We start from the raw sequence: 144179 nt of genomic DNA, 5'->3' as shown, positions 1-144179 counted from the left end.
TGATAGGAAATCTGTAAAACTTTCTGCTCCAGACCTACCTCTGTTAATGCTTAAGGTTAGAGGTTTTGGTCAGTAGTCACTTGCATAAATATTTCTTGCCGGAATTTTAATATATTTTAAAAAGCAATGCTAGACTGTGATTTATAGTTTGGTCCCCAGAGAAGTAAATAATGTTCTTTCAATATCTCTAGGGCTTCTAAAGACTTATGCATTCAAGAGAGATTTGATTGCTTGGCAAAGAAGGGACTTAAAAAACTTGCAGAAACATGAAGATCAAGGTATAAAAGAGGAAACTTGGTGCAAAACATATCTGCTACATTTTCTTCCTAGTTACAGCACCTTCAAAAGTATGAAGTTTCTATGTATGATGTGAAGAGCAATGAACAAAAAAAAATCAATAGCTTGTTAAGGAACTTGTTGGGATGACAGCTCACAAAAGGATATTTCTTTGTGAAGGATTTTGTGAATGACAGCTGTTCCTCTCACCAGTAACATGAAATGGAGGTGACTGCTCACAGACTAGTAATAGCAATATGAGGGGCAAAGGAAGAAATGTGACAAAATGTCCAAGTAATATAATACTTGGCAATCAGAAGAAGAAAAGGGTGCTAAATATACTTATTGCTCAGATTTTATATTCTTATGTGACTTTATCAACAAAATGAAGCAAGGTATCAGATTAAATACCAAGTAGAATTCCATTGACTCATTAAAAACTTGAGATAAAAATAAATTTAAAATTATGAAAGGTCATGAGGCTTTTAGAATCAACATTCAATTCACTACTGAACAGAGGCCTGTCTGTATCAAGTTCATTGTAATTCATAGAAGCACAGATGACGTTTGGTTCAAACCAAACTCTGAAGCTCACTGAGCCAAGCTTTCTACTGAAAGCAGGGTTAAATTCAAACTGAGATCCAATTGCTTATAGTCTTGACCACCTGAATAACTATCAGTAGTGATAGCTGAGGGACTGAGAGATTCCAAACCTATAAACATGAATTCAACAGCTTGAGCTAAAAAGTCAATCTTTTGGCAAGTCTTATGTACTTATATATATTAATATTTTTTTCTGAATTGAGGAAGGTTGAGTGCTCAGCCCATATTCACCAGTCTGCTATGCTGTAAATCATCTTTAATAGAGATTAGGTTAGCTCCAGCCTGTACTGTGAAATAAAAAGTCTTGTGCTGTACAACTTGGGCTTGTAATGCTCAGAGTTATGCTGACGAGGGCAACTTTAAGTGTGTCTGTACCTGACACAATATACAAAAGAAATAAAAGCCCAGCAGCATACCAGATGATTGGAGGAAATGCTCTGACTCAGAAGGAAGTTTCAGAAATAAATTAAAGGAATCAAAGGAGAGCAGAAAGTAGTTTACATTTTAAAAGTGAGGAAGACTTGATGAGGCAGCAAATATCCACTAGAGAAAATTCATTGCTCAAATATCTCAAAAAAAGCAAGACATAGAGGATAAGGTATTGCTAAGCAATGTTCCATATTCTGATTCCAACACAGGAATAACTTTAACATTAGCAGCAGCTGGGGAAGATATTGTGTATAGAAAGGAAATTATTATTATTATTAGTAGTAGTAGTAGTAGTAGTAGTATTAGAAGTAGTAATAGCATTAAAACTAAAAGGCTCAATAGGTCTATTCTCTTCATCCTCCATGTGTTTTGCCCCATTGTTCCCTAGGGCAGTTCTTAACATTTCTTAGGTGAAAATCACTCTTCCCTGTTCTGCAGACTAAAATACCTTTCTTACTTCTCCCATGCCTAATGCTTTTTTCTGCTTGGGAGAAATCAAGTCCAAATGCCCTAAAACCAATAAGCAAAAGTTAAATTCAGGGTGCATTTTGATGTAGGTCTTTCCACTTTTGGTAGTTCCCAAGGGTTGTCATTATCCCAGATCATTTTACTCATCTGGTATATACCAGTGGCCTACAAGCATTTACTGTAACAGCTGAGGCCCCCAAAACTTGTGTGAGGGACCACTCAGAAGAAAAAGCCAGGGATATAAGGAGCCAGGGGAAGGTGTATGACTGCTGGCAGTCACTACCAGCCTGGTCTTAGTTTGAATTCAGATGCAAAGAAGTGGTGGTGGATTCAAAAGTTTAGTTTGCACGAATTCACTATTTCTTCTAGATAAGAGTATTACTTGTCACAACAGCGTTGTTTAAGGTTCTTCCACTAAGTGTTTTTTGTTCTGGGTTCTCTTTATATGTTTTAATTTAAGAATGAATGTTTTGATTTTCAGTTGCTAAAATCCTATCTGGGAAACGGAAGAAATGAACAATGGTTTCTGAAAGCAAGGAGGACAGATTTCTTTTTTCTTGTTGTTTTTTGCTTGTATTCTTGAGATAAAATCATGTTTGCTATCAAAACTTCATGGCACATACCTTCTCAGAAAGCTTCTGTTTCTCCATGTGTGACTCTTCTGGAAGTGAGGATGGCCAGGCTGAGATGATGATCAGAAGCAGCGCTGTCCTTGTTCTGTCTGGATTTGTCCCCAGAGCCCTGCCTTGGGCTCCAACAAGACAGAGGTGCCCAGTGCCAGGGGCTGGGGCTGCCCCAGTGCCCTCCTGGCTGCCTTTTCCTGGCTGGGGTGCTGGGGTGAGCCCTGCTGCCAGGCTCTGCTGTTTGATGACCCCAGCTGCCACAGAGCCCCAACACTGTCCTGCCAAATAATCAGGAATGAAACTGCAGGTCATTTTCCACATGTGTTCAGCCTGTGTATGAACTTAATATAGAAGTGTTATAGAAATTAAATAGACACCGAATAGGAAAGAGAAAATGAGAGGTCCTTAATTATTTTCAATTTGTTTTCATTGCTGACATTTTAAGCAGCAATTTAGATACCTGAGTTCTTCCCTTCCCTGTCTCTGGATGACATTGTGACTTCTGCTAGTTTTTATTGCTTTGGGTTCTCTCAGAGTTGTTTTAAAAAGGAAGAGTTTTAACAGGTGAAAAGTTTATAATCCCTTTAGGTCAAGTGACTTCATGGAGACAGGACAGCACTTGAAATCTTAGCAGTCTATTTCAGGGAGGGAAAAGGGATAAAAGGAGGCAGCATGTCAGCAGTAGACTGAAATCCACCTCACCAGTTTTGTGTATTTGTGTTATATATAGCCACTGCTGCCACACACACATCATGCACTATACAAAAACAACCTTTGGAACCATTTGGGCTGATAAAAAGAGAGAGGTTTTTCTGACATAAAAATGGGGTTGGTTGTTTTTTCTTCACTTTGGCTGGTGCTGCTGTTGTTAAAATAGGACAAACATTTTAAGGTAAATCTTATTAAACAAGATGGAAGAAGACCAGCCGCCCAAAGTGACAATAAAAGGCATGTGGAGTTTTAGATACCATAATCCATTTATAAATATAGTCATTTTTCAGATGAATATTTCTTAAGATGCTGCTTGCAAACACTTGCAAAACTCCCTGCAGTTGTCAGCTAGATTTGTCCCTCGTACTTTCCTCTCCTTCACTGTGTAAATGCTGACACCTTGCTCTTCTCTTAAATCCACAAGCCATTAATTACTGACAACTTGCCTTCTGCTTCTGAGGTACCTTAGTGACTGTAAGATCTATTCCAAGTTCAAAGTTAACCATCTTATGCTATGTCAGGGGTTTGCTGCTGCTGCAGTTGTTCGCAGATAAATAATTGAAGTGTTCCACCTATCTCATATGAATCAATGTCTCTGTCTTATTCTACCTGTGCAGCTCCACACCACTGACAGACTTCTTGGTGCCAGTGTTTCCAGATTATAGCCTGCATAGTCATTTCTTATGCACATTAGCCATTGGGATCAAAAACTTTGATAAACTGCTTGTTTCCTGTCAAGACATACTGCCAAAAAAAATCGTTCTGTAGCCCTCATGGTCAAAAATCACTAAATGATCAGTGATGTGTTCAGTGACAATGGGAATGAGTCAGATTGATTTTCCTGAAAGGCAGAATTTTTATGCATTACGAATAAATAATTAAAAATTCCTCTGCCTTAATCCTGCATTTTAACAATTAAAATATTCTTCCACCAAATGTCCATATTTATAGAAAATGGTTACATATTGTACATAGATAAAGGTGCAGCTGTATCTTTATGAGGTCCCAGTTTTCTATAAATATAAAAATTTAGTAATTATCACTGTTGTGCAGCAGTAATAGGCTCAGCTGGGGAATGCTGCTGCAGTTGTTTCTTTGCCTACAAATTTCAGGCTTACAGATTCTCTTTAGTTTTCATCTGCTTTTTTATTCTACATGGCAAAAAACAGCTTCAGCATATCAGACTTAAACCTGTGCCTGGTCTGTAGATCTGGTTGTCAGTGGCATCTTCCAAGGCAGTGAAAATGGAGTTATTATGACTGATCAAGAGACAGACATCATTCAGAACTGAATCACTGATATGTCTAAGCAAAAGATGAAACTAAAAACAACAGCACTTGACTCCCTTTCCACCCTCTACCCTCCTCCGTTGTGAATTTCCTAGTTGTTAAAAAACTCTGGAATTATCTCTTAACCCTTTCATGCTTTCTTCCTACCTTTGTCTCTTTCCCTTTCTTCTTCCCTGTTTTTTGTTGAGTAATCGAAGACTGGCCGTGTTTAAACTAATGGCCAGTGTGGAAGAATGCTAACTGTGCAGTGATAACTAAACTGAACTAATATTCAGGAGGCTCTAACTACCTTGAAATTATCTAGACACACAGGCACCTGGTTGCTAACATTCTAAAGTGTCACTTGCTGATTAACTGTGAGACTTTCACATACAGACTTCATTTATAGCCTGTAGATCTTGAACTACCTGACTTGGTAGAAATTGCAGTTGTTTCTTGGCATTTTTAAGAAAATAGGCATTTAATTGAAGTATTTCTTTTCACTTACTCTCTCTTTGTATTCCTGGAACCAATATGCAGCTGTTTTTGTCTACTTCCAATGTAAGAGTGCCAAACAGCCTCTTATTGGAGCGCATCCTCCATGACCGGATACAATTATTCTTACCATAGAATTTACATTATCTGCACATCTACGTTTGGAAACAAGGTGCCCCCAAAAGCTGCTTTGAACAGTGTTCTTTGCTGCCCCTTTGCACTGGCCTTCCAAGCTGGCTGGCAATGCAGATGACAACTGCATTTCAAACTGTGAAAGCCATTGTAGATGCATTTAATTCCTCATGCTTTTCTGGTTTTAAAACCAAGAAGTAAATACTACTTTATGAATCTGTGCCTTTGATACAGTTTTAATTTTTTGCAAATTACATTGATAGAGAAATCATGTAACTGCCAAGCCAACATAACCACTGGACCTTTACTGAATTCCACAGAATTTTTAGGCATTCAAGATCTGTGAAGCACAAAAAGCCAGAGCAAATTGTATACTCTTGACAGAAGGTATTTGTTCAATTTCTGTTAAAGGAATAATTTTTGCAACTTGTTCATTGTCTGGCTGTACTTCAGCTTCTGGCAATCTTTGTTCTAAACCTCTGTGTCTGTAAAGTATTATCTATGAAAGAAATTTTAGGGTCCACATACTGATTAGTTATTTGGGTTTCTTGGTGAGGGGTGTTTATTTTGTCTGGTTTTGTTTTTAGCTCATGCCAGAAGAAAATATGTGATGAAATAGAAAATAAAAATGAAACAAAAACAGAGAAGGTAGGATGTGATGTCATAACTTAGTAGAAAAATTGTAGCAAAACTTAGTGCAGGCCCTGTAGAAAAGAAAGATGATTTTATTAAAAATGAAACAAAGTGGAAATAAATAAATAAATAGACCCAACTACATTGGCTCACATTGACACCCATGCTCATATACTTACAGGCACCAAGACTTTTGTAGTTTAGCATTCTCTTCAGTGTGCAGTGACCAAGGTTCATGTACAATAGTAGTTGGCCTCAGGACGATGCGGGTTCCAATGAACATCAGCTCATCACCTCCTCAGTTTTTCTTAGGTGAGTGACTTAATTGTCCATATTTCATGTGTCTGTTGGACTCTTCAGAGATTAATCTCTCCATCTTGTTCAACCTCTACAGTCCTTCAGAATTTATTCAGTTTTTTGTCTACTGAATCGGATGTTTTGAAAATCAATGCTACATGCTGTCAGCACATGCTGTTCTTGAAGGCTTAGTGTTCTGCTTTTTCTTCCATTGCTTCTATAGCAGAAAATTCCTGTTAATTCTCCATTCACACCAATCTTAATGATTTTACTGCAGTTCCATAGAAATGAAAGTTGCAGAACCAATTTCCTCTCAACTAATAGCATCAATTATTAGATCAAAATCATGTCTCAAAATGAAATAGCCTGTTTTTTGCACAGTTTGTAAGCAAACTGTGCCGACAAGTAAGCAATATTGCCTGGTCAGATGTGGCAGCTGAGGAATATGCATGAGCTCATAATGGTCCTTGGTTCTCTGACAAGTAAACTTATAATTACCAAAAACTATCAAGTCCCTGAAGTGAAGTATGTTTATACAGCAATGGGTAGTTTGTTTTGAGGAAAGCAAAGTACGAGTGGGATAAAAGGCAGGAAGAACACATATGCCTAGAGATGTGAAAGCACTTTCCATCCTCGTCTTTCAGCTGGGTACTACAGACTAGGACATACCATCTGCCTTGTGTCCTGGAAATACAATTCCCAACTCAAGCCTAGGAGACCTTTTTGAGAACCTTTCAGCATATCCTCTACTTGCTAAATTTCTTCCAAACCAATTTTTCACTTTTGATTACAGGGCCTTTAGTCTAAACTATAGCCATTCTTAACATATTTGTGAAACATTATCTTATCTATGTCTTAACAGACCTCTTCAGATTTTCAAGGTTTCCTTGAATGACATCATCTTCTTATCTAAAATACTGATGCAGTATTAGAAACTAATCACATAAATATATTTTTGTCATTTATCAAAATTACAGCAGAACCTGGATATTTTGTACTTGCTGCAGTTTCATCCAAACTGCAGTTATTACCTCATATGTATAAGACTGTGTGAGGGAGAAGGAGAACATAAATGATGGATGATTGCTCTCCATTACACTGCTGAAAAGCCACCAGTTACATCCTTCTTTGCTTTAGACCTCTACTTTCAATCTTTGAATAAAAAAATCTAAGGATGAATGAGAAACACACAGTTTATCACATCTTGTAAAACATTTTTTGGGGGATCATATGCAATAACAAGCATACAAACGCTTTTGAAATTGAAAACTTGCAGTCCTTCACCATAAACATTCCTTTGAGCATGTGACAAATTGAGTGCATCTTGCTGCACCCTAATCAAAGACCATAGAAGATTAACAGATCTTTTAATTAGATGTTGTATAATCATTCCTGGCATTGCTAGATATTTTAGTCCCCTAAACAAAGTACTGAGAGGTACGCTGTAGCACCCCAAAATCATACAGGAAGAGTTTTGTTTTCTAAATATGTGTATAGGTTTTAAGTAGGACTTCTGCAGAGATGAGCAAGTAGCATTTTATACAGGTATGCTACAAAAATGTAATTTTAAATGGATTTGAATGCATTGATAATCCATTGGTAAATTTTATGTATTTGAATATTTTAACACCTGTCTGAATTCATAATTAAAAAATGCTTAATGCTATTGAAAGCAGTTGGGGGAAAAAAGTGAGTGCTCATGAAAATGCATGTGTTACTTATTCTGTATTTTCTCACTTAAATATTGATCATAAGGAAGGAGTCCTCTTCCCTGCCTTTCTTGGTCTGATTCCACACTGCCTTAGGTAATCACTATCTTGTGTGCAAAGAAGTGTGTGTATGATCAGAATAGTGGCATTGTACATGCAAACTGAAAAGCTAGAAGAAATTACAGAGGCTTCAGGCAGTAAAAAACTTTGATTCCCTGCCTGTGTTGGATTGTGCACTGCTGGCTAGTATCCAGTTTTGCAAAGGTAAAAGATGTACAGAAGATCTATAGACAGCTGTTCTGTCAGGCAGTGAAATTTTAAAACTGTACTTCCTCTTGCTCGTCTTGGTTTCTTACCAACTTATTTTTGTTCTTGTTTTTGCTAACATACAGAACCACAGATCACCCTACAGAAAGCCTACACAGAGTTTGTCAGAAGATTGAACTTATTTTCCTGGCAAACTTATGCTAGCAATAATTAAAAAAGCCTATGTCAAGGAAAAAAAATCACCTGAAATAGCTAACTGCTGCTGTTAGACAAGCTATGGTTCTGAATGTCTCTTTGCTCTACTCATCCCTTGAAAGTTACACCTGCTTTGGGGAATTTCTGTTCAGAAAGGCACATTGTGTTACCTCGGAAACAGCTGTGACTGCATGTGTATATTTAGGTAGAAGGTATTTCACTTCCTTCACATTTCTGTCTGATATGCCATTTACTTTGTATTTAAGCTGTTAATGCAGTCAGTCCTTTGCTATCACATCTGCTTTCTTTCAGTCTTAAATCTACCATGCTGTAAAAGATGGTCTTGTAAGTATATGCCTCTGCTGACACTTCTGCATTTCTGTTATTTCCAAAATTTCTACAGAAGAAAGAGTAAAAGAATGTTATTAACATATTTAGGACCAGAAAGATAAATTCTATGCACCATCTTTACAGGATTCAATATTTCATGAAGACAGGTCATCTAATAAAATCACACAAGGTGACTTCATTTCCTTTCATTTCACTTCACAATTGAGAACAAGGGTACTTGTCTGTAAGACAGATGCTTGGCAGGAATGAAGTATAGCTAGGTACAGAGGAGACTGGAATTATGCAATCTTATTTTTGTTACTGGAATTGAATGGTTGTGTGGCCTTGGGTAAGTCATTTAAATTGTCTGTGCCTTGATTCTTAGCTTCCCGTGTCAACAGGGTTTTAATACCTGGCTAAATGCTATTGAGGTTCAAAAATACTTTGAATTCTTCACACATAGCGCATAATATATATCTGAAATATTTTGACTTTAATTATTATTTTTATTCTACAATGACCTTTCCCTAATTAGGGGAAACAGATGCATTACTGATTTAAATGCGGCGTGATTTGGCTATGAGTGAATCTAATATTTCTAATTCATTCGGCTTTCTGTATATGAATTATATTTACTTCAAAAATATTTATTTCATAAAGCTGATTTGTAAAAATTAATGCTTTAAAACAGATAACAAAAGAATTGAGAAAAATAGATCCAGCAATTTCCTGCTACTGTCTTGTCATGATAGAAAAGAAAAAGTAGTGGAGAATAAAAATATTAATAAAAATTAATATTATCATACAAGACTGTTTCCAGACTAGACTGTATTTATTTTGCATATAAATATAGTAAAACTGTTGATCGAAATTGTGTTTATCCTTTCAGTATTAAAACACATGATTTTCTCCTTCCTTAATCTCAATTTACCTTTTTATTTTTATCTAACAAAACCTCTTTTTCCTAGTTAGATTCCTGTAAAGAAAAATACTGCACGTCTTCTGGATTTCTTGCTCTTTTCTGTTCAGTATATATAAATAGAGCAGCATCAGTCATGAAAACTTAGTGATGAATATTCCTGCATGCAAATATCATGAGGCTATTGCTGCCAGCCTGAGCTGTTTGTTCCCAATTAACTCCTGGGAAAGCGATCTCGAGTGACATACAGCAGAGGAATGATAACAGGTAGCTTTAGATATTCAGCCAGAAATGAGAGAAACTGGAAAAGGTGAGATAAATTTCAGTTAAGAGAAAAAAAAAAAAAAAAAAAAATTTAGATCAGCTTAACTAAAAGTAGTGATTTTAGAGATATGTACATTTGCAGTGTTTAAGGCATTCTAACTTCTAGAATTTTGCTCCTTCCAATGTCAAAATTGTAAATTACAGAATGTTTCTTTAAGACCCCAACAAACAACGGTTACAAAATGGGGTATTACTTCTGTAATCATATAGGGAAAAAAAGTCAAAACATAGCTTAAATGCATAAATAAATGCAAATAAGTAAGGAAAGAGATATTGAAAGGGGGAAAAAAGTTCTATAGCAATAGAGGTCAGTGCTCGCCAGTTGTAGATTGAATGGCATCTTCTTGGACAGGCACTGGGAGACCTAAACTTAAAAGTCATAATAGTGTTTTCTTTCAACCAACTGAAGATTTCAGTATTTCAACATCAGATCAAAAGCTACAAAAATGCACAGAAATACAGCTGAGAATATCAAGGACATTGACACTGTATTAGATTACAGGAAGAATATGAGCATTTGTCAGATGAAATTATCTAGGTAAGGAGACTGAAAACAAATTGAAACAAATTTCCAGTGTTTTCTGACAGTCAGTCTTTGATTATTTCCTGATTATTCCTCTAATGATATATGATGATTACTTCAGTATCAAAGTATGAAATACCACGTAGACATTTGAAAAATTATCAGTATTGCTAGAGCTACTTTTGAACCTGTACTGTAGTCAGTGATCAGTCTCCAAATGCTTTTTGGGAAGAAGAATGGAAGATGGAACACCAAAACAAAAGCAAATTTATTTTTCTGGGATGCAGTCATGGTGACATATAAATTGGGTGTACTAAAAAGCAGGGTTGGCATTTTTGATCAATGAAGCCCTTGTGTTTATTTCAACAACCTTTGGAAATTTGAATGAGTTGAATACATATAATCTTTCATCATGAGAATTAGGATTTCTTTGTAATCCCTTTTTCTCTAATCTTTTCAATTTCAGTGTTAGAGGCAAAATCATTAGAAATACTATCCCAAGACCCTACTTAGAAATGCTTTTCTGATTGTCATGACATTATTCATGACCACCTCATATCCCTCTGGTCATGCACAGGCATTGTCTTCTAAAGCAGATAATTTTTGTCTTCTTACATCTTCACACTTATAAAGAAGGTAATTTTTACTCTACATGTGGTTTGCTATCTCTTCTACCATGAATTTGTAGAGATTTTTCCATTTTCACAGTCATCCTTACCATCTTTTTCTGTATCAAATTCAGGTAAATTTTATGCTTATCAGCTGAGTCATATTGTTTACAATATTTTGAGTAAGATCATGACAATATGTTCCAAAATGCGGGTACTATTTTCCTGTCTGTAATGAGAATTCCTTGTTTGATGCACTCCGGGATATTATTATTATTTTCTCAACCATGCCACAGCCATCCTGTTACTCACCAATGTATTCAAGTTTTTCTTTCCTTTCTTGCATACAATTACATTTATTTATCTTTAGAATTTGTATTATTTAATTTAATATAATTTCCATTGCTTTAACTCCCAAATTCATCCAACTCTTCCACTTACTGATTAAGTCTGGATGACACTTTCTGCTTTCTAACACTTCCACATTTCAGGGTGTCCACTTAGTTCCTGCATGCAAGTCTCCAATGAAAATATTAAACATATCTACAGCAGGAAGAATGGCTGAGGGAAATAATTATTTAATTTCTTCCCAGTCTGGTCTGTTCAACGCAACTTTTGCCTCATTCCTGTTGCCTGGCTATTCATAATTTCTAATGAATATAAGTCCACTCCTCTATAGGGAACTGCATGAAGAACTTTATAGCTCTAGACAGATTGGGATGACTTGACTGTGATGATCTAATAGATCAGCTGACAGAAAATATACGTCTACGTGTATTTCCAAAGAATATATATGGAGTGTATCTACTGTGCTAGGTAATTTTATAATTTACTCAAGGATCCACAGAGTTACATGGATTTGGCAATTTTTTTTCTCAAAAATAAGTTCTTGGCCGTTATGCAGCACCAAGGCCTGCTATGTGCATATTTCTGATATGTTTATAGTGCTGTGTTTCCTTCTCATCATTCAGAAAACATTTCCATTATTCATTTACAGTACTGGACTCTCAATTTCAAATGATGATTCTTTAAAGGACTATATTCTTCAAGACAGAAACTAAGGGACTACTCTAATTTTTTTATATTTTGAAATCTAAGTTTTTATTCCCTTTCTGATATTTTTACTTTTGCCACACAATTCTTTTTTGTTGTCATTTCTTTGGTGTGGTTACTATTTTTTTCCTGTATAGAAGTTACATTGAAAAAAAGAAAGTCTGAGGCAAAATTATTCCTTTGGCAATTGGAATAGATTAACATTGATCTTTTCTCCTTTCTGAGAGTGCATTAGTATCACTTTTCTTCTGTTTCCTTTTCCTGCTGACCCTTTTCTATTTTTATCTTTGTCACTGACAGATGTAATTTTCTTTAAAAGACTCAGCTTAACTGTATTTTGGCTATTTTCTTTTTTTTTTTCTGTACTTCCTTACAATTTTGTCATGGACAATCTATTGGAGAGTCTTTTTCCATAGTTTGTCATTGTTTTCCTAATAATTGTTTGGACAAATGATATGTTGTTTTGGTTGGGTTTTCTTTTTATTCAGTAAGGCTTGTACTTCTTCCATATCAGTGCCCTCCTGCTTTGAATGAAAGATGATACTCAAATTTGCCCTTTTTACAGAAAATAATTCTTTGCTCATTCCATTCCAATACTTGTGTTCATCATTCAAGCCAATCAACATCATCAATTAGAAATAAAAAAGTCAGAGGCTAATTTTTTCTTACATTACAATATATCAGATTACTTTCTGTGGCTAACTCTGTTATAAATATGCTTTCTGATCTAAAAGAATTTATTCCTCTACTTCATTTCAGCACTTGGTAGCGATATTTGCCCTCTCCATGTGGAAGAATATTTTGTCCCTAAAGTTATTGTGACATCTATTTTTAAATATGTGCCTAGAAAATTAAAATGTTTCAGACATGTTTTACTTGTTACTTCCAGAATTTTACTGAGCTCATTGCATAGTGAGCTTGTGCAATTTCTTATAGGTGAAAGGGGAAAAAAAGGAAGCGAGGAAAAAGGGAGACTCTGGAACTTTATCAAAACCTGGATTTAAAGTCTATCTAAACACATATCTCATTTAGTAATCACTTTTGACATGATTTGAACATAATTGATAGATGTTTTGAAAGTTGAACATGATAGCATACTAAATATCAGAAAGGTTTTATGACTGACCTTAATTTGAATTTTCTTTGCTTAGTCAACAATCTTCTTTTGCTTCCAGTGCTATAAGAAAAATGCTGAATTAACTGTTCATTAGCATCTAAAGCTTTCTTATTCTTGCTTTTTGATGGCTAATACAGCTGGTGTGACTTTAAAAATGGCCTGAAGGAAACTTTTGGTAATCAGATGGACAGAGAGAAGGTGTTTTACTCAGTGTGTTGTTTTAGTTCTTTTTGTCTTGATTGAGATTGCTCAAAAAGTTGTTAATTGTCAGCAGTTATGTGAGGACTTAGACTCTATGACCTAGTTTCAAATACCAAAAGTTATTTGATATAGGCTCCCTGATCATCACCTGAGTGCAATGTAATGTCTTTCAAATATTGTTGACTAGTAACTCCTTCCTACTCAACACAAGTAGTTGAGTTCCTACAGGTATGAGGTTCTCCTTCCTAACTCACTATTTACTTCCTGTGGCACAGAGTCCACTGTCTCACTCTATCCTTATGCTATATGGTGTCACAGCTTCTAGAAAAGCTTTTCTTTTAGAATTCATAGAATATGAAAATATTATATTCCTAGAATGCACATGCAGAGGAAGAAAACATAGGGCAGTGTATTGGTTTTATGTCTTTTGCCTGCCTTTTATAAAAGGAGGAAAATTCTGACCACACGTAAATAGTGGTAGAGAAATTTGTTGAGGGTGGATCTAGAAGGCAGCACTACCAGAAGTACTATTTACAAAACCTGTCCCTGAAATCTGATTTTGCAACTCAAATAGAGAGAATGCTGCATAAATCTTATCCTTTTAGAGACTGAGAAGTTGTATAACAAAAAAGATTTATTAAAGGAGAAAAGAAGTTAAGGGGAATTGGGAGATGAGAAATAACAGAAAAAAAGTGAAGGAGCATGGTTTTAACAGAAGTCTGCAAAATCGTGTGAAAAGTCATTTATTTTCAAGTTTCCTACACAGTTAACCTCCATAAAACTGGTGTACTATCACTGCTAATTAACCTTTAAGTTGTATGCGAATACTGTATTTTATGTATATTTTAGAAATAGGAGAAGGTTAAATTTATTTTCTTGGAGACTATAATTTATATATTTATTCTTCCATATTCAATTGCATTTTCTGAAGTGTTTTAAGTTTAATAATTCATATTTAACAGCTCTCTGATGAATCCACTCAGTTGTAAACAAGATGTGCTGTTTCTAAGCTGGTTAAAGTTGCATCCTTTTAACCTAACATCATGTCATCTTGTACCCACTCAGTCTTCTGCCTGTTAGCTGTAAATAACACATCTCTATGTCCTTGGACATTATGTATAAAACCCGTAACATTTGCTGTTTGTCTTGTAATGCAAAAGTCAGTAGGATCTCACTTAGAGAAAAAGCATTTAAAAAATAAAAATAACAAGGTGTTTCAGGAGCTTTTACAGTTTTATCCTAAGCCTAGGTAGTTTGCTCATCTTCTAAACACAAGATACTCTGATTCTTACTTCTTTTCATGTTGTCAAAAATTAGATTTTATAGAAGACTAAATATTAAAAAAAAAGAAAAGAGACCTTATTGATGTATGATTCTTCATCCAGCACATGGAGTGGATTGGTTTAATGCTGTCTGGATGCTGAGTGCCCACCAAAGCTGCTCTACCACGCACCTCCAAAATTGGACAGAGGAAATATAGGAAAACGTTCATGAGTTAAGGACTGGATTCACTCACTGGTTACAGTCATGGACAAAGAATCAGCTTGGGGATATTAATGGAATTTATTGCCTACAAAATCAGAGCAGGATAATGACAAGTAAAACACATCCTAAAAACACCTTTGCCCACCTGACCCTCCTTCCTAGCTCTACTTCCTGTGACTCAGTGGTGCAAGGAAACAGGTAATGGAGGTTATGGTCAGTTCATCACACATTGTTTCTGCCACTGCTTGGGGAGAGGAATCTTTCTTCATAAGCTTCTTCAGTGTAAATCCTTCTCACAGGCTACAGCTCGTCATGAACTGATCAAGAGTGGGTCCTTTCCACAGGGTGCAGTCCTTCAGGCACACCCTGCTCCAGCATGTATTCCTGACAGGTCACAAGTCCTTCCAGGAAATCTCCTTTCCATGGACTGCAGGGAGGCACCTGCTTCACTATGTTCTTCACCACAGGCTGCAGGGCAATCTCAGCTTCAGCACCTGGAACAGCTCCTTTTCTCCAACGATCTTAGGTGTCTACACCGTTGTTCCTCTAACATTTCTTCACCCCCGTCCTCTCTGGCAACAACTCTATCTGCGCAATAACTTTTTTATTCCCTCTAAGTACGTTATTGCAGAGGAGACCATTTCTGATTGGCCTGACCTTAGCCAATGGCACATCCATCTTGGAGCCAGCTGACTTTGCCTTTGATGGACTTAGAGGAGGATTCTGTCAGCTTCTTACGAAAGCAACCTCTGTATGTCTCCTGCTACTAAAACCTGGCCAAACAAACCCAATACATAGGGAAAGAAGGTATAGATAATTAGAAAATGTAAAATACTTCCCTTTTAAATACTGAAGATTGCCAAGAATAATTAAGAAGACTTTTAAAAGAATTTAGCTTAAATATTTTTAGTGTGGATTGTGCTGATAAAGGTTAATACAGTGCTTTGGTTATTTGTAGATAAACCACTGGTAAGATCACTTTCAATACAATAAGAAAACTTCCTAAAATGAAGCTTATATAGGACCATTTTTCTCCTATAACTAGATTTCCTACTTTGTCGCATCCTGCTATCTAAAGAATATTGTCCTCAGATGTCTGGTGTCTGGGGAATTTGGAAGATGAGGGTTCAGTTCTGATCATGGTCCTTAAGAGGTCTTAAGCTGCCCCACTGTTATTGGTCATGTGACTAAATACCTCTAAAATTCTGAGGCTGAATACGCTGAAAACCATATTGTTCTCTAGGTCAGTTCACTGCTGCTCCAGTAGCAAATATAGCGCCAAATAATTGCCACTATATTGGACAAAATCTGAGCTACCAGAAGGCAAATAAAACAACTACAGTAGTTACAAAAAATCCTCTTTGAGAACTTTGAACTCATGTCTTATGCTTCTCTGGGTATTGTTTTGTTTGTTTTTTTTTTTTTCTCTTAAGCATGTTGAAGGCAAACAGTAGAACACATGTTCTGTGAGATCCCATTTAGCTGAGAAAATAATTTTGCTGTCAGAATATTGGCATCCTTTTCACTCAGAAAAAAAACATAAGCAGTCCAGATTTGTTGGCCTGAATCTTGATGAATTATTTCACACATTATTTTTGGACAGCATGGTCACCTTTAAATTTAATAATGTGTTAATTTCTTCTGTATCAGTTGGTTTATATAATTTCCATTCACCAAAAAATTACAGAAATAAAGTGATAGACCAAAACCCATTTTTCTACTGAAGTTGATAAGAGCTTACCTGAACTTCTTCAACTTGGGTTTTCTAACAGAGTGTGATTTTGCTTTTCTAACCTGGTGATTCCTTAGGCACATGGCAGGTTGATCTTAGAGATGTCATTTGGTGAGGTAGTCTGTTCAAGGCCGTTAGCTTTTCTCACATATTGCTTTGCCAATAAAACTTGCTATTGAGGAAGCCTTTAACTTGTTTAATTTCTGATTTCCAAAGAGAGGACTGATTTTCAAATTTACAAAGCCATTAGGTTTCCTTATGATTAAACAGCAAGCAAGATTAATTAATCATTCCTCCTCAGATGGAGCTTCCATTTCAATAAAGTTTTTAGTTTTTAGTCTCATATTAGCTAAACCATAAGGTTTTAAATAGAGATGTTTTACTTTAGGATTGGGTATTAACAAGCTTCAGCTGTTGAAATAAGTTAGCTGAGGAGAAAATACAGAGAAAAAACCCTTTCTGGTTACTTGTAAATCTGTCTTCTTTCATATTAAAACATCAATCAAGTATTTGCCTTTACTTCCTTGGATACTCAACAGAAGGCTATGTAGCTTCCTTTTACTTCACCACAAAGTATACTACCCCTCCAAAATATTTGTATGCCACTGTTTCATTGTGGATTTGAGAGTATGCTTTCTTCAATGACAGAATGAATAAGCACCTTAAATTAATGTTTCTTTATTTTAAACTCTATGAATCTTAAAATGTATGAAATTTAAGTATTGGAAGACATTTTGTTTGGAGATTTTTTGCCTTTTGTTTTTGTTTTTTTTTTTTTCCCTACAGCATTCCATCCCATTGGTATGACTATCACATTGCATTTGTATGGCATCTTAATGCCAAATAACTTTCAGGACCTCTTGTTTTTTTTCTCAAGCTTCCTTGCCATCCTATATACAGCATTGAAATTACATTGCTGCCGACATTGGCTAGGGAACAGTTTACTCCAGACTTATGCCAGGAATGAAATAAACTAACAAAAACCAAACAGTTACATGAATGTTGCCATATTATATTCATTCTGCAAAATATTGCAAGTGCTTTTTTCCTCTTCAGGTCCTTTTGTCAACAGGTGACAAAGATGGAGCAACCAGTGACACAGATAACTGGCAAAGTTGGGCAGATAACTAATATCTGATAATAATGTGATATTCCAATTCCAAGACTAACAGTGTCTCTTTTTGACAGTATCACTGTTATTGGTAGTAAGAGTAACATCAGTATTGTTCTGTTTTTATGGCTTAACCAACATCTGGGATCAGTGTTATGAACCACCAGGGAATTCACAAAGTTACAACTCTCCTCTAGGAAATACCAGCTAGAGAAAGAGATGAGCTGTGGAAGGATGAAGAGTGAGGCAGCATTGTCATTCACTGTAGGGAAAAGACTGAGGCAAAAATTAAAGAAAACTGGGAAGTTTTAAGAGTACGGAAAGAATGGGGGGGGGGGGGGGGGAGGAATGCAGTTGTTCCTTGGATGGAATGTGGTTGACATGCCTGACTTCCCACACACAATATATGAGAAGGGAGGGATGAAGCTGACAGTGGAGCAGAGTGGAGAAATGATGACCAAGCTCAGCTGAAATCCTTGCAGAAGAGGGAACTCAGTGATATTTTTTAGATGATAAGCCACATATTAGCTGCTTCCCAAGGGAGATAAAAAGAGATGTACTGTTGAACCAGAAACCAGGATGAAATCACTCTTTTCATATACAATACTGACACCTATCTCCATCCCAAGGTTACCTCAGATGTAATACTGATCCTCACCTCCATCCCACCTACCTGTCTTTGGGATATGAGCACCTCTCTCTGAGCATGACACATGCCTAGTCACTAAAGCTTCACTTAGACACCAAGAAATATTGTAAAAGTAAGTTCATAACTGGGAGAAGTTAAGGCAAACTCCATAACTGCCAGGATCAACTGATAAGCTGAGCATGTCTCCTCCCCCATCAGGATGTCTATTGGGTAAGAATCATACTCCATACAGACTGAATAATTACCTCTAGCTAACATTTTTAGGGATTAGAGCTTATCCATATGTTGCTTTGAATAAGTTTTTGCAGTCAAATACTAACACCAGCAACCTATGGACCTTAACCTGTCAGAATTTTCTGTTATACTAATCATATTGTTCTGTAAATTGTCCATGTGAGTCCTTCAAGGGTGCTCACAGTCACTGGCTGTGGGTAACACTGTGGACTGCAGGGACCTGGGAGGGGGTCTCTCTTATGCTCTTGGTGTGTGTCCTTGAACAAGTTAGTTGAACTCCTGGCCATTCCAGTGAGCTGCCCAGTGGAGCCCCCATAATGGGATCCTGACAAACTGTTGGGCACAAGGATCTTGGCTCTCCTGAGGTCTGGTCCTGACACATAAATCAAGCACAAGGGATTTGAGGAAATCTTCCCTTTCGTTCAGAATGGCCTCCCCATACCATCAGTCTTATCTGTCTTGTAGGTGAGGCTGAACTTGCAGACTGCCAGTCAGCCACAGCTTTGTTCTGTATTTGCTTTGCCTCTTCATGAATGCAAAATAGAACAGAAGACAACATAAATCTTTTCAGTTTCTGATGTTTTTTGTAGTACACAAAACTACAACTACAACTAAAGTAAGACAACTCTTAATACAGATGACCCTAACTGGCTAAATTAGACTAATTAGAATGATTGTCCTTGACAGACATCTCCTGGGTTTCTACCTTGCTTTTAATTGTAGTCAACTAGATTTTGATCCATATTCACAATAGTTGTTAAATTTGAAGAGTTTGCCCTTTCTGACTTCTCTGTATATATCTACCTGTTCCCAGAAAGACAAGGAATATGGATTGTTGGTTACCTCAGTTTATTTCCAAGGAACACTGGCTTCTGAATAATTTAATAACTCCACATTTTGTAGTAGCTATTTGAATTAAAATTCCTTTGTGGGGCTGCTTTGCACATGAGGCAAGTTGGTCGACATTAATCTCTGAGTCCCAATAAAGTATATTGGGACTGTGCTAAGCTACAGAAAAAAAAGTCATACATAATATATTAACCTATTTTTCATTATCAGCTGCTACTAAATATAATTTTTTCGTGTTGTTTTACTTGGTTATCATATACTAACTTCCACTGAAAGATAAATCAAGTCAAAAATTAATAGAAATGGAATGGGAAGAAACATGAACAAATATCCAGACAGAATCAATAGCTGCATCAACAGGTTGTTTGTCCTGTGAGAGCTTTATTCATATGTTCCTCACACATAGAACAGGAAAACTTAATGTCTCGACCAATTGCAAAATTTTTATTAAGCTTGTCACTTATGTATTTAATTTCTTCCCTTAATAACTCTTTTTAAAAAATATTTGAATAAGAAGATGAGGCCAGGCCAAGCACGGCAGACTGTTGGAAAACAGTGTTCCACAGGATGAAAATATTATTACCTGAAAGAAAGTTGTATTCCAGTAGGAACTGGTAAAACATTATTTTTCACATCATTAGATCATCTATGAAACATTACAAACACCAAAAAAAAGCTTGATACTTTTAACCTCTCTGGCACTTTTTTTTTTTTTTCTTTTTTTTTTTTTTTTTTTTTGCTACAGCCCTTTTCTTTGATTTAACAAAATCTGAAGTATCAGCAAAATAAAATATGTCCAAGCAAGACTATGGTTAATTTGGATTGTACCTGCAGTCACTGAAGTCAGTAAGGCTACAGATGGTCCCACAGTCTGAGAAAAATATGATAACTTAATTTAGATAGCCTGAAAATTCTGTGTGTTATTTACTTTAATGAAAAACTGTTGCTTGTGTTTGCTTTGGCTTGTTTTTTTTCTCTAGGCAATATTTTAATATTGGTACCTCATCAAAGGTAAACCTTTCCTAACACTGTCTGTATTTAGCATGTGCAGAGAAATTCTCTTTATGAGCAAGGGTACTATTCAGTACAGTAAGGTTATGTGTACTATGCTGATAGTAAGTAAGTAACTTATGCCATTAAAAACATCCTATTTAGCTACTTGCATTACCATTCTGAGATTGTGCCTTCCAAAATGGGAAGGTTAGTAAAAGAGTTTGTGTAAAATAAAAGGTATCCAACTCAAAGCAACAATCTTTTATCCTGATGATCTAAGTGATCATTTATCTGCTTCCCCTAACAATGGACAAATCTTGACACCACTTAAAAGCCATAGGGAGATCTGCCAAGCACTTCAACATGATCCAGATTTTGCGTAGCATTTCGTAGGTGAATCAGTAAACACTTCTTTCTCCATAAAATTTCAACAGCCTGATGACAATAATAAAGGATGTTCTGATCATTAAGGAAATAGAAGAACATTAAAATTCAGACTGAATATTCTTGTCAAAGTCAAATGGTCTAATGTGGCTTGAATATCTGGCTCAATATCACACTATCTTAATTCAGTAGTAGTTAGTCTCAAAGAGAGAAAAAGCTGTCAGTGTATGAGGAATACTAAGGCACAGCAGTAATTAAAACACTGCATTGAATGTCAGTGCACATAGGGGTATTTAGTACTTGGGCTGTTTTACTTTGCAGTTTTTCCTTCTTTTTCTGTGCATCAAGATCATGATATAAGTAACTATGATGAAACTGATTTACAGGTAACAAACCTTGACAAATCTAAAATATTATTTCATTCAATGTGTAAAAATTGCTGATAGTAATGCCAGAATATTTTAAGGTTTTAAGATTAGATCTATCTCATTATTTGAATAGTGTTAATGGCAGTTTAACTAGGGAAATTTGTGAGTTTGTGTTTCAAGAAAATGACAGGTTAGTTTCACTGCAGTCTGTTGATCCTCTGTTTATCTTTTTCTTCATAGCTTCTTCACATCAAAGAGAGGGAACACCTCAGGACTTTTTTTTTTTGCTATTAACAGTACAGAAGAAGGTGAGTTTGGAGACAAAATAGAAGAAAAGTCAGGATATACATGGCCAGTATGGTTTTGACTAAAGAAAAACAAACCCAAAAAACTTGATGAAAAAGCTCAGCTCATTGAAACATAAACATTTCAGCAAGAATACAAATTTTAACATTAACAAAACATAAGCAAACAAACGTCAACCCCCAAAACCCCCCAACCACAACTACTTCACAGGTCTCAGGTAGAATGACCTAGGCAGTCAAGACATAATCAGAAAAGAATATGTGAATAGAATAAGGTAAATGTCTTTTAGCCTTTGTGAGGAACAGACAACATGTAACTGCCTGCTGTGTTCAACTTAGATTTGACATGATTTTGCTTTGGTGGAAACTGAAATTCTGACTTTGATGGAGATCCTGGTGAAGAGAAGAAGAAAGTAAAATCCTTGATTTTTCCCCTAGTAATGGTTCAGCATCCATCACAACTTGTTTATGACCTTAGTTAATCATCCACATATTAAACTCCAGTTAAACCTCACATTATTTCTAGGAATAGGAATTTCAGTCTGATACAATCTTTTTGAAAAATGCACAGAAATCACAGTCCTTGCAACACTTCTAGCATCTTTTAAACTATTTTGGGTCAAAACATGACACCAATTTGCTTTCATTGTGGGGGAAATATTAAAAATTTTGTCTGAATCTAAATTATATTTTTCTTTCTCAGTCATTGACGGGGATAAACAAAGTTTTTGAGAGTAGGATTACTTTTTTCCAGATACTCTCTGATAAAAAAAAGTATTTTAAAATAAATGTTTTGGGAGTGGAATGTTTAAACATACACATAATTTTAGAAAATATGTGTTCACATATGAGGAGTGTTTGCAACACACCACTGTGGCTTCAAATGAGATCTTCTTCTGATTTCCAGAAAATTCTTATGCTGATTTCTTCTTTCATTGTGTTTGATCAGATATATAAGGGTTCACATAAAGATTCCATTACAATCTTGTGTCATATAATGATGAGAAAAATCAAGTTTTTTCAATTGTTATATTTTTGTAGGCAATTGTATGGTCTAAGGTTTCAGGGATTTTATGTACCATTGGAAAATGTTATTTCTTTCTTTTCTGAAAAAAGGTAAATTATAGTAACAAAGTAGAGCCTATGTTATGTAGATTTTTTTTCATTCCCTTCACGTAGAAAATAGATTATATTGTGTACTGAGATTCCCCTAGTTCAAAGAACAAAAATTAAGGAAGAAATCTGTTTTCAAAAATCAGTGACCAATAAAATGCATTTTTAGCTGCATTAAAAATGAACTGTAGAATAAATTTTGGTGTGGAAGGAATCATTCCTGGGTGAAAATAGATCTTAGGATTCATCTGTAAAATTTAGATGTAGATCTGTCAGGCTTAAGGATGGCATAGTTAAAAAAGCAATTTTTAGAGGTCTTGTAGACTTTCCTGTTTCTGTCAAATAAAATGACATTTCTATCTTTAGCAATTCCATTTTAGAGTCACAGACCAGTAAAAATATACTTGACCTCTTCTACCACTAATGAAGTGAAGACAACGATGCCCCAAAGCAGTATTACTCTATATAGATTGTAAAGTAGACAAAAAAATCTGTATTAAAAAAATTAAAATCAGTCACATGATGGACTGCAACCAAGAATTTAATACTAGATTTGATATAGGTAATTGTGTTCACTTTTCAACTCTTTAAGGATCTTAAAAGCCAATAAAATTGTATGCTTTATTTATATTTATTTCCTTTCAGAATGACAAACTATGACTTTTCTTTATATCATACAAGAGTATTTGTCCATAAAAATAAGATGCTGCAATTTTATATTCATAAAATGCTTTCATCCAAAACTTCCAAAATAAAAAAAAAAAAGGATTTTTTTAATTAATTATTGCTAATACCTGAAGTGTAAAGAGGAAAAAAAAATTTAGAAAAGACTTTAACTGAAAAAGGACATTTTGATGAATCCTCCTTCTCCCTTTCAAAACAACAAATAAAAGAGTAAAAAGGAACCAGTTTTGTTTTTTGAGAGTTTTTTTCTCCCTTTATTCTTTGAGAGTAGGAGAAATTTCAGTTTGTAACATCAAAGTTCATGAGTCCTGCAGTGATTATATTAAGCAGCCATCAGAACTAGGAGGCTTGGGAAGGCCCTTGCTATGTCTTAGTGGGAATATAACCTAGAGTAAGTATGCTAAGTTTATTCTTTTGAATAGGGAATATTATTCAGAATGTCCATTGTTTGACTCTGTTGAATTCAGTAGATTTCATACTGGTCAAAACAGAGTAAGAAGTCTTCCCCTTAAGTCTTCTTCAAACAGCTTAATTTTATGCAGGAGTATTTTAGTAGCACTCTTAAAACTGTGCACTTTTCAAGATTCTTGGAAGTCTCAATCTAAAATAAGCTTATTCCATTGGCATATGGCAGAAGGAAAGACGTTATTCCGCTGAAAGATGGGAGAGACTGCAATGTTTGACCTATTTTTTATCTATGATTTGTGGCTTCTAGTTAGATACTGAAGCTCTTCAGAAAGTTAAATAAATAAATATGATTTGAAGTATTTTAAAGGCCTGTTCTAATTAATTTGCCCAAATAATTTCCTCACCTTTCTAGGACAGAAAAAATGTTTTTTACATTTTATAGTATTTAGTCAGTAGAATATACTTTATGCCATCCAGCTATGCACCATAAGACTCAACAAAAGAATTGGAATCAGATTACAAACTGTAAAAACCTGTAGTCGTGGTAAGTTTTGGTGAGCATTATATAGCATTCATATTACACACACCCTTGTGTGTATGCTATACTAATATCTGTTACCAAATATAGGGGATTTTCACCTTCCCTTCTAACTGCAACAATACAATCAGCAGGGAAGCATGTAGAATGCAACAGCAAACTTAAATTAGAACTGTGCAACAGAAAACATGCAGAACTTTCATGGTATCAGAATAAAGCATTTTTTTTTCCTGTAGAAAGCACATCAAAGAAACCCCACCCTAACATCGTTTCCTAATAGTGGAGGTTTCTGTACAGATACAGAAGGTAGAAAACCAAGGAAATTGGGCTGTTTACTCTAAACCACATTTAAATCTCCTGTGAATGTTATGTGGTAAAATCAACATTTTTGACATCTTAATTCAGATGCATGAATTATCTTCTCACAAAGAACAAGGAGATTAATAAAAACTGTTCTTTCAGAACCTCTCTGATTTAATACCTGCTTATATTCTGCAGCATATCTTGCTCTCATTAAACTGTATACACATGGTTCTTTTTTTTCCTATTTTTTAATACTTTTATTGAAAATCTTACATGTATGACTAAAAGTCATGGACGATATCTTTCAGTTCCATTACAAAATCTGTCATATATATATATATATATATATATATATATGCCTATATATATATATATTTCATACAACTAGAAGCAAATCTACTGAATTATGAAACAATGATTGTCTATTAACATGTAACTCAAACTAAATATGTTGTAGATGATTAAAATTATTTTTCTTTTCTGTTGGAGCTGAAGGCCACTTTCACATAATTAATTGATAATGCTGGGCTGCAAAAATTAAAGAGCCTTAATGATAATTTCTCATCCCCCAGCCTCACATCACTCATACATTAAAATTTCAGTACAAGGATCCTTCTCTCAGAAAGAAGTACTTTTAGAGTGAGCATCATCCTCTGTGGAGCACCTTCTGTTCACAAACACAGTTCTCTAAACAATTCAGTGTACCTCAGTAATTGCAGGCAGGTCAAGTCATTTCCAGTTAGGTACAAGCAAAAAATTTGCAGGAACAGATTCTAATTTAGGAACTCATCTACATTATATCTAAAACAAAAAAAAAAAATCTGAAATAATACCTAAACCCACTATTATACTTGAATATATGTCTTATTATCTAGTAATAAATCATGAAAGATGAAGTATAAATATTGTCGGAATAATAAAAAAGTTGTCTTATTCTAAGAAATCCTACTTCAAAATCATACAGTATATTAACCAATAATAGTTGTCCTTCTGTTTTGGCACTCCTGAACCAGCATAGAAATTATGTGTAGTGAGTTAACACCTTGGGGAAATAATACTTATGTGCAGCAGGATCTAAAGATGACCTCTGAAGTTAATAGTTTTACATTGTTTAACATAAGAAAGAAATAGAAAAATCTTTTACTGTGATTCATCAGCAGCAAAAGAGAAGGGAAGAAGAAGAGTGAGGTGTTTACAGTCTTTGAAGCATATAGCATGTTTAACCTTGAAAATTAAATCTTGCATTAAGACACTCCCAGCTACCTCTGCAGTCTTCTTTCAAAAAATTCAATGTACAAATATCTTCTTTAAATGTCTCAGACTTTGTAATGGCTCAGAAGAACAACTGCACATCCTTGGAGCTGCTCTCCTTTCTGTGGCATGAATGGTGGGTGGCCTTGTTTACTGTAATTTTTCCACTTCCATGCTTCATTTCCTACATTTATCTGAGACTGGAGAAAAATCAGCATGTTCTGACAAGTCTAAAACCATGAGGCAGTAAAATGGACCTGAATTTAGTGAAGATTTGAGTTCCAAAATAAATATAACACTTTATGTCAAACAATAATAAAAAAGGATAAATTCTCCTGTACAAATCAGAAGAGAGAATAAAAAATAGCAAATAGATAGCAACACCTTTTCTATACCTATATGGGCATCACAAAACTTCCCATCCATAGGACTACACCTCCATATTTATAGTTTTATGTGAATTTTAAACTACTTTGTAAGTTGACAATACATTGTGGAATTTCTTAGTACAAACAATAATTTCTTGAAAACAACCCAGAAAATTACAGAAATTTCTGATTAAATTGCTCAGAAGAAACACAAAAAATATTTCCTGGGCTTTTGTTTGTTTTCATCAGTCCTTCTGCTTTTGTTCTAGTAAGCTGTATGCACAGAGTAAAGAAAATTTGCTAAAAAAACCTTGCCTGTGTAAATACAATGTACTGTAATATTGTGTTGAGTTATATATTTGAAAATTTGTTTCTTCTTAAAACAGGGACTCTGTATTCTCAATATAGCAATACTAAGGCATTTACAGATACCAGCTCACTGAGGTGACTGTGTAACATACTCTTGAAAGTGAGTTGCCTCTGCAGGTATTTCAGGGTTGCTATCTATTTGAACGTGGCTGAGCATTTCATTTTATCAAAAATGCCACCAAATGCTCATATTCTGTGTGGTCAGTGCAGTCCCTAGGACAAGTCTAATGAAGATATGTTCCACCAAGGCAAAAAGAAAAAAAAAAAAACAAAACCAACCTAAAATTTAAAAAATGGGAAAATATTTACAACTTTCCTCAGTCTTTTAGGTTGAGTTTTCTGTTTTAAGATTCTTCAGTGCATTTTCAGAGAAAGGTTCCAAGGCTAGGAGTATAAGCATTCTGGTCCGGTCCCATACATATCTGCAAGCCTTTTAAAACGAGGGCCCCAGTCACTGAGGTAATCGTAGTTCTGGTCAGAGTTTGAGCTGATGGAATCTAAAGAACTGAGTGACTCTGCCACCGAGCCGTTCCCCTCAAATGCGTATGTCTGCAGGGAGTCGTAGGGCGGCGCGCAGGGGTCCACGTCAGCTTCTTTTAGTCTTTCCCAGATAAATTCCCTAAAAATGACATTATCTGGGATACTTTTAAAAGTCGGTCTGCTCAAGAACTGAATCTCAGGTGTCACGTCCCTTCTGGTCTTGGTGTCTCGCATGATGTTGAGGTTCCTCAAGGCAGCCATGTCAAAAGCCTCTGTGTCTTCCTCTCCACCACCCTCATCATCGTACCGCACAATGTTTTCTCTGATATCTCTCTCTTCATCAAAAATGAGGGGCTCTTTTTTCCGTCGCCTCATGGTGACAATCAGCAAGACAAGAACTGGAACAAAGAAAAGCTAGAGTTTTAGCAGTGCCAAAGTTTTCTCATATTTTTTCTAATGTAGGAAGTACCCATTAATTTATACGACAAAGACCCAAGGAATTTATACAGTTAGATGCAAGAAATTTGTGCAGTTAGATGTGAAACCTAGCAGATTATGAAATAGCTTTTAAACTATAAGCTTTTTAGACCCTAAGAATCTATTTTCCAAATCATTCAGGATTAGCGTCTTCATTTCTAATTCTAATATCCTATATTGTCTGCTAAGCATAAATTTTAGTTCAGTCTGACTATGAAAATCTCACAGCCAAGAAATTATAATAATTTGTAAACAAAACAAAAAGCTTTTCCTGAACTCTTAAATGCCCAAGTGATAAAAGCACATTTATAAATTGACAGAATAATATTTAAAAAACACAGTTTGGAAAGTGATGGCATTAAAGTGTATCATCAATATGTGCTAAATAAAAATAAAGTTTAAAAATTTTATATTGGAGAACATCGAATTTTTAAGCAATGTATAAAATAGGACTGTCTTAGTTCATGGAATAAAACCACTTCTATATAAGATCTCACTTTCCTGAAACGTGCAAAGTGCTGCACTTGAGATTTATGCCTTACATCTAATGACAACTGCTATGACTACAGTTTTCTAGATGAACCAGTAAATTGGTTCAGTAAATTGGCTATTCAATTTTAACCCTTAAATTTTCTTTCAGCTTGAAAGCTAATACTAAACTGCAGTGGCAGCCAAAAGCACTGAAAGAAACTAGCTCAAGTCTCCTCTTGTTCTAATGCAGTTTTGGTAGAGAAACATCACTGGTGACACACAAAATATGGAACAAATACTGTGAATATTGCATCCATCTCTGGAACATGATGGAGTGTGAATCATCCTCCTAGAAAATAATTAATACTATACTTTAGCATCTGGATAACATTTGCTGAGTTAATGACACTCCTAGGAAATCACAGGCATCACTATGACTGAAAAAATAACATTACGTTGAAAAGTGTCATTCCACATTTAATAAATCTCTTCTGATTTTATGATTGTTTTTAATGTTAAGATTATGTGGTTATATGCATACATAACATTTTCAATCTTTACTTACAATGCCAATTAGATGCTGTAGAAACATATGGAAAAGCAAAAGCTAAAAGGTGATAGAGATAAAATTAAGCTTGAGGTTCCCTAGGCAGTCTCAAATGTGGCCTCCACAAACTGCATGATGTGAGACTACCATTCTTGAAAGCCTTTTCATGGAGTGATCTTAAAATGAGTATCAATTAAGTCATTGTGAGAAATTACTTAATATTAGGACCACTTGGCTGGAATAAACCAGTAAATTGTACATGCAAGAAAGCTGTGTATGTCTACAGATGTTATGGTACTAATTGGAACTGGTTAAAGCCAGAGATGCCTTTCTGCACTATTTTTATTTCCCTTTGGAGCCACACATGTCTAAAAATAAAGCTGCAACTATATATTTTTTCCCCTAAAATTTTTGACAAATATATTAGGCTACAATTCTTTCCTCTTTTCTCAGCAGCTACCAAATGCATATCCAATAATCCATCTACTAATAGCTATCTCATGACTATATTACTATATAATCAACATCACCCTTTCACATTTTTTGCCCCTGGCATCTACCTGATTCATCCTCTACGTATTGAATTCAGAAGCCACCAGTTTGGGGCATTTTCCTTTGAACAATATTTACATAAGCAGTTTAATAATATGAAATGTTGACCTTTAAAGTGACATTTGTGAAATTTCAAAACATTCTGATATTTGTATAATAAGCTGTAAATTATACGGCAGAGAACATAAAATTGTCATTAGACACAATTGCACTCCACTTTTAATGTTTTCCCTTATTGTAAAAGATATTCTAAAGTGAAATTACCTTGCTGACAGTACAAATAGATATTTCAAACAAGATTTCTATTGACATAACTCCTTAATTACTGTTTTTAACATTTATTGCCACATTTTTATTGTCGTGTAAGTAAGCAGCTAATAATTTACTTTACTCAATGAATGTATTTTTACTCTACTGTCCCTCTTAACATACTTCATGTTGAAAGTTAAAGACATGCTAATCAGTGTAAAAGAGGAAACTTAGTAGGAAGGTCTGCCTAAAGGTACAATAAAAATCAAGATACAGTGAATGTTTTATATAGTGTTCCTTCTATCTCTCACACTTGCTTGAAGCCAAGAAAAATATGGAGTCTTTCTAAAGGTTAAATATTTTAGCATTTAGATAACTTTATAAGATTATTAATTTCTAACCTTTCCAGCAGCCATGAACAATAAAGTTTAACCTCTAAATGAACAAAGCTTTAGCTGCATTGCAGGAGCTGCAGAAATGAATACAAGCCCTAAACAATTTTCACTGCTATTTAAATCAAATGCAAATTGTTTCGAAGTTTTTTTCATTTCTCATTAAGTAATGGTGGGCTTTTAAGTCCTACATTTATGACAAAAGCAGACATTAAGTCAGTAATTAGGGACCGTCTGAACTTCTAAAAACCTAATTTCATGATTGTTAGAAAAGAAATAATACAGTGGAAAACCTTCAGGCACAAATGAGGGCACTAGATTGGCTCCATACAGATACATCCAACTCATACTAAGGAGATGAAATGACAATACAGATTTTGTATGTGATGTAACAAATAAAAAAGTCAATTGATATTTTAATCTGCTAATTATAAAGTCTTAATAACCAGAATTAACAAAGAATGATTTAAACTAACCTTTTAATTCTTCTGATTTACCTAAATTTTTAGAAATATTGATTTCCTTTAATAGGTACAGTAGCCAAGCAAAAAAGAAAAAATTGTTTGTCTTTATAATAGCTGTGGTAATGCACAGTTTTATCCTTGTATCTAGCATACATTAAATGTTTGTAGTTTCAGTACACCCAAATCAGTCTTTAAAAAAAACACCTTCGAATGCAAGAGTGGATTTTTGCTTTGCCACTTTTCAGTGTGCTTTCTGGAATTACCATGAAATTTCCATTTCGGTATGACCTGGTAATAAGTCAGGTTTAGTTCACCCGAACATATTTCTCTGGTTTAGTATTAATTTTTCCTTTTGTACTCAAGGCAACTGCAGCATAATTGTAAGGAAGCCATAAAAATCGTGAGAGGCCCTGAGGGGGAAGACTGCATGCAGCGCTATACAGAAAGGCACAGAGCTAAATCACAAGCATTACCGTGATTTGTATACACTACACCCCTAAGCCAGGAATTTACTATAGCAATAAGCCACATCAGCTGCGAGCAGATCTGCACACTGGTTTATGCCTTAGGTGTGTCATGATTCATAAAGCTGATGATTGGAGATCCCCAGCCATCTAAGCAGCACACTAATAACCTATTTAGTTATACCTTGCAGTTGCCAGTACAGTCAGATACGGTTTGGGGATTACAGAGGCCAAGATTCAGGGAACTTGAATTTAATTCCCACTTAACAAACTTCATCTATACCTGTTGTTTAATCAGTTTGGACTGATATTTGCAAAGTGACTGTGACCTTTAAATGCCCATACTGAGTGACCCTAATCAACTCTCAAACTTTCAGAAAACAGCTGCTGCATTTCATATTCAATCACTTTCTGGAAGTGTTGCTTTGGGTACCCCTAGTTAAATGTTTTCCCCCAGTTACACATTTATCACTTTTAAAACTGCAAGGCCAAACCCTACACATATTACATAGTCACATTCTGTACATGTTGTACTTATTAAGAGAATAGGATTCTTATCACTAGAACTGCTTCTTCTTGTTTACAAACCACAGTTTTTTGTTCTGATTTAATTTGGGTATTTTGATAATGATAACAAATTTGATGTCTTTCAACTGTAAAAAAATGATTCAAAGCTGTATTTTCAAATTATATTAATGTATTACCCTTGTAAACTCTAGTGCCACACCAATAGGAAACTTTCTTCAGTCTTCCTAAGAAAATAGGGGACACTAATAGATTACATTCAGAAGTATAAAAGGCAATAATTATGAAAAAGTATTGTGATAATATAGCTTTCCATACAAAGAAAACACTTAACTTCTCAAATGTGATTAGGTTATCTACAGGTGAATATTCTGTTTGTGTGATTTTATGTAAACATTTTATGCTAAACAGTTGTTACAAAAGCAGTTATTGTTTCTAGAAGATGCTAACTGAAAAACAAATAGTCTTGAATTAAATTACTGTATAATTTTCAGAAAAAGTTAAAAAAAATTCTACTTGCTTGCCTCAAAATTATGTGTAGTCCAAAATGAATCAAACTACCTTTTTTGTATGCTTTTTATGATTTTTTTTTCTTTCTGCAAAACTTAGCCTTACTGCATAATTGGAAAGCTGTTTTGAGTAATTAAAAATGCTGGAATTTTCTTGTGAAATAAAATTTAAAATTTGAACTCCATCAGTCAGTATGAAGATAGAGATTTTGGTTTTAAATGTTTTTAGCTTTTAAAAAATATTTTAGTTTGAAAACTTAGCCTATATCGTGTTATATGCAATTATTGTATAAAGAATGTAATTTAATAACGTTCTTTCTTCCTTCTTAGAGTCAGTGAAAACACTGGGCTTATCTAAAATTGATTACTTGCTTAAGTAAAAGTAGTAACACTAAGAAATCCCACTGAGACATTCCAGGTCTTGGTAAAGACAAATGGTTATGTATCAGCCATAGGGAGATATGGTGCAAGATCAAAAAGTTTATCATACTACAAGAAAGTAAGACCTGGTTGAGAAGTTAGGACCCTGGTGCCAGAAAGCATGTATTCATTCCATCTATGCAAATTTCATGCTTTCTCTGCTTTACAACTGGCACCCACATTAGGATGACATCGATTAATGTGACTGGATTTGTACTGCGTGTTAATCTTGGGTTAGGCAAAGATATTGATCCAGTAGACTGTATTCTCTTTTCACTGATAAAGTCTTACACAAAATGTGCATCCCTTGTTCCAGTCTTGGAACCATTTGCCAGCAGCTGAAGCCTGTTTTTTATGCTATTCTAGTAGATCTTCAGCATTTTTCTCAGGGAATTCAAAGAGCAAAAGTAAATTCCTAGCAATACCACCATGCAGCTGATCCCAGAAAAAATATTCTAGGAGCAAATGAGGGAAGAAGAAAATCTCTGGGACCAGACAAGCTGCTGGGTTTCATTAGGCATCAGGGATGCTTAGGTACCTCTTCTTTATGGACACTGGCATGCTGCTAAAACGGGATGCAGTGCCCAAATGCAGTACTCAAAGCCAGGGTTATCATAAAAACACAGCCTAACCTGTTCCTGCAGCTTTGAACTGTACTCAAAAGGAACAGTTTAGACTGGAAGGGATGGTGGCACATGCAAATGTCTTTTTAGATAAACAATGTTGATGCCTTCAGACAGATGACTTTGGAAAACGAAAGTCTTTGACAAATAAAATCAGTGATGTGGTGGTAATAAGCAAACTTTTTTTACCAAACGCTTGTTCAGAATAACTGGAAAAAAAGCTCATTTGTTGGTTTATTTGTTGTATTTCACCCCTGGTGTACCGAGTAGAATAAGCAAGTTATTTGGTGCCAACATGCTTTGTCTCTACTCAATGGTCTTCTTGAAATCCTACTGCTTCTATTTAAGAAAAGTGTATGACCAGACCAAGCTGCATGGTATCTAAAGCAGTTTCTTATGTAATCTTCAGAAACCAGCTTTTCATGTATAACACAAATGGTGAGATTTACTTTTTGGATCAAATGAATTGCTATGGTTACAGGACTTTTATTCCTAAGTATATTGGACTTGAAGTTTAAAGCGGGTGTTTTTTCACCGATAGTAATGCCAGTTGATATAAGAGAATATTTTTATATCTTTTTGAAGTCTAACATTTAGCTTCATGTCCAAATAAAGTTCATTTGTGTACATAAATTGGCTAGAAATGCTACTAGAAAAATGGTATTTAAAAATGTTCATTAAAACTTCTGGCATTCTGGCAATAATTCCCTTCCATTTCTTAAACTTAGGCCTAACCATGTGTTGAGTGAGAATAAAGTCTTATGGTGTTAGATTTTTTTATGTCACGTAGATGGAAAACTTTAGAAATGCCACCTCCTATATATATATATATATATATATATATAGAGCTACTGAGTAAGTTGGTTGCAGAGGTAGTGATTTTTATTACTCTGTAAAAAAAGTATGCAACAGGTTTTTCATTTTGGACTGCTTTAGAAACGTTTTAGCAGAAGGAACTTTTCTTTCTAATAGTTTCCAGTGACATGAATCAGAGTGTGAAAGGAGACATATCTGTACATGGTAGAAATACTGCCATGGACAGAAGTTTGGACACAAGTCTCTTGTTTTGACCTATGCAAATTACTTTGATAACAATGGCAGATAAAACACCACTGCGATTATACCAACATAAGAAGATTGTGGTCTTCTCCCTTTCCTTAGACTGGTATGTACAGACAGGGAATAGAAAAATCTCTTAATTGATAGGAAAACGGATGAAAATTCTTTTGTGCTGAACTGGGTACCCTGTTAACATAGGAATTTTCCGACAGAACCCAAAACTTCACTTTTGCTCAACTTATTCTTCATCTTTAATTCTTGATTTGAACCTTTATTTTCCCATGTACTGCTTAATGACTAGGTATTACATGAGAAATGCTAGGCAAACTAGGATGTTAACACTCTTCCCCGCTTTTCTACTTCTCAACAAAAAATCCAGCTGTGCTACCATTTGCAGAAGTGACAAAAGATCACTCTGCAAATGATGCCAATAAATTATGGTTCTCATGAGTAAATTGCATCTGTTTTATTTTCTGAATATCTTTTGTTCTCTGCAAATCAGTAAATGTTTAAAAACAGTTATGCCTGTGGAAAAGGGACACACTGATAGTGGTTAATGGTGAGTATGCCAAACCAGATGCTTCCGTAAACTGTACTGTCTATTTCTTAAATATTGCATTTGATGCATGTCAAACTTTTTTTTTCTTTTACTGTAATTTCTTATATCTGTCTGGAGGCAATTAGATATAGAAACAAATAATCTAAATTGATAATCCCAATCTAAAGGGTTTTTTGGGCTAATGATACAAAATACTGTTCTTTCTTGAATACTTTCTTTGCCTGTCCACAGAAATCAGGGTGGAGGGGAATGTTGAAGTTTATATGCATGTATCTTTCGCCGTGATGCATTGAAGGGAAAATAAGGGTAAGAGAAAGCAGACATACCTAGCAGTGTCAAGACACAAGCCAATATTGCTATCAGGGCTCCAGTGCTAAGTCCTGCAGGCAAGATGTATGCTTCTGCATTGCATGTCTGAGCAATACCATCTGCATCACAATCACAGACCCTGATGGTGAGAGTATTAGTGCTACTAAGTGAAGGTGATCCACTGTCCACTATGAATATTGGCAAGTAGAAAACAGACTGTTCCTGTCTTCGAAACCCATTCCTTTTGGTTAAAACTGTCGCAGTATTATCTAGATAAAGGAATAAAAAGACAAATTATAAAATATGTGACTTTTCTGAAACACAAGCTTATAAATACTATAGCCTTCTACTTGAAGACTTTATAAAAACATTAAAATTATTTCAACAAGTTTACCTTTCCCAGTCATATACTTTTGAAGCTGCAGAGGTAAGATCAACTGAGAAATCACATACAACTAAACAAGAAGACTTTTAATTTCAACAAAAGAATATTTCAAAAATGCAGAGGTCCATTTGTTTTTAGGTAAGCTCACATTTTCACAACCTGGACAGTTAGGTGAAGATGAGATAAATGTAAAAAGAAAAAAATTACCCTTCAGTGATCAGATTAGGTATCTAAATACATGTTTCCAGTTAATTTACAAGCATCTATTTCAACTATTTACAGCTATAGATATCATAATTATGGAAGCAATGACCATAGTAATAGGAGAATAGGTTCTGAAGATCAATGAAATATTTTTCAAATGCAAAAAAATTTCCATCCATGCACAAACAAGGTAATTGTGCATGCAACAAAGAAATGCTGTTGTTCTCAGACTCTTCTGAGATTCAAGATGGCTATTATAATCAATCTATAAAATGTATAGATTGACAGTGGTCTGAGTTGTGTGATTAAAAAGCCCATGTGTTCAAGAAGATATGTGCAAAACTCACTGTGTACTCACTGAGTTACATCTCCCAGCATGTATAGAAATGTCAATTCAGTTTATCTATCTATCTATCTATCTATCTATCTATCTACTTACCTATCTATCCATAGACAGACATGTTGGTAGTCAGCAAAGTTGTCTTATTGTGTCATCTATTATGATCTATCTGGCAAAATATGCAAACACCTCTTGATATAACATCACATGAGAGATGCATAAAATATAACCAATGTTGAATGAGGCAGCTGCTGCTGGGTCTTGTACCTCCACCGATTTTACAGGCATTACAAAAGTCTAGTATTACTTTTATTAAGTTATAAGTTCTTAGGAAAGAGGGTCTCTTCATTAACTACGTTACAGTTTTCATTATGTCAGATTTCTGAACAGTCCTATTCTAATGCACTTTTATTATTTTGACTGTGTTACTGTTAGAATCTTCAGTTTTAAACTGCAAGCTGTTCATATGAAGAAAATTAAGCATTTAATTAACCACATGTAAGGTAAGGCAAGGAAGATCTGCATGAAAAAATTTTATTAGGTCACACATTACCCTTACTGAATATTATTCAAAGTCTGCCTGTACAAACAGTGTCCTTCAGTGTCCATATGTTTGTTTTTCTTGTTTTACTAATAGGATGACTTTGTAGCTCTGGCTAAGTACTGATCCATAAAAGAGCAGTGCAAGAGCAATGCCCTGTCTATTTAGTTCTGTTTGCTACAGCTAATAGCTAAACAGCCTGATACATGCCCAGCTGCTGTACTGTGCAGTAAAACTAATGAGGGCAGTAATTAGAGTGTTCTCAGATATTTTAACTAACAGAAATGGGATGTCAGTGTGAGTCTTTGAGGAAACAGTCATAAGAAGTGTGTGTAAATATTATAGGCAGCTTTCATTATCAAAAGCATTCTTCAAAAGGGGAGATACTTAGTTACTGAAAAGATGTGTTTTTTCTAAACCAAATAAAAACTCCACAAATCCCAAAACATCTCCATCTATTGTGCACTCATTTTTTACGCCCTGAGTTATATTAATAAGACATGAATTCCTGGACATTTTTCAGTCACTGCCCCAAGGTAAAATATAATTTAGATAAAAACCCATAAATACATGCAAAAAATGTGAAGAGTGACTGATAAAAAAAAAAAAAAGTAAAGATTTAGATTTGATGTTGCTCTGCTTGGCTCAAGGCTTTAAATGATCCAAGCAACAGCTTAATTCCTTTGACAAATAGTCTACAGATAAAATTATTTGGCAGGCCGATTGTAGTTTATTTCTTTACCACAACAGAAGTTTATGAGGTCATAGAAAACATGCTACATTGAAAATGGAAGGTGCTATTGATGAATATTTACCAAATCAAAGTTTTCTTACCTTTGTTGTCCTGCAATGTAAAATTGTGGTTATTTGCTGCCTCTGCTGTTAAACTGAAGTAGAACTGATGGCCATTTGGTGGGTCATCCTTATCAATTGCACTAATCTTTTGGATCACCTGTTTTGAGATACATCAGGGTTTCATTGAAGCATATGTACATGTACATTACATAACCCCTCTGTTACCTACCAAAATATCAACCCTCCCTCAAGTTCTAATCATCTTGAATTTTGGTTTTCTAATCTCCCAAGCATGTAGAGACTGTTAATATGTGACTCAGCTCTTTACCTGTACCAAATTTATTGGCCAAAGCAATGACCTGCAGGCTCTGGGAGAAAGTTAGGTCCTGTCATTTGCCAGAGCTTGGAGTAATAAACTACATAGCAGTGGAAGAAGTGTGTCTTCTGGATGGCTCTTAGTGTAGTTCTCAGTGGTTATAATCAATGTTGTAAACCTTCACAAGGGAACCGTGATGTTTCTGAGCATTCAAATTCATGGGTTTTTTTTTTAATATAATGGAAAACAGAAAGTTACATTGTATTATTATTGTTTTCTCAATTTTTTTTACTAATAGTTTTTTAATTAATTTTCTAAAATTCTGTCAAAATCTACCTCTAAAGAAATTGTCACCACTACTTAAAATCCACAAAATTTGGAAACTCCAGCTTTCTGGTCTAGTTCTGATCAGAGCACAGGGAAAACAGAAAGGTACAACAATAAGAGCATGCATAGTCTGTGTTTCTCATGAACACAATCGTAGTGGGTTTTTGTCAGAATTTAAATTATGAGGTGATTTTGAAATGTGCAATAAACATCTACCACAGGAAGGACAATACACTGGGAGAGGAACAAAAGCACAAAGTCTTCCTGGAAATGTGAAGGATCTTTGCAGGTGCAACATCTACAAGTTTTCTGGAAGTGGGAGGAGAGACTGAGAAAGTACAGGTATTTTGTGAGGTCTTCCAAAGTAGAGGGGGAAAGGGCAAAAATGAGGGACACAAAGGACAAAAAACAAGCAATAGATTTAGTTAAGTCTAGGACTACTTGGAAGTTATTTGTGTAGTTGAAAATATAGGAATAAAAAATAGGAATATATTCCCATTGTGAAACTGTGTCCATACTTCCTAGGTGGATTAAAATGTGTACTCATTTTCAGAATGGTGGACATTTAGTCTCAGAATGACCTTTGTGTTACTGCTTCCCACTTCTCACAAAAATTAGGAGAAAGTATGTGTTCTCAGTATTATTCAAAATTAGGTGAATTAAGTAAAATTTATCAGTTATACAAAAGAAAGCCAGAGATCTTAACACAACTTTCAACCAATATTTTTTATACCTGGATCTTTCCCACTGTTTGCTTGTACTGTTCATCAGAGCCTCATTCTTACTGTTATAAGAGGATTTTTCTTAAATCTGGAAGGCTTTCATAAGGAATGGCTGATTATCTGGTAAAAATAAACATAAAACCTATCAAGACATACCTGACCCGGCTGAGCATTTTCACAGACAGTTGTCTCATACTCCATGGCAAACTCAGGGGCATTGTCATTGATGTCAAGGATTGTGATGGCTACATAGCCTCTCCCAATCTGTGCTGGATTCTCTACAGGAAAAAGTCCAATAAAACAATTAAGAGGAGATCCTTGCAAGTTATTCTGAAGGTCATTATCTTTTTTATTTGCATTCTTCTTTTGGATATGCGTGTCAAATCAATTATAATCCCTCCCTCAAACACAAAGAAAGCTCTTGTCTTGATCTTCTGGACCAACATTTATGTACTCCAGCTGCTTCAATTAATCTAAGATTTTACTCTCAGGATAAACTGGGAATCTTACTCACTAATCACAGCACTGAATCAAATCACATGGAAAGATAAAACCAAGATGATGTAAAATCATCAACAAGCTAGCCAGAACATCACTATTCATACAGAGAATAGCATGATTATTGGAGGTTAAACTTTTTTTTTTCCTGAACTTCAGATGGATCAGTCTATTGACAAGTCAAAACCAGAATTTTATCATTTATGTATAAGAGAAAAGAAGAGAAGGCTGCATTCTAAAGCAAACCTCAAAGTATTTAAAGCGTACACACACTGAGTATTTCAATACTGTCATTAGCATTTTGAACACGTTAAATATGAATCACATCCTAAACTGGTACACATCTCTAGCTAAACTATGAGTATGTTCATTGCCCAATGTCATACTTTAACCTTAAACAATAATTATATTTTGGACTAAGCATAGGGACATCAGTGGGTGCAATACTTATTTTGTTTCTCTTTCAGAGCAGGGAAAAGAGTTGTTATAATCCTTTTTCACCAAAAATTATTATATTAATGTTACAGCAGGACAAAATAAAAAACTACACAAAATTTCAAACATGTATTTTTTTTTTTATAATGTATTGCAGCCTCCTTTTAATAAATATTTTAAGCATCCAAATGTCAATCACAAGGTGGGAGTTTTTTGGCTGTTTTTTATATCACATGTGAAATGCCAGAGAAGCAAGCCTTTTTGACACCAAATTTCTCCTCTGCAGACATAAATATGAATTAAAGCAGTACAAGTTTTTACTTGTGCTCCTAGACCTTCATTCGTTTCAGGTATGCCCCTTGTCTACCTCATCAGTTTTGCTACCACCCAGGAAAAGTTTTGTGTTCTGTTTTGTGGTTTTAGACCAAAATACTACTTGTGATAATAGAAGATAGATTCTTAGAGACACTAAACGATAAATCTTAACTTTCAGGTTGAATGCTAAATTGAGCACATTGAAATAAAGAAGTGATGATTTTTGCAATAGCAAGCCACAGAACTGATAAGTTTTTATTATCACAGCCCAACAGAGTAGTAATAAAGATGAAATTTGAAGATATAAGTTCTTCAAATATAAAAGTACTTTATAAAATGTATTCAAAGGAGAACAAGTTTATGTTTGAACCTGCATTAGAGGAATTCTTGTATTGATTTGAAACACTACATTTTTTTAACACTTTTTATCTTACACCAGAAAAAGATACCAAATACAAAATAACTTCTACGGTGGTATCTTAGAGTCAGGAAAATGAAACCACATTAGATTCACATCCCCTTTTCTTTACAGCTTTTAAGAATGCTGTGGCTGACCAATAGCAATCAACTGTGAGCACCCTCACTGAGATGGGGTAACCACTCTCCCCTATCTTCCATATCACCTTTCCTGTAATGACACTTACTGTGAGACTGCTGACTGAACATATTTCATCTTCCTTTGTATTTGTCTTTCAGAAGACAAAAGAATACACAAGGTGTGAAGCAAATGAAAGAGGAAACACCTAAACTGTTGAATTTTTATACTTTGATCATATAGATTTCTTTTGGATTAAGCAATATGTTATTTTTATCTGCCACAGTTTGCAGCTGCCAGAATTTCTCTTAGTGAAGCTCATCAAAACCAAGCCTGAAGCTTTACACACAAACTGTCGATAAAATCTTCCTATGGATACTTACGACTTTCCATGGCCAAAACTGTGATATTATGAACAGCATTAGTTTCCCTGTCCAAAGATTTGGCAGTTGTAATGACTCCACTGTTGGCATCAATATTGAAATACCTCTCCAGATCCGTGTTTCGATCTATCGAATACCTAGGTAAAGGATGAAAGAAGCTTTTCATTTTTGCTCATTTACTGCTTGTAAAAATATTTCACTGATTTCTTATTAGGAGGAAAACACTTCCACTGTTTCCTTAGTTTGAGCATTGCTCAGTCCAGTTTCCCTGGGGCATTGAGAGAAGCAAGGGCGCTTGCAAAGGTGAGAGAATTACACAGTGACTTGTGCTAAAGTGGCAGGCTACACTCCCAGAGTGTCATCTCAAGTGAGGTTACAGGTATGCCTCTGTCTTTTCTTTCTTCCTCTATGCTGTAAAACAAACTCAGGAATTAATCAAAAAGCATCCTCCTGAGAGCCAGCTAAGGAGAAGATGAGACGGAATTGGCTACAAGGCTGTACCAGCTGGGCACTGATCCCATGGGGCTGGCAGTCTGAGCACAGAGCTTTCTATCACCAGCACAAGAACCCCTGAGTCACCCAGAGCTGCAGGGGAAGAGTGAAAAAGGGAAGATGATGCAGTCTTGGGTCAAGGGATTGCATGTCATCACTGTCAGCTTACAGTGCTTTACTGTCATTAAACACACACAGGCTCATGCCCTGAACTCTTTGGTTTAACACATCTTTACCTCCCAATTTGTTTTAGGAAGGGGAGCTCCTTAGGAGCTCCTTAGCAAACTGAAAATAGCATAAGAGAAAAGGTCAAAACAGCTGTGGGTGATATTCTTATATCCCTTTTGAGAGTAAGGGACAGCTCATTAGGCAGATTTAGATTTACAACTGGAGTATTTTTGACATTAGATTTATAAATGTGTCAGATTCTTGCACTCTCATTTAGGTCGAGTATGTACTCCAGAGCACTTCCCTACACTCAGGATGAATTAAAATGTCTGAACCAGATCAAGTGTGATCATTGCAATTACTGACATGCTGATGATATATTAGATTATTGATATAATATAAAACAAATTCTTTGAACAACATGGAAAGAAAGAATTGTGCAAGACAATTAAAAAATGTGACTTCCTAGTCACATTGATCTTATGAAACTAATTTTTTTTGTTCTATGTTCTAATATACATCTTCTTTACTGCTTTACTGTGTTTTTATCTTTGCCTCCTAACTGTATAATCTAAGTGAAGAGCCTTGTTACATAATTAGAATTGTTTACCTGTATTATGTCACAGTGAGAGAGAGAATAATGAGTTGTAGCAACAACAGTAATAGCAGTTTTTGTGGATTACTGCTTTCCCTCTTTCACTTTCTCTTTTCTTTTTTCATTTTGTCTTAACTGTAGGCCATTTTTCACTTTATTTCTTGCCCGCACTGTTGTCTATTTGGTCAGCAGTGTTCTACAGCTGCTTTGAGGCTGGCAAGTTTCCCCATGAGACCATACCTGTCACCTCTGCTATGTAGTCAATCTTGGCAGGCCTCACAGCTGAGATTCAATCTCCTGCCAGATTTCCCTTAGAAATCCTTAGATTTCCCAGTTATTAAGGCTGTAATTATGTAACTTGAAGAGTCAAAGGAGAAGGAGGAGAAAGAGAAGGAAAAGGAGGAGATGGAGAGGTGAGAAATACAAAAAGGAAGAAAGCAGTAAACGAGGGAGACAAGGAGGGAGACAGGGAAGGAGGGCAGAAAAGCAAACAAGTTATATAAATTGGATGATCTCCTTATGAAACAAGGAGAAAAATAATTCTATGCATAGGAAGCAGTTTCCCTTATTTATAAGCTTTGTATCCATACTAAAATTCTAAAAAAAATATTTTAAATATATTTAATCCTTTAATTCCTCACAGCCATAGTACTTGAAAATCTTTGAGCTGCAGGGGTTTTAAATCCTTTATTTAAGCTAGTTCAAACATCAATAGTTCTCTGGTTCTTATGAGATAGCCTCTTATTTTCAAAACATTTATTATTTCCCCTAGTCCTTGGTATTGTCAAGGTTCTGTGTCTGATCTTGTAATTTCAACATTTTCTGAGTTGTAACAAATCTAGATTTTAATCAGTATAAATATAATCCAATGTTTGGAAGTTGGAATACTTATTTATAGATTAATAGTTTAAACTCCTTAAACAGATCACGAAAAGTTTTATACATTAATCCTCCTTAGCACATTCCAATTTTAGGTGAATCTGTCTCTGATGTATCAGAGCATATATGGAACATCTTTAAATTATATTATCTTTCAGTACCTTTGACCATGTACATAGCAGGTTCACAAGCACACAGATAAATCCTCACTACTTTTCTTTTTTCCTCTTCCTCAAATTCCAAGAAATTTTGAAGCAGAAAGAATCTTCAAGGAATTAGAGGGTGATATTATTATTTTTTATGCTGGAATTGTAAAAATTAACCTGATCAAGGCCAATAAAGTCATCTTTATGTTTACAAAGGAGTCTAAGCATTCTGAGCATGGCCTACATTAATGGAACTGTGTTTAAGCCTATTCTAACTGTTTCTGGTAGCCAGATATTATACACCAGATACTAACATTAGTGCCAGAAAATACTGACACAGCAAAGATAAATTTCACAAGTAAATCCATGCCAAACATTCATCTAGAACTTGTTTATACATGATAGGAATCATCTACTTTGAATAAGTTGCAAATATATAACGCAAGAGATAGAACACTTGCATCACCTCTAGGAGTGAAACATATGCTTTACTTTTGCAAAAGATCTCTGCTTTAGAAATTTCACTTGATTCTCAAGTTCATTTTCAATGCATGAAAGGAAAGACTTAACATTATGAAAACAAATACCCACAATGATCTTTCCTAGGTATGCCCTAAGTGAGCAATAAAAACAAATGAAACAGTACTAACTTTTAATTGTGTAGGAGTTCCTCCCCCTGCAGGTGTTTAAATTCACAGAGTTTCTAAGTTTTAACCATTACTCTCTAGATCCTTTGCATGCCCCTTTGAGAATGAATATTACTATTGTGCATAAGAAAAATAACAAGTAGCTCATTACTGGCGTAGCTAAGGTGGTGAGTCTTGAGCTCTGACCTTAGATACTGGCAAGCATAAGATTGAGAATTTGTGTTCTCCTATGGTTTCTCAATGATGTTGGACATTATATTGTGGAAGACTTGCAGGTTTTTCAGATATTGATGACAAAGGAAGATGGCCTTGACAGTATATGAATTTCTACTGATCATACCTCTTCCCATTCAAATGGAAGATATTTGGCTGCAGCAAAATTTACAAAACCAAAAGCCTCTAACCACCCTGAGTAGAACAGGATGCATCTCATCCTGTCCACTTTTCTAATGTAAAAAGTTTTTATGAATGTTTCCAATTTATGTCCTATTACATTCTCATTCCTAGTGCACACAGACTATGAATCATTATTCAAGCATGCGTGTATAATATAGATATGATTTTTTATCCTGGTCGATTTAAGAGAACATAACTTGCTATAGATAATAATAGACTCTTCCTAAGCTTAGAGAGTAATAAATATGAGCGATTTTTCAGGTGATTTCTTCCCTTTGGGATTCTGAAATGATATCTTCTCTTTGTTTCAAAGAGATTTCAACTTTTTTTTTTCAGAGATTCTGCAGTTCAGGTTATAAAAGTTATGCAAACTCATAAAACATCTGAATCTCCCTCTGCAAAGGAATAAAGCTTATTAATGACTTGCAGTGTAACCAAATCCCCTCCCACCACCAGATGAACAATTTCAATGCAAAGGTTGAATAAATAATTAGGAACTCTTGCAATTACCTGACAGGACTGTTTGAGGCATCGGGATCATGGGCTGCTACAGTTCCAATGATTGTGCCAACCTTTGCTGCTTCGGACACCACCATGGAGTACAAACGGGAGGTAAACACAGGTGGCTCATCAACGTCCTCTACAATTATCTTCACTGTTGTCATATCACTGAAGGGCCCCAGACTCAGGAAACGAGGGTCAACATGCATATTGGCTGCTTCTATCCTCAAGGTATAGCTTGTCTTAGCTTCAAAATCCAGCTCCTACACAGGAAAAAAAAATATTTGGAAAATTTATTATTCCGTGATGCTGACGAAAAACTGTTTTGCTTAAAAATTTCAGTAAGTATAAAATGAAAATACCTTTGCCATTTGTATGCAACCATCACTTTTGATGACAGACCATAGTTCATGGTTAATTTTTCAGCTTTCTCAAAAAACTATTTGCAGTGTCTCACTAGTGAATATTCCGCAATGACTTAAGTGATAAAGATAGTTCTACCTTGTGAGTGAAACAAATTTATAAGATAATTGCAAAAATTTCTGTAACTTCTGTGAGCACCAGATTCTCACTGATTATTTCACTATTGTGAATTAATACTTATTTTTGTCTTATTAATATTTTATCTAAGCTTATGGCAAATAACATGTGACATACTACCCAGATATAAGAAGGCAATATAATCTTTAAGGTTACTTACAGGTAACCTCATTCATAAAATTGTAAGTGATATTCTTTTCTGTCTTGAATTTCTTTTGAATTTATTAGGTTTTGTATAGTATTTGGATTGAATAAACAATATTTTCTCCAATATGTTATAAATTTGAGTAGAAAATGTGGCAATGACCTAAATTACACTGCTTATATCACAATATTTTGTACTGAGATGAAGTGTGGAGATTGCTTTTGTTTGTTTTGCTTATTAAGCAAAATACATGTAATTTTTTATACCTTCTTTCTGTTTTAATTTTCTTCAATGGAAGTTTCTTTTCAAATAAATACTGCATTAGAATCAAAAACTACCCCCCATAAAAATGAGACATCTGTGATCTGAGGATATTCAGATTCTTCAGAAAGAAGAAAATTTTATTTGAGAAAAGAATGATTTTAGCGCAGAGGCCATTACTGAAAGAAAACATCAAGTTAATATTAGAACCTTTTACCCTCTATCTATAGTCTTAGTTTGACAGCTTGCACCAAACAACCAACTAAATATTCCTTTGTAATTCCAAATTTAATCATTGTAAACCAGCAGCAAAATACTGAAGCACTTCTAAAGCTGCAGTCTGGTTACTCAACTATGTCTTCAAACTATAATTCCAAGTGTATAAAACAGATTAAAAATGTTTTTCTGCAGTTCTGCTACTGAATACATCACAGGGATCTGAGATGTGCTTGCAAATTAATTCTCCAGCATCTGCAAAACATTCCAGTATTCACTCAGAGGAGCAGCAGAGGTGAAACACACATCTGTTGACCTACAAGGGCCTAAGTTCTCCATCTAGTTACAGTCGGATAAATCCCAAATGAACATCTTAAAGTCGGTGATTACGTTGATGCGATAATGCAGCTGCAAACCGTCTAGAGTCAAACATGAAAAATGAACTGCAGCACAACACACTCAGAAAGGCACTAAACTTTTACAAACTCTGTGTGGCAGCAAAAGGCTTCTCCAAATAGGAATACTTGTGATCCTCATATTATGCAAGCACTTCTTGCACTGAATCAAAGCTGCAGTATCCACAGCTCTTGGAAAACAGATTTGCTGAAATAGAAATTTTGTCTGGATACTGCTCCCTGTACTGGATACAACTGGTCAGAATTCATTAATAAAGCATGTATAATAGTTTTTTTTATTTTCACTTTGGTTTTATATTTAAAGGACAATGCATGTGTTATAAAACAACCTCATAGCCATAATGCAAATGCAACATGATGTTGGAATGATGAAAATGCCTCAGAAACTTCCTTCTGTGGTGATAACAACTAGGCAAGTGATATGATCAGATGAGCAGCAAGGTTAAAGAGTGGACAAACTCTTAAGACATCCTAAGGCATTACATTATCTAATAAAAGCAAACTAATTAAAAAATTATGACCTGAAAAAGAGCATAATAAATAAAGAAATGATAATCCAAAAAATGTGAAAGGCAAAAGGCTAACATTTGTTGAATTAAAAAAAATCCCCAAAAACCCCAAAAAAACCCACTAAAACCAAAACTTCCCCTCAAAAAACAAAAGTGCTGACCCTTTAATAAACAGTATATTTTAAATCAGAACATACAACAGTATGTAGTGGAGAAAAGAAAGCTGATTTATCCTCATGGTATCTGCTGAAATTGGGTGATTGTGATTACAGTGATACCTAATCAAACACATGAAAATTTGTCATGAGGCTGCAGAAAAGATAACTTCTTCTGGCATACTAATGTCAGCAGCACAGTCCTTCAAAGTAAAAAGAATTATGAAATTTCTGATTTAATAGACAAAATTTGTACCATATATGTAATTGGAAAAATTATATAAATTTTATTTTTGTTTTAATAGACTAGTACAACAAAAAATAAATATTCTTCAAATTAATTTTAAGACACTCACATATCTCTATATTGATTAAAGAAAACTACTTTAGATCTTTATTAACTGAAATCATAAAGAAGCGTATTTTCATATGAATTTTTATTATGAAGGAGTGTTAGGCTAGTAGGGAATTCACCAAAAATACACACTCGTGAGTAAAGTATTTCCTCATAGAAAAGGATGAAAAACTAACAGTGGTGTAGATATATATTCTAAACAGTCTTACTAAGTGTATGTTCAACCTTCTCTAACATAGCTATGTACATCTGAGAAAACCACCATATGGTCCTCAGTGTGACTGTAGTGAAATTCTTCCAGGAAAGCTATCAGCTGGTGATGCCTGCTTTTCACCAGTCACTCACTAGTAAGGGAATCTCAGTAACTGAAAGAAGTAAACATCTGCTCTTAGCAACATGAATCCTTCTGTAGGATTCCCTCAGATATATTCTGGTACCCAATGCTGCTGGCAGCATTCAAGATAGATGAAGATCCTTGGTAATGAAAAATAAAGAAATTTTTTTTTTAATTGAATCTATGTACATACACAGTGGAGATGGTGTTTAGAAGAGAGTAATTATGGATGGACAAATGCATTTTAAAGTAATCTGTGATTTTATTGCAGTGGCAATAATGTTATTTCCAGTTCTTTCTAGCAGAGCCTGTCTTCTGTGGAGTGTGGCAATGTCTACAAAAGCTACAGTCAACATCTTCAATCTGTTGCTCTGAGATATACAACCTCAGGTCCTGTGGGGAATACAGAGGTATCAATCAGAGTTTGAGGCAGAATATAATCTGGGAAAAGCAAACAAAATATCTAAGATATAATTAATGTTCAAGAGCTCTTAACCTGGCATAAATATTTTAACATTTTTTAGATAATATAATGAAGAAATTGCATGCCACACACACCCATGAGAGACAGAGAAAGTGACCTGGAAAGATTTTTTTTTTGTTATTTCTTCTTATCTAATTATCATTGGTGTCTATTATACAGGCATTATTTAAATGGCTTTTGGATCATGCCTTCATTATTTTCTGCTATAACAAAAGCACAAGATTCCAGTGATGGAACACCAACTTAAGAGACTGCAAATTACTACAGCAATGGTGAAGGTTAAATGGACAACATATACTTCAGTCCTTCAGTACAGTGAATAGAGCTTAACAACTTCATTAATATCTGTGCATTAGTCTTATCTGATTAGATCCCATGCAGGATCCATATCTTTCCTTTTGTGAGGTCTGTCTCTTTTTCTCTTCTTTTCCTTTTAAGGGGTAAGAATTTTATCCTCTCTGAAGGAAAACAAGTCTTCTATTTTAGAGAGGCTGAATATCAAGTTATAACTCACAGAAAGCCCATTTTTATAATGCTCACTTTTATTGCATGGCAACTTTGTAATAATGTACTTTTCAGAGGTGAAAATCCCATTTTTAAGCCCAGTTGAGGTTTTATATTGAAAACTGCAGTACATCAAACAAATGCACACAATCTCTCAAAGGAACCAGGGAAGCTTCAAGCTCTTACATTGTAAACTCTGATATAGAATTGAAAGAAAAATTTCTAGCTAAAAAAAAAATAAAAGAAATGTTAACAGTAATGGAAAGATAGCTTTTCACTCAAAAGCCTATGCATATACCCTCTCCTTTCCCCTACCCCATTTTGTAATTGCCAATATTGCTTTTAGAATGAACTCAGGTTTTAAAATAATCTCTTAGCAGTCAATTTCTATGAGAAAGTATGCTACAACATGCATACCAGTTAGTGATATTGTGTTGGGGCTGTGTACTGAGGGCAGAAATGAAGGCAAAGTGAGCAAGAACTCTGCCATGGGAAATCTTAATGCTTGTCACTTTCTGCAATAAGACACTGCAACCCTCACTCTGCAGAATATTTAGGGGTCTTCAGTCTTTTTTCCCCCTCCCTTTAATCCACTAAAATCTCTCCATAGAGTTCCAAATGGCTTGAATCACATCTCGTAACATTTCAAAAAGTCACATATGGTACATAAATATACCTTGCAGCCTTTTTTAATATTAATTACCATAACTACTTTACCAAATATTTGATAAAAGTGTAGGTGGATACAGAGCATCATGTTTATATCTTTAGATATTTTGCTACTAAACTATTAATATTACTGAAGTGTAATTTGAGCCTACTACTTGGTGGATAAAGTGAGATCTGTACTTAAATGATGCCTTTTTTAGTACACTATTTCTAGGAATAGTGCTTTGGAAACCACAAGAAATAAGGGTTTGTGTATGTACTTTGCTTAGAAAGCAAAGGCAAGACTCCATTCATGTGTATTGCAATTTGATTCTGTCAAAAATCAACATGAATTCACTTCAAAATTGTATATTGCTTAGCATGGGCTCTTCAGAATCTGTTGTATTAATTGACTGAATCATCATTTGCTTCCATAAATATTTCTTCAGTTCTAAGATTCCTACTGCAGAGGAAAATCTGACACATTTTTTCAAACTCCAATATATGCAGAAAAATTACGCTTTTTCTCCAAACACCCTCACTACTGTGAAATTGAGTTATGCAAATGATCAGAGTCCTTACCAACGGAGCATTGATAGCAGTATGCAAATTACAAATGAAACCACAGGAAGGAATTGATCCTACTCTACAGATGGAGAACTGAGTCACAGTGTGAACGAAGAAAAAAATTTGAGATACTTCTAAGAAATATAAATGCCTGATTCCTTTTCATAAACTCTACAACTCTTATTTTTCTGAAAAGATCACATAAGATGGATGTCTTCCTAAACTCAGATTAAAGGCAACTTACACATCTAGTTTAGTTTTACTTTGAAATTGGCAGCCAATGGCTTTGACCTGTGCACTCTTCACTGAGTTAAAAACTGGCCAGGCTCAGAGAGTTGGTAGTGACTGGCATTACCTTCAGTTGCCATCCAATCACTGGTGTTCCCCAGGGCTCAGCGTTCAGTCCAGTCCTGTTTAATATCTATAAATAATTTGGATAGGGGGATTGAGTGCACCTCAGTAAGTTACAGAAAACACTAAGCTGGGTGGGAGCCTTGATCTGCTGGAGGGCAGGAAGGCTGTGCAGAGGCATCTGGACCAGCTAGATCGATGGGCTGAGGTCAGTTGTGTGAGGTTCAACAACGAAAGTGCAGGGTTCTGTACCTGAGTGACAACAACCCCAGCAGTGCCACAGGCTGGGGGCAGAGTGGCTGGAAAACTGCCCATCAGAAAAGAACTTGAGAATCCTCATCATGAGCCAGCATGTGCCCACACGCCTCAGAGGCTGATATCAAAACCAGCGTGTCGGGGGAGAAAAGGGCAGTGCCCTCCTGTACTTGGCACAGGTGAGACCACACCTTGAGTCCTGTGTCCAGTTTTGGGCCCCCATTCAGGAGGTGTTGGAGTGCAGGGAGAAGGGCAATGGATATTGCAAAATATTCTGCGGAGTGAGGGTTGCAGTGTCTTGATGAATGGTCTAGACAATAAGTCAGGTAAGGAGTGGCTGAAGGAACTGGGATTGTTTAGCCTGGAAAAAAGGAGGCTCAGAGGGGACATTATTTTCTACAACTGCCTAAAAAGAGATTGCATTGAGGCGGGGGTCAACCTCTTCTCCCAGGTAACTAGGGATAGTACAAGACAACACAGATACAAGATGTGACAGGTAAAGGTTCAGGCTGGACATTACAAAGATTGTTTTTCACTGGAAGGGGACTTAAGCCTAGAAACAGATTGCCCAGGGAATCATCATCCCTGAAAGTGTTCAAGAAATGACCGGATGTGCCACTATAGTTTAACTGACATGGTGGTATTTGATCAAAGACTGGATTTGATGAATTTGGAGGTCTCTTCCAACCTTAATTATGCTATCTTATGATTCTATTCTCTTCTATTCTGCTCCATTTTATGAATTACCAAAAGACTGCGCTACAGTGCAGAGATTAGCCAAACTCATATTATTTGCAACATCAGAATTGTAGCATGAACTGCTCCAAAAAGGATAAAAATAAGAAAAATTTCTTCTGTTTCATTTGACAAGTGAGAACTTTTCCTTTATTTGTTAGTATTATTTAACAAAAGAGAAAGTGAGTAAATAAAGAAGTAGGAAGATTTCCACAGGGACTTGAAACTGCTAGGCAACAAATTGTATGAATATAGTAGGTTACAGGAAAAGACCCTTATTAGCTTTCCTACCAATTTCCCACCCTTTGTTTAAGCAGAGAATTTTACTTACAGGTCTCATTTACATGTTATTTACAACTTCTGAAGAAAGAGGAAAGACAAAGAAAAAGAAAGTCAAAGTTTGTCTTCTAAAATTTTTCATATCCTATTTCAGGTAATGAAATAGCTGGAAATAGCCTAAAAACGATTTACACACTTTTATACACCATTGTAGACACATGCTGGATACATGTTTTGCATATGAATTGGTTAATGTATTGCAGAAGAGACTAGATTTTTTTTTTTTAGTGCCAATAACCAAGTAAATGCTTCAATACTGTTTTACTAGCTTTTGGCATTAGATGAAATTTGAGCTTCTCTAATCTTACAGAAACCAATTCTACCCAAACAAAATCTGCTGTCACTACGTAAGCCATAAATAATGAACAAAATTAGTCCTTGTCCCAAATATTTTTAAAATGCTGTGTGTGAGGTTTTTTGTTTATTCATTTTTGTTTGATTGGTTTATTTGGGTTTGGGTTTTTTGTTGGGGGGTAGTGTATTTTTGTTTCGAAGGAAATTAAGCAACTTCCTGAAATACGTGAACTACTCATCTCATTCATTCAATTTTGATTCAAGTATCCTAACTGGGATAAAATAAAATAAGGTGTGATGAGTATGTGAAAGCCCATAGGGCTGCAAAAACTCTACAGGGATAGAAGCACACATGCTTCTTAGTTGTGCTGCATAAGGTGTAGTACAGTCCTGCTCTTTACTCCTGAAAAGGACAAAGACCAAGTGGATAATGACACAGAGAGAGCGTTCTTCCCTTGTCTCTTTCCCTGTGGTCAAGGGAGTAATTACAGGAGTGCCAGACTATTGCCAAAATGTGATTTTGAGCTGAGGTTTAGTCTAATAGTCAATCCACACCGACATTAGATACTAGGTAGCAACAGTACTAGCATGTTCAGGAACATGTAATCCCTAGTCCTGCCGTGGCTGCAAGAACTATGAGCAGAACTACCACCACTACTATTCAGAAAATAGCACTGTTCCCAAAGTGTTAGGAGAAAAATCCAGCCTGAATAAACTGTGCAAGCCAGAGAGATATCTGGGTTTATAGCAAGGCGGAAGAGTTATAAAGGAAGGAATACACTACATAAATTTCAAAGAAAATCACTATTAATAGTAAAAACGCTTTTTCTTTTTTTTCCACTGGCTCGTGATGTTATGAAATCTCTTTGTTGCAGGGTACAGAGAAAAAAATGTGTTCAAACAGGAATGGAAAACAATCCAAAACAAAAAATTAAACACACTCAAATCTGTTCACCAGTAATCTTGAGATACACCTAACCATGTAACACTTCTCTCATTTTAATATCATGGTACTTGGTGTCTCTCTGCTTCAAACAAGATCATTTTCCTGCAATTTTTGCTCATTCACTGGACATTTTTCTTTAATATTCCATAAAAGGAATGCTGTGAAATAAAAATAAAAAGGAACATAAAAATCCATCTTTACATGCTGAGTTCTTAAATCTCAGTACTCTTCCTGCAGTTTTCTTTTCTTTCTTACAAAAACTCTTTTTTTTAAATTTAATGCTTAAATTCATGTGTTAAAAGAAGTGTTAGTGTTGAGTGAGGAAGTCAACTTTCAAAGTTGTCTTGAAGTGGTTATCCTTCTAAAAACAGAATGCAAAATCCTCAGCTTGTGTGTGGAACTCGGATAACCAGGTGCCAAACTTTCTCCAACAACACCCAGCACAAAAATGAATGGAGAAGTGCCTTCAGCTGCTCAGTTACTGCCGGTGATTTTCATGCCCAGCCTGCAGAGCTTTATGTACAATTGCGGCAGAAGTGCGCAAAACTAAAGCACCCATTTGCATTCAGAACCCAAGCGTGCCTTTTCATAAGTCTTTGCCTCGGCATTTTACTGCCTGATGTGTACGCAACTGTGATATCTGAGCATATCAATAATCAGAAGTTGAAAAGGATAGGCATGCATTTTGAGGCTGAGCTGTTTCTCAATACCTCAGCTGATTTTAGGGCATGAAAATGAGAAAGTTAATTGCACTCAGAGGAGTACAGAACATCATGTGCTGGACAGTAAAATTTTTAGGCAGATTTCAGGCTGCAAACTTAATTTCTTCCCTGATTTCCAACTAATAAGCACAATTATCATGCAGGGATAACCTGACTCCATAGTGATCTGGCAGATAAGGCTCAGTGATTGAAACCTACTTAACCTGCATACACAGTTATTAATAACGGTCTTAATTCAATTTATTGTCCAGAAGACAATGCAATTGCCTGATAGGCACTGTGCTTCAGTTCCTCATTTCTAGACACTGCTCTCTACAGGGCTGGCAGGGAAGGTCTTTCAGCAAAGCACAAGGTTCCCTGGAGTCAAAATGAAAAGTTAAGGACATCCTGAGGTTCGGGAGGTGGCCCTCAGTGTGGGAAATCACCTTTGGGTATGTGAGGGTTTGGGTGAAGGCAGTCAATTTTCCCCACAGCACAACAGGATTGTGCTTTGCTTTGGTAGCTGGAAAGGTATTGGCAACACGCCAGCTTTTCGCTACTGCCAAGCAGTGCTGGCACAGCATCAGTGCTGTCTCTCCAACATTTCCCACACAGATGGGCAAGATCTTGGGAGGAAGCACAGCCAGAACAGTGGACCCAAAAGGACCAAAGAGATATTCCATGCCGCAGGGCATCTGATATAAAACCTAAGAGAAGGTGGAGGTTGGAGTGGGGGAGTGGGCATTTCTTATTTACAACCTTTGTCTTCTGAAGCTACTGCTATTTGAATTGAAGCCCTGCTTCCCAGGAAGCAGCCGGGCATTTCCATAAGGAATAAGATCTTCTGGTTTTTCGCTTTGCTTGGCATGCATGTGACCCTTAGTTTTGCTTTCATAAACTGCTTGAACCACAAGGTCTTCTCCATCTTATTTTCACACACTCTCCTGCTGAAGAGAGGGTAATAGACTGGCTTGGTGGGCACGTTGCACTAGCCCAGGACTACCTACCACACAGAGGAAAAGAAGTCAAAAATAGTAGGAAAATTAGAGAAAAGGTCAAACGCTGCGGAGAAAGTAGTCTTAATTCTTGTGTCAAAATATAGCAGAATGTAGGTATAAAAATTATTAGCAGATTAGATAATTTGATCAGGTCAAAAACTTGTACCCTTTTGATGTATTCTAACAGCTGTTTCATAGAGCTCTTCTCTGGACAAACACTCAGTAGTGAAAAGTCCAGTTCAGCTCCCTAGTTAAAATGATTATAGAAATAACAAATGGCAATTATTTGATCCACTGTATAGCACTGAAATCAGGATACTCCAGGAACAAATACCATGACTACAAAACCATACTAAAAAAAAAAAAAAAATGGAAATTAACTCACCGGTTCTCATATTAGATCACTGAAGACCCTGACTGATTCAGTGCTGCTCATTGTGGCACTGCTAAATGTTCTCCCTCTAGGATAAGCACATTTCTCCCAAATCCTTGCCCAAAAACTTTAAATGAGCAAGCTGAAGGAGACACACTGAATTTGGCTGTTGAACAAAAAGACTACTAACTTTTCATCATTTGTATTTCAAATGTGCTGACCAGAAGTATATTTTGCAAGAAGCCTAAGATGGATGTTTTTTCCTTGAAAAAAGATTCACATTACACATATTATGATCTTTCAAGGGTGAACATACTTCATTTGTTGTGACATCTATGGATGATTATCAGCTCTCAATAGGTGTTAAGGGCATCAGAGAGTTAGCCCACTGCTTTGCAACATCTTACACTCTTAAATTCTTTCAAAGAGAAATATAACTGAAGATTTATATTGCTAGAAGAAATTGATACACCAGAGAAGGGAAAAAAACCCCAACACAACGAGACAAAAAAGCACTCCAGCTGATAGGTGAAGTTTACAAAGATTAAAGGCTATTTAGGGAAAAAAAATCTGTTATGAAATAATACTAAGTACAAACATAGGTCCTTGTTTGGAAACATAGGTACATGTATTCCAAAATGCCAAGTTATTCCCACACTTTAAGGATATGAAATTGTTGAGAAATCCATTCAGTGTAGGTAGCTGGGTAAGCAGCTGCAGTAGGAGCTGCAGGCTGAGCTCTGGGTGGGAAGCCCAGGCCATGAAATACCACCCTTTGCATGACAAAGGGACTTGCCAAGCATTCACATATTAAGAGCAGGAAATTATATGAGAGATACTTCTAAGGTGTTGTGTTTCGTTTATTGTTCAAAAAAAAATTTCTTGAAAAATATTTGAGGACATTTTTTTCTTCTTAAAAGGGTAGTCTAAAATGTGTTGCAGCAATATGAGAAAGCTTAGTTTTAATAATTTTATATCTACATGATCTTTCAGCTCCATAATGATTTCTAACTGCACATATAGAAAGATTATTATTTAAATTATTAAAATTTTCAGGGTTTTTTAAAATAATATTTTAAATAATACATGATCTTGTAAACCTACTACTTTTACTGTTTATAACTTTAAATTAATAATGTGTGCTTTCTGAATAGTACCACCTCAAATAAAGACATCCAGATAATTATTTTTAAAGTTAATTTCAGGATCCATTTTTTATTTGGAGCTTTCATTTTTGCTGCAAGATACATTTTCACACTTTCTACTATTTAATACAAAGACAAATGAGACTAAAATTTAGATTCGCATTCAAATGCGGTTCTTTAAAATGCACACCTCAAAAAATACAGGTCTTGTCAAAGAAAATGCGGAATATTTTTCAGTGTAAGTCATTAAAAACCTCAAAATCATACAAGTCAAGATGAAATATACCAATGGAAACATTTACAGCAGACAAAGCTCTAAAAAAACAAAAGCTCATTCTCTCATTACCTGCCCCCATCTTGAAGAGTTCCAAACAGAACCAGAGGGTAAAATCAGACTCACCTTCTGAATAGTTATGATTCCCTCCTGGGTGTCTTTGTCAACAGAAACTTTGAATACTCCCAAGCCATCACCATCCACAATCTTGTACTCCATTTCAGCATTAGGTCCAACATCTGCATCTGCAGCTTTTATTCTGGCCACCACAGAAGCCACTGGCAAAGACTCTGGGACGTTATACTGATAAGATCCTGTAAAATTTAAAAAATTAATAAATTCAGAGTCTTCTGGGACTGAAAGCTAAAAAAAAAAAATAAAAATCTAGCTTTCTTAAATCTACATTCCTTTAAATCATGTGCCTGGACATTTACTCAGGCTACAAGAAAATATCCTTCAGTTTTGAAACAGAATTGCACTTTTTGCTAGGCTTTCTTTGTGACAGACTCCAAGTACAACAGGCACAACTTCTTCATATGACAAGAGAAGTATAAGGCAAAGAGGCAAAAATAAAATTCAAAACTTAAATGCAAATCATAATGTGAGTCCCTGATAATGCAGTTTTACTTTGTTTACCAGAAAAGAGGAAAGAAAAGCAAATATGTAAAATAATATCAATATAAAAATGTATTATTCTATAGTTTATATCTTGATTAGGCAGTTCTCAATCTGAATATCACTAGAAACTAATATACATTAATTTCTTTATCAGTAAATACACCATCTTGACAATTCTAGCTCTTTTTATTCAAGCAGAAAATGATATATATGTTGTCAAAAGGGTATCAGAGTGCATTCTGTAGCCAATAACACCCTCACCTTCAAAAGAAACTTCAGTTATTCTATTATTATTTCAAGCCGTTGGTGGCTTGAAATAACAGGAAATCTATTATGTACAGATCTATTTTTTCCATCGTTGGAGGTGAAGCTGGAGCTGACATGAATATATCCTTCATATTACTTTCTATGTTACCATGCTTTTTTTTTTTTATTAATAAAAAAGGACCCCAAACAGAACACTTTGAATAAACTGAGCACTTCTGGTTTGAGCATATAACTGTGTGCTCCTTTCTTTAGGTTAGGATGAGAGCCACCTTGGTCAAAAACATGAAATGGAAGGAAGGTGACTTCCCAGCTCTTTGGTATTTAACTCTTAAGGAAACACTGTAAGCATGTGTCAATGCCAAAGGAATACAAAGGATTAAGGGTCAAATTAAAGAATCCTGAAGCCTAACTGGAAAGACCTAAATACCTATTAGGATATTAATTTTTTTGTCTATTTATTCACAGAGAGAAAGTAAAATAAATTAATAAATGTCCCTGCTGCTGTAAGCCATTTCAAATGATCTGGTATGCATGAGGCAAAGAAAAACAATGCTTACATAATAATAATAATAATAATAATAATAATAATAATAATAACAATGTAGTTTTTCAGTCAGTGTTTAACAAAGAACTTAACATGGAAAATAAGCACTTTTTGTTTAGAAATATTTAGAAATAGCACAGTGTGTAAAAAAAATAGCAGTGTTTAGAATAGTATTACAAGTCATATTGACAAAGGAACTTACTGCGTGGGAAGCGGGGCGGGTTGTCATTTACATCAGTCAGGGTGACAGTCACAGATGTGGTTCCTGACAATCCCCCATTCTGCCCAACCATGTCCTTTGCTTGGATAACTAACAGGTACTGGTCCTTGGCTTCTCTGTCCATATTCGGAAGGGCAGTCTTGATAACACCTGCAGAAAGACAAGGTGTCAAGGATCACAAAAGCAAAAATATGCTGCTGTAAAAGCTGAGTTTGCCTTTACAAGGTAACAGCAGATTAGTGATTGAAGGAAGAGTGGAATGAATGAATTGCAATACTAATATAACAGGGTTTGACTAGGAGTTGCACTGACATACCATAAGCTTATTTCAAATAGTCACCATACCCATCAATTTTTCTTTACTTGGTAACACAGTGCATGATTGTGCTTTCCAAGTATCTTCTCCCTGACCTGGTCTTCAAAATGTCTTGGGTAACACTTCCTTCCCTGCAAGATGTAATTTTCTGTATTTGATTTCCCACTCTTTTAGAGCTAGGAAAAACAGAATATTCAGCATTCATTTTTTAAAATTCTAAGGTCAAGATTCATTTCACTATCTTTTGGATACTCATTCAAGACATTAACTCTTACCAATACTGATAACATGCCACACTTTGCAGATACATGAAATGATCTTATTTTGCCATATATTGGGTTTACCAATGTCCACTTCTAAAACACTGGCACAATAAAGAAATTTTTTTATTTAGTAATAAAATACTTAAATACCTGAAGTATTTTTTGTTATGTCCATTTGATGATCTGCATAATTAACAATATGTAATTAATTGACATGAAATTAAAACTAGAAGAAAATTCCATGTTTTATTCTTTCAGCTCTGCTGATATGCATCAAAAAATAAATATGCCTTCTCAAAATATGATGATTTTATGAATATTTCATGCCCAGTACATAATACAGCTGCTAACCCTGATTTCCAGGGAGGCAGCCATTTGCTACTCCAGCACTTAGTGTCAGCAGTAAAAGAAACATAAGCAAACTAAATAAAGAAGAGGCACATGGGGACACATATCTCTTCATCTGCTATTTGTTGAATGTTAGCTTAGAGCTTTATTTCTTTTTTCCTTTATGAATGTTGGACTTGCCATTAATCACCTTTGAATTGAAACATTTATTTCACCAACGGACTGCCTGGCACTATTTCACCCATTTTTCAAGATGTGTGAAAATGCAATTAATATACAATTTAATAGTGTTATTGTTTCTACTTTGCTTTTCCTGGCATGCTTGTTTTTCTGTCATAGTTAAATTACCAGGTAAAGTTACCCAGTCATTTGGAAGCAAACTGTCATGCACACAGGAAATTTGAGTTTCACATCAAAGTGATGAAAATGTATGCAAACATTTCAGTCTGAATTCGTCAATATTTTTATTTAACAGAAACTACCATATTATTTTTCACTGGTTGCCTGTAGCCATCATCACAACATACATGGTATATAAGCACACATAGAGAGGGAGAAAAAGAGAGAAAACCTATGAATAATACTCATTGGAGGGAAAAGGACAGTGCTATATATCCCTGCTGAGCATGGATCTGCTGCAATATGGAGATAATTATAGTAGTTATTTCTGCAAATTTAGATGCTGCTAAATAGAGTGTGACTTTTCGGTCACAATATTGGGACTCAGATCTGATTCATATCATGGATCGTTTATAATTAAAAGGGTGATATTTTTTCTCTTTTGTCTCAGCTTGGTTATATCCAAACTGAAGATTATAACTTTTCTCTTGGTAGGTGTAAGTGAAGGCTCAAGCACTAAATTGAAATGAGCAAAAACCTACTTTCCTGCATTATGAAAAGTCCAGCAGAATGGGTAATATTTATAAAAACAACAGAAGATTAAAGGTTGCATTTGGTTGTGGCTTAAAAATATTCCCATTTCAAGAAAATTATAAAAACAAAGCTTCACTAGCAATATGCTTTGATAGCGGGCGCAAAATATTATATCTGACAAGCATAAGAAGCACAGTGTGTCCTTCTTCAAATTAATAAAAAAGGGATTCATTTTCCACAACTAAACTTCACTTTGAAAAGTAGAATGGAGAGTAATTGAGCCTTAAATATAGTCTTATGGAACCTGACTATGTGACATTTAGACATTTCTGAAATCTGAAAAATGTTCAATGAATTTTGAAATTTTCATTGATAAGAGAGATGACAATGGGCAGCAGACCAATTAGCTGATAGATTGAAAAAATAATAAATTCCATTCCATCAAAATCTCTTTATTACATAGCTCAGACATGTGGCTTTCATAATGCATTCTAAACACCAAGAGATTAAATATCAACAAAACACGAATGCATTCAATTAACAATGTGGTCATATTAATAAGTTCCTAGCAAGTTATAATGAACACTTTCCTCTTTTTCTCAACATTACTGCAAAGGGTTTATGTAAATTTACCTGTTTTGGGCTCCACAGAGAAGTAAGGCTGTCCTTGCAATATGCTGTAAACCACTCGAGCACTGTTGCCGTAAGTAGGATCATCTGCATCAGTGGCTGTCACTTGAACCACAGAGGTACCTGAAAAATGTTTGAGGGACTGTTGCACACGAAAGAGAGATAAATCTGAACTACACTTACTCTATATGCTGTGCCAGTACATATCTGGAACAGTGTGAGGTGGCTTTTCACAACTGCTCGTGATTTCCATGCTGACTCTGTTAACTGAATCAGGTTTTATTTGTAAACTGGTAGTATCAGCTACTACAGAATTCCATCTTCCCAAATAGTCACAAGCATTGATTCAAGCAGTAAAATCATCTCACTCATTAGCTCCTCCTCTCTGTCTCTGCCTTTGTCTGGTGGAGGATATGTCAGCAAAATTTCAGTAATGATGGTGAAGCCTGAAGTTTTTTGGAGTATGAAATACAGTAGTAGTAGTTTTCCTTTTAAGAGAAATCGGTTTGCTGAAATTGTAATAACTCATAAGAAATTCATACATACATAATTATGTTTTACAAATTTTGATAAATGTACACAGAATTATTGTTAGTCTATAGAATTGTTTAGTGCTTCATAAAGAGATGGCTGAAGAGTTTCTGTCTCAGCTCAGAGAAAATCTGGTGAAAGTGATCTCTAAATTCCTTTAAAAAGCAATAATTTCACTCAATAATTTGCAATACTGATTTCCTTCAATATATCTGCAATATCAGTTGTGGTGGTTATTTATTGTGTAAAGATTCCTCAAGCAAAAAATGTCTCTATTTTAACAGAAATAAGAAAGAAAAATTTCTAACTGGCTAACAAGAAGGTTATGTTTTGTGAGGATCTCATTCTGCATCCATCTCCTATTCATTATGTTCTCCATGTCAGTTCCCATTTGTTTTGTTCTAGACAACAGCTTTCATGGTGTATGCTGAGAGCAGAATAAAATAACACTTGGACCCAGGGCCTTGGCCATGGTCACCATCCTTTGATAGACAGAAAAGATTATTTTTTCTCACTGGCAGATTGTCTGTAACATTCAGACCTTCCATTGAACAGCACAGGGACCTATTTGGAGGTGAGACTGCAAATTAGTATTGTATCAATTTGGCAGATGCTCAGTAAAAATCTTCAAGAGAGGATCAGATTGCTTCATAGACTTTATTTATTCACACAATTAGAGAGAAGCATTTTTTAAACACAATGTTCATTTTCTGAAAGGACAAGCTTTTGACATCTGAAAATGAAACCAGCAATCCTTGAAATGACTTTTTAAGAATAAACTGCAATAGCAAGTGTCCACGTTGAACTTAACATAAATAGTATTCTGGTCAGTTTTACTTGGAATGTTCAGGAAATGGGAGAAAGCTCTGAAATTCTTTTTATCTTTTATAGTATATCACTCATCCATTTTCCTCATCTTTTCCATTCTGAGTTAAGTAGGACATCATAAATGGAACCTAGGACTCAAACTTTGGAGCAAGGATTAAGTGCAGCCCTCCATAAAATGGAACAGACTGCAAAGGATGGGTCCTGCTTGAAAGAATTCTGACCAGAAATGATCATTCATAAAACAAATTTATTGGGGTTATGGCCTAATTAGCCAACATTCCTGATCTCTATTCCCGAAGTATCCATGACAAAGTAGTAGGGTTGCAATTCCATTTAAATGCAATTTTTCTGTCTTGTGACCGGTCTAATATTTTTGGACAGGGAAAAGGTTCTTCCCAACCTGAAATTTCACATGCAACTATTAAGTAGATAGAAATTTTAAAAAGAAGATTGCTAGTTAATTCATCAAGTCTTTTATCAGTTTTGGAACCTAAAAATACATCCATTTTCTGTTCACCAGTAACTAAGAGCTTTGATTCACTATGTCAAAGTGATTTTACAGATTACTTTATGATGTAATTTCATACAGGGACCTATTTTAAACTTGCCAAATTCTATCCAGCTTTTGAGAACAAGGGTATAGTAATGACTGTTTGACATCCTGTGTTCTTTGTGAAAGCCAGGCTTACCACATTTACAAAGTCACTAAGCCCTGCCAATGAAGCTTACAATGTCTGCAAATATTGGCAAAAGTGCTTATAAACCTCTCACACAGTTTTGTCTTTCCCCTTGCTCTTGCTGCTTTCAAGGGCCCCAGACCAATACAAGATCAAAGAAATTACAAGCTCTGCAATCTCAGCACAGACATTTTCAAAATACTGCAAGTTTAGAAGTGCTTGTTTGCTGTAAAAATCCATTGATGCAGCAAACAAATCCTCTACATTTCAGGAAATGAATAAAGTCATTATCTGAATTTGATTGTGTCTCTCCTAAAACATATGAATCCTTCAGAAAAGGGTGGGTTTTAAGTAGAAATTCTAACATCAAATCTTTCTGTGATAATTCCATTTAAATGTAATCAGTAACTAAAAAGCAATGGTACTATTCCAGTCCCTCTGTGCTAATCAACAACTTCTAAACATCAGTGGGGGAAAGATCTAAAACTAAAACCCATTATATTGTCGTCATTTCTTTGTTAATTGCACACACACCAAAAAAAAAAAAAAAAAAAAAAAAAAAAAAAAAAAAAAAAGCTTTTGAAGCCCTATGCTGAGAGGGGGATTTCTGCACACCATTTTTTTCAAGAATATGCAAGATAACAGAAGGTATTCTAATTATGTGAAAAGTCCTATGTGTAGGAAATCTGTTCCAAGGAAACAAATGCACTGAAAGATCTGTATTTGTGGATTTCCAGAGATCTTTTCCAGAAGAAGCAGATTGCTCTTGAAGAACAGGAATTCCTTCAGAGTAGGATAACTGCCATGTACTGCTGTTCTAATCTTTCTGCAACGGATTGATGTCAAACTAAAATACTTACTTCCCTTTTAAAAAAAACCCAAATCATAAAGTTTTGGGGATACTTATGGATAGTAAATAAATTTAGAAGTGAGGGAGAATGGGTAGTAGCATTGTAGTTCTAAGTACATCACCTTAGAAGAGTTTGTGATCCTGCACTTAAATTGTCTTCCTTGAGTCTGTGGATGCTTTGCCTCACCCTCCAGCAGAGACAATCAGCTGCCATACCTGCATCCAAGGCTAGGACTGACAGGTAACAGGGACAGTCAACAAATGGTACCACACCTTTACTCCACCCAACAAAATGAGTGTTCCAGTAGATCTAATTTAGTCAATTTGTTCAGAGCCCTGGAGTGCAAGTGTAGACAGGACACTGACCCTGCCCCCAACTTTCATTAGTGTCTTAATATCAACTGTGGCTTTGCAACTATAACTTAAACTATTAGTTAGAGATATTACTTACAAAATATTTGTGTATTTTGTATGAGTTAAAAAAATAAGCATGAGTTATTTATTTTAAAAATAGCTTTCTTTTGTAAGTATGGATTCCTCAAAAAAAAATTTTCTCTACAGTTATGTCTTTTTAACAAAACTTGGATATCAGTTGATTAAAAGGAATTCTACATGTAGCAACATCATAAACCTTTTCAACAATTGTAGCAAATACTGAGAAAAAAATCTGTGCTGCTTATTAAAATGCTCCACACAATTCTTTTCTTGATAGTAGTTACAGACTTAATTCTGTGTGACTGGTACAGATTCCTGGTTTTATTTTCAATATTTTTTAAGATAATTTGTAACATACTTTTTACTAGATATTGATAGAGATTACTAAATTACAGTAATCTCAGAACTTGACCTATTAACTCTGATTTTAAAGTAAAAGGATGGGAGGATATTTGCAGAGAGGATCTCATATTTAGAATGCTATTTGTACTTAAATTTAGCCAAGTCAAGGCTCAACAATGTTCCTGACACTGCAGAGATTAACCTTTTCTGTGACAGGAAGAGAAAATGCTAAACTGGTTGGTGAAAATTGAGTTGGAGATCCTTCAACTCAATTTCCATTGGGAAATGAAATGGATCCATTTTGAATCTCTAAGTGCATTATTTTAGAAACCTCTACAGAGCTTTTTAGAAAGCTTGCAAGTAACTTGCAGGATATTTTATGCAAATTTTGAAATAATGTTTTATGAGAAATGATTCTCTGACTTCTGTTTTAATATTGGTGAGATCATTCAAAATAAAACTGGTTTCTAAAACTAGAATAATTTACCAAATGCATAATTTTTAAACTGCACAAACTCTTATCAATTGAATCGTAGCCACATAAACAAATTGAAAATAGACCTTTAAGGCAGTCAGTTATTAAAAGTATTAATTTATATCAATTAATGATGTTCACTATGTCTAACACACAAAACCATTCCATGATGGCATCACATCTCTACGTGGTATCAGATGCTACTAAAAACATTAAACACCTTTACTATCAAGTTATCCAGAATTTCTGCATGATCCTTATGTACAACAATCCAGACGGGTTCTGCTTGGTTCCTTCTGGTATTTCTATGCTTCCACCACCAGGTCTCACCCACAGCTGATGCAGCAATGCTTCCACAGCCTTTCCCCTCCAGGAGTGTGAAAGGGGAGAGTCAGAACCCTCTTCAGCTCCTCCCTCCCCTCCCACAGCCTCGTTATGTTGCCTTCACTCGGAGAAAAATCTCAAGAATGGTCTCAGATAATCAGCAAGGTCAGACAAAGGGAAGGAGAGGTGGCTTGTGCCTGGAGAGACACTTCATGCAGGTTCTCAAAGCCCACTACACACTGTATCAAGGATATAAGCCTGATACAGTGCTTTTGCGTGCTTTACGTTGTTGTATAAATCAGACATTTCTACCCATCACAGTCAGGGGTAATAAATGGCAAGAGAGATATTTGTTGTGCTGGGTAACAAGCAAAGCTGTTGATATGGCTGGAGCAAAGAAGATTAAACAAAACAAAACTATGTTGGGCATTGGAATTCTCATCCCTACTTCCCTCGGTTATAACTCAAACAGATCAGTATCCTTTTGTTTGAAATATAATGCTACTCAGTTTTTTAAGTATCAGACACACTTCAAAAAAACATGACAAAAACAAATCCTTATGATTTTCAGATAAGCCATATCTTTGGGGGTTTTGCCACGAATAGATTCATAAGCCATCAAGATATTTACTTTGTTCAGGATAATCAATATAATTGGGCCTGACCCAAATATAATTTAAACCTGACCTGAAGTCATTTCAAATCAAAGAAGAGATTGACTTCAATTAGCCTTAGATAATGTCCAAAAATATTTGTCAAATAAAATACAGAACAATTATACTTGCATAACCAGTCTGTAGGTTAAAGGTTATAGTATTCCTAGCTTTATAGTTAATTTGGGTTTATAATCCTGTGATCTCTTTCATTTCCTTTAATACCCAATTAAAAATCCTTGTCATGGATACAATTTTAAACAAAATAGGAGAGAGATACTTTGTATCTCCTTAATATTTCATGGATGCTCTAGGTGATTAATTAAAAATTATGTTATATGAATAAAGTATGAATTGCTGTATCTATGTAAGGCAAAATGCGACAAAGTGCGACAAAGTGCGACAAAGTGTGACAAAGGAATTTCATGCTAATCCTTAACTCTGTAACAATGCAGTATTTGCTAGGTGTGTGATACTAACCATGAAGATGTTTAAAATGTGCAGTTTCAGGAAGTTCATGAATCTGAAACCACCCTTAGTTGACACAAACTTCAGAGAGTGCACTAGTCTCAGTTAATAACTTGGCATTATACTTACCTGAATTGAAAATACATTTGGTGTTGCACAGTCCATGTGGGAGAAAATATCTTTTACTCCTTTATGATTTAAAGATTCAACAAAATATGCAAAGCACCTCATTTTGAAAAATTGTCCTTATGTTCTCCACTGCACACTGTGCACTCCCCACAGATTGATTTCCAATATATTTTTGAAACAAATGGAGCATAGGTAGGAGTAGAGGCAGGGATTTGTAGGTGTAAGTAAACCTCATATATCTGTAGAAGTTGTCTGTACATCAATATGCCAGTGCAAGAAAAGACAGGGGTGAGAAATGCAAAAGTGAAATATGGAGATAATTTCTTTTCAGGTCATAAGACAAAAGTGAAAAAAATTCTAATAGTTGCTGCATGCTATACCTTTCTTAAATAATCTTATTCTAAAGTAAAAGAGCATCTTAATTAAGAAAAAACCAAATTTATTTTAATACAACATATTTTTCAGGTGTATTATTTAGGTTTTACACTCTTAGATTATCTCTTGTCCAGATTTTTTCAAAGTTCAGAAGTAAAAAGTTCCTAGCATCATATCACAACTTCATCTCCTCCCTGTTACTGTGCAAAAGCTGTGGTGTCTTTCTTCCAAGGCTAGTACTGCCTCTTCAGCCATCCACATAGTGCTCAAGTGACAATGAGCAAATGCCAAGTATCAGTGAGAAATAGTGTCTATGCTCATTACTTAGGAAAATAAATTTATGGAAAACTCATTAACAATGTTTTACCTATCTTCTATTGACTAAGCTGAGTTTCAAATATATAAGCAATGTTTGCAACTGATTGCTGCAGGGCACTTAGGTAGGGAAGATTTTTTTCTCTCTAGCTCCAATTTAGATGCATTGTTTAACATTCAAAAACACAGGAGATCATACTGAGGAAACTATAGCAAATTTTATGTCCAGCCATACTGTAAGAGTACTACATTTTAATATGGTTTAAAATCAGTTAAACGAAGAAAATCTATTTCAATCAGCACAGAAATCTCTCAGGTGGAAGTGGGCCTTCCCATACACATACTTGTAGTAAAGTAGAGTTGGCTTGTTTTGTTTTTCTTTTTTTCTTTTTGTTTTTGTTTGTTTGATTGGTCAGGTTTTTTTGTGCTTGCATTTATGATTTCATCTTAAAGTGACATTTACTGAAACATCTCTGGGCTAAGCCTTAATCTGGTCTGAAAGAGTCAGCTTTCAAAGGAACAGCGGCACCTGACAATGGATGAGCATTTGGTCACTTTATAAGGAAGAGAGAGTGGATTTGATTTTGAAATTCTTCCCTAATTCAAATTCAGGAAAAATCAGCGGTTCTTAGTTTCCAGCAAAGGGTCTGAAGCCTCTAAGACCCATTCTTCTCTGATTTCAGTAGATCTTCGAACTATCTCAAGTTGTACCCCAGTTCCTGCTGCTTGCCTACATTCCCCAGAAAATGGAATTTCAGTGTAAGAAAGAAATATCCAACAAACTATTACTAAAATGTGCAAAACTTTAAAAAAAATTATGCTATTCACTATCAGGAACTTGAGGAGCTGGTTATGAAAAGACCTTATCTGAATGAAATTATAAATTACAACCTCTGAGTACCGTAACATAGGTGTGAAACCTATTACTGTTAATGGGAATGATAAAACAAAGCCTCTGGGCCCTGGAATGAGAAATGCACCATAAAATGGTTATCTGAATCCTTGCATAGCTATTTGAGATTCACAACATTTTTGAAAGGGTAAATACTTAATCTAGCATGTTATTTCCAGTTTAGTCTTGAAATATCTAACTGTTGCAGGTGCCTCATAGATAATTAAGTAGCTTAGTGCGAAACAGTAAAAAATAATGAAACTTTTAAAAAGGCAATAGGAACAAATTTCCCACAACACCAACAGTGTACTTTGCACTTACCCACAGGAGACATCTCAGGAACTCCAGCAGTGTAGGGGCCATCCAGAAATTTTGGCTCATTGTCATTGATGTCCTGAATCTTAATGACGAACTCAGACTCTGGCTCCACGGGTTTATTAGTCAGCCTATCTAGAGCTTGTGCTCGGAGTGTGTAGTAGGCCTGCTCCTCTCGGTCCAGCCTCTTTGTAGCATGAATATCCCCCGTGTTCTCATCAATAATGAAAATGGAACTTGCCCCTTCGCCTGACAAGATGTATTTGATGGAACCATCTCCTTTATCAACATCAGAGTGAAGCTGGTGAAAAATTGATGAGAGATGAGATTAACTTACAAGAGAGTCAGTGGCATGGAGATATGTAAAAAAAATAATTCCTGTGTTGAGCAGTAGTACATGAAATTTTATTGTTCCTGGAAATATAAGCTGAATGTTTATCACACGCTGCATGTGTGTGACCATTATAATCTGTAAATTTGCTCCTTTAAGCACAAAAACTTCATTCTTTCCTGCAAAAAATCTCACTCTTCTCATGCCAGATTCTTACACAGGCAAACACATGCACACATATGATCGTAACCCTGACTTCGCTCCTATCTGAATTTAACCACATTGTTCACTTCTGAAGGGTGAGACTTAAAACAAATAGTGGTAAAAACTTCATGTCAGTGTGTGTTTGTTCTTGTGTGTATATATGCATTTTCTCAGTGTTTACTGCAGAGAGCAGTAAAATATGTCAAATATTTTTCATGAGGAAAAGCAGCAGGTACTGATCTCTTCACTCTCATGACCAGAGACAGAATTCAAGAGAATGGCATGAAGCTAAGTTAGGGGAGGTTTAGGTTGGATAGCAGGCAAGTTTTTCAATAAGAGGGTGGTTGGGCACTGGAGCAGGCTCTCCAGGGAAGTGGTCACAGCACCAAGCCTGACAGAGTTCAAGAAATGTTTGGACAATGCTCTCAGGCACTTGGTGTTACTCTTGTGGTTTCCTGTGCAAGGCCATGGGTTGCACTTGATCATCTTGATGGGTCCCTTCCAGCTCAGCATATTCTATGATTCTATAAAAGTAGGTAAAATGTGCTGGTTGATAAATTGCTCACTACTATCTGATAGGCCTGTAACTTCAATTCTTCATTTCCATATCTTCCTTTTCATTATCTAATTACAGAAAAATGCAGACTCTGAGAAAGACCAAGGTGTCCTGGCACTTTTTGGAAGCACACAGCATGGAAAGCCAGGTGCAGTTTCCCTGGGACTGCTTGTAGTAGGCACACAAGAAACACACTTCAGCAGGTCAAAATCTATCTCCCATTAGAAAGGCAAGACAGGCTTACAGAAATTTTTTTTTTCCTCATCACTCAAGGTATTTTAACTTACAGAGAAGGATTCCACAGGTTTTCTAGCTTTTTTTCATCTTCCTGTTACAGAACACAGACTCAAACACCTATTACATACTTCTCAAACTTGCATCAAGGCTGTAATTGATCTGGATATCATGTTATAGTAACATGCACATATGATATATTTAATACTGTACAAGTGAAAAGAATTCCAGTAAAATTTAAAGTACTTTCTTGCTTGTTAAAAGTGGATTAATTTGTAAATAGCTGAAGACAGTGTTAAATATGCTTGGGTTTTTCTATCTCATATCTTCTTTGTACCTGCCCTAATTCCATGTTATCTTGAGTTTGGAGGCACATCCATTGTCATCACCATCATCATCACAATTTCCATCATTAACTTTTTTTTCTCTCTGTTACGAGTATCACTGTGACAGTATTCACTTCCCAAATACATGCAGAAAATTGTTATCTTGGGCATGACTTAGCACAGCTGCAAAATATTTTCCTATTTCAGCAGGGAAGTATTCATGCTCAGTTTTGAATTTTTCAGCTGGATAAAAAGCTGCCTGTTGTTTTGCACATTATTTCACTTACACTGTTTGGACATCTCATACTTATGCAATTACAGTGCACTCCTCTCTTTTAAGACAGAAATGGAATCCGGAGCTTTGGGCTGGATCAGAAAAACAGAACTAGGGTATCTAAATCAGATTAGCTACATTATTTTGAAATACGATTTACCCTAATTCTCCTGCTATCTAAATCCAGAGACACCTAAACAAGCCTAAGATTTCTTTGGTGGAGTTCCCTGAACATTTAAAGCCCAACTTCTTTGCACACACAGGAATAAACCGTGCTGACACCGTGAGCAGGCCACGGTAAAATGTATCTCACATTCAGGCTCTTTTGAGATCCACAGCACTGAGTATTCCTCAGTCCCAGTGGCTGGGGTTTATTGAACAAACCATACCTCTGTTCAACTCACACATCTGACAGCTGGGACTTTCAATGCTTTTTCAAACTTGACTGGAAGAAGTATCCATCTTCCCTACAGAGGAGCAGTGGCCTGTGCAAGTAAGAATCTGTCTAGCTTGTCTTTGATTTAGTTTGACCTTTTTTTCCTTCCTCTTTCTTTCTCTAATACCTGCTTCAGGGTACATATGTGCTACAGAGGAACTGTCTGTGTTTCCCTACATAGCCAGAATCCTACAGTCCAGACTGACATGCTGTTCATGTCAGCACTCATTTCACAAGAACTGAGGCTATGGGATACAAGAATTCCATGCCTCTATCTTTCTTAAGTAATTCTGTTTTCTTCATACCCCATATTCTTGCTGGTCTTTCTGGGTTGGCTGAGACTCTCACATTATCCCTGTAAAGGCTGTTCCACCTTTTCTGGCATACTTTAGGATGGATGCTGGATGAGAGAAAAGCAGAGGACACCAGCATACCCAGCATTTCATCAGGTAGAGCAGCTTTCTGAACGTTAGAGATGTACAAGTAAATCTCTTCAAGCAGAGAAAGGAAAGTTTCCACATCTCAGTTGCTGAGAGCAACACAGTGCTGTCCTATGGGGCTGGAGCTGAGCCCATCAGCACACCACAGTGCTCTCAAACTGCAGGGCTGCACAGCCTACCTTTTACCTTGTATCTACATCCAGCCCTATTCCAAATAACTAACCAGCACTGCTTTGAAAAAAAATTAAAAAGAGACCTTCGGGGGAGAGGCCAGTAAATCCTTGAAGATGCACTGAGCAAGACTTTCACATCCCAGGGAAAGGAGAAATACTGTAGCTTCAGCATTTCCCATTTGCTCACTCAGTGGGTTACTGATTAACAACACATTGTTCTTTAAGGAGTTCCTCTTTGAGGTCCATAAATCTCCTCATGGATTGCACTACAGTGGCTGGTGACCTGGAGTGAAATGCTGAGCAGAAGCCACTTTTTGGAACAATGCCTTGGTAAGAAAACTGCTACCACATGGATTAGTAAAGTGATTATTGAGGACCTTTTTTTATTCCAAGGTTAAGGCTCTGGAACAGCAAACTTCTTTGCACCTTTTATTAAAACTTTGTTCTACTAAGCATTTGAAAACTGTGCTGGCCCATGCTCAAATTAGTAATGTACCATTCTCTACCTACTTAACCCCAGGAAGGTGATATAGCTCAAGATTTAGTTTATCTTTGGCACTATGCAACAATCAATTCAGTGTAAAGCACTCTAAAGAGATTTTTTTCAACACTTTTATATGCTTTTTAGAGGAGATCTGAGAAAACTTAAAAGTACAGTACAAGAGAACAACGCAAAAAAGAAAAAAAGTACTTTGCTGAAAATATTGAGAATTTTGATTCAGTTTTCATATAGAGAATCTATATTCCAGTTTCACACAACATAATTCTTCCATACGGTGATCTCCAAAGTCATTAATGCAGAGGCATCAGTGCTCTGCAACTATGAACAAAATCTTTGAATTCTGATGCCCTGTATCATATTCACAGCTCTGCTGCTACCAAACATGACTGCAAACTACCTGTGATTCCAGACACTTAATTTAACATCGTAGGAAGTGAGAAGTACAATTTTCCATATAACATTGGCTTTAGAAAACATTTTGTGCATTTTTAATTGTTGTCAGGTTTTTTTTGTTATTTTGTTGTTGTGCTCAGGTATTCTTTGACCCTTTTTTGTAGAAGAAATACATTAAATAATAAGACCTAGGATTTTTATTTATTCTTGTTATTAATTTGGCAACAAGAAATCCTCAAGACAGTAGTACTTTGCAGGAAGATTCCACAAAGCATCTCTGGCTGTGCCATCTGCCAGCTTGTCTTTCACTCCTCCCACTTTCTACAGGGCCATTCTGGTAGGAGCCAGAACTATGTTCAATCTGTATATGCACATGGGGACTATGACTTTAGAAGTAAAGAGGCTCAAGACAAAGTCACTTTCAAATTGTTGCTTCACGAGACATGGAGGATTCAAGGATTCACTCCGTAAATCTCATCTGGTTCCATTCTGGGTCATTCCAGACAATTCCTCTTTCAGAATCAGTTTGCCATAGGTATTGTAAATAAAACACCCTGTTTTCAGAAAGAGGAATGATAGAGACAGTTGTATGCTTCCAATCCATTTCATCCATTGCCACCTCCACACAATATCCATGATTGTGGTTCTCCAGTTTGCCTTGCCTTTCCACTTGGCTTATTTTCAGTACAAGAGTCATGATCCAATTCTTGTATGCTGATCCTATAGCTTTTTTTTGTTACATACTGCATATATTTAACGTGAAGATTCTAAGAGTTCTGGATTTGGGTTATCCCTGCATATACAAGAGGACATGAGAACAGGAAAGGGAAGCAACAATCCTCTAGTGAGAGATGATGTACTTTTTACCAGGAGGATAACTTTTGATGTGCTAGGAAGGTTAGCAGAGAGCAAACAGATCTAATAATAAAAGCCACATAAGCCTTGTTGAGGCAGAGGGACAATGTACATAAAAAGTGAACTTTTTTTTGTTCTTTAGAAGATAATTTATTGTTGACTCTGAACTCAAGCTAAAAAAAGCACTTAATCTCTTTAGGCTCTCAGTTGTAGAAAATACTTGCTGGATATGTGTGAGAACTGGAAACAGTCAGCTTCACTAAAGAGCAAAGGTGTTATTACCGTAACTCTTTTAATAAACCAAATTTTTTCTCAGATTTTTTTGACCCTACACAATATAGCTTACTCCAGTGTCTCCCCTAATGCATTTATGTCTATGTGGACTTTTAGGCTGGTAATTATTCTAGGGAAATCTAAATAAAAGGTTTTTTTCAAAATTCCCAATACTCAACAGTTTCTAGATATTGCCTATTTTAAAATCTGTACAACTAAAAATGATATCCTTTAGTATCACTTGCCATTAAAGTAATAAAGCAGTATTTCCAATAGAGAAGAAGAATAATTTTTCTGAGTAAGCAGAGATATTGCACTGAAGTATTAAAAGCATTTAAAGTACTAAAAGCAGCTCATCTGGCCGCTACTCATCTCTTGTATGTCTGAATGGGAGGTTTGCTCTTTTTCTGATTTTCAGTTCAGGCTCCTTTAAAGCAGGTGCAATGTTCATATGCCTCTCTTTTCTGATTTATCTTCCTTATAGATCTATCTTTGCTTTTGCTTCTCTCTGTGCCAGCATGGTTAATGATTCATTACAGAATTTATAGATTATTGGTGAAGAAGAAAATCGAAGGGAGAACATGAGGAGCTGATGGTTTTTTGACACTAGCAAAATGACAGAAGCAATGGAGATAAAGAGATGGACAGGAGAAACATCAGATGCTTCAATACAATCTAGCTTCATTGCTCTCTAAGACCAAAGGAAATATGCTCACCTTTGCAGAACTGAAATGTTTCCTCAAGGAGGATTTGCCTTGTCTGCACCCCTTCCTTTCTCTCTATGAAAGTAACTAGAAAGGGAGGAGAGGAATGAAAACTGCCTCCTCCTCATGCCCTGTCCAGTATCCATCATTATTTGTGATATGGAACTGTCAGGACTTTATTCCTGCCTCCTCACAAAATGCAAGGAGGCACTAAGAATCAAAAACAACGATGAAAAAGGAAAAAAACTCCAAACTAGAAGCAATCTTCTTGTCCATTTTATAACCACAATTTATTATCACAAAAGAACTGAGACCAGATTGTGGGAAGAACAAACTTTTCTTCATGCCACCTTCTCCTCTTCATCCTTCTGGGAAGACTTAAAAAGAGTATATAAAGATTAAGTATATAATTTCTAAAAGGCTAAAGAAAGCTGGTGATTTGAAACAAAACCACCATTTTTCCACTTTATTAATTTTGGTCATCACAGCAGCCAGGTTCTTAAAACTGCCGTTCTCAGATTTTCTTGAAGTCAATATTTATTATGGTTACACATACAAAGTTTTCAAATCCCTTTTCCCCTCAGATTAGTATGTGTTTTGTGATGACTCATAAAGTACTAGATATTTATAGGGGTTTTACCTCCTTTTCTTTTTCTTTTCTTTTAATGTAACAATATATTTATTAACTATCAGGATAACTAAGGGTTTAGTGCTGGTGCTTTGGAACAATTTCAATGCAAATAATAACTAATATTCAAAATTCAACCTAGATGATGTAGTTAACATTTCATTAAAATCTAATGTGCACACATACCATGTTTCTGCAGTGTCTAAGGGCTTCACAAACCCATTAGCTACTAATGGGATCATTGTTTTCAGAGGGAGCCATGAAACTATCATTCTTGTAAACTGAAACCATATTTCAGTAACAACAGCCTAAGACATCGTTTTAAATTTATCTTTCAGTCTGATTACGGAAGGCATGAGGGAAAGAAAAAGATTCCTCAACATTTTATTGATGTCAGCAAAGGCCTGTGATTCATATAATTGACTTTATACCCAGGCACCAGTGAAAGTATTATTCAGTAGGTAATGATTTTCTTATAAAAGTCTATTCTCCAAGAAACATTGAGAAAGTGATAAAGGAGCTCCTGGAGGGCTTTTGTTTGCTTTTGGTTTTATTAATTTATGTAAAACTATAGTATAAGCCTAGGCTCAGAAAGAAATACGCTGGTCTCCATTCTGTGCTTTCAGCACAACAGATAATACTGAGGACAAGAGATCAAGTCAATATAATCAGCTATACCCAAAACTCCAACACATTTAATTAGAGTTTGAACAGAAGGAATCTGCTTGTAATGCTGCCAGAGTTTCCGTGTCTCAGCAATGTTGTCAGCATAGTGGGGAACCAGCACAGACAACGGCGTCACTGTGGCACAATTTGCCATGTTGACATACTGGCAATTTCATGCACTGTTTTGTTGCCTTCAGACTTGCTCTTTGTCAGGCAAGTGCAGAGACAGTCACAAGGGAATGCAACAAGGTCTCATGCTGCAGACCACAGTATAACCACGTTATATTTATCTAACACAAGGAGTTGGTGACAGGGTTGCTAAAAATCTGGTCAGCCCAGACAAGACCTCTCTTCTGACTTGATTTAAAATATCCAAAACAGTGTCTGGAGTGCTCAGAGCTGACCAAAGACCTAAGAACTTCTGAGATAATTGAGGTCCAGGACATTTCAGAGATCTCTCCACATTCAGCACTGACCCTGCAGACTGCATGAACTCAGACTGCCTCTGAATCATATTTTGTTTTGACACAGGTAATACTAGAGTCCTATGAAGGACCACAAGGCAGATATATATCTGCCCAGGATCACCACAAATGCAATGAGGTCATCAAAAACTACCTATCAAATGAACACATTTCAGATTCAAGGTAAAACCAAGGTACATCCCTTTGGAAGTATCAGTTTTCATCCCACAGATTTTCCTCAATAGTCCTCCTGCAGGCAAAATGTATGACATTTGGTGTAATTTGAACCTTCAAGACCTTCATAACTCAACAGTATATAAAACCAGTGAGAATAAAGCTTTGTCTACAATCAAAGTATCCAGTCATTTTTAAGAAAGCAGAGGATGACGCAAAATAAATACAAATGTTTAACAAGAAAGAGAGGGGGAAAAAAAAATAAATAAACAAATAAAGGGTAAAAATATTCACAAACCAAAAGCCAAAGTGAACATGGATATATCTGAAGTGCAAGAATAGTACTTCAGAGAAATGTTATATAACTTTACCATCATCTTCTTTTCATACACTGCTTAATGCAACAGCAATTCAAAAAAATTATTACCTGAAACTGGTCAAGTGTCATTTTACTGAGGATGTGCAATATCACTACTCCAAGTGTACAGAAAAAAACAAAAACAAAAAAAAAGGAGGTAAAAAAAAAAGGAAGAAGTTGAAATTTAAATTGCCATTGGTTTCAAAGTCCTGAGATCAGAGGAGAAAACAAAATAAACATGATTAATGGGCTGGGAGGGTATTATAACAGTTAGCTAACTGTGAGTGAACTAGGTATTTTTCTTTAGAAAAACAATCCTCAAACAATCCTTAATTCCGCTGTTAATACAGTTTTTGAACTCCTTTTCTGTTACAGAATGAATGTTTCTTGCCTAAGAAACTAAAATAGTAAGAATTTGTATTAATTTACTTATACTCTTCCATTATCACACTTGGAATAAGCAGTTAGGTTTTACTATTCCCTCCTTCCTCTGTATTGTTTCCAAATAAAATTTCAGAGTTTAGTTAAAGTCTTTATACAGCCCTTATTCTTTTAAGTGGTAGATCAGTGTTTCAGGAGGATAATAATCTTATCACCTCAGACACATGAAGTGAAGTGAATATTTAATTTTGCCAACCTTTCGAAAATGGGGGTTAAAGAGGAAAAGGAACAGTGAAACTTCATTTCCTTGATGGCTACTATTCAAACAAAATTCAAATTAGAAGTACTAAAATTCTAAATCTTTCACTTCATAATATTCCAGTTAGCATCTAAGTAAGCCCTCAAGGCTTCTAGGTTGAAGACAAAGTTCAGAAGAATAGTCCCCCTAGGAATTACTGATACTGTCATCTAAAGGCTAGTGAATTGAATAATTAATAGGAAATACTGAAAACTTGATGTGATAAGAGCATCCATGTCACACTTTTATGATATTTTTTTTCTCTTAATAATGCTCAACTGTGTCTGTAGCGTTCTCTCTCCTTGTGTATACTCACATAATGTAGGTCTTTATATAGACAGAGATTGTATATCTATACATACATTTAAGTGTGTGTGTGTACATGTACACATGTGTATACACACACATGTACCCTTTCCTTTTCTGTCCTTTTCCAGTCTCTGCAGCTGCTGTAGTCACAAATCTGTGCCTTTTCCGCTCCCCAGTTTTAATAAGAGCACAAAATGCCCTGTGGCGACAGGGAATTGTGCAGCCAGCCCATTAAGTTTACTGCAGCTACAGGAGGAACTCAGAAGCAGCTGCTGCTGTGGAGGGAGCTGAGTGGGCATATGTAGCTGGCTGAGTATTCTTGAGGAGTTTTAATGGGCCATCATCATGACATGTCACTCCCCAAAATGACTGTTTGTCATTCACTCTCTTAAAAAGACAGTTTGGCAGCTTTGGGAGGTAAAAACCATCTGCATACTGTGCATCATCATGCGCTAATTGCATAATATTTATTGGGGGTGGGCATACTGTGCATCATCATGTGCTAATTGCATAATATTTATTGGGGGTGGGGGGACAGCAATACTGTATTGTAGCACCACCAAGAGCCTATAGATAACATAACACATTCATAACAAGAAGAGCAAATAAGGAGACCTGCTTTCCCCTCATGCTTCAAACTTTTCAGAAATCGGCTTCCTAGAATGGAAACAAACCACACTGTTTGCAGACAACATGCACATTGGAATCCTTACAGAGCTTTTCAATATTCAGCATTGCGTGGGGTTTTTGGTTCAGTTGTTTTCTCTTGTTTTTTTTTTTTTTTTTTTGGTGGCGGTGGTGGTGGTGATGTTTGTTTTCTTCCCCACACTACTCTCAGTCTATCAGTATTTATTCCTAGGAGTACTCATTCTAAACATATCAGTAAAAAAATCAGCATCATTGACAAACCAACATAGAATGGATTTACCATCTGACTTACTTTTTTATATAAAACCAGCTGGTTTTAGGCAAATAGATTTAATTTTTGCTTAAAGAAACTAATGACTCAAACCTCATTTATACAACTGCCTAATACAATTAAATCATGTGAAAAAAACCCTGCAGCGAAACTCTGAGTCTTTGCTCTTACTAGTTCTATTTTGGGTCTTGCTTCTTCTCCAGGGAAGGGCCTAAGTTCACTTCCATACATGCCAACAGCATTTCCACATGATCCATATCTATTCATAGTGCACCAAACAACTTGCTGTTGTATACTAAAGAGATGGATTTGCTGGTCCGGTGGTTTGATTTATTTTGTTGCCAAGAATCACTGAAGCTATAAGACAAAATTCCCTTAAAGTCACTACACTCTATTTCAGCAGTATAATAAACTTGTTTCAAGGATTCTTCCTTCCTGCCTTCTCCACATATGGCTTCTACAAATGTGTTCAGGCTTTAAAAATGTAGCATGGCAAACAAATACCAAAGTTCTCGGTATACTTCATAGAAGATTATCTCTGGGCTAGCAGATGTTCATGGGTTTGAAAAGTTTATGTATGTGTAGCAGCTTGCAGAAACAGAACCTTCAAGAAACTTCTCTCATTCTTCTTCTCAAATTACTTCCTCACTATACGTGCAATAATTTCCGTTTGCACAGTATTAACACACATACAGTGAAGTACTGTTTCTTGAGCATGTATTTTTCAGGAACCAAACACAAACATAGGTGCACAAATATATAAATTTATAGGAATATGTATATTTTCCCTTCTTATACCACTGTACATACTTCTGTGAGTTATTTCAGTACAGTTAATTTTTTTAGTAAGTTAGTTAGTTATTATGACCAGACAATGCATGCATGCACTGTCCCTTATATCACAGAAAGAAGGAAAAGAGAGTAAATGAAACAAGAAAAGCAGTAACAGAATTGATGTACCTTCAATAATGAAAAATTAATGCTTTTACTTTTTTATCTCTCCTTGAAAACAGAAATAAGACATTAGAATACAAATACGGTAATTGGAAAGTTGTTTCTCCCATAATGCTTTTTCTACTCAGCCATAATAATATGGGACTAGGATTTCAACCATGGAAAATGAGAGCACATTAGAGGATCTATTTTTTCATCTCTAACTCAGTAATCTATGGAATCATCTGTAACAGCACTGCACAGGAAAAATAATCATACACACTTGTTGTTTGACTATGATACCAAATTTACAAACAAAAATTCATTTGCTATTACAGTATTTTCTGAGATATGTACTTATACTGAATGCATTTATTTTAGCTTGGAAATTATACCTCCCATACTGTCTCTTCTTTGTCAAACTACTAATCTATAGTTTAGAGTGATTATCCTCTTTCTGCTTCAACTATCCAAAATAGCTTGCAGCATTGCTTCGTTGATAATGATTTTTCTCATAGGAACCTGCTTCCAAAGAACATTAGTACCAAGGAATAGACACCCAGAGGGTGCAGTGCTTTTTTCATTTGCTTTTGTTTTGGTTTTATGTTGCATCAATTCCTCACATTTAATTTGCTTTTAAAAGATTAATGATACTAAAGATCGACTCATAATCTTACCTTGTGTGTTAGTTGGAAGTGCTGACACACTGAGAGACTGGAAGGCAATGGTAAAATACCTAACTGTAAAGCAGTGTCAGTAACTAGGGTTAAGTGTCTGGAGAAGTTTATAATGTACTGGACTACATAAGAGAGTATGATCTGATCATTTTAATGATTAAAGACTTGCAATACAGAAAAAATGTAGTAACTCACTAATGTAACTCACTAATCTTTAATTTCCTTAGAACAACTATGGACTTGTTAATCAATATTTAAAGAACTTGTCAGAACAAAACAGAATTTACATGTTGGTCTAAATACAAATTTTAATTTTTAACAAAAATGATAGTACAAATGTCAGAGTAACAGTGCTTGTTATTGAGTTTTCTTCTTAAAAAACTAAATTCCTATTGTCTTTCTTTATAAAATTCTGTATGTTTGAATGCAATACTTGATGCTGACTTTCAGGAAGATATATAGTCCAATTTAAATTGACAATTCTCCATATGAACAAATTGGTTATATGTTATAAAATATTTCACACCATCCAGGTATTTCCCAAAGCATTTTCACAAACTAATCCATAGATCTTCTCACTAAAATCAATGGGACTACTCCTAGACCCAAAGAGCAAAATTAGAATTTTGACACAATGCCCACATTGGATATAATTAGTACCTTGGAAGGCATGTTGTGGAGAAAGTCACAAGTGCCCAGAGCTGACAGTGGGTCAAGGAGAAAAGTCAGTAACAGAGAATTTAAACACAAAATTTTACTATAGCATTTTAAAATGAGCGAATTGTTGCATATGAAAAGAGCAGGAATGAATATCTATAGTAAAGCATTATCATTTCCCTGCTAGTATGACAATGTAAGATGAAAAACCATGGCCAAATAAAGTGGAGAGTATTAGATACCTTCATGTAGACACTTGTGTTGTAAAACGAGTTCAGGTAAAAAACAGCAAAATAATCTCTTGGTTAATTTGTAATCATAAACCACAGGTTACTGTTGCTAGTGTGTTTACATTTCATTTACAATCTCTTTTGGAGTCTGGCTTGATAAACACCGTAATATTTCTGTTAATGCTTTCCATTAACTGCTGTGACCCATTTCTAACTCTGCAGTAAATATAAAAGTAAAGGCAAAACACTGAATGACAAATAAAGCGCTCTCTTTTACAGCAGACTAGAGGAAAATTTTTATTTTCTTTCCCCTACTATTATGTATTTCACTGAAGGTAGCTCATCATATTGAATTTTACCCAAAAATATTTCTCAAGTCCATCCATCCACCCATATATATATTGGCTTGTAATTCACAGCTCATTGTTTAAAATTCGCTTCAAAACCTGGGGAAATTTAACCTGGTGCTAACACCACATTAAACCTGGTTTAGAATTTTCTAAGTTAGGAAATCATCCTTATCCATGTGGATCATGTCAGGACTTGCTTAACAGTCATGAAAGCTGGTACTAAGCATATGTCTAAGTATCTTTCTGAAACAGCCCCTTAACCCCTGCTCTAAGAGGAAGGTTGCTTTAATGAACATGTGTGTCACATATGCCTAATTATAAGAAGCAGCACTGAAAGATTAAGAGATTTCCTTACATAAATTCACACAGTAGCTGCTCAGTATTCAGAACAAGCTGAAGCAGAGTATGCACAGTAAATATGGACACTTGAAAGTCTGCTTGAAACTGTTCAGATCATTTAAAGTGATCTTTTGTGGATAGATACTTTAAGAACTTTGATTTCTCCCTAGCTTTTTTTTTTTTTTTAACCATTCAAACTTGCAGGCCTGCAAGGATTTTCAGCTGATCTCAAGATAGTAATTCATATCTTGATAGGCATTTAAACTTCACAGGATTAAGTGCTGGGAAATAAATGCTTTTAATGCCCAAGTTTTCTACTTGTTTTTCAGAAAATATTTGAGGGGGAGGATAATGCCTTATTCAAACCCATAAAAACTGCCTTAACATGAACAATACTAGGTTAATTGTAAATCCTCCCAGCTTAGAAGGATTTTAACAGTTCTATGTAAAAGGCAGTGCTCTCCTAGTGCCTTTTTCTATGCTGGTGTTTACAACAAGCTTTTAACAAAGAAAATCTCATCAAATTTCTCTGCAGTCATTATACCTTGTTTCCTTAAATCATATGTTGCCATTTCAGATGATGAGAGAAGATATTTATGAGGTAAGATTGAACTTCACTTGTCTTTAAAAAAACCAAACAAACAAGGATATGAAATTTGCCATATACAATGATGATGCTGAGATTTTTTTCATCTGTTTTCACCATTACATATTCCTACTGTATTTCTTACTCATTGCCATTAAATGCTGGTGATACAGGCAATGTATGTGCCACTAATAAACAAATTCTGAGAAAATAGTGAAATGGAAGGTGTTATTTTACACTGTTCATATATACTTGCTGAATCTACCTTAAAATTCAAATTATGCACGCCTGTTTCTAATTCTGTAAGCTATTTGGATTCTACTGAAAATTTTAGTGTCTTCTTTCAAAATTGATTTCTGAGGCTTTTAGTATTTCACATATATTGAGAATTTTCAATTTCCATAGAGACCCCTCTGATTATCTAAAACAACATGTCCTTTGAAAACTGTAAAGGACATTGAAAAAGGTGCATAATTCAAATTCTTACATGGTCTCTGAAGAAATTACAGCACTCTTACCTAATGATCATTTTCTTCTTGACCCCCTTCTGACAGGGCTTTGGTTCAATGAAAATAGTGCACACAGTGAGCTACTTATGAGAATACTCCCTGCTTCTGAAACATTGCGGTGAACACGAAGGTACAGGAGTTACTAGAATTGTGCATTCTGTTTTCTGCAAACAAGATCAGTCATCTGAATTTACTCACCTCTACCTCAAATGTTGCAACTCAAATGACTGCTACTATTTTCTCTGTCATACTTCTGGTGTACCACCAAGCATCTCCATAAGGGATCTCTTACTGCAGTATCTGATTGTTTCATTATAGTATCTGATCCATTTTATAACTAAATCTGAAAACAATGTATAACTCTTAGAGATTAGAGTTTAAATCACTATAATACTTGCCCCCAGCATCCAGGACTGATCTTTGCTAAGTTTCACTTGACACAGCATGTAAACTTCTCTACCAATTAAGCTTTGAGCGCTCTCAAAGCTTAATTGATCCAATTTGCATGTCTCATCCTGGCAAAACTGTGCATCATTTCTATCCTCTTGGACTAAGTGATCACACTCTAATCACTTGGTATACAAAACAGATGCAAAGTTTCCAGCTCCCTTGCATGCATCCATATTAAAGCAAGTCTAATTCGACAAACAATCTGATCTTTTTGTATTTTTATAGGGTTACTGTCTCATTGATAGGCCTTCTGTCACCAATTGTAATGTTCAGAACTTTATACTCAAGGCATTTCCACTCTTGTCTCATACCTTCTGTGTGGTCCATTAAAATGAGCATTTCATTTAAGGAAGTCCCCTTAGGGAAGCTCTATATAGCTTGGTGTAAATCAGCACAGCTCCGTGCACTGAAAGAAAGGTACAATTTCTATTAATTGAGGATCCTGTAGCTTTAAGGGGAAAAATAATTAATTATATCCCTATTAATTGGCCTCTGAGCCTTCTACACTAATAGATAGTGCCAAACTTTTATACTTGTTAAAAGAAAAATGGTATTTTCAGTAAGTATTAATTAATATTAATTGCTTCTGCACATGAAAATATCTTATTTATGCTATTTTGCTGTAAATTGTCCCTTCAAAACTATACAAGTTGTCATATAAACACAAAAGCATTTTAGTAAATAGCTATTTATGTTGTTCACAAATAGTTGAAAGTTACTTTGTGAAAATAATACAAATAAGAGCTTCTGCAAAGAAAAGTCACAAGCAGATTAGTCAAATTAATGAAATATCTACACACTTCAAATCACTAAAATCAAACTTTCTGAAGTGGACAGAAAGCTCTATTTCCTAATCTCACTAGTGATTCACTAATAGAATTTATATTCTCTGCCTCTCTCTAGTTTATATACAAGTTCAAAGGTCGCTGTGTTTCTTCAGCCACACTCTTACCACATATTCCAATCTGTTGAATTCATTGTCCAATAGTACCCCCTGCTCTTCTGGGAGTTTGTAGCAGGCATATTTTTTTCTTACATACATCCTTTTCATCACTTCTTCCACTTTTCTGCTCTCCATTAATCTCTATTCATATTTGCCCAATAAAATTCATGAGAAGGCAAAGAAATTGTTCAGAGATTTTTGAAAATTTGTTTTCAGTGAAGAATACATGAGAAACTCTAAAGCTTGTTGTTCACAGAAGTCATGAATCACTGGTGGTCAGTGTTCATGACAGCTCATGGTAAGGAATACCCTTCAGTTTGCTCTGCAGCTACTTTTAAAACTTGCGGAAGACTAGAAGGTAAAACCAGTGCCTATATAAAAGACTAAATAAATTAGAATACATTATTAAATTCTGTAATAAATTTTGGCAAAGGTAAAGCATGCCAGTTCACTTATAAAACCATGCTTTTGTGTCCATATATACACAAAAATAGTGGTACAAGTGGAAGGATGGTAGCGCACCAGCAAATCTAGTGAATTCAATATTAACTGGTAAAAAACAAAACTAATTAATCAACCAAGCCAAATTAATAATTTAAAAAATGCATTGGGACAGTAAAAGACCTTCTATTAGTATGCATCACGATAAAATGTAAGAGCATTAAACCAGCAGTTCCTTTCCTTGTCTTGCATTTCAGACCCAGTGGACAGGTCATATGCAAGCTGTTCATACTGCACTCTTGGTAGAGTCTTTGCCCTGGCTACAAAAGCAAGTAAAGCCACTGCTATCTTCAGATTCTGTTCTAATTTTAAAATAGTAGGGGCCCATAGCTTGCAATAGGATTTTGCAGGTGCAAGTCAGTGAAACATAACAAACAAGTCTGAGGATGAACCTCAGTTTGCTGTCTCTCAGCTGTGTTAGCTCAGCAGGACTAATGGCAATGAGAAGTGAGAAAAAAATTATCACTGGAACAGGCGGGTGTGACTCACACATAGAATTCATCTACTGAGTAACACAGTATAATTTTATGCAGTCTCTTTTAAGAGCAAATTTTCTGCTAGTCTGTAAACCATCAGACACATATTAAACCATCATATTGTTTGTATGAGTTTCCAGGCCTACGTGAAGACTCAGGGCCCTGAGCAGCCTTTGCCATGTGACAACCTACTGCTTTTTCTGACACTCCACCCTGAAGGTATTTAAATACTGAGATAAAAGATTTATCAATGCTTTTGTTGAGCCCAAACTTACAGGAAACTATCAGGGAGGGCCTATTGATTACTGAGACATACAACTTCAGGAATACATAAACAAAAACTCTTACCTTGCCTTACAAGACATCATTTATAAGGTGATGTTATCTTCTACCAAACATTATTAAATAGTACCTTTAATGTTTAAGAAAATCTACCTTATTTTATTGCACTAGTTCTATTGTAAACCAAAGACGCATTTTGATTTTGAGCATACACTGAACGTAGTGCTCATCCTCAGTTGTATCCGTATTTTCACCAGATTCAAGTTACTATGGAAGAAAAAGCATCTGGTTTCACTCCACGACTTTCTACAATGTCACACATATGATTTCTGCTGAAGTTCTCTTATCAGTAAAAGTCATTTACATGTACAGGAATGTTTGATTCCAGGAAAATTTGTGATACTGCAGATCATTTTGGTCACTAATAAATTTAACTCTTCTAACCTTGAAGGTGAAAGTCTCCCCTTTATCCTGCTAATTATTTTACAAAGTAATTTTCCAAAAAATATCATCTGAGACAAAAATTGTTAGCACATGCTGCTAAAGCCTCAAACTGTGCTACAAAGTGGTATTTGCATTTTAAGTATAATACAAAGCATGCATCAAAGAATCAGAACTGGAAGACTGGCCACTGTCTAAAACACATATGACAACATAATTTCAGAAGCAAAGGTAAATATCTTCCCTTTTTAATATGGTATATAGATACAGACCCTTATATCTTTAAATCAGAAGGATCTGTCATCAGGGTGGACGTCTTAATCTTTCCATCTTCCTCACAGTCTAATTTTCTGCTTGGCAGGTATTTTGGAAGCCTGACAAAGCACCTGGGCCCTCAGTCTGTATCATCCCACACATAAAGCAGTCATTGACTTCACTTTGTTCTACTAGAAGTAAAATTGCCAAAAAAACCAAAAATCCAGAAAGATGACTTTGTCAATAGACTAGCAGAATGGACCATCATTGTCTACCCATCTCTGCTTACTAAAATAAGAGATGAATGGAAATTGTTGAATGTGATACTGTGACTTAGATAGTGTGGAACAGCATCTAATTTTGACAGGACACTGAAATTAGTCTGCATGAAAAAATCTCATGCAGCCTGAAAACAGATGGGAGGAAATATAGTTACATGAAATGATCAATGTCAAAATACCAGTCTAGAAGGAAAGGTGCCTACTAAAGTTCTGAAAACCATGGATGACATTATTTCATCCCTTTAGCACCCAAGAAAAAATTGCTTTGTAAGGTGTGAGCTGCCTTCTTAAATGGTAGACCAGAGAACTCATCATTTTGATTTTTGGCTCTTAATTTGGAAACAGTCTGGACATGGTCCAGTTACTTCCCTGACAGCTGCACATATTTGCATCCTTCCATCCGTCTGCTGAGAGCTCAGACTTGCTTGGACTCTTCCAGATCTTCATGTTGTTTTTACTTACCCATGCTTTATCTTGACCCAGTAATTCTTGGAACTTCTATGTATAGAATGCTATTCTGTCTTGTCCTGGGCTGTTTGGCACTCTGCTGTTCATGTTTTAGGCTTTTTTTTTTTTTAACAAATTCCAAATTCTCCAGCCCTTTCCGTAATGTTTTATAAGAAATATTTACGTCTTTCATTTTCTATTCATTGCTTCCTTAGTCTCATTAAAGAAGCATAAAAACTTGTTCTACTAGGTTTTTGTCTTGATGATATTTGCTTTTGATGTCTTGCATCACAGATTACCTTGCTGCACACAGCATTTTCCTCTTTTGATTAAAAATGAACTTTACTTACCTTTTTTATCTCTTTCAAATACATCTACTAGTTAACAGACCTACTCCCCTGTATATTTCTAAAACCTGGCCACTTGCCCTCCTTCTCCATCTGTGCTAACATAACCAAGTCAGGTCTGCTTTCTAGAACCCATGGGGTGGATTGAGGTGACCTAAACCAATGTGTGATTCATGTAGCTTCTTTAGCAAAGAGCATAGGGAATCAAGACCTACACTTGAGGTGATCCTCACCTCAATCCCTGTCCTCATTCAAAAGACCATCTCTATCCATGTGGATGACAACAGGGGGATCAGGAGTAGTCAGCATGGATTAATTAATGCTAATTCACACTGGACCAACCTGATTGCCTTCTGTAATGAAACTGCTTGGAGGGATGGGGGCAGTAGATATTTTCTGCTTTGACTTCAGCAAGATTTTCAGCACTGTATCCCTCAACACCTTCACAGGCAAATTCAGGAGGTGTGGGTTGAATGAATGCACAGTGAGGATGACTGAGAACTGGCTGAACCAGAGGGCTGCAGTCAGTGGCACAGGGTGTACCTGGAGGCCTGTCACTAGCGGTGTCTCCCAAGGTTCAAAACTATGCCCAGAATTTAACTTGTTGATCAATGGTTTGGATGGAAGGGCAGTTGTCTCCTCAGTAACTTCAGTGATGACACAAAGCCGGGAGGACTGGCCAATATCCTAGAAGGCTGGACAGCCCTTCTGGGGGACCTTGACAGGTGGGAGAGATGAACAGAGAGGAACTGTCTGCAATTCAACACAGACAAGTGCAGGGTCCTGCCCCTGGAGAAGAATAACCCCATTGACCAGGACAGACAGACAGGGGGTGACCTGCTGGAAGGCAGCTCTTTGGAGAAGGACCCGGGGGTCCTGGTGACAGCAAAATGTCCAAGGGCCAGTGTGCTCTTGTGGCCAAGAAAGCCAGTGGGATCCTGGGGTGCATTAGGAACAGCATTGCCAGCTGGTCAAGGAAGGTGATCCCGCCCCTTTACCTAGCCCAGGTGAGGCACATCTGGAGTGCTGGGTCCAGTTCTGGACTCCTCTGTACAAGAGAGAGCTCCATGGAGCTCCTGGAACAGGTCGAAGAGAAGGCAACAAAGATGCCTAAGGGACTGGAGCTTCTTTCTTACAAGGACAGGCTGAGGGAACTGGGCCCGTTCAGCCTCAAGCAGAGACGACTGAAAGGGGTCCTCACCAATGTCTAGAAGATTTTGAAGAGAGATGCCAAGAAGATGGAGCCAGACTCTTCACCAAGCAATAGAACAAGACAGAACAGGCAGAGACGGATGCACAGAAAGGTCCATCTGAACACAAGGAAGAATGTTTTTATTGTGCAGGTGACCACACACTGGAATGGGCTACCCACAGGAGTTGTGGAATCTCCCTCACTGAAAATATTCAAGAGCTGTCTGGACACAATCCTATGACATGTGCTCTGAGATGATCCTGCTTGACCAGGGAGGTTGGACCAGACAACCCAGTGTTCTCTCCTAACCTGAGCCATTCTGTGATTAGACTGTTATACCTTAATCTAAATTTATTTTCTCATTGATTTCAGTTTTACATCAGGCTCTAGAGTGATAAAAACCAAGTAAAATGCTTCATCATGTCCCTTCCCATCTCACACTTAATCTTTGGCCTACTTTTTCTTTTCTTTAACTTTTTCAATCTCTATTTTTCCCAAACTAAAACCAATATAGGCTAGAATTTTTATATTTTCCTTGAATCTTAAGATAGATCTAAATTAAATAAATGTGTCAGTATAAGCAGGAACTATTCCTCAATGTGAGGTCCCTCCATTGCTTCCTAGACATAGACACCCACTTGTGTATATGCTTCATCAGTGCTATCATTCTAATTCCTGCACGTTTGCTCCATAAAACCTTGTTTAACATGGTTCATGTTTCAAACAACTATTTTTCCATTGCTTTGGGACTGATACTTTCTCAGAAGTATGCTTGATTCAGCATAGAGATAAAAAAAAACAGAAAAGCAATAAGGCTTTAAGATTCTCAGCATGGTAGTGGGCATGAATTTGTAAAGAAAGAAACAAACATGAATAGTGCAATTTGAATCTTACAATGAGAAAGGAAGTAACAGTCTCACTTGGCTTATTTCCTGTTTAGATGAAGCAACAATAGAGTGCTTTTGTTCACAGCTTTTCACTGTCAAAAAGATATTCAAAAAAAAGGAGGGGATGAATGAAAGAGCAGTATGGATGAACACAAGACTACAGTGTAGACTCAAAAGGAAAACCTTTTAAAAGTATTGCTTGGTTAAGCAACAGCTAAGTGCTAAAGGGGGCAAGATGGTGGGAAGGATAACATTCTGCATATACAATAAGAATATGAACATCCAGGAGCAAGTGGAATTATTTAAGCAGTTTTTAATATGTAGACTATGTAGAATTACAGCCCTGCCAGTTTAAAAAGAAACATAAAAACATGCCAAGCACTTTTCCAAATGCCTGCTCTGCCCATATAATGTATATAGATTGTGTAAGAAAGACAAGTTAAGTATTTTGCTAATTTATGACATTATGTTTATACCATGATTATGGAAACTTAAGAAATGACCATCTGCTTTTCCCAGCTGTGTCTGGAAACTTTTCATTGTTACAGGATAACAAGGTAAAATTCACGTAATACAGCACCTGCCTACCTTGTAAGGAAAATGAATTGCCTGATTGCCTAGTCAGCAGGGTAACAATTTGGTACCTCAGGATGAAGTGCTTAAGCAGCTTATCATCCTTACACATGAACAATCCAACTACCAGATTTTCCATATTTTGGAAGCATTTCAAAATGAAAAACAACTTTCTGGGTTCAATTCTTCTCACACACACTCCACAGCAACAGAATTGCATGTCTTGTTAAACCCTAAGGTAATTTCTCATGATTTACAGAAACAGGAAAACTAAATGAAACAGTATGACTCTGGCAATGTTTTGTGGAAATCATGCAGAAAATCTTACATCACCTAGAAAATTACATTAAATTTCTTTCTTTCTACTCAGAGAGGGCCTAAGAATTTTCTGTGTTGTAGGTAAAACATTTACTATGTAAGAGTGTCCTTTGTTATTCTTAGCACATACCTTTTGACCCACACACAATGTCACAATAAACCCCTTTGCTGCTATAGGAACATTAGAGTACTATATGAATGGAAGCCACTATTTCTTCACTCACAAAATGAGGAATATGTTCATATATGTTGCAAATCAATCTTCAGTATTCCTCTTTCACTAACCTACAGAATAAAATATCAGGTAAATATTCAATTTTGAAATGACCAGACATTTGTATTGCAACATTAATACTCTCAAATGGTCTCCAAGTGTGAATAAAACTGATCTGAAGATTTTGGACTAAATCTTCAGTTACTCTATGAACAGTATAATTTAATAATCAAAACATATTAAAAAAATTTTAGCCTTCTTCTTGAATGTTTAGAATTAGCTTCTTCTCCCAGGGGAGGACTCTGAAAAAGACAGCTTGAGACCAAGTCAGCAAGGCATATTTTGTGTTTCCTGGTACATGAGTAATGGCACATGAACTTCTGTATGCAAAAGAGCTATATCTCTCTTGGCATTCATATTTATCTGGAAGAAAAAATAAGGCTTATTCTTTGCTATGTTTATGACTTGTAGTGTGCTACTACCATACTATGTGCCTTACACCTACATAAATAACAATATTACTTTTGCAACAGCACAGGGCTGTAACATCACCAAATATTTTTACACTGACAGAACTGTTAATGGTAGTATTTTTTTTCAAGAACATCTGGAAGAAATAATATTAAATATATTCTTCAACTTTATGAACCTATTTACTGATTTTGGTGATAGGTGTCTGTTGCCAATGAGCTTCTTCATTGGCTAAGTTTACACTTGCCTGGAAAGGTTAAAAGGGTTCCCATTTATACATTGAGCTCAAATGAATTATAGTTAGGTGTTCATAACATTTATTTATATATCAAGTAAACAACTCCCATGCCTATTTTTAACTGGCTAATTCTCCTTCTTATAACCTTGAAATTATGAAAGATAAAGCATTATGACATCCTCAAACTTCTGCTCTTGGTATGGGCTGGTACTCATACCATGACCATGGTTTGAACAGTTGGGACAGAATTAGAGTTCTCCTAGAGCACACACTCCACTGCCTTTTCTAAGAGCTACTTGTCTCTAATTTACATGACAGTGAGTATCTCTTCCAGTGCAAAAGTGACAGAGAAGATGCTGATAGCATAAGGTAGCTAATAGTTATTCTAAAAGAACTGAGCAACATAGTGTATTAACATCTTTCCTCTCCCAGCAGCTCCACCATTAGCACTTTGCTCAGTTATCTCTTCCAAGGAAATGCATAGTGTTGAGATAATAAGATAACACTAAAGAGATTTCCAGCACTTATGATCAGTGCATTTATGTAAAAGCCAGCTTATTGCAGGCAAAGGAACCATTCCCTGATTTTTTTTTCAGAATCCTTAAATATATTTGTCCCAGGTTATCCCTTTAAGTGGTTGAAGTTAGCACTGAAACATTGACATATGTACACAGGTGATGTTTTATTACTTGATTATTGGGAGCGGGGGGAAGGAGGAGCCAGGAAATTAAGAAATGCAGTATAATATTTAAAAACAAATGTGAAGCAAAGAAGAAATTCAGCAGTAGAGTTATGGCAAGGCAATAACAGTCCTGGCAGCGCTTTTAGATGGTGACACGTGGAAAATACTTAATACATGAAATGAATGCCCAATGAGTCTGCAGACAGACACTTATGGCTAACAGAAGATGTATAAGTGAAAAAGGCAACATGAAAAAGGTAGTGTGACAGCAGGCTACAAGAAGTAAAACTATAAAGCATATGCAGTCTGATATTTTGAAAGCAATTGGAAAACATCCTTTATCTTTACGTGTCTGAAAGAAGATGTAGCCTTGTACTAACATAGATATTAAACTGATCTGCACTTAAAAGTTTCAAAAAACTTGTCATCTATAAATACTGGGAAGTAAAGGCAGGAAAGAGCTCTCAATTATATGTTCATAATGTTTTAAAAGGTTGCATGAGTTCTCATTTTCAGAAAAGAAATATTCTATCTTCATCGAAAACAGCACTAGTGACCACTGTTCTCAAACTATTTTCAGATGTTGATTAACACTGTAGTTCTCTGAATTCTGTCACTGCTTCTTAGTGTGCTATTACTTCTGGCCTTACAAGACCACTGTCTCAGAGCAGGGGTCGTGTTTGCTTGCATTTTAGATAGGAAAATAATTCATGAATGGACTTCTTTCATCTTAGAACAATGCAAATACTCACAGTCCCAGATATCCATGGTTTTACAGCGCTGTATTTCTAATGCCATTAACACAGAACTGTGAGACACGAGGACGGACATAAAACTGGATGCTGGATGACAGCCAATAACAAGAACTAAGGAACCAAGTACATTCTCTGAAGACAAAAAGGAGAAGGAATGTCAGCTGAAGCAGCATCAGCTTGACTGACATCAGAGCTTCAAATCTCATTCTTTCCTGAAGATAAGGCATTTTCTGATAACCAGCCAAGCATACAGGAGCCTCTCGTCTACATATAATTGCAAAATTAGCTTTTACCATTGCTTTTCTATTTTGTCAGAGACTCATAAAATTTAGTTTTAAATAATGCCCAAAAGACATCCAGAGCAGTGCACTGCAGGTAGAGTCTGTCATTCTGCTGAAATACACGAACGGTATTACAGGATTACATAAATAGCATGGCTGTGCCATTGAACGAAAAATTGCCATGAGGGCTGCCTAATTTACTGATGTTGTCATCACCTTCACTAACCTTCCTCTTCTGTAATGGTACATGTTAAGGATCAATGTTCTGTATTATAGAAAGAGATCAAAAAGCTACATGTTCTGGTTCAGTATCCAACCATAAGTCTCTCAACTCTATTATCACTTTTAATAATGAAATTACATATAAATTGTCTTTTAGTGCTTGGGCTTGTGAAATTGTCATCACTTTAAATCCCTGGCATAAAAACTTCTCTAGTATCCGTTCAGCTATGAGAGAAGAGGACTTCCAGTAAAAAGGGAGAGAAGAAATTACAGTGTAGCTGTTCAGGCTGATAAAATCAACCAGGAAAAGGCAGCAGATTTTAGGTTATTCTTTTGGATAATTCTTCCTGTATGCCTTAATCTCACCATTGTCCCCAGAGACACTTTAGCCCTGCATGCTAAGGAGGGAACATTTGGATTGTCAGTCATCTCTCAGTTATTCAGGGTAATCCACACAAATTATAGCACGGAAATAGCACACAAAGCCCACACTGACTACCCAGTGAAGAAAAGTGCATGATACTGGGACTGGGCAGAACAAGTTGAGATAGTAAAGTCATATATGAGCAGTTCAACCGAAGCATCACTTCCCCAAGACCTATTCAATGCATAAAGCAAGTAAGCAGGACTTAATTATTTTGTCTGTTCATTCATTCCGCTTGCAGCATTTGTGGTAGGAAAATACTTGACAAGAATGGTTTGTCCCATTTTACTTGAAAGGTCAACTGTTATCAATTTTCATAGCACAGAAAAGCAAAGAGTTCCTGAGATGGATAAATATCAGAAATACAGCAGATTTTCTTTTTCCCTTCCGTAAATGGTCTTCTGGGAGTATATAAAACAACAGTGCTTCAAAGATTATGATAAAAGTAAAGATAACACAAATAGAAAGTGAGAAAAAAAAATTACAAAGTGGAAGTTTCTTTCTGAGTTATTATGCTGTCTGTTTTCCACACAGAGGCCACAAAGACAGATGAAAAATAGCTGCTCTGAGTTTGGTGGGTTTGAATAGGGTTTTTTTCCAAAACTTCTTGGGAGGGAAAATGAACAAAAATCTGCAGAGCTATGGGTGCTCTCAGCCAGGAGCTTACTTGCAGAACAGGCATGAACATTTACCTTGCACAGAATGCTTACAGAATAAAAAAAGCAAACCAGACTGAAGCTGAGCAGAGAGCCTTAGTGCCTCTGGATGCCTCTAGAAGCAGCAGGAGGGTTAGATCCCTCCAGGGAATTGCACCTGACTAATCTCCTTCTTCACTATGTGCAAGTGAGTCAGCCCAGTCCTTTTTACCTATATTTAGCCTTTGCAATATCACCCCATGTCCTCTCCATTTCCCTAAATGCCAGTAATATTCCCACAGTTCAGTCCAGTTTGACTGAGGGGGCAGGACCTCCACAGTACTCACTGCCTTAAAATATTTTAGCAAAGACACTTATTATCCAACTCAGTCAAAATTCATCAGCCACATCTGAAATCGTCAGGATATGATTCTATGAAAAGAGCCCTACTGCTGACTGCATCTGTATGGCCTGAGACAAAGTCGCACCACAGATAAATATAGTATGTGAGTAATTCTGTCACCTTATTGAAATATTCACCAGCACCTTTGAAAAACAAAGCAGTAATCTAAAACCCAAATATCCTCTTCTATCCAGCCGCTTTCCTCCAAAATGAGGAGACTGGAAAAAAACCTACCCACTCTCTATGCTAATAATAACATAAACTTGTTATATGGGTGCTTTAAAAACCCATCCTTCCTGTAAGTTCTCTTAAAACTTGTAGAACCTGCAAATTCTCTTATATGACATAATTTTTTAGGAAAAGCTTAACTTCATTTCTTTTTTCACATGCATCTCATTCTGTACTACTCCAGGAAATAATAATGCAAATATTAGCTTTTATGCACTTTTGTCCAAATTGAGTCCAAAAGGTTTATTTACCTTAAAACAGTCAGAAGAGGCAGGTAAAATTATGTTGGAAGGCAATGACTGTGAGATCTAGGAAATGATGGGCTCTTAGTTCACTCATTTAACCTTCTCTTGCATTTACAATCTATAAAATGCAGGTTAGGACTTATGCTTCTCTCACATTATAAATAAAAACAACACTCAGGGCATCTTATGAGTTCAAAGCATTATTTTTGAGAATTACCAATGAGCCTCTCAAAGTTACATACTAATTTATTGGGTTTGTGCTCGGTCAAAAGTCTCCAGGTTTTATTTTTCATCCTTCATATGTTAGCAAGATCTCAAGGGAAGGGCTCAATTCTGCAAAAAGCTTGAAATGGCCCTTTACTTATACCTAAATTTAGAGCCATTGGAAAAGGAGAGTTGGTTTGGATCCTAAAGAAAACAGCTATCAACAGCTGATTGAAGCCAGCTATCAATCAGCATCTCACATGGAGTTCAAAGACCTTTTTCGCTTCTTCAGGTTTGTTTGTGACTTCTTTTTTTTGTTTGGGATTTTCTAAACTTTCTAATAAGAAAAATGTAATTATTACTGGCAGAGATTTTGTGTCATTGTAATGCCTTTGATGAGACTGATACTCTTGCAGCAGAAAACAGAGTAAAACAAATAATAATAAGAAAACCCCAACCCATCAGACCAAAAAACCTCCAAACCCTGGATGTCTGATGTTATGTAACAAAACCAAAAAAGGACCAACAAAATGTTCAAGTTCCACTTTTACTATACCCCTTTTTGCCAATGTGTACCCATGGAAACTTCAATTACAAGACTGTATGCAACTTTTCAAATATTCAATATAATACCATATTCAACAAAATTTTTCCTAATTTTAGGTGTTTATGTTTCACTTAAAACTGCTCTATACTATTTTTTTTTCCAAATAGATTCCATTACCATAATTTACAAGGAAAATATAGAGTAAGGTATTTTACAGAAACATATTACCAAGCAGTAGTAAACATTTTCCAGAAAACAGAAGCCAGCTATGCTTCTAGCTCAATAAGCATCACAGTTAACTGCCTCACCTCCCACATGGCATGTCTGGAGGAGAACAGTGCCTATCCAAACAGTTTAATGTGTTAAACAGTTAAATGCTTCAGCCCTTCAAGCGAACATAACATGTGTTGTGCTGACCCACAGAAAAGAACTTTATATGGTTCAGTCTGATTATGTGTTAAGCACCTCCCAAGAAGCGCTCAAAATTACATCCAAGATGATTAAATTTATATCATAGAGAGGAAGGACCTAAATTTTAAAAGAAGAGAATAAAAAAAGGCACCAAACTTCTGTCACCTCTGACTCCTATTAGAGTGAAATTAATGGAACTCCTCCAGAGGTTTCTCTGGAGTGACATGAGAAACAGGCACTGCTGCCTTAATAAAAAAAATACATATGCATTAAGGAAAACAAAAAAAAGGATATCAGGAAGGAAGGCTGCAGAAGAGATGCTCAGGTATAGATGTGAAGTCTTGTTAAACAAACATGAAAACACTGAAAAATTAAGGGAAGGACTTGTTTTACTGAGATGAATAGGAATCCTACTACATTATTTACAAGGAATAGGATTTTACTCAGCATGATCATGTAATTAAAGTGTCAGCAGGCAGACACCCAAGAGGACAGAGCTAGTGCTGAACATGGAATTAACACTGGTATTTCACAACTCTTGAATGATTTGCCATGTAACCCTAACATCCCCCAAATGCTGCCTTCCAACCAGAATTGCCTAGGGCTTTGTAAAATTGAATAGTGGCAAGGAGACAGTATTCCCCATTACAGCTCCATTTGCTTGAGTGTTTCTGAAGCCTTTTTATCTCACAGCCCTTAAAAGCTGGAGGAAGGTCCCTCCTTCCTGGATGTGCACTAAGATTGGCACCCTGCAAAGCATCCTGAACGCAAGGCAGCGCAGGGCTGGCCTCCCCAGAAGCAGAGCACTCTGCAGAGTCTGGTTCCTGCTTCCACTTCATTTGATGAGAAAAGTGAGTTATGAGAGCTTTTTGCTGGCTGCAGCTTCCTTACCAAGGGGGAAAAAAAAAAAAAAAAAAAAAAAGAGAGGAAAAAAAAATCCATTCTTCCTATCCAAATCTCGTTTTCCTCCTACCATCCTACCTGTCTGCAAAGGATTTGAATCAAGAGCAACAATGTTTTTAATAGAAGAGGGGGAGGAAGGTGACTGCTGCTCACTTCAGCCACACTTGTAGTGGTGCTACACATAATATGTTAAGACACAGAAAGAAATTCACTTCTTCACCTTTTTGCTCCCCTGTGTGGGAATGTGGCTTCGGTCATGACTGCACCTCAGGAGCCACACAGTGAAAAGCCTCTACAGTGAAAAGGTTAGGAACCGGGCACATCTTATCTTACAAGATGCTCGGCAAGGACTGTGTTTCCAGGAAAATGGGCTTCTTTTTGTAAGTGAAAATTTTTATCTGCTTTTCCTACAAAATGGATTGCTGGTACAAATTCCTGAGCCAACAATTCATACTGCTGATACAAAAGCAGACTGGGCACAGAATGTTTCAGGGGGAAAAAAAAAAAAGGTTGTGTTTTGGAAGATATCTGCTTGTGAATGCTAGGACTCTTGCAAAGGACGGGAAAGAGCAGACTGTGAAGCTAAAAATAACCACATGCATGCAAATATCATGTACTACAGCACTACCACAGCATTTTTGGCCATAACATAGCAATCGACTGAATATGAGAATTACTACAGATCAAAACTAGTCGTCACTCAAGTATTTCAAGATGCTTCCTTTCCAGGAGAGAAATTCAAATTTGCAAGCCACACTTCTTTTTTTATCTATAGGAAAGGATGCCAAATAGGCCATTTCCAGAGCCACAAGAGAAACTCCAAACTGAGGACAAATTTGCCTAAAAGATAAACCCACACAGGCAACCAGCAGCTGTGTGGCATCAGAATGGATACTGCTACTTAATGTAAAACTTTACCAAAACTTTCAAGACCACTGTAACGTCACCACAAGATGCCATTTATGATTCTAGTTCACCTTTCTTAAGGGTTCAATAATGCAAAGTACCAGTCCCAATTCAGAAAAGCACCTAAACACAAAGATAGCTGCAATCATGAAAGCAGTTCCCTATTTAACTTGATTATTCCGTTGGCATGATTAAATTCTAAGTGCTTAACTGCATTAACACAAACATCAAGGTTTTGTCTCAGTAGGATGAATTAAGTAAGCTGAAATTCATTGCACTGGTATATTTGAAGCAGTGGATTTCAGATTACTTCATCTCTTTTTCTGTAAGCGTGCTGTTGTGCCAAAAGCTGTCACTCCCTTGTTTTCTATGCATTTGCTGTATTTTAATGAGAAAGTCTATTTATTGATTCTGATATTACCGAGAAAATGGGTTTTCCTTTCAATAAGATGATTACACATAAATGTTACAGAGAAACACAAGAGGGGGTTTTGTTTTGTGGGCTTTTTTTTCCCCTGCATAATTGCTGAAGGCAGCGCATTACCCACTAGCACAAGGCAGTAAATGAGCTAAGTCCCGGATTCACAGCTGTGCTCAGCGTGCTCCGTGTGCAGCGACGGGCGCTCAGAAAGAACCATTTGGGATGCCTTGATGTAAAAGGGCTGGCTCTCTCCTGGACCTGTGCCCACCACAGGCGAGGTGAAGCCACAAGGCTGTGCTGTGCACAGAGGACAGCGAGGCCCCCAAGGTGACAATCTGCCAGCCAGGCAATGTCAAAGAAAAGCAGTAAAGCAGACATGCCCTCCTTTTCACTCATCACACCCACAGACGCCTGATTCTTTCTCTCTTGCTTTCAGTAGTGCTGAGTTTTAGGGAGCAAATAACATAACATACAGAACTTCTTTTCTGGGACTACCTGTTAACTCTTAAAAAACAATACTCATTGTTATGTTCCTCTGTTTTAAAACCTAGTATAAGGAATAAATATTTTCTTCCTATCAGTGGTGGTGAAACAGTTTCATTACTGTACTCTGTTAAACAAGCAGTGCTAATATACAGAGGTCTTAAAGAAAATTGCAACAGGAACCTTGAATTCTTACGAGAATGCAATGTGTTGCTGTTCTGAGCTAACAGAATTACAATTTTTAGGTTGCATCATATAAACACATCAACAAGCAAGCATCTGCACCCTCCAAAGTTTATTTAAATCCCCTACCTTTCCTACATAGAGTGGGTCTGTACCCATGTATTCTTCCAGCACAAAGAATTGATTCCACACCCAGCTGCGTTTGGTTCTCGTCCTCCCTGATTGAAAATAGGGCTTTGACCTGGACCTTGTGATCTCTGCTTGATTCATCCCAGAAAGACACAGGAAAAGAGAGAGTATCTGAAGAAAATGGCAAAACTCCACTTTTCCCAACTTCATCTTTTTTTTTTTTTTTTTTTCTCCTCGGTGAAAGAAAAAGCCTTGAACAAAGCAGGCACAATTCCAGTTGTCTCAGTAGCTCTAGCCTCCGGCAGGGTGTCAGCTGGGAGTCCAGAGATAATAATCTGCAGAGTGGCCTATTGGAAGATGTCACCACTGCTGAACAGCCTTCACCAAGGAAATGGTGTAATGGGTACCTATGCAGGAAAAAGACAAGAACTGTAGTCAGAATTTTAATTTTTTTTTTAGAGAATGCAAAATTCTTTTCAGTTTTCACATCATGCACGGAAACTGTTTATTCATGACTTTTCTCCTCATCAACAACGAGTTTGCATAAATCTCTCCAAGTTTATAGCAAACTTCTTGGATGGCATTGCTACTGCTGATACGACTGTATTTATAGCCATAAAGTTTTCTCCTAAATGTTCTCATAATACACCAAGGGTTTTTTTTCCAGTATAAATGCTAAAATTGTTCCTCTTTAAAACAATCAAAGTAAGTGTAGTTATTATTTAGAGTCATTTGGTTTGATATTTTCTGTTCTGTCTGCTATGGTCTCCTTTACTTAATATTACTATGATATAATTACAAACCAACTAGAGGCATCAAGTTGTAATAATGGCAGGGATATATCATAGATTAACTCTCTCCCATATAACTCAAAAGTAAAATGAAGGTGCATAAGATGAATTGGAACAATTTGATTGATTCTTAGTCACAGTACACCAGATGCTATGATTTGTTCTGATCTGAATCTGACCTGGTAAAAAGCCCTGAGTCTCCCCACTCAATTTCACTACATTCCTAAAGCAAATGTCAGGCACTGTAAGAAACATGTTAGACTACTTTATATATTTATACAGAAATATGCCCAGAAAGATCAGAAGATAATGTCATTTTGTATTTTCTCTGAAACCTTGATTTAATTATAAGTGTTTTTCCAGAATTAACAAATTTATATCAGTTTTTATTTAAAAATTTCACCATTTCATAACTAATAGGACTTGCTAATAAAAAAAACCATTTTTTTTTTAGAAAGAGAAACTTCAACACTTAAACAAGACTGTTTTCTGCTTTTTAGAACTGTGAGCCTCCTCTACCCATGTAAAAATGTATACTTAGCATAATGTTTTTAAAAGTATAAATTCTGTCAGTCAGAACCAAACATAGCTTTGCCTTTTAGAAGAATCACCAGATAAGCAAAGCTGTCTTCTAAACAGACATCCTCCTTGTCCAAGTGAGCAATAAGGGAGACAAGAAGCATTTATGAAGTGCCAAACATGAAGTGGAAATAAGGATGAAATTAAAATAGATAACGGCATTAATTTGGAGTGAACTGCTGCTACTTAAGGAAGCCACAGAAGAAAGAAGATTTCATCCTTTATACTTTTAATTAATCTAAAAAGGCTAGACATTAAATCACATACACATTAAACACTCTGGACTGATTATCATAGTCCTACCCATTACTACTAAAACTGAGTGAAATGCGATATCCACTATCTGTTTTCAGTATGTCAGGCCCTTTCAGCTGCAGAACGCCTGTGCATTGTGCTGCCAAAGGTACCTAGAGGGCAGAAACATGAAACAAATAAAAAGCTCTTCTGATTACAGACTGTATTTAAAGCCTTTTTATTGTAATCCCTTCTGTGGTACTGCCCTGCACCAGAAAGGCTTTGCTTAGAGGCTGGTGGGATAAACCACAAACCCACTGAGCGTGTTTGCTAAGCAGACGCAATTTGAAAGCTTCCAAATAGGAAAATCCAGTGTCTCCCTACAGGCAAAATGAAAAGAATAAGCAAGCCTTACCTAAAGACCCTAATTTTGAAAACATGATGCTACAGTTATAAGATGTCACTTCAACATGGACAAAAATTCTTGTCACAGCAGGATTAACAAGCAGGTGTCATCCTCGTTAGAAGAGCCTAGTTTGAAATGATTAATCCCAACTAGTCATAACTCAGTTTTGATGTGGCCCTTTGGGTAAATCATGACCATATGACAGTAATTACTGAGAGGGCTGCCAATGAGTGTTAAGGAAGTAGCTGCGCTTTCCCTGTGATATGTTCGCTTCCTACTGCTCTGCTCAGCTACGTTAAGTGTTGTTTGTAGTAGAGGCTGTTTATGCATCCTTGATTTCCCCTCTCTGTGTCTAAGTTACATCATGTTAAAGACATCTGATATTGATAAACTGTCAGTTTATTTCAAAGAGGCAGCAGATTGTTATTTAACAGAGATAAAAATACAAAATGGATTTTCTTAAGAAATGTCAGTAAAACATTTACAATATGTTAGAGTCTTTTCACTAAGCAGTTTGAAATGTCTTGTTCTTGCTCAGAACAGACATTTCAAACCTAGAATTGCTCTAACCTTTATCTCGAACAGTGTTCTCTTATATCCTTTCTTTTACACCTGCAGGAAAGTATGAAAGCCACCATATGGAGTGCCATGGTCCCCAGCCACACACCACAGCACAGAACTGAAAAACGCACCCAAAATACCAACTGAAAAACAGTCCATATGCTAGACAGCACAATCTGATGAAAAGCAGAATACTCACACCTCCTGGAAAAAAAACGTTGTTGTGGTTTACTCATTCTCAAATACTTTCACCACACAGACTCCAAAATTCCAATTATTTTTATTCAGCTGTGTGGCAGCACTTTCTACTCTGAAACATTCTTCCCTCCCTTTTTTCTCTTCCTCAGGATAAGTCTTCCTATTCCTCTTAAAGCCCTTTTTTTAAAGGTTTTTATTTATAGTTCTTCCAGCACATTGCCTTTTATATGTGATACCTCCAAGAGCATAAGCCTCTTTATATTTAAAAATAATTCCTGTTTTGGGAAGAATTATTTATTAAATTGCATTTCATTACCCTTCTTACTGAGATGCATGGATGGATGGATAGATAGATACATAGATAGATAGATAATTTTATACAGATTTTTTGTCCAAGCATAACTAGCACTTCAACATCACCTGTTCTATGATGTCCATAAGTATCAAGTCCACAAGGCCACGTAAGCAACGTCACAGCATTCATAAAATCGAAAACTAAGAGGTACTGTTGGTGTTTTTTTCTTCATTAAGTCACAGCTTGAGATTTCAGGGTTGCACTTGCAGCAGTGGATAAAACTAACACTGACAGTGACAGAGCGTATTCAGTGCTCTGATTCCAGTGTCTTCACTGTCATCTGTGTTTACTGACTTGAGTGTGATGGCAAAACTGACCTGCAACCACTCAGTACTTTTTGTTTAAAGATGCTCTTTTAGGAAACGCTATCTCTTTCTGCACAAACAAGATTCAGAATATAAAAAGAACCTGAGAAATATTTACACTTCGATATAATAACTACCCTAGAATAAAAGTGTACCTTTACATCTTGTTTCTGATCTCCCAAATGCTACTGCCCTCCCCAAATAGGGGTAAACCAAATCATATCTCCTCATTCACACTTGCCAACCTAAAAAGTGACTTAGGCCTTTAAAAATAAAATTGTCTGCTAGTGTATTTAAAGCATTAAGCTCTAGCTTTCATATCTAAGCTTGTTTTCCCTATTTGCTTTATATGTAGTCCTGGAAATAACAAATATGAAAAATACAAAGTAATAGAACTGGTGTGTAATTTGGAGAGTATGTTATGTGATCTGGACAGTGCAGGTAGCATGTCTCAACTAAGCAGTAATATGCTGTCCAAGTGAACAGCTGTAAGAATCAAAAAAACCCACAAAACCCAAAAAACTAAACAAAAAAAAATTTGTTTATGTTCTTAAATAGCTGGCTGATATATAAAATCTCAGACTGAAGAATACACATTTGAAAAAACATAATAACCTTTTCATTCAATATACATCATAAGCCTTACATTTTCTCCCATCTGCTGTAAAAAAAATAAACTATATTTAAGCCACAGTGTATTGGTATACACTGCTAAACTGAAAAATGTTACTACTCTACTTTCCCAAAACAATCTGCTAATGTCAAAAAGACACTATTATGCACTGTCTCCAAGGGGCAATCTTGATTTGTTGAAAACAATCAGATCATGAATAAGATCCTCAACTTAAAGGAATAGTCCCCCTCACTGCAAGCAATTAAGGGTAATTTACACCCACTGAAAATCTCTCTGAATATTTTGCTTCACTCCATAATTTCTAAAACAGCTCATCAAGTCTAGTGTTCCTTGTTTGCGTGTCACGATGAGCACCAGCAGATAAGGACAAGTTTTCAGTCTCAGAGATATCATGGAAGCCCTCCTTCCCCACATCTGAGATTTCTCCAGCCCTGTAGGGCAATTTGCTGAACGCACTTGAGATCATCTTTGCACCACCTAACCTTTGCAGCCAAAATGCAAATTCCTGCAGACTTCTGCTCACACATTGCTACCAGTGTCACAGTGCCAGCTTAATCTATGAACCATATAATTTTCCTGTCAACCTCTTCAACCCAACTAAGGATTTTGTCCTTCAGCATATTTTGTCCTCAAGTGTTTCTAATGTGTAAAATGCTTCAGGAAGAAGTGGAAATCCAAACCCTTTTCCATTACTAAACTCCACCAGTCTGGATTGCATTACTCTAGTTTGAAATCTCACTGTCAGCCATGCATTGGAGTTGTACCTGAAGAATTTACCACTCCTATTTTATTGCCTTCTCTTCCCTTGTCCTCCCCCCTGCCCCATTATTCTCCTTTCATCAAATTTCTTAAATTTTTGATACCATTGCAAAATTTACTGAGGTCCAAAATATGGACCTCACTGACTGAGCAGCCACCACCTGCAAGTAAATCTTGCATTAGCTTGGTCAACAATGCATAGTTATTCCATGGGGCTTTTTGTTTTTTCTCTACTTTAGTCATTCAGTAAAATCAGAGCCAGGGTGTTGAAATAATTCCAAGGGTGACTGTTGCCACTGGATCTTGAACCATGATCCCTTAAACAATGTAGAACCAGCAGGTGAGCCCCCTGATAGCTGGACTGCCCTCACTGAAATATTTATGCTTTGACATTCAATTTTACAATGCCCATTGGACAGGGTGTTACATTTAGTGGCAGAGAAAATTCCCCTTTGTTACAAGTCTGCAGCTCTCCCATGTCACACATCTTAAATATTACAGGGGACTCCTCCACAGGCACATGAACAGGAATGTGATCCTTGAGACAAAAAGGTTTTGAGAAGATAACACGTCTAATTACGGTGTAAATTGCAGTGTCTGGTTATCACTTTTTTCAGAGAAAGAAAAAAAGGAAAGGAGGGTGCCTTGGAGCAAGAGAGGTGGGGACCCTGTGATGAAATGAAGCTCTGCAAGTCAAGGCAGTACGATGAAACCTATTAACTCCCTGTGCCAGATGACATTACAACTACAGACCACAACCTCCTGCCGCTAACTGGCCTAAATATTCACATGGGAGATCTGTAAACGTAGTGCACATCCTGCAGTCTGCATCTGGTTATCTAGCAAAAAACTATCACTGCTCCAAACATATGGCACTGTTACACTAAACTGGCTCCAATACCCCCTGACTCAGGTGAAAGGACCTGATGAGACGATAGAAAAACACGAGGTATACTGCAATAAATTATATGGCTTTAAAAATTTTCATAAAGAAAACCAGGCAACAGCTTTTGGTCTTTTACACTGCTCTGCAGTTGATCATAAGATTGCACGTGTCTAGAGTGCTAAATTGTTTGGGTTCTTGGTAAGTTTGTTTTCTTCCCCATGCAAAATTAGCAGAAGAAAGATCTTTATTTCTAATATCATTTTCTCCATGTGAAAGGGTTTTATTGGTTTTTCACCTTGCCATGGTGCATTTGAAAGATCTAAGCTGCTGGAAAGGATTATGTTAATTTGATCAGTTATTGAAAAAAAACATCAGCAGTATTTTTGGATCTGGGACCAATCAAGGCAAATATTTAAATTTCCACGAGCTCAATTTTTGCAGCCTCATTTCAGCTGAAGAACGTCACATAATGCCTAGGGATGACTTTCTTGCAGAACTGCTGAATTCCCAGAGGAGGCACTCCTGCATTACTGCTTAGAGTTAAGCCTGGTTTGACAGGAAGAACTGAAGTAACCATCTATTTTATGCACCCTGCCTCAGATAGAATTTAATGATTTTTATAGCCACAAGAAAACAATACCCAGTAGCAGCATGAAAGCGTACATGAAAAAAAATGTGTGTGATAAACTAAAGGAAAAGGAATGGCTCAAGAAAGGCCTTCATTGAAGAACCGCTGAACACATCAGATACCGAAGTCAATAGACTGAAAACACTCACAAAAACTTACTAGATATCACTAGGACTGACTCCCAAGCAGTATCTTCATCTGTAAACCAGCTGAAGTTTAAAATGTTTTCTATTTTCATCACACATGGGAGTCAATTTGTGAGTTGAATCCCTTTGAGAAAAGGCTTAGCCAGGTTTATAACAAAGTAGGAATTTAAGTTGGAGTAGAACAATATAAGGTCTTGCATTAGTAATGATTTTCTTCAGTCAAGTCTCTCGCTGCTGAAGAAACACAGAAAAACGTGGGAATGTGTACGTACACACAGTCATACGTGAAAAGGATAGGCGAAAATCTATGTGGATATTGTATCCATTCTTCTCATCAGAAAATTCTGCTGCTGTACAAATGCTTTACAATTACACTTTTACATGAAAACTTAAAAATATTTCCCTACTAAATCAGTAGCAAATAATCAATAGTGCCTTGCTATTAAATCAATGAAAGTAGACTAAGGAGAGTTGTGAGGCTGTCATCTGACTTTTAACCCTATTCTAATGACCCACATCAGCCTTTAATTACAGTAAAGTCTCCCATTATAAGGGTGAAATGTTCCTTGATTAAAATTGTAATCTTTAATGGCTTTTTGCAAGAAAATAGGCTATATTACTGATGTTTGTATTTTCACTCACATTAACTGACACACATTTCTAACATGCAGTGGTAGCTCAGAATATTACCTTTGATATATTCCTAATATTCCTGGTAGTTTTAAACCTTTATTGAGTACTCAAACCCTAGATATTGCACATACTTAATATTAAAAGCTGTCAGAGCTAGGCCCTCCCTTACTGTGGATTTTCCTGCAATTGTTTTTTTGAATTTTACTTATAAATAAATAATAAATATAATAAAGTAAATGTGTGTCTAGATGTCTAGATTAGATCCCCTGGTAGTTGCAGACTGAAAAGCTATAAAATTGTGCAAAAGGACTTAAAAATAATAGTACATTTAGTCCCTGGATAGTTGTTCTGGGTTTGTTAAGTGGTTTTTGTGTTCTTTTTTTTCCTCCAAAGGTGGTAACACACCCGTTGCACATAACTAGCTCTAATGAGGCACAATCATACCATTTCCAAATATCCTCACTTCACTTTTGCATTGTTAAAACTGATATTTAATATTACTGAGAAAAAAATCAGCATCACTTTATAGCTGATCTTTATCTGTTGACCTGTTGTACCTTCAGAAGCTACAGGGTAAGCAAACTTAATTTAGTTATGCAACTTCCATGCTGTTGCCCATCTGAACAGCTCTGCACCTGGGGTTGTGTAGACCCACCTTTCTCAGAAACAAAGTACATAGCTTTCTCCAGTAACAATTCCCGGCAAACTCAAATAATGCAACACAGAAACAATTAGTAGATATTATAAAGATAGAGAAGTAAAGTCACGCATCAAAGCCAAGGAGAGACTGCTTCAGAAACAGGCATGCTCAAGAGTTTGGCTCTTTTATGTATTTATTTATTTGTCCTGGAAAAGCAATTTATTTTCTGCAAAGCTGCACAAATACCTATGTTTTAGCTGAAAAATTGCAAGTCAGTATGTCTTGTTGGAGAGACTATGAAGTATACTCTGCCCTTTCAAGTCTCTGGTTTGGCTTGAGCAAGTTATCTATCAGAACATAAGATTTTATCCTTGCAAGGGGGGAAGATTAAAGTATCAGCATTTCAGTTCCCAGATTCAGAGCACATCACAATTATCCATCTCCTATCCTTTCCCACATCCTGGGGAAGGCATCGTTTGTAGAATCTTGGCTCACCTGAACTACTTCACCTTTTGAAAGCGGTATAAAAGCTAAACCATATCTCAAAAAGGGGTATTTTTGCCTCCATTAGCAACTATAAGTCTGAGGGTCCAGATGACAAACCTCTCGCTACTGGTGTACACAGCCTATTGTAGGAAAGCAGGACATGCCCGTGTGTGGATATGTGGATGGATTGGGGGACAGGGCGGAGGGGGAAGGGTCAGCATCAGCCAAGCACTGCAGAGCTAGCCTTACCAGCTGAATACTAATCAAAGAAACAGCTCCCATAATTTCTACATTTGCAAACTCTAGAACATCTTTGACATAGAAGGACAAAAGCTCTGGGAAACAACTCAGGAAATTTCATTGTCTCTGTAATATTTTGCACTGTAGCATCACCGCCAGACTTCGAGCCCAAGCAAGACAGCCGCTTTGGCTTGGCAGAAAGGACTGAGACAGTCAGGACTTTGGGCTGCCTATATTTTGCAGAAGTCTGTGGTACTCCCTTCCCCCACCCCTCGTCCCCGCTTGTCTGTGAGACTTCTCCAAAGAGTCAAGAGTGATGCTATTGTTCTCTTATTTCTCAGAAGGTGCACACGCGCCTATAGTCCCAGTGCTCTCACTTTCCACGGTTTCCCCGCCACACCTGGCGCTGGGCGCTCCCGCGGCCGGTCCCGGCCGCCCCCAGCCCGGGGAACGCCAAACTTGCGGCCGCGGCCGCGCCGCCCCCGCCGGCTCCGCAGAGCGGCGGCTCCGCTCCGGGCACAGCCGCTCCGGGCGAGCGGGCGCGGAGGAGCAGCGCGCAGCCCTTTCCTGCCACTGCTCCCACCGCCCTCTGCCTACACGGGAGGGGAACGGGAAGGGGAAGGAAGGCAAGGAAAGGCACAGGTGCAGCCGGCACTTACCTGCTCCCCCTCTCCCTCGGCTGCCCAGCGTGGTGAGTGTTTTAATTCCAAGGGCCGGCGGTGCCTCCGCGGCGAAGCGCAGGCGGGATGCTCCCAAGCAGGGGGGGCCGGGCTGCGGGCGGCGGGGCGCCCACCGGGCATGGGGGCTGCGCGCCCGCCCGCGCACTCGCCCGCGCCCGCGGAGACGGGGATGGGAGCGCGGCCGCTGCTCCGCTCCTCCTCCTCCACGGCACGGCGCGGCACTGCACAGGCAGCCGCCGGGCACACGATGGGAGAAGTGGGTGCCGGTGCCAAGCCCAGCTCCGACTGGGTGCGGATCGTGGCTGCGGGAGGAGGAGGAAGAGGAGGGAGGGAAGGAGCGGGGTGGGAGGGAGAAAGCAGAGGAGGTGGGGATGCTGCTCTGGGGATGCAGGGGATATCACGGCTCGGTGGCTGGAGCCGGCTGCCAGCTCCGTCCGAGGGCGCGCGGAGGCGGCACAGGGACTCTTTGTAGCTCCCGGAGACCCAGCGGTGGCTATTGAAGCGGGATCCAGGGAGCAAGCAGCCTGCCCGGCCCCACTACCCCCGCACCCCCCGCCTCTTCTCCTCCTCCTCCTTGACAGGATATACAGATGGAGTCCTTTGGATAAAAATCAGGAGCCGGGCTAGGGGGTGGGGCGGGAACCAATCTCTCTCCCTATTTGCATTTGAAACACAGAGTTGAAGGAGAGACTTCAAGATTTTTTTTTAATTTTTTTTTTTTTTACTTCTCCCCCCACCTCACAACCCACCACGCAATTTGTCCTACAAGCTTCGACTGAGCTTTCGAGGCGTGAAGACAAAGTCGCAAAACTAAACCGAACTTGCGGAGTCCCTGCCTCAAAGCTTTGCCCTTTCAGCCTGCACCTTGTGAAGCCCACGCTCGCTGCCCGTTCCTGCCCGGCGTGGGGCAGCCGCGGGGCTGGGCAGGGGTCCCCGTCCCTCTCCTGGTCCCCGGGCAGGGCACGGAGCCGCCACCGCTCTGCTCGGGGCACTTAAAACCTCGCAGCCCTGCTGCCCTGTGTCTCCCTAGAGCTGCTGTCACGCCTCCCTGCCCGCTCTTTATACCGCGGGGTGGTGGTGAGCAGGGAGAGGAGGATTTTAAAAAAGTAAAAAATACGATGAATAACTGAACCGGGTGTTTTCCCAGAATAAAGGGTGGAGAGAGCGGAGTGTGCGCGCCGGCAGCAGGAGAAGGCTCGGTGTCACGCTGGGGCTGGAGCCCGGCTGCACCCAGCACAGCCCCGGAGCTGCTCGGGGCAGCCGCTCTGGGGAATGAGTACCTGCTTTGTTCGGACGTGGTCCGGCTGGGAAAGCGGCAGCACAAACTTTCTGCCTGCTTCCAGTACTGCTGAAGCCGTTTGGGTCTGCAGAACGAAACAGATCCACAACTGAAACGTGATCAGCCAGGAGTCAGCACGCCTCCTGAAGAAAAAAAAAAAAAAAAAAAAAAAAAAAAAAAAAAAAAAAAAAAGCAGAGGTTCCAAATGTTGGCAGAGCTGCTGAACTGACATTTTTCACGGACAAAAATATTTTTAACACCTACTGTTTTTAGAACAATGGACTGTACCAAGGGCAACTGTAAGAGATGCACCTTGGCCAATGACTTTTGGTTTATATTTACCAGAAAAGCATTCTCGACATGATATAAACAAACTAATCATGTGAATATATAATTACTTTTCATTCCTACTATACATTATACTATGAAGTGTGCTGTCAACACTAATAAAGTAATGTGCGGATAAAGTCACTTCAATGAGAAAAAAAGCAGCAACAAAACAATTGGTTTGGATCACAAAGGTTTTTTAAAAATGATTTTAATTTCTGAATTAGTTTATAGTCTTTGAATACGGAATTTCAGCATGCATAACTCTTTTAATAAATGTAATATGTAACTGCTATTTCTTGTCTTTAAGCTTCACTTTCAGACGTGATTTCCAATGTCACCCTTCTAATCAGAGGGAAGGAATTCAACATGGCATTTGTGAACTGAAGTAGTGGTTTAAAGAGAGCAACTAGAAGCAATCTACATTCTCCAAGTTGTGGAGTGTCTGAGTGCATGGTTCCAACTTAATAAGATGTATTCAGGCAAGAAAATCCTGAAACATGATTGCACACAGTTGCTTAAGATTGTAATTAAGGATTCGCCTTTCCTTTGTTCTCCTTCCCCCAATCCCTAATTCATCTTTTACAAGTTAATCAAAATAAGACTCTCTGCACTGATCCTTAGAGGACAAGGTTCAAGGACAGATTTTCTTTTTTCTATCATGAAATATCATAAATACCTCTGCTTTATCTTCTTTCAAATTAATTCAGAGATGTAACCATGAAAATTTATCTTTTTACCACTTAATTCAGTAGCCACGACTTCAATGATGAAAAGAGAACAGTTAAAAACAGAGAAAAAAAATTTTTGTTTGCAAATAGGATGGCATAAAAAAAGAATCTAGAAGAGGTCCTGAGCTTCATAAACTTCAGCAAATATCCTCAAACTTTTTATTTGCTCTTCAGGTTCAAAATAGGGACTAAATAGTTTTCCAGTCACTAAAAATCATTATAAAGGAAGGACTCTTTCTTATTCATTTTGATTCTGATCCAGATATTACTAATGGAAAAATAGAATAGTCAATTATCACCCAATTAAAAAGCTTTCATGTGTAGCTTCACGGAGTATTTCACTACTTTCTTCCTAACAGACCTCTCTCAAGGATGTGCTTTATGTTCCAAAAATCTAGTCCCTCAAGCAAAACCTTTCATTAAACTGTGTGTCAGTGAAAACATCTGAACTTATTTTTACACTGTTGAAAATAGGATAGATATTTTTGTCTTATTATTTTTCTAAATGCTTATGTTGTCATATCAAAATAAAATGTATGAAACCCTTTGACTTTCATGGGAGTAAAACAGTGACTCCAAGCAAAATATGTGACTAAGCAGACCAATTTAATTTCATTGCACAGGCAGAATGAAATATAAAGAAGCAATTATTCTTAGTCACTTTTGGCAATCTACCATTTTTAGTAACATAAGCAAATGTATATTTTTTAATACATTTTGTTCTTGACTGTCTTGATTGTGGGTTTTTGCCAATGACTCAGTCCATTCCAAAGCACTGAATGGATCATTTTGGCAGCAATCCACACCTACAGCACTGTTGCATTTCTTTCTAATATGTTGCATGGTGTGTTAGCACTTCCAGAGGAAAGTCTACAGAACAAATCTTGGACCATGCTAGACTGCGTCTTAGGTAGGTGCTGTAAAGAGTAACTGCAGGCATCAAAACACATTGGTACTGGCACCCTTCCCATCTTTTCACTTCTGGAAGTATCAAGGATGCCTCTTCACATTACAAGTCACGTTGCTGTTTTGTAGAGTGGATCCATAGGCAGATTTAGGACCACAAAACCTGAAACTGCATCTCTTGAAGCATGCTCTTAAATACTTCTTAGACAGTGAGAGCTTTGGTGGCCTCTGCTTATGGAGGATTTTGACCAGAAACGCAAAACAAATTTGTTTAATGGTTGTATTCAGTCCCTTGAGCCTTTGACTGTCTCTCTATATTAACATTTCTATCTGTACACACATTATACACCTTCTGAAAAAGAGCAGTGTCAGGTAACTGCTACCTGGGTCCTGGTAATTCACTGTGTGGGAAGAAGCAAGTTCCATTATGCACTTAGCAATAGCTTGTAGAGTTCCTTCAATATGAATATGTAGTAGGCTAAGATGCAAAATGCTAACTTTTCTTTTTCTTAAAAATTTATGTGGATATTGGTCTTTCATAAAGCAAGCAGGAGATCTTGCAGTTTAGTATCTTTTTCTGTAAATAGCAGAAGGCAAAAAAAAAAAAAGCCTGTTGAAATTGAAGACACTCACAGCCTTTGACAAGTCATTTAACAGAGGGATGTCTCTGTCTTTCTGTGTCCTCACAGGTTTATTTTCCTATTTAAAGTTTGACATTTTTGAGACAATTACAATGTTTCTATATTCTTAGAGTGTTTTCAACCCAATGTAGAACCACAGGGGACATGCCTAACAATAGCAAGTTCTTCAACCTGTTCTTTAGAATATATTTTGCAGAATATCCTCTAAAAATGTGTCAGTCAAAATGACATCATAATATGAACTAAATTATAGTAATTAGTAGTGGTGATTCGATTGGGGAATTTATGAGGTCACTTTGGGTATCCACAACCACCCATTCTGCTTAGGAAGTGTTACCTTATCAATTAAACATTACTGTCATGGCTCCATCTGTCCCTCTTTGTCTCCTCTCTCTCCTCCCTTGAGTTTCCACAGTATTTTGATGATGTTTTTGGTCCACATATACTGGCAAATCTGAGTAGCTGATATATTTGCAAGAGTGGTATTCTTCAAAAGTAAATCTAGTTAATCTGCAATGAAACTGTACAAGTAATAAGAAGTCAAAGTTGCCTGAGGTAATAAAAGTGAATGCAATTAAAAATGGAGTTGATGTTGTCAGGTATAACAGAGAATAGCAACAAAGGGACTTGTAAAGTTAAAAAACTCTAAACTTAAAGTTTGTTTAATCATAGGGAAGTTGCAAAATTAAAAGATTCTACTATTGAGAGTAATTTATTAGTCACACACCAGTAAGAACAGCACAAGAATAAACCAATTAAAGAACAAAAACATGGAAAAAAATTTGCAAATGTCACAGGACGATGGCAAATGGCAGGTAGGCTGTCAGAAGACTGAAAAGAAAAATTGAGAATTTCATTATGGCCACACAGGAATGGGCTATTTGTACAAGCAAGGATAGATGGCTTAAAAAAGCACTAGGACCAGAATGGAGGCTGTGTGGCCAGGCTTCAGATGCTATTCATCATATTATAAGTGGATGTACCAAGCTGGCCAGCACTGAGATACAATACAGAGTGACAAAGCTGGCAGTGTGGTGCAGTGAGTGCTCTGCAAGTATGGATTGCCAATAGAGGAATAAAAAAGAACTCAGCAGCAGACAAAGAAAGATGTTAATAATAAAAGGGTGAATATGATTTTAAAATATTATAATTAAGTAAAAAAGGGGAGGGGAGGGCTGAGAATAAGAGATAGGAAATGAGAGGATTAAAAGGGAGGCAGAATCATTAAAATATTATTTTATTCTATTTCATTCAAGAATGTTGTCCAAACAAAAAATGATCAAAAATGCAGTCAGGGCAGGAGCAGAAGAGAATCCAGTTTCTGGATTGTCTGGATGGAGAAGAGCATGCTTTTGTATCCTTAGACCTGCACTAACATTGACATGGTGCTAAGTTAAACAGTAACTCACTATCAGATGTCATGTAGCTGCTTTCACAAGCATGTCTTGATAACAAAAATCATTCAAATTGTGTACAAAAAATCACATGAGTCTCAGATTGATGTGTCATGACGGAAAGATCCTGCTGGTGGAGAAGAAGCATCACTGCTTAGAATCAGCATTCCTCTCTTTTTTGATGTATGCTGAAAAAAATAGGTTAGATGCATTTCTGCTGTATATTAAGATAAATTCTGCCAGGCATTCATACTGTGGTACAACTGATGTCATTTTTTCAGAGGAATTGTGATAGAGAATCACAGTTTGTCTGATTCTATGAAAAGCTATACATAGGGAGTCCAATTGACTCCAGGGAGTTTTGCATGCTTCAGGGAGATTGCTACTGTGTAGCATCCATCAGAAAATCTGCAGCTAAATTACTTGTGAAAAATGCCAAAATATACACAATTAAACCAGTAACTTCCATACATAGAAGGATGTCTGTCTTCAGATCAGACTCTATACATCAACTGTACAAAATTAATATGAATAATTCCTCCACTGACCTCTAAACCCAAACCAGGTTTCAGTATTCCATTGTGATTTGTCAAGACAAGCTTGAACACTTGCACAAACAAAATCATCCATTACAGCTACAATTTTGAAGTCTTTTCTGAATAAATGGCCTGAATTATGTATACTTCTGCATCATAACTGGTATTCAAGATGCTCATAACCTTCCCTGTGTGAAAACTTCAGCTTAGTAAGCAATTTTTTTTATTATTATTTGTAGGTTTTTCCCCTGACCACGGCAAAAATTGGACAAGCAGTCTCTCTTCCAGAAAAACCCTCCCAAAACTGGAGACAAAAAAAAGGCTAAAAGTCCCTAACAACCACAAAACACATTTTCAAAATGTAGAGTATTATAAGCACAAGAAGCACTAAAAGTGAGGAGCATGATGATGACCCTCTCTTTTCCCCTTCAAGCAATCCAACTTTTCAAGTCTGGATGTTAAACAAAATGCTAATCTGCTATACCTGAATATTTATGTAGAGAGAATTCTACACCAGCATGTAAGCAGTTGTATAGGAAGCAGACGGAAATGTCTTCTAAGAGAGTTAAAGAAAAAAATGTCACTATCTTCATCATCCTGAACTGCCCACTCTCAAAATTACTTGGTGTGAGTGCTGAAGGAGACATAATTTCATATGTCAATTTTCCACCCAGCTAATGTATCCATCAAATTTTTTATTCCTTAGAAATGACAACTTAGACATTACTTTTATACTTAAAATGTTAAAAGCTTGTACATCCCTTAATCCTATCCAACTTCTACCTTTCCTTGGGATAGATTCTGCATTCACTAAAATCAGTGGGAAAACATTGTTTAGTCAATGAGACAAAAATAAGTTTTATGAAAAACCTATGTTATTGTTGGTTTGAAAACTAGCTCAGAATATGAAGCACAACATTTTGTACCACTCCTGCAGAAAGTGGTGGAAATCTTTAAAAGTCCCAAAATGGTAGAGATGAAGATGCAAGTCCCAAAGCATTACAGCAATGGTTGTGCTGCAAGAACAAAACCAGAGCCTGATCAATCCTTATTTCCTTTTACTTCTTCCCACGGCTATATGTGTAAGGGAAAAAAACTGCCAGGGGCAGATGAAAGAAAATAGCAGTTCTCTGGAACTTGCTTCCTCCCACTCTTAGCAGGTTAGTAATGCCCTAGCACCACAAGCAATTCATTCAATCCCCTTCCCTCTTTTATCATATTTCCTCCAATATGCCCTTTGGAGACATCAGTGCTGGTCACTGGGATGCTGTGCCTAGTCATTCAGCAACACTGACCTTGGTGTTCCCAGCCCTGCAAGCCTTACTATTTCAAAAGTACTGCTTTTGTTTTCCTCTGAGTCACTGAAGTTTGTCATATATATTTCTGTTGGAAACTTTCTGGGACAAGGGGTTTTTTAGGTCAGTCAAGAGACACAGAACACAAGCACCTTTATTTCAGTGTGAAGTACTACCATACAGATAGTTTACTACACACGTGAGTATAATACACATGAGTCAGCTACTCTAAGACATCCCATATCATGAAGCTTGTGCTCATCCACAGATATTCATCTTGCTTTGAATTTAATGAGCATGGCCTGATCAAAACAAAAATTCAATAAAACTGGAAGCTCCACAGTATTTCTCCTTGAGGATTCTAGCAATATCTTTTGTGTCTACAGACATGTACTTACATCAAGCTTCATTGCAAATATTTGTAATTGAATAACTCTACTAGACTTCCTCTGAGTAGCTTTTATTTAATTTACTGTGATTATCCTCAAAATAGGGGAAGGCTGATAAGAATGACTTCATGTATGGGATGCAATATACATCCTCTGTCTCAAGGCAAACAAAAGAATAGGTGCCTTTTGAGCAGCAGATGCCTGCAGGAGGATAATATACCCACCAGTTACTCTGCTGCTTCATCTGTCATTTTTATGAAGGCATGTCATGGATGGACAGAGCAAAATTGCCTGTGAAAAGCTATGTGAGGAAAAAAGGGAGAGAGAAACAGGTAACTGCCTCTTCCTAAGTGCTGGATGAAATTAATGTTTATGAGGGAGGGGGGAGAGCACACAGGAAAACAAACATAAGAAATAACTTTGTAAAATATCTCTTCATACAATATCAGTCATCTCAGTAGAGCTAAAATGCTGCAGTTGCTCCACTGCTATTACTAGTTACTTTAAAAGATAAATTGATGTGGAAATTAGAAAGTAACAGATGTGAAGCAATCTTAAGCATAAATTCCTTCACACTTCTATTAACTGTGGTTAAGATTTTGGTCATCAAACACCCTTTATTTCAGACAATAAAAGCAAAGAATGGAAAATTTAACTGTTCTTCAGTGTTGTAGGCCCACTGAGCTCTGTAATTTGCTGAAGATTTGTTTTCTGACACTTTCACCTGAAAAGGGGGGAGTGGGGGAGGGAGTGGAGAAGTATTTCTCCAAAAGCATTCTGACCCACAAAAATATCCAACTGTATGTGTTGGGAAACATGTCCAAACACTTCTCCATTTAAGCCTTTCTTCTCTTTCAGTAAAGTGTCAGTAGCTCTTTGAATAGCTATTGGCCTTGGCCAAGACCCTAGTGAAAGGCAACAGATGTTGCTAAGATTGTACCCAGGCTATCCTCTATCCTGTCTCATTTCTGAAAGGGAAAAAGAGAGAAAGGGAGAAGAAAACTTGCATTAAATCACTGGACCATTTTGTACTTCAGCAAATCTGTTTGCACATGCTCGACTGGCCTCGCCGAAAAGGCTGAGCCTTTTGCATTCAGCCTGAGGTCAGCCCTAATGCTCTGTTCAGTGGTCCACGCTCCTTTCACTGGGAGCAGCTGCCTCTGATTGCTAGAACAAATTGAGGTGATTCAGGCCACCAGCAGGGCCACGGTACAAGTGCTTTTCACCAGAAAGGGAGGGAAAGCCTTAGAACAGGACCAACTGGGGCTGCCCACAATAAACCGTAGGATTAATTTGATACAGTCAATATTAAGACATGCTCTTGCTGAAAAGTGGGCCATAGTGACATAAACTACAAGACAGTTGGACTGAAAGAAGAGGGAACAAAGTGGTGTTCAAACATTTATTAAGTTACACCTAATTATTTAATTGGGGAACATTTAAAATGGTAATACTGGCAGTTCGGGCTTGGGAATGATTTGCTGTTTAACCCCTGGCAGAATATTCTTGACGTAAGTAGGATTCAAGATCAGTTGCACCATCATCCCCCTCACAATATTGTTTGAAACATTAAATGCAAGTTCTCAAAACTGTTTCTGTGATCAGTTTAAAGAGAAGAATAATCAACAGTGCTATTTAATACCATAATTATAAACCTGTTTCAGTGACTGGAAGTGGCTACATAGCTGCTACCAAAAGGGGGAAAAAAGGAAAAAATAAACCAGAGCAAAAAAAAAAAAGGTTTGGTATTTACCTCTTTTAAAATTCTTTCCCATCTATGAAAGGAGATAATAGCACAAAACAGGCACTAGCAGGGAAAGGTGAAGGCAAAACCCTCTCCCTCTCCCTTGTGCAGGCAAGCTCCTGCATTACTTGCTTCAGTCTCAGCTATCAGATCACAATATTTTCTGCCATGTGAAGGATCAGGCCAGCAGCTCTTCGAGTCTGAGGCCAAGCAAAACAATTCAGTCTTGCATTAAGGCACAACATCAAGCACTTATCACTTCAAAAGAAAGCATGCTTTGATGCCTCTGAAATGAAAGCAAAATCTCTACAGATAGGTAATTTTACCAGACTGGTCAAAAAAAAATGACTGCTAATGTTAATTCATAAACTGTGGATTTAAGATCAGGGGAAATTAGGAATTACAGCATTTAGTCTGGCTCTGCATTTAGATGGAATGGCTGGGTATAGCACACGACCTTTGAAGTAGAGTTATCCAAGAGGTAGCTTAGTAAGCTGAAGAAGAAAGATCTTACTATTTACTTAATTAGCAGATAAAGAAACAGAATTTAAGGGAAAATATATGCAAAACCCCTGCCTTCTAACTCAAAAAAATTGAGATGTAGAAAAGTGTCCAAATAGTATACTAGAATCTGTGATAGAGGACTGCACAAAAACAAAAATGAAATTTAAAATATCTTTTAACTTCTTGACTTATGGACCAAAAACTGAGATACATTTCAATCTTCCTTTATTAGAATTTCATCCTATTACTTGCCACTGTTATCACATAGAAAAATAGAAAAAAAAAGAGCTGCATGTTCAAAGAAAAGTTTTGAAAGAAGATCAGGAGGAGTTGTATCTTCAACAGAAAATTCACTTATTTTATTCTCCTTAAAAACATTAAGTACATGAATATATATATATATATATATATATATATATATATATATATATATATAAAATGAAATCTTCATACCACTTCTTAAAATTTTCTTTTCTTTGAGGCATTACATATAATGAGTGTATGAGCTTTAAATATCTGCATCTGAAAACTCATTCCCAACTGTAATATGTGGTTTTCAGCTAGGCAAGGGGTGGAATTTTGTGTTTCAGTGCCACTGACAACAAAGCCAGCTGAGACATTCCTCTTCTCATTCCTTCCTACCCCCAGCACTGGCATTCACACATGTGATGTCACCCCAGCTGAACAGAGAGTAAGCCTACAAAATAGATCAGCTCAGTTATTCAAGTTAAATCAAGCTATGAAAAAAGAGAATTTTTCAATTAATTTTGTTTAAAATGTATTGCTTCCCTGATCAGCTTCACAGCTTAAATCCATATGTAACTGTGCAGAATAAAGAGTAGGGACAAGAGGGCAGGAACAAGCAAATTAAACTTATACTTCCAGTTTCCTTTAGAAACTTTTCAAAGGTTCCTTCTTTGGGAAGCATAATGTAAAAGGTATTTGGGCATATCTGCTGTTTTATTGTCTGGATTTGATCTCATTCTTCTGGTTGAGTATATGCTCTTCTGGTCTTCTCTTCTGGTCTGTTTCCAAGCCACTGCCAAGTCAGAGTTTCCTGACATACAGATATCAAATGAGAATGGGGAAGGAATTGAACCTTACCAAGGTCTTCAGTGCCAAGTTCTGGAGATGGAAGTGGAGCCTTCTGGGATTAATCTGACAAGAAAGATCAGAGTCACTTCAGCATGCTTCTGCCTACACTTGCCAGATTTATACAGCATGTGAGCAGGAATGTATGACTGACAGTGTCAAGCACTGCTGAGGAGAGCAGTAGAAAGGGTATGGGCATTTGCCAGTTGTCAGTCTGATGTGATACTGGCTTTTATAAGAGAGGCACCAGGGTATAGAAATGGACTAGATTTGTGTTTGATAGAAGCAAATTCTCATTTGGGCTTCTACACAGTTTCTTCTTCTTGAGCATAAAAGAAAATAAAATAATAGTGAGTGTGCAAGTGCTTGTGCTTGCCCTTTCTGGAAAACACATCCCATTATAAAAAATAATATCAGTTCATTAATTTTGAGGGTACAGGTGTCAGTATTCAGGTATGCACATTGTTTTGGTGACATACAAAAGAGTTATATACACACACATGTGTGTGTGTATGTATGCTTCAGCGAATGTAACCTAAACCTAAAGTATTCAAGCCCTCAGAATTTAAACAGATAAGCTACTAGAGAAAAGAAATTTTTAAAACCTCCTCATTAGAGAGAAATCATGAATGGTTATTGCTATGCCAAGTTTTAATAAAGTTACCATCCTTATCATATTAGTTGTTCTTCAGGCACTTTCAATACTGAAAGGAACTGGCAAGAACCATACAGATCTAAGTCTGAGTTCCTGTATGTGTATCCCTCCTAATTGGTAGCACAGACCAAAGGTCTCTAAGAGTCTCTGATGACTACAACATCAAAAGGAAAAAATCCTACAAAGCTTATTGTTACACAGATTTTTACATTCGTAAAGGGTTAGTACTACTTGGAATAGTTAACAAAATACATAATAGAAGCAGGCAATATAACTGATTTAGAATTTCAAGAGCCTTTTGAAAGATTTCTTCTTTTGAGGATATTAAGCAATGAGAGGGAATGATGCACAGTCATGTCATGGATTAAAAAACTAATTAGAAGACAGAACACAGAGTAGGAATATATTCCAGCTCACAACCCAGAAGTGAGTGATTGTTTTTACACAGCAATGCCAGAGCAAATCTTATTTGCACAAAACTGCACTCATTGTTCTCCAGTATCCTTATAATTTAAAGAAAAAAAAAATCAAAACACTGTTTCAAAACTTCCTTTCCTTTTTCACTGCAACTGGCATAGAGTGATCTTCAACTTTCAAAGAATATAATGAATTTTAGTTTTGTTTTTAAATAGTTTACTGGAAGAAAGAATTATAAAGGAAATCTCAAGACTGGCATAGCATTTCTTTTTCTACCTGAAGAAAACTGGTGAAAACTGAAGGGAAGTGTTCAGCTCTGGAGTGGCTTCTTTCTCTGCAGAGAACTACACTGGTGGTAGTTGGCATGCAAGATGACAACCTGACTAATTTCTTGTTTACATGCAGTACCAACATTTGGCATGTTGGCAATTCCAGGGCTGTCAAGAAGACTAGACAGCAGTTCAGAGATTTCTCCCACTATGTATCCTCAGGAACAGTTCAGGGCAAATTATGCCCATTTTGTCCCTTTCTAGTCCTTCATGGAGCTCCCTTCAGTAGTGATTATTTGCTAACCAGGACCCCTGGCACCCATTAGCATATGGCCATGCTGAAGGGAAGGGTGATCCTCATAATGCCACGCTGGCTGCAGAGGATACCCTAGCAAGAACTCATTACTTCAGTTTAGTTCACAAGCCTCACTCTGCTTGGTCCTTGAGGCCACAAACTGCAGGAAGGTGCCTAATGAAATGAGGAGCCTAAGGTAAGGAACTTCTCTACAGAGTAAGAATATTTTTACTGAACAGGGATCTGCTATCCTCTTTCTTTTTAAAACTGAACAGCTCCTGATAAGAGATACAGTGAATATAGACTGAAATGTTCACAAATAAGGAGCATAATCAAGGATTTTGCAATCACTTCAGCCATGTTTTCATTCATTCTGGTTTGTGCAGTATCATTTTAGTCTCTTGCCAGTATCTTTAAGGTCTATAAAAAATTATCTAAATGAAAGACAAAACAAAATATTATGAAGAGTTTTTTTCTTGATTTAGTTTTAAACCCAGAATAAAGAAATGTTTTATGGGTGAGGGGATTAGCATAAACACAAAGTTGCACTGCACGCTAATCCCCTGATATAGAAATAAAACATCAGAGAAATAGAGTCAGAACATGGATGAAAAAGAGTTGACTGAAAATAAGATCATGAATAACAGACATAATGAAGGTTTTAGGAGATGAAAAGGAGCTAAGGGTTGGAGTTTGTTTGCACAGCATTTTTATTTGAGAAACCCTTGCACAATTGTAAGAGTTAGGGCAGCCCACTGGTTCACTCAATTCCTTCCTTGTTCAACTGCCAAAAACCTTTCTTCACCCACATCTACTTGGAGAACTTAGCTTTTTTTGCACACAATACATAAAGTAAAATATTTTTGTACATAGAGACATACTGAAGCGCTTCATGATTCAGGGTTGAATCTCTCGTTGCAACCAAAAAATATCAAAAGTGGAGGCAGACTATGTGATATGAAGTGCCTGTGGAGAGGGCTCCAGAACTTCAAAGCACCTGACACTGGCCACTTTCTCAGATAGTTATTCTACTCAAGACAGGCTTTGGCTCTGAATCAATATCACAAATCCGGTGTAATAATAATGTAAGATGGTCACAGAACTAGTTACAATTTTGCAGGAACACTTCTAAGTGTATATAGTGTGAACATAGAGTTCCTGTCTTTACCTTTCTAGAACAATTCAATGATGCACCTTTCACACAAGTGTTACCCAGGATGGAAGTCTGTATCTATTACTGAACAGTTTTAAGTGATGTATTTTGAAAGTGGGAAACAGCTAAAGGAGTTGCATGATATTATGGTAAAAATAAGTCTGGTATTATGTAATGCCGTGCATTCTCAAAGCACTTTGTAGCATGAACTAACTAATATTTAATAGAATATACATTAATATTATTTTCTATTTGTAAATTACTCTTAACTATTTTACTTGAACAGACAAGAAAAGAACAATGCTTATAATTTCCTATAAAACTCTTTTAAAGCCTTCACCTTCCTTTTTGACGGGATCACACCACCAACATCTTAAAATAAAAGCATTTCACTGTTGTTGAATTTTAATGTAGTTCTTGGCAGCCAAAATGGTACCCTCATAAGTTCTAAAATCTGACAGTCATGTTATTTATTTTTTTTCATTATCCTTCTTCCCTTTTATTTATCATATTTTGAGATTTGCCTAATCTATATTTATGATTTCATATGTATGGTTTTGTATCTATGTGTGTATGTGCATGTGTGTATATATATATATATAAATATGGATAGTTCCTTTGTTATTTAATCAATGCTCTCACTATAGAGACAAAAAGAATTTTATTAGCCATAGACTGAAGATTAGTATGCAGATTTCTCCCCAAGATGAGTTGTTTCATAAAGTAATATTCCTCAACTTCCCCAGGCTGCATAGCTTGAAAATGTCACTGAGTTGAATATCACAAAATAAGCATATCACAAAAAACCAAGAACAAGCTCACTTCCATTCCAGAAATTTTCATTATTACACTAATTTACATTCAGCATTATTTGACTTCACTCCATACCTTATGAAATATTAGTGTTGTTCAAGTAAAAAAACAAAAAAGAAAGAAAAAAGACAAAAGAGGTGTAAGTAACAAAACCCCCACAACAAGCTGTAGAATAATGTGAGACTAAGTCACCCTGAGATAACACACTTCTTTAAATGCTTGAACTGTGGTTTTGGACCCCTTTTTGCTATTTTCAGTTCAGAGTAAAACACTGTTCTGAGTTTGATTAGACTGAAAGTATAATTTGGATACTTTTCTATTAGGAGGCAATTACAAAGGGGATGTAACTACTTATCAGCTTAGAAACCTCCAAACTATTTTGTGCTCTTACCTAGAGTACACAAAAGTGTTTGAATATTGTTTCAAATGACAAATTTTTAGAGAAATTCCACTTTAAAAGGCAATTCCCAAAAAAAACCCTACAGTGCAAGGTATATGAAGTGTTAGTTAATAAATATTTCAGTACTCTGATGTAACAAAATAAATCTGATAAAATTTGTCACTTTATAATTTTGCCACTGTAGAATAGCTGAGGATTACACAGGTTGGCTGACCTTCTCATCAGACAAAATGCACTCACAGAATAACTGTAGAAGAAATTTTCTATAGATTCCCATCCAAATATATTTGGCCCTTAGCAGTTCAATTATTTGATCCAACAGCAGTCCTTATATTTTGAAAAAAAAAAAAAAAGTAGAAAATGAAGTGAAAACAGTGCTATAACTTAACAGAATGAATCTATAAAAGAAGAACAGGAGTAAGTCATAGTTCAATTATGCTGCAGTCTGTTAAAAGTCTTCACATATAAAGTATAAGCCATGAAAACTTGCATATCCAATTAAATGCATTTAGAGTGAGTTTTGAGTTTCTTTTCTTGAAACTAAATTCTGAATTTAGCTTTGGTCACCCAAATAATATTTATGACATCCTGAAATCTTTATATAGAGAGAGATTAAGAAAACTTATTTGTATGAAGAGGAGGAAGAGAAAATATTTTTAGAGTTTTTTAATTTCAATTGGTATTTTCAAATGATAAAAGTATCCCCCTTGAAAAAACATGAACAGTATTTTTCTAGTTGTTTTATGTCCAGTAAATGCAGTAGTAAATACAGAAAAGGACCCAAAGAGCACACAAACTAAATTTATTCTTAAGAAATATCATGGCTACACAGAGCCACTTTGTCCTAGGCACGATTTGTAATTAAAGAGATTATGGCAAAGGGCATACCACTACTGCTTGTTACGATGCTTTAAAAAAAATGTTTCAAAACAGCATTTATTCTCAAATGAAAAGAAGAATGATGCAAAAAACCTGATGTCTGGGGAGGTTACAACTTTCTTAGAAGCATGAAGGAATTGAACTGGATATCCAATGTCCTCTATATTTTCAAAAATTATACTTATCGATCAGACAATGAAATGTATAAAAAGAATTAAATCACTCATCTATATTCCTGTAATGTGGAATGAAGAAACCTTGAGAAAAAATACATAGTACTATCTTGAAGAAATAAAAGAATATCTTAATACAGTATACAAACAGCCAAAAGAAATCTGTGTGGAAGGAAGTGGCGGAAGGAAGGAAGGAAGGAAGTGGTGGAAGGAAGGAAGTGACGGAAGGAAGGAAGTGGCAGAAGGAAGTGGCGGAAGGAAGTGGCGGAAGGAAGGAAGTGGTGGAAGGAAGTGGCGGAAGGAAGGAAGTGGCGGAAGGAAGGAAGGAAGTGGCGGAAGGAAGGAAGTGGCGGAAGGAAGGAAGGAAGTGGCGGAAGGAAGGAAGGAAGGAAGGAAGGAAGGAAGGAAGGAAGGAAGTGGCGGAAGGAAGTGGCGGAAGGAAGGAAGGAAGGAAGGAAGGAAGGAAGGAAGGAAGGAAGGAAGGAAGGAAGGAAGGAAGGAAGGAAGGAAGTGGCGGAAGGAAGGAAGTGGCGGAAGGAAGGAAGGAAGGAAGGAAGGAAGGAAGGAAGGAAGGAAGGAAGGAAGGAAGTGGCAGAAGGAAGTGGCGGAAGGAAGGAAGTGGTGGAAGGAAGGAAGTGGCGGAAGGAAGGAAGTGGCGGAAGGAAGGAAGTGGCGGAAGGAAGGAAGGAGGCAGAAGGAAGGAAGGAAGGAAGGAAGCGGCGGAAGGAAGGAAGCGGCGGAAGGAAGGAAGTGGCGGAAGGAAGTGGCGGAAGGAAGGAAGTGGCGGAAGGAAGTGGCGGAAGTGACGGAAGTGGCAAAGGAAGGAGGGAAGTGGCGGAAGGAAGTGGCGGAAGGAAGTGGCGGAAGGAATAAAAGAAGGAAGGAAGGAAGTGGCGGAAGGAAGGAAGGAAGGAAGGAAGGAAGGAAGGAAGGAAGGAAGGAAGGAAGGAAGGAAGGAAGGAAGGAAGGAAGGAAGGAAGGAAGTGGCAGAAGGAAGGAAGGAAGGAAGGAAGGAAGGAAGGAAGGAAGGAAGGAAGGAAGGAAGGAAGGAAGGAAGGAAGGAAGGAGGCGGAAGGAAGGAAGGAAGGAAGGAAGCGGCGGAAGGAAGGAAGTGGCGGAAGGAAGTGGCGGAAGGAAGGAAGTGGCGGAAGGAAGGAAGTGGCGGAAGGAAGGAAGGAAGTGGCGGAAGGAAGTGGCGGAAGGAAGTGGCGGAAGTGACGGAAGTGGCGAAGGAAGGAGGGAAGTGGCGGAAGGAAGTGGCGGAAGGAAGTGGCGGAAGGAAGGAAGGAAGTGGCGGAAGGAAGGAAGGAAGGAAGGAAGTGGCGGAAGGAAGGAAGGAAGTGGCGGAAGGAAGGAAGGAAGGAAGGAAGGAAGGAAGGAAGGAAGGAAGGAAGGAAGGAAGTGGCAGAAGGAAGGAAGGAAGGAAGGAAGGAAGGAAGGAAGGAAGGAAGGAAGGAAGGAAGGAAGGAAGGAAGGAAGGAAGGAAGGAAGGAAGGAAGGAAGGAAGGAAGTGGCAGAAGGAAGGAAGGAAGGAAGGAAGGAAGTGGCGGAAGGAAGGAAGTGGCGGAAGGAAGGAAGGAAGGAAGTGGCGGAAGGAAGGAAGGAAGGAAGGAAGGAAGGAAGGAAGGAAGGAAGGAGGCGGAAGGAAGGAAGGAAGGAAGGAAGGAAGGAAGGAAGGAAGGAAGGAAGGAAGGAAGGAAGGAAGGAAGGAAGGAAGGAAGCGGCGGAAGGAAGGAAGTGGCGGAAGGAAGTGGCGGAAGGAAGGAAGGAAGGAAGGAAGGAAGGAAGGAAGGAAGTGGCGGAAGGAAGGAAGTGGCGGAAGGAAGGAAGGAGGCGGAAGGAAGGAAGGAAGGAAGGAAGGAAGGAAGGAAGGAAGGAAGGAAGGAAGGAAGGAAGTGGCGGAAGGAAGGAAGGAAGGAAGGAAGGAAGGAAGGAAGGAAGGAAGGAAGGAAGGAAGGAAGGAAGGAAGGAAGGAAGTGGCGGAAGGAAGGAAGTGGCGGAAGGAAGAAGTGGCGGAAGGAAGTGGCGGAAGGAAGTGGCGGAAGTGACGGAAGTGGAGAAGGAAGGAGGGAAGTGGCGGAAGGAAGTGGCGGAAATGGCGGAAGGAAGTGGCGGAAGGAAGTGGCGGAAGGAAGTGGCGGAAGGAAGGAAGTGGCGGAAGGAAGGAAGTGGCGGAAGGAAGGAAGTGGCGGAAGGAAGTGGCGGAAGGAAGTGGCGGAAGGAAGGAAGGAAGGAAGGAAGGAAGGAAGGAAGGAAGGAAGGAAGGAAGGAAGGAAGGAAGGATTGATTCTCTATTTATTATGTAGCAATCAAGTAATTTAATATCTACAGTGAATTTTTAGTTCCTTGGGTATAAAATGATAATCATTGTAAACTATGAATACAAAGACCTCAGCATTGGGGCTGGATGGAATGAGCATTACAGTATTACAACTGCAAATGTGTGCTACAATCCTGATTTCTAAAACTAATTTTAACTATGTGATACACTGAACTGATTTGTTAAACCTGAACCTAACTCTGTCCCTAGCAAAGCTGTTCATACTTTGGTGAGCTTGTTGACAGTAAGAATGCCAATACTGTAAGATTCACAGACTCATGAAGATGTAGACGATACTTCATTTCTTAAAATAAAAATACCTCATTCATTCTACCTTTAGTTCTTACAGTGGATTCTATACATCTGGGGAATACATTGCACACTTTGCTATCAAATTTTGGAATGCAAATACACATTGAAAATTAGGAGAGTAAGAAAATGAAAAATTCAGTTAGTTGCTTGGTCCATCACCAGTAGTTCTGAGATGTAATCAGAAACCAACATGCAGAGTCACTTTTCAAGTCAGTTTACTTAGTTTAGAAGAAGAAATGCATCAAACTGATCTGCTCGGATGTTACAAGTTAAATCAATAACTCTACACTTCAGAATTAATGTAGATGCTGAATCAACACACATCTTTGTAAAATGAGTGTAAAAGGGTTAAATTGCAATACATTATAGATATCTAAATGCATTAACTAGTCTGCACATATAGCTTCTCAAATGAATGAGTAGTATGCAGTTTGTATGTTGAAATAATTCTGCAAACAATGCAAGTCCTCTGAAATCATGCTATTTTTAATTGTAGAGCATCTAAATTTAGACATTTAATGTTTCAAATTTCTTTTTATATTTTTTAATATTAGCCTCTTTTTCTTATCTAGAGAGGTCCTCTACTTCACTCTGGGTAGTTGTCCGTATAACTGATGAGCAATCTTTCAAAACATAAAATGTTCTTCTGGGCAGAGATCCCAGGTAAGGAATCACAGGAACTGAAGGATCCAATGACTAATGGAACTGTGTTTCAAGTCATCCATGGGGTCAGTTGTCTGTGGCACAGCACTGAAGATTGATGCCAATAAAATGTATTCTCCACTCAGTTCTCATTTGCTTGAGCCTGAGAATCAGGATTTCAGCTCCATAAATTTATTGAATCTCCTTTTTTTACATAAGCTGTATTTAACCTGGCCTTGGTTTTCTTTAGAGGTTGCTCAATAACTGATTTGCCCTTCACTTTTGTTTTGACCTCTATTTCATGTTGATTTGGGGGCATTCTGCTGACAAATTTGCAGCAACACTTTCTTTGCAGCAGCTTGCCCTGTAGCTGAACTCAGTGGAGAGAAAGCGCAAGGTACGGGGTGGATATTCTTGCCCTTTTAAAGTGCATCTAAACAACTTTGAAAAAGACTTAAAGTCCATGCTACAATTTCTTGGGCACATTAACCAGGACCACCCTTGCTTATGTGATAAATGGCAACAAAAAGAAGTGTCAAAAAAGAGGAACACAAGCCCCCCCAGAAAAAGTGTCACTAAAATCTCCCCAAGAAATACTAGCTTGTTTAGAATATTACTCATCTTAGTTTTCACTGTACCATCAAAAGAGATTTGCATCACAGGGCACAAGGTGGGTGTGGTGAATTTGCATGGCCAGGTTTTCATAATGGGGGTGGGAATACAGGGCAGCATCTGTGAGAAGCTGCCAGAAGCTTCCTCCACGTCCAGCAGGGACAACGCCAGCTGGCTGCAAGATGGACGTGCCACTGGCCAAGACAGGGACAATTAAAAATGGTGGTAATGCCTCCATGATAACATATTTAAGGAAAAAAAAAATAAAAGTTATTGCACAGATATAGCTGTGGCCAGAGAAGAGGGGAGTAAGAATATGTGAAAGGAACAACTCTGTAGACACCAAGGTCAGCGGAAAAGGAAGGGCAGGAGCTGAGATTCCTCTGCAGCCTGTGGGACAGACCATGGTATAGCAGCTGAGCCCCTGCAGGTCATGGAGGACCATGAGGATGCAGAGATTTGCCTGCAGCCCCTGAAGGACAGCCACGCTGGAGCACTGCAAGTCTGAGGGGAGGCTTTGAACCCGTGTTGGAGCAAGCTTCTGGCAGAGACCCACAGACTTGTGGAAAGAAGAGCCCACACTGGATCACGTTTCCTGGTAGTAATTGTGACGCTGTGGGGGACCCAGGGCAGAGCAGCCCGTGCCTGAGGGACTTGGATTGCAGCAGTTCATGGAGAATGGTTGCCCACAGGATAAATTCATGTTGGAATTCATGAAGAACTATATCCCACGGGAGGGACCCCACGCTGGAGCAGCAAAAAGATTCCTCTCCCTGAGCTGAGGCAGAAACAACGTGTCATGAAGTGACTATGACCCCCATTCCCTGTCTCCATGCACTTCTTGGGGGAGGAGGCAGAGCTGGGAAGAAAGGTGGGATGCAAGAATGTCACATTCACATTTTCTGAAAAATCCCTTCGCCCAGGATTTTTCTCCTGAGAAGCTGAGAAGCCTCAGAGAAAAGGAAAACAATAATTGTCTGATTTGCTTCTCCTGTGTTTTGCTCCTTTGGAATGTGTTTGGAGATTGTTTACCAAAAGGTGGTGGTTTCATTGGTTTCATGTGAATTGTTCTGACTCAATGGCCAATCAGGGTCAAGCTGTGTCGAGGCTTTGGAAAGAGTCACAAGTTTTCATTATTATCTTTTTAGCCTTCTGTGAGTATCCTTTCTGTATTCATTAGTATAGTTTAGTTTAGTATTCTTTAATATAATATAGTATCATAAAAATAATAAATTAGCCTTCTGAGAGCATGGAGTCAGATTCATCGTTCCTTCCTTCCTCCATCTGGGGACAATCCAAATACAATAGGATAAGAATGGATTTTAGGTCTTATTTTACTTCTCATTCTCCTGCTCTGATTTTGTTAGTAATAAATGCAATTAACATCTCTAATTCAGATCTGTTTTGCCCATGATGGTGTTTGGCGAGTGATTTTTCCTAGTTCTTATCTCAAGCTATAAACCCTCAGTTACATTTCTCTCCCCAGCTCCACTTAGGAAGGGGAATGATAGAGAAGCTTTGGTGGGTTTCCAGCATTCAGGCAGGGTGAACCCTCTGCAGCAGGGAAACCCCAGCTCTGTTTCAATAGTTACTTTAGAAGTTCATGATCTTCCTCTGGTTTGTGATGCCTTTAGACCCATTTGGCAACCATTTAGGTCTCATTTTTAAAACTTTTTTAAAAAGTTCTAAAAGTTTTACCAAAGAAAATTTTTAGGAAGTAATATATGAAGAAGACTGAGCAACTTTCTTCACATCATCAAAAATAAATCAGTTTAACTCTGTGGGTCTAAAGGAGTGAGATATGAATGCAGTCTTTTATTCCAGAGAAAGAATTTCAACATAGAAACATCAAAACTGCATTTTAACAAGTTTGTTTTAAATCAAGAGTGTACCTGAGGGCTTGTCCTTTCTGGGCTGTCCAACACGTTGCAATATTTCACCCTTAAAAACATTTTCTATTGAATTTGTGATTAACCCTAGAACTTTCATGCAGTGACTCTCTAAGTCATCTAAATAGTGAAAGGATGACTATCCTTTTTTCCACAAGTGTTCTTTTTGAAATAGAGTGGTCACGGGCCTGTCAGAGGGGACTCTCTTTAATAGTGATCTTTAGTCAATTAACAAGACACTTGAAAATCAGTACTGCTTTAAAAACCCCAACAAGTTGTGTTTAACATTAATGAGGAATATTAACAGGATTTCTTTCAGTAATTCCTCCCACATAAAAATTTCTAGAGTTCAATTAGCTGTACTTGAAGAACACAACTTTCTCAAAAGAACTTGCTTGTCTTATGTAGGACCATGTGAACTATTTTGCCACAAAGAATTGCTTTTCACAAGTCTGCTCTGAGCTGCAGATTCATTTATAGACTTTGGAAAATAAAAAAGATGCTTTCCACTTGTGTGAAACTTTATACCTGAGGCTCAGAAAGTACTTCCTGATACTTTTATTTCACCATCTTTGCAATACAGAATAACATTGTTATGATTTACAGATGGAGAAATTTAGGGAAAAAAATCTTTGATAATTTATAAGCTAGAAGTTCTTAGCAGAATACACACTGGACGATGGAGTAAATTATTAATAAACATATAAGCTAGGACCATGCAAGTTAATTTCCATGCAGTTATTAACAAAACTTACAGGTTTTTTATGTTTGTCAGGAAAATTTAGACATGTCTTTGAGCATACAAAAAAAATACTTGTCTGATACATCCTAGAACCCAGTGTTGCAGCTAATAGTACGCAACATTTCTCTCTTCATCTTCCCAGAAGTGAGAGCAGAGTCCCAGGAGGGCCAGTGGGCATCTGCTGGGAGTTCCCACTTGCTTTAGATCCAAGAAATCTCTGGCTAGTGTGTTGGTTGCTTTGTTGCTCAACAGTAACCTTATTTTTAGAGCGTGACGTGGTCAAGTTTTGCTGAACCTTAATAAATAAGCAGAGGAGGAAAAGATATCTCAGGCTGCATTTTCACTCATATTCAGAGGATTGCATGATGAGCCAGAATGGATCAGAGCAGGCTAACACATGTGACATAATCCAGACAATTTATCTAGTTGCATGGCTTTAAGTGTAAGTTTGGACATTATTTTGAAACACATGTGTCCTAGATCTATGGATTAACAGATTGTGAAATGTTTTTTTTTTTTTTTATTTTTTTTATTTTGCCTCAAGAAAGAGAAATACTGCTGTGAAGGCATGACAAAGGAGGGAACTTTGTGCTAATGTAAGATTTCAAACATGTTGGTGTCATTCTGGAAAATTCCAATGAAGTCAATAACATTATTCTGCTTTCATACTATCTAATTGAGTCCAATGTTATTCTTGAATTTATCTGGTATCTCCTGAAACAAAAGAAAGCTTAAAATATTTGGCAGTGTTCTTTAAGAGTAGTACTGCAATGTATTTTCCCTAATACAGAAAGGACTAATTCACATGCAATGCACCAGCACACTATATTTCACATTCCCACTCAGAAATATACACATGTACTCACTCTCACAAGAGTATACAGTAGCTGCAGTCAGATATATGTCTCTGTGGAGCAATTTAAAAGAGTGTGATCCAGAAACTAAGCTGAACATTAAGCCTGGAGGAGCTGTTAAGCAACAAGGCTTTGCTGATTAAAACATGAACTTTATTTTAGTTTATTTAATCCATTTTGCATTCGGGTGTTTTATGTTAATTAATTCTTATGCAGTTTTTATTAAATTTACTTTAGGCCCTAAATGAATATTTCAAGTTGCTATTGATAATTGTTTATTGACTATGGAACCCACATTGAATGTATTACCACGTTTAATTCTCGACACAATAACGAAAAAGAGGAGTTTCTCTATGGTCAAAGACAAGGATAGAAATTCAGGAGGTATAAATATAAATAGAAATCTTCAGTGTACTCTCTGCATAGGCTGGAAAGCTATAACTTCTTTAGACTGGAATGATGGCTGATTTTTGAAAGAGTAGTAAGCCATAACCTTTCAATGCTTTGAAGGAGATACCTTAGAAGACCTTGTTAGAGGATGCTCAAGCCAATAGTAGGCCCTCAAAGTGAAATAATTTGAAAGACTGCTTTGTACTATAGGGGAGGATAGGGAGAGTTACCTGGAGAAAAACCCAAAACTTGTATTTCAGTCTCCTAATTTGTATTTGGTCAGGGCTGCCTGCATATTTGAAGTGCTTCAGATTCTCTAAGGCCTACGAAACAGATTCAGTTCTGGTATAAGCAGATACAGTTTGACTGGCAGTTGTTCTACAACACTGGGTAATCTTTTAAGTAATAAGTACTATCAGTAATGACATTATTGAAAAGCATTACTATCTAAGCTTTGCAGTGCAAAGCAGAGTGGAGAGATGATCTTGTTGTTACAAGACAGAAGTTATGAGTTCGATATCCAATATCCAGGTTTATTTATTTATACACTTACTTAGCAAGCCAGATGTAGAGTCTTCACATTTCAGTAAATGCCCTTTCTGCAAAACTACATAACTTGTCAAGATTAATTTTTCTGTTTCTATGTTTAGCACAACCATAACAGGACAATTAAATGGTATTTTGAGACATTAGCAGAGGTTTTTTTGTTTGCCCTGTTGATATCCCCTGAAACAGTCTAAGCAGTTTGAGTACTGATGTCTGTTACTATGCTTGCTTTCCCTCAAGTTATCTTTTAATTTTTTTAAAAATGCAAAGCTGGCGAGAGCAGACAGTAAAAATTCATTTATATACAGGCTAGGAACCTCAAGAAAGTGATGTGCATCAGACCCTTTCACATCTGGAAATTTCTGCAAGGTAGTTCAGCTCTTCAGTGTCTTCTCTCTTAAAGTCACTTAAAGACAGTAACATCTGTTCTAATGGTTTTTGCTGATTGGTATGCCTGATGAACAGGGAATGGGCTGAAATCAGCAGTTTGTTTGTAGGCCAAGCACTGCAAGTAGAAATAAGTCCAGGCAGTCAGCTACTCTAAAAAGAAGCAGGTGAAACAGTCCTCTCCAGGGGCAGAAGGACTTGCAGCCCCAGCAGATGGCTGCTTTACTCACAGGAAGTAGCTCTAATCGGGATGTTCGCAGAAAGATGTGAAGTCAACGAAAAATGGTGCCAGCCACTATGTTAAATGACTGAGGAAATATAATGGTTTTTATCACCTTGCTTCAGTCTTTTTGCTAAAAAAAAAGAGATAGTGTTCTTTTCTCCCTGCAGAAATTGGTACTGTCCTGTCCACTGACCCAATGACACAAGTGATAACAGTTACCGAGTTCATATATGGGAGAGATCTTCTGGAGTTATAGATGGATACAACCATGAAAATGCAGGAAGATGAACAGGATTAAAAAATTTTATGGTCTTCTCAAAACAGAAAGGGCAGTATTCTATCTTGGAGCTGCTTCATCAACATCTACATTCAGAACAGTTCTTTTGGCTAATTTAGAAAATTATGGTAGCATTATAAAGGCAAGGGGGATTATTTTGTTATTCGTTTTCTGATCACTCTTCAGGAACACATCTGGGAAAAAAATTCTTAGAAAAGCCTGTAATACTTGCTCCATTCTTCCTTATGTCTTCCATTTTAGGGGCTTGCTGAAGTCAAGCCAGCAGTTTTCCTTCCCACAGAAAAATATGAAAAGGATAGCAGTGCTATGGGAAGAAACCTCTTCAAGGACCTTCAGCAGAGCAATTACTTTATAGCAGAAAACAGATGGCAGATCTGAGTACTGGTAAAAGGATGTGCAAGAAGTTAATTTCATACACACTGATTTTTTCTTTTTTTTTTTTTCAGTCAGTCCTGGCTTCTCTCCTGTGTTTCTGGTACACTGGCTGAACATGGATGACTGATGAGATGGATAACCTGAGTCCTATTCCCTCCTTAGTGTTACTAACTGCAAGAGGAGAAAATGCTGGTTTGCGCTAAAATCATGTTAATCATTAAAAATTTGTAATTTTTTAAAATTATCTCAAGCTATTAAACTGAGAAATAGGAAAAAGGCACATTTTCACTCAGTGAAAAATAGTGCTAAAATCCTACTTAACATTATTATCTGATAAGCCTTTATTCATCTGACTATGCTGCACAAAGGCAAAAAATAAACAGCATGTACTTTAGATGCTTGTAGTCTCCTGAAGAAAAGGCCTTTGCCATTCTACAGTAGGGGTTTAAATGTTTATTTTATGTGTAAGTGTAAATCCTCCCTGGAAAAAGCACTGGGGATGATGGAAGATTATAGGGTGCGATTTACTCACATCCATATCCTGAGAGACAAAATGCCTTGAAATGGTCCTCTGCGTAAGCTGATGTAAATTATCATGGAAGTAATAAAAGTAATGAAGAATGTGTACTGTTTCATAAGTAGAAACTGATATATTGCATATCTGACAATCTACTGGCAAAAAATTCATGTTTTGATTGCACTGCTGTTTCCAACAAATCATCCAAGGGTGTTTTGTTTGGTTTTTTTGTTCTGTTTTTAATGATGTGCACTTTTGCCCCACCCAGTGGCCTTTACCTAAATTGCCATCTCTGCTTGTTTTTGGGACGTGTTTTCACCCCTCTGCCGCAGTCTACAGGGTGGATCTGCCACTGAAGCCTGAACAAAAGCAGCATCTGTCCCCTGTTGCTACCCTGAGTATATTAGGCTATCATTATCTGCAATGACACTACCATCTGTAATGTGCTCTGGGGCAAATACAGGCACTGCCAGTAGCTTCAGCACCACAGGCAGATGCTTCATCATGCAAGAAGATACATGAAGCCAAAATATGCTGTACATGAATTCAAGTACTTGAGAAGAGAGAGAGAAGGAGAGGGAAACAAGGAAATAAATGTTGTTCATCTGTCTCATCAACAAAGACAGAAACAAGGAAGCACAGGCTAGGTCAGGTACATTACTCAGTCTAAATAAATAACAGGTATAAAAAAAGAGACTCATTTTATTGCACTAGGAAAGAGTCTATAACTTTTTATGGACTTTTATGTCTTCCCTCTTTTCACAAAGAACTTACAAAAAAATTGGTTTCAAATTTAAGTAATAAATCGAAATTATAATGGAGATTTTTCTTCAAAATTCCTGCACTCATCTGTAACAGAAAGCAAAACACACAAACATTGGGGCAGAAAAGGAAGACACAGAAAGTAGTCTGTTTTTTCTTTTCTTATATATTTGTGATTTTCTTCTCTGTAAATCTCAGAACTTTTATGTAGATCTCCGTCGTCTTCTCTCTGAACAAATGTCTCTGTCATCAAGTTCTCAAGGAAACTACTCTCTTCCTGGACGTCATTGCCACATGCAAAGGCACAAGTGCAAGACAGAAAAATAAATCTTTTCAAAAGCCAAAAGCATTCTGGCCAATCCTCGTTTGTACTTTCTTTAAAGTCTGGAAAGCAAAATCCTGTATTGGAACCAATCTTTTGATTTGTCTGCCTGCAAGACATACATTCAAAGAACACAGTTCTCTTTTTATTATAAACAAGATGATTACTGAATATGTGCATTGTATGTCTATTACAACACTTGCTGGATCTCTTTGCCAAGACTTGACTTTCAGCATCATCTGTCTTGTACTCACAGCAAAAGAGGGCCACTATCAATAAAAAATGCACTTTCCTTCCAGAATGAAATGCCTCTACAACAGCTACTTCAGTACTCTGCCAAGATGTTAACAACATCGATTTCCAGAAGTCCCCTAATACATGGGGAGCATCAGATCTGCATTTTGGTATCACTTTGTTCCTGCCTCTCTGTCTCCCTTCCCCCACGTGTGGTCTCAGGAATTTACTCTGGACATTCCAGAAATGGATTGCATTGCTGCAGGCAAAAATCCATCTCCTGAAATATGCAAAATGCACACCCTCTTACATGACCATACACAGCTCATATATAAATCAGCAATGTCTTCCCCACTATCTCATCTGCTCTATTAAAAAAAAGAAAAAAAAAAAAAATTAGTCATTAAGGCCTGTATTATTTTCACAGAAGTAGAGAAAAATATTTTCTATTTACATGTTGAATTAACAAGCTTTAAGGACAGTTAGGTACAGAAGAGAGAACTGTAAAAATTCAGTGTTAAGCAGAAAAAACCCTGAAGGATTCTGGCTTGCTAATGCACAAATTGTTGTACGTCACCCTCCAGTCACTCCTTCATTGAACCACAAGGACACTGTCTCGTTGCAGGAGAGAAGGCATGAAATGTTACCTTTGTATGAGGTGGTCCAGTGCTGCCTCTATCAAGATTAAGTAGGTCATTTATAAGAGCCCAAGCACACACACCGTATTTTGCAGTAGGAGTTTGGAGTTTAACAGACAAGCAGCCATCCAGGCTGCAGCTGTGATCACATTGTGTATGACACAATATTTTTCTCAGAGACTCTGCTTCCGAATAAGAACAAAGTGTCTTTAACATGTCTAGAGGGAAAATGGTGCTTTCACTATGTTTTTTCATATGGTAAAGGTTTTGCAGGTACTCTACACATCATCACAAGAAATCTATTTTCTGGGCATTTTTAAAGGCTTGCTAGAGCATTCCATATATTGTTGCTTCTTTACTAAAAGGAGTTTAGTAAGTAAAAATATAGTCCCAAAGAGTTAAACCAATTGAAGCTATTCTAAACTTGCCACATTTGTCTAGGGGAAGTTTCATGGGGGTTGTCAATTTTAATTAGAAATGGTAAATGATTGCACACAATGCAGCAGATTATCAGGGCTACTTGTTAAATTATAAAAGGCTGGCTAAGCTTCAGAGCGAAGCTAGTGTCCAAATTAGCAAATCTGATAGTTTATGCTCACAAAAATAATTGCTTTTTCCTCCTATCTTTTGCAGACTGTGTTCTTTGAGGAAAAAAAAGCTTATCGATCTCTAGCTAATTTCTGTGAATTAAACCTTGTTCAAAATAAAAAAATCAAGTAAAATGCCGTGCCCTTTCATAAGCCTTATCTGTTTTTAACATTTCTAATTTTTTTTTTTTTATTTTAAATCCAGAATACACCCTTTGCTGGAGTATATAGCATTTTTTCACCTCGGAAGGTCATTTATTGTGAATTCTGAAAACATGTTGAACTGAAAAATAAAAATAAAAATAATCTATGGTAAGAGATGCTAAGCATGGATGGAAAGAGAGGGAGGATACCTTTTCTATCAGGACTGTCTATAATGAAAGACAGATATTTCAGCACTTCAGCAGTGAGGCAGAAGCCATGTCTTCCTCTACCAGTGTGGCCTGAAGAAAACTAACCTGGCACTGGACATACACAAAATTGAAACTTGTGCTTCTGCATCCTCCCCCATCATCCTGGAATGATTTTCAGTGTTCTTTAGACTTAACTTGTGAGACAGTTCTGATTTCATGCTAAAGTGCTGATTTTCTTTCCTGTAGAGCTAACACTGGAGACAATACAAAGTCTTGATGAAAGTTAATCCAAAGAAAGATAGGGATGAAATTCTCACGTTATAGAAGTCTCAAATGCTAATCCATGACACACTAGTGATTTAATACTACTGGTGGTCATGGAAGATTGTCCTTCTTTTAATCTTCAAATATTACCTTATGCTCAACACAGTTAGGTAAACACTGTGTAAGAAGCAAACTATATTTTCAAGTAAAACAAAATAGATTTCAGGAAAATCTATCAGAAATGTGTGATCTGAAGCTTGACTAGAAGTAGGTCTTAAGATGCTGTAAGCTGTTATAACTATCCAAACTCTTGGATTCATTTTTGTTGTTTATGAAACAAAGGTTTTCCAAGCTGCACAATTGCACGTAACCTCAAGCTTTATAGATAGTGCACTATTAAAAAAAAAATTAAAGAATTTAACATGCTAACATCCTGCACATCCTTGAAAAGATAAGTGAATCAATGATGCTCTGATTCTGAGAAAAAAAATTCTCAAGGATAAAATGTGAACAGAAGATAAAATCCAATTTCTGTGTATCAAGTCCAGCCTCTCTACTGATTATCTGGGTTGCGTTGGCACCTGAAGGGCACAATAAGCTCAAAAATGTACCAAGCATACATCTTCCCTCTCCAGTCATGTAGTCATCTTCTATCTAGTACATGATCAACAAGCATGTGGTCTACTGAGGTAAAATGATTCCCAGTACATCTCAAGGGGGGCAGAGAAAGGCATGGTGAAGAGATATTTTTAATTTTCTCCCTGTTTTCCACCTTCCCTCCCTCCCTCCTTCCCTCCTTCTCCTACTCTCTCTCTCTCTCTCTCATATAGTGTGTTGAGTGTCAAAACAGCATATCTGCACTAATATATTCCATCAAGAAATAATCTCTTGCAAAGTACCTTATTAAAGAGTAAACCCGTATAATGATTAATTTCATTAAGCAACATTCTTCCCTGAAGGCTCCTGTTTGTAATGAAATCTTCATACAATCACTACCTAGGGAAGCAATATATCTGCTAAGAGCATTGCAAAATAATTATCAAATGACAAAATATGACATACCAACCTTTTTAGATGATTGAGTAATAATACTCTAAAGAACACCACCCCACCTCCTCACCCTCCTTTTTTTTGAATCTACATTCAAGCCTTGCCTACATGCAAGTTTACACTGCATACTGCAAAATGACCACTAACTTAACTAAAACCTCACAATACCAAAACTCTCTCACTAGATCATGCTGACAACATGCAGAACAAACACAGTGAACATTAGAGAATCCTTAATTTTAAAATACTGCTGCACATTGCATATTCCAGAACTGAGTATATTCAGTAGGGATACAGTAAGGATTACTGTATCTCTATATGTCACAGTGATTTAATGAAATCCTGAATTTTTTGTTTACAGATTTTACCAAATGTAGGAAATAAGAAAATTGCCCAACACATACAAGAAATAGGGTTCTCTTAAAACCATAATTTAGAGACCTGATCAAAGCTCTTTGTGGAATCTCTAATAAGGAGTTTGTTTATACATATTTATTGAATAAAAACATTTAGATGCCAAGACTCAAGAAAAAGTTATTTCAAATTAGAATAAGCTTCATTTAGGAGCAAGAGATTAAGTTTACAGTGGACAAAGTGTTTTTTTCTTTTCTCTACACAGACAGCTATTTTGTATTGACAATAAGCTAAACTGAAGAGGCCTTGCTCTGAAGGAATAAAGGATATCGGCATTGTGCACACATTCTTGTGCAGAATATTTACATTTGCCTACAAGAGTTTAGACTCCAGTAAATAAGGATTATGCGGTGGATCTGCCCTTACAAAGGTTTGCTTACTGTGTGAAAAAGCTAGCTTCCTCTATTGCTCCCTTTATTGCTGATTTTCTTTTCATTTCTCAAGAACTTGGAGATAAAACGTGTTTTGAGCCCTTTTTCGATAAAGTTGCCTCATGTGCACAATTCACCGTGTATCTCAACCTCTGAATTTTGCTAGTTTGTTCTAATTTATTTAAATGTAAGCATCTTTCAGCACAGCTTTGTTCTGTTCTATATTAAAATGATTGCAAAGATATTAAATTTTCAGGATAGTGTATTAGCTCAAACTACAGAATGGGCATTCTAGTAGAAAAAAATCTGACTATTCAGCAATGCAACTCATACTTCTAGTATTCTGCACAGAACAGATGATGTAATCCTAATTTCCCTACTGTTGCAACTATCTGAGCTAGGAGTTGAAGAAAAGGAAGATAAGCAGGAGGGAAGTGTGTCTATCGTGATTTTTTTTTCCAATTATCTTGTTTCATGTTTCAAATAAAATTATCAACTTCAGGAAAGTAATGGTTTTCATTATTTTTTTCATGGTTTTGAGAAAACAGGATTCTTTTTCTCTTAGTAGATAGCAGTTTTTTAGCATTTAAAAAGTTGCAAAATGTTTGCAATTTACTGTCTATTATATGCAACATAATTTATTCAGTAATTAAAATGCAGTGATTGCAATTATGAGTTCAATATTTGCTCACAATTGTTGCATGTTGGCATCAGAGACAATTTGAAATTACACTTTCCCTACCATGGGAAGGTATGGCCTCATTCATATCCCATGCAGAGCACTGCATTAACCACCAGTGACACTCTCATTAACTCCTGGATCTTTAGAGCTATATTTGGTATGCTGTGGAGGATCATCTTTCATGCGTACTCTCACCATTCTGTGTAGATACATTCATCTTTTACCTTTCATTTCCCCTTTTTCATCAGTTCCAAATGATGGGGCTAAATAGAAGCCATTTCAATGAAGGATACAGTCATCACTCCTTAGCACTGCCTCAAGTACCTGAGATTTTCATGATTTCTGTAATCCTAGGATGGATTCAGAACAGATTTGTTTCCAGGTTCACACTCCTGCCATTGCAGCAGAAAGACTACTTAATTGCTGTAGCAATTTACTTCCTTACTTATAATATATAGCAGAGTATTCCCAGAAAATGGTTAGTATCAAAACTAAAAGTCTTCCCTATTCTGTTTCAGGCACTAGTTTCTGCTTTGAAATCTATCTTGCATATGTCCTGCCCAGGGACTCAGATGTCTGTCAGCTGCTGGTGATGACCACACTCCAGCCCAGGACAGACCCCTGGGGTGGGAGGACCCTGGAGTAGGCTGGACTTGCAGAACCCACAGCAGCCCCAGGTTCTCTAGCACAGTGGGGCTCTGGGGCTGCTTGGGCAGATCAAAACTGCAGCACAGCAGCATGGGGAAAGAGAAAATGTGGCCTTACAAGCAGGTCTTCTTCCTAGCTTTTGAAGGAAACAGGTAGTTAAAATGACTTTTGTTAAAAGTGTCTGTACTGAGTTTGCATGGCAAGGTTTTGTTAATGGCAGTGGGGTGCTACTACAGTGGTGTCTTCCATGGGAGCTCTGCTAGAAGCTTCCCTAAAGACAGACAGAGCCAATGCCAGCTGGATCCACCACTGGACAAGGCCAAGCCCATCAGCAATGATGGCAGTAACACCTGTGGGGTAACACAGTTAAGAGCAGAGAAAAAAAAAAAATGCTTCAACAGTTCCATTCAGATGGAGGAGTGAGACTATGGGAGAGAAAGACATGAAGGCCGCTGGAGAAGGAGAGGGAGGAGGTGCTGTACCTTGAAAATAAAGTATCTTGCAGTTCTCTGCACTGAGCATGGAAAGAGAAGTCCAGGTCCCAGAATGAGAGGCCTGCTGCAATCTGCAGCACTCCACAACCCAAACCCACTGTGATTGTGCTCTCCCTGCCCACTCACTCTCCTCTCTGCTCCATTAAATTCAATTTCAGCCTATTAAGCTCAAGAGTCAAGAAAAAGAACTTTAAAGAAAGTTACTTAATATTAATTTGAACTCCAAAGTATTCCAGTAAAGGGGAAAAAAAAATCAATGCTGTTAAGATGTGCAATATTTTACATAATAAGGATGGAGGAATATTGAAAAAAAAGTTCAATATCTTATTCTGAAAACCTGTAAAATCTGTTACATGAACTGTTTGGTAAATATATTCAAAGCTCTTCCAAACAAGCCCACAAAAATAATGTATTACAGATCTTTTAAAATACTATTACAAAATATGAGAAAATATATTACATTTATAATTTGATGAACAGTATAATGAGACATCAACAGATGTATTGTTCTTCTTGTACATTGAGAGTTATGGTGTATGAATATGGTGTATGAAATCTTATTAGTAATTAGTTATTACTAATAAGATTTCCGTGATTGAAGTTTATCTCCTTTGCATACTACTAACTGCAATTTCGCAACTGCTTGTTCCATTTAGGTTGGAAAAGACCTCTTAGATCAAGCTCAGTTGTGATGAATTTAATACAGTGGACTAGGGCCTTTTTCTGTTACAAATCAATGGAAAAACAATCCTCTTCATTATTCTTGAAAGGGAAAGAAAAATGTTTTCCAAAATCATAGTTTTCCACACTACCTACTCATATCTTGGATTAGTTGAGACAGGAACCCCAGCCTACTGGTTTGTTATTTGGTTGGTATTGTACTCTGTAGCACTGGATGTTTGCCAATGTTACCAATAAAGTTGCCCGAGAAGTAGGTTGTTTCCTATGTAAAATATTTGAGTTACAAAATCACTGTACTTTTTTTTTCAATAATAGTTTCAACTTTTAGCAAACAGATACATTTTCCCCCTGGGAGATGAAAACTCAGTACATTAAAAAAATAGTCATGTTACATGTTGGCCAAAAGTGCATCAGGGGGAAAAATCTTTGCTAATGAACCAAACCTACTGAGAGTAGTGGCATGAGGCTTTTGAATGCCCATGGGGCATTATTATCAGCAGATGTGAATAAAATGTCTCAGCTGAGTATTTCTGACATTCAGGTAGTTTTGGGTTTGTTGAACAGATGCAATTTTCTGCAGAGGGCAGACACATCTTTCTAATTTTTATTTTAGACAAAATCTATTAAATGTTCCTTGAGAAAGTATTTTCATGAGATATTTGTGCATATGCATGTCTTTCTTATACCCCATACCCTACCACAAAACCAAGAATTATTTCATTACTCTTGGATTTGTTTTGCTTCCTTGCTCTCAGAGAGACAGCATGTTGGAGAGAGAGCATCTTTGCAAACACAGTATGCACTTTGATATTAACAAAAATAGTAAGAAAATAGAATAAAAACAAAAATGTAATTGCTTTTGCTGCATGACTGATTGCTTCCACAATACAATTAAGCAGAAGGGAAAAATTACTGCATTTTGTCAGTTAATTCAGAGTGTAGCACACCACCAGTCCTCAGAGAGCTTAATTTTCTGCCAAAACGAAAGAAAGTATATTAAAAAGGTATCTAATCACCAGTAAAGGTCATTCAAACAATTGTTTCTAAGTATTGGACCAGCACTGTTTAACATGTTTGTCAGTGACATGAACAGTGCCATAGAGTGCACCCTCAGCAAGTTTGTCAATGACACCAAACTGTGTTTGACATGCTGGAGTAAGGGATGTCATCCAAAGGGACTTTGGCAGACTTGAAGTGGTATATGAGAAATTCATGAGGTTCAACAAGATTGAGTGCAAGGTCCTACACATGGATTAGGGTAATCTCAAACCCAGATAGAGACTGGGAGTAGAATGACTTGATGGCAGCCCGGAGGAGAAGGACTTGAGGGTGTTGGCTGATGGCTGGCTCAGCACGACCCAGCAATGTGCACTTGCAGCCGAGAATGCCAGTCATGTTCTGAGCCGCATCCAAGGCAGTGGGGACAGCAGGGGATGCTGTCCCTCTGCTCTGGCCTCATGAGACTGCACCTGGAATGCTGCATCCAGCTCTGGGGTCCCCAGCGCAGGAAGGACATGGACCTGTTGGAACAAGTCCAGATAAGGACCATGAAGCTGATCAGAGGGCTGGAGCACACCTTCCATGAAGACAGGCTGAGATAGTTTGGCTTACTGACTGAGAAGAGACTGCTATACAGCCTTCTTTTTACCCTTTATCCTTCCAATACCTGAAAGGAGCCTGCAAGCAAGCTGAGAGGAGTTTTATAAGAGCGTGTAGTGTTAGGACATGGGAGTATGGCTTTAAACTGAAAGATGGCAGATTTAGCCTAGATATTAGGAAGAAATTCAGTACTGCGTGTGTAGTGTGGCACTGGAACGGGTTGCCCAGAGAAGTTATGGAGGCCCCATCCTTGGAAGTGTTCAAGGCCAGGCTGGGTGGGTTTTTGCGCAAGCTGATGTAGTGGAAGGTTTCCCTATGCATGGTGGGGATTGGAATTCAAACTAGATGATTTTTAAGGTCCCTTCCCACCCAAACCATTGTAAGATTCTATGATTCTGTGAAAAAGATTAAGCTACATCTTCTAAATCCGTGCAAGACCACAAACAGATTGTTTTAACTAAAGACATCCCTGCTTTGAATTGAAGGGTTTTACTTACAGAAAACAGTTTTTCCTTCAACCGAATTTTTTTCCTGCTAACTGAACCATCATTATATCATGCAGCAAAACATTATTTCTTTAATGTTATGGAAGAACAGCTTTGACAGGTCTAAATATATAAGAGATAAAAAATGGTATTGGGTTTATAAAATAGGGAAACTCATCTGTATGAGTAAAAGCATGTCTATATTTTCATATCTTTATATGTATACAGGTATGTTTGCACACATATTTATTTTAATATACACATGTAAGGTCATTTGGCTCATGCCAAACTACTGTTACTCTTTAGGTGGCAACAGTTTTAATCACCCATGAATGCAATATTACCGAGGTGCCCTCTATACATATTTTACTCACTATTTAAAGATTTTCTAACATATTTTTGAGGCACAAAACAGCAGGAGACGATGGTGGTATTTTAACGGATTAACACTGACATTTTAACTTCAGTTAATTTCCTTTTTTGACTTTAAATATGTGATTTGTTTTAGTAGCACATGGCTAAGGTTTGTGCTGTCTGCAAAAAAAGTAATTTTCCTTTTAGTTTTGTTTGCTTTAGCTTTGTAGAAATTTATATACAGCATGATATCTCACTTTAACAAATTTGTTTAATAGTAGTAGTAAAGGAAGGGAAAGCAATAATTACCATAATGATAGCAAATGTAAAATCTTGCAAAATCTGCTTTCTCCAGGTGGCAGAGGTGAAATCAAATTGGCATTTCTGTATGCTCAGAACAATAAGATTTTTGTGAGTGTTCTGATTTTTCTGTTTTCATATCTTATCCTTTTTTTAATATAAAAAATCAATTTTAAAGCCATTTGCACTTACAAGTGAGGAAAACCATGCATTTCTGCAGGTAAAGTTCCAGCTCTGCAAGGATGAGTGCAGTGGAAAAAGTCTGAGACACTGAGTAGAGCAAATATATAATTACTGCTCGGTTGAAAATATGTATTTATTTACAATTAATGCAGGCTTTTGAAAGCAACTCCTTTGTGTGTTCATTTAGTTATCCAATTTACAGTTACTTATAGCAGTCTGGCAGGAGATACTTGAGCAATTGATACTGGCTCACTTCTTCTGTCCTGTATTTCTTTTGATAAAGATAAAACACTAATTCAGCCTCAAAAATGGGCCTGTCTTCTATGTTTCCCGACAATGCAAACATCCCTCCAGTAACTATGTCAGGCTCCAAGACTCTTCTTAATAAGAAAATTACTCATAGCACACTTTATTCTTCAACTATAAAAATAAGTAGTAATAAGTCAAATATTTTTTTCACCTCTCTCCACTGATTCATTTAGAGACAAATTTTGAAATTATATCTGCAGTCTGCTGTCTGAGGATCCTCTTTACCACAGCAAGAGAAGAAAGAATGTTGCAGGATCCTAATCATTTCTCCTAAATACATTGTTGGAAAATAGAACAAGAACAGAAAATGTGTCCAGCTGTCTTCTCTCTGTTCTTTTTTTCCTAATTTGTGCTTGTTATCAAAAGTAAAAAATGTCTAAGCTTTGAGTGTACCCAAAAAATCACCAAACAAGTAGTTCCGTATAAAATATTGTCTCAGTGACAAAGAATTCCG

General features: G+C 36.9%; 1 protein-coding gene across 1 annotated transcript; it reads right to left on the bottom strand.

Moving 5' to 3' along the window:
• Positions 1-24324: 24324 nt before the first annotated feature.
• On the bottom strand, positions 24325-107082 carry CDH7 (cadherin 7). The gene is made up of 12 exons (XM_054284834.1): positions 106976-107082; positions 97836-98242; positions 67285-67579; positions 59673-59792; positions 57222-57389; positions 55717-55904; positions 44055-44308; positions 40222-40358; positions 38212-38333; positions 36730-36847; positions 34443-34694; positions 24325-27203 (listed from the first exon to the last, which is right to left on the bottom strand). The coding sequence occupies exons 2-12, from the start codon at positions 98043-98045 to the stop codon at positions 26710-26712; spliced, it is 2358 nt and encodes a 785-aa protein (XP_054140809.1). The 5' UTR covers positions 98046-98242; positions 106976-107082; the 3' UTR covers positions 24325-26709.
• Positions 107083-144179: the final 37097 nt, after the last annotated feature.

The sequence above is a fragment of the Melozone crissalis genome, unplaced genomic scaffold (assembly GCF_028551555.1).
Source record: "Melozone crissalis strain CALT ecotype California unplaced genomic scaffold, PUWL_Pcris_2 ptg000042l_1, whole genome shotgun sequence".
Taxonomy (NCBI): domain Eukaryota; kingdom Metazoa; phylum Chordata; class Aves; order Passeriformes; family Passerellidae; genus Melozone; species Melozone crissalis.
Note: the sequence above shows the minus strand (reverse complement) of the source record. Positions and strands in the feature narration are given on the sequence as shown.

Coding starts and splice junctions, on each gene's coding strand:
- CDH7 (XM_054284834.1), bottom strand. CDS start 98,045: ATGAAGTTGGGAAAAGTGGAGTTTTGCCATTTTCTTCAGATACTCTCT. Junction 55,905..57,221: donor CCCGCCCCGCTTCCCACGCA/GTAAGTTCCTTT, acceptor TAAATTTTACAG/GATCTTATCAGTATAACGTC. Junction 27,204..34,442: donor TTGTGTCTTGACACTGCTAG/GTATGTCTGCTT, acceptor TCTTTGTTCCAG/TTCTTGTCTTGCTGATTGTC.